The 142,488-nt window shown below is 48.0% G+C and overlaps 3 protein-coding genes across 12 annotated transcripts in view; all 3 read right to left on the reverse strand.

Moving 5' to 3' along the window:
* Nucleotides 1-8,119: 8,119 nt before the first annotated feature.
* Nucleotides 8,120-44,045, reverse strand: ARHGAP27 (Rho GTPase activating protein 27). 5 transcript variants are annotated; one of them, XR_011646904.1, is made up of 17 exons: nt 43,735-44,045; nt 40,860-41,534; nt 25,405-25,803; nt 25,020-25,205; nt 24,670-24,750; nt 24,513-24,596; nt 24,098-24,165; nt 23,724-23,814; nt 23,130-23,234; nt 19,271-19,369; nt 11,746-11,857; nt 11,529-11,654; nt 11,349-11,442; nt 11,134-11,211; nt 10,913-11,047; nt 10,641-10,746; nt 8,120-10,541 (listed from the first exon to the last, which is right to left on the reverse strand). XR_011646904.1 is itself a non-coding variant. In XM_058284376.2 (17 exons), the coding sequence occupies exons 2-17, from the start codon at nt 41,514-41,516 to the stop codon at nt 10,364-10,366; spliced, it is 2,604 nt and encodes an 867-aa protein (XP_058140359.1). In that variant the 5' UTR covers nt 41,517-41,534; nt 43,735-43,927; the 3' UTR covers nt 8,120-10,363. The 5 variants fall into 5 exon arrangements, 4 of the variants coding, with proteins under 4 accessions (XP_058140359.1, XP_071066811.1, XP_058140360.1 ...); XM_058284376.2 differs by having other exon boundaries at nt 11,349-11,447; nt 43,735-43,927; XM_071210710.1 differs by lacking the exon at nt 43,735-44,045 and adding an exon at nt 42,539-42,597 and having other exon boundaries at nt 11,349-11,447.
* A 2,257-nt stretch (nt 44,046-46,302) lies between these two features.
* PLEKHM1 (pleckstrin homology and RUN domain containing M1) lies at nt 46,303-105,626 on the reverse strand. 6 transcript variants are annotated; one of them, XM_071210716.1, is made up of 13 exons: nt 105,476-105,626; nt 100,817-100,840; nt 98,977-99,065; nt 95,861-96,108; nt 92,946-93,572; nt 84,850-85,150; nt 75,074-75,347; nt 72,053-72,973; nt 68,420-68,565; nt 54,335-54,528; nt 49,839-49,902; nt 49,159-49,316; nt 46,303-48,597 (listed from the first exon to the last, which is right to left on the reverse strand). In XM_071210716.1, exons 3-13 carry the CDS (start codon nt 99,022-99,024, stop codon nt 48,486-48,488), a joined length of 3,093 nt encoding a protein of 1,030 aa, XP_071066817.1. In that variant the 5' UTR covers nt 99,025-99,065; nt 100,817-100,840; nt 105,476-105,626; the 3' UTR covers nt 46,303-48,485. The 6 variants fall into 6 exon arrangements, with proteins under 6 accessions (XP_071066817.1, XP_058140379.1, XP_058140380.1 ...); XM_058284396.2 differs by having other exon boundaries at nt 84,850-85,255; XM_058284397.2 differs by lacking the exon at nt 105,476-105,626 and adding an exon at nt 102,848-105,448 and having other exon boundaries at nt 84,850-85,255.
* An 11,114-nt stretch (nt 105,627-116,740) lies between these two features.
* The window catches only part of LOC101432116 (leucine-rich repeat-containing protein 37A-like), a 47,937-nt gene continuing 22,189 nt past the window's right edge, over nt 116,741-142,488 (reverse strand). The window contains exons 4-11 of the mRNA XM_058284415.2: nt 141,429-141,509; nt 135,512-135,583; nt 134,851-134,925; nt 129,316-129,434; nt 125,534-127,377; nt 125,040-125,144; nt 119,203-119,252; nt 116,741-117,819 (exon numbers count right to left, since the gene is read on the reverse strand). Of these exons, the coding sequence (XP_058140398.1) occupies nt 117,633-117,819; nt 119,203-119,252; nt 125,040-125,144; nt 125,534-127,377; nt 129,316-129,434; nt 134,851-134,925; nt 135,512-135,583; nt 141,429-141,509 (2,533 nt within the window). The 3' untranslated portion in view covers nt 116,741-117,632. The remainder of the gene's footprint in view (nt 117,820-119,202; nt 119,253-125,039; nt 125,145-125,533; nt 127,378-129,315; nt 129,435-134,850; nt 134,926-135,511; nt 135,584-141,428; nt 141,510-142,488) is intronic.

Below are 142,488 nucleotides of genomic sequence, written 5' to 3' on the forward strand. Positions count from 1 at the left end.
GACACAGCAAATGGAAACAACGAGGGGGTGGGGGAATAAATGAATAAAATAAAGTCGTTTTGTCAGATATTAGTATAGCTAACCCTACTCTTTTTTTTTTTAAGATTAATTTATTTCTCCCCATCCCCATGTTGTTTTTCACTTGCTGTGTCTGTTTGTCTCCCTTGTTTCTTTACGAGGCTTTGGGAACTGAATCTGGGACATCTGATGTGGGAGGGAGGTGCTGATTTGATTGAGCCATCTCTGCTCCCTGCTTTTATTGTCTCTCTCATTTTGTTTTTCCTGCCTGTGTCTCTTGTTGTGTTAGTTTGCCATGCCAGCAATCTGAACCAGTGACCTCTCGTATGGTAGGCAGGAGCCCAGTTGCCTGAGCCACATCCACTTCCCTTCCTGCTTTTTTTTTTTTTTTGGTTACTATTTGTGTGGAGTATCTTTTTCTAACTTTTCACTTTCAGCTGGTTTGTATCCCTGGCTCTAAGGTGAGTTTCTTGTAAGTACCATATGGATGGCTCATGTTTTTTTAATACATTCTGTCAGTCTGTATCTTTTGATTGGGGAGTTTAATCCATTCACATCCAATGATATTATTGTAAATGCATTATTTACTCCCAGCATTTTATTCTTGGGTTTTCATATGTCATATCATATTTTTGTCTTTTTACTCTTTTGGGTATCCTTTCTGCTATTCTTTCTTCTATACTCTCCTCTAGGCCTCTCTCTCCTGTCTTTTTATTTCAGGTTCTAAGTCTTCCTTTAATATTTCCTGCAAGTGTGGATTCTTTTTTGCAAACTCTCTTAGTTTCTGTTTGTTTGTGAATATTTTATACTCACCTTCTTATTTGAAGGATAATTTTGCTGGATAAAGTATTCTTGGCTGGCAGTTTTTCTCGTTCAGTATCCTAATTGTATCATACCACTGTCTTCTCGCCTCCATGGATTTCTGAAGAGAAAGGGGTTCTTCTCCCTTACTGCTCTGAGAATTTTATCTTTGACATCTGGCATCTGAGTAGTCTGTGACTTGGAGCAGGTCTATTTGGATTTATTCTAATTGGGATATGGTGCACTTCTTGGACATGTAAATTCATTTCTTTTGTGAGAGTGGGGAAATTTTCAGTTCTGATTTCCTCAAATACTCTTTTTGCCCCTTTTCCCTTCTCTTCTCCTTGTGGAACTCCCATGGCTTGTATGTTGTTGCATTTCATGTTGCCATTCGACTCTCTGAGCTCCTGCTCATTTTTTCCCATTCCTTTCTCTGTTTTTTTCTCACTTCAATTTCAGCTGTTCTGTCTTCTATATCACTTATTCTTTCTTCTCTCATTTTGAGCCTGCTGTCGTATACCTCTAATGTGTGTTTTTTATAAGTCCAGGACCCCTTCTTTTTTAAAAAAATATTTATTTATTTATTCCCTTCCTACAGCTTGCGCTCACTGTCTGTGCTCTATGTCCATTCACTGTGCATTCTTCTGTGTCTGCTTGTCTTCTCTTTTTGTCTTCTTTTTTGAGAGGCACCAGGAACTGATCCTGGGACCTTCTGATGTGGGAGAGAGGCAGTCAGTTGCCCAAGTCACCTCAGCCCCCTGGTTTGTTGTATCTCTCACTGTCTCTCCTGTGTCTCTTTTTTGGTTATGTCATCTTGTTGCACCAGCTCTCTGTGCTGTGTGGGCAGCTTGCTTTTCACCAGGATTCCCAGGGCCCTCCATTTGGTAGATGGGAGCCCAATTGCTTTAGCCATATCTGTTTCCCCCCTAATGTGTTTTTGGTCTCACCTATTGTGTCTTTCATTCCCATGAGCTCTGTTGCTTTTCTGGTTAGGATTTCAAATTCTTCTTTGTGCTTGCTCAATGTCTTCTTGAAATCATTTATCTCTTTAGCCATATTGTCTTTCAACTCATTAATTTGATTTTGGAAACTTGGCACATTTTGCTAATTAGTTATCTCCAATCCTGTGTCTCTTTTGGGGCTTTGATATATTCCTTTTCTTGAGCCATGTCTTCTATTTTCTTAGTATGGCTCGTAATTTTTTGCTGATGTCTAGGCACCTGATTAGGATGTAGTTTACTCAGATGCTCAATTTCTTTCTCTTTTGTAGGGATTTAGTAGCAGGAGACTGTGTGTTACCACTGCTCTTTGATTCTTGGCTTGACCTGGATTGTTAGAATTCTCCCTGCTAGCTGTCCAAAACTGGGCTTTGGATGCAGTAATTGGTTGTAGGCCTGCTTCCTAGGGCTTTCAGGACGGAAGCTATAGAGGCCGGAAAAAGCCTCTCCTACTTATTTTTAATTTTCTCACGTGCACTTCCTTGATCTGCCAGCAGATGGCACTCTTGGGCAGCTTTCAGATCAAAGCCTGATCAGAGTATATTTGTTGCAACACAGACCAGATCAATGCGATAGAGGTTCCTGCCTGGAGGCTAAGAGACTTGCAATTCAAACTTTCTCAGAGACGTTCTCCAGCCTTCTCTGGCAGCCCTCTCCCCTTTCCCAGGTAGGAAACACCTCCATTCCCCTCTGAGTCCTCAACAATCAGTACTGGTTAGTAGAGAAGGAGTCTGGGAGGGTCGTATATCCTTACCCCTCGCTGGCCTCCCAGGCAAACAATGGTGCAGCCCCACCCAGCCTGGGAGGGCTCCTGGGACACACAGACCCTGTTTGTGGGTCAGAAGCTGGGTCAGCCTTAGGCTGTGTCCCTCTCTCTCCCCTTTCCTGGGGTGATGGATCTCTGGAGCCCCCTTTGCCTGTAATTGTAGGCCCAGAGCCCTGAGAATTCTGAGGTGCCTTTAGTGTGGGTGATGGTGCTGGCAGCAGGAGCTGCTGGTTTCAACTCACAGTTCTGTGGTCACGATTCCCCTCCTTCTCCTTCTCTCCTCTGGGCGGTGTCCAGCCTTTGCCTGGTGTCCTAAACCCTGGAAGATCTTTTTTAGGCTGTTTCAGTCTGTCCTTTAGCTATTTTTCTGAAGGAGAAGAGAGTACCATGTCTTTCTAGTCTTCCATCTTCCCAGAAGTCTCCTTACTTTTAAGAGTTTTACGGTTCTAGTTTTTATATTTAGGTCCTTGATCCATTTTGAATTAATTTTTTTATAAGGTGTGAGATAAGGGTTCTCATGTGAGAAGTTTTTAAGGAGGGTAAAGATATAATCCCGTTTGTGTTTTAAATTGAGGATGGATATGGTGGGGTGGGGGAGAGGCTGTGGGAATGGGGTTGGGAGGCCGCTCCACTGGTTCAGGCAGATGTTAGCACCATAGACAAGGGTGACAGAGAGAAGTGGATGGAGCAGAGGGTGGTAAAATGACAGGACTTGGACATGGAGGTGGGGATAGAGAGAGAAGGCCATGGTCCCAGGTTTCTGCTTGCCAGCTGAGGAAATGGTGGAGCTGTTACCGGATTTTGTTTAGGTTCTTGGCTCTGCTGCAGAAATGAATTTCAAGAGCACATTGGGTGAGTTAGGCCAGTAATTTATTCAGGCAGGGAGGGAAGAGAAATGGGAGAAAATAACAGATCATGGGTCCCAGGTGGAGAGAAAGGGGCTGAAAAGCAATAAAGAGGGCTGATTTATAGACTACAATTTCCCATTATGAATTATAAGTCCCCAGGTTGTATAGCAATCCAAGTGGGGGAGAAGGCGGCCAGAATCAGGATCCAAAGGCGTGAGACTGAGTTCAGGCCTTGTGTCTGCTTTTATTATTATTTTAAAAAATATATTTATTTGTCTCCATTCTTTTTTTTTTCCCCTTCCCCCTCCCCTGCCCTGCTGCCCCTGCAGTCTGTGTTCATTCACTGTGTGATCTTCCACATCTGTTTCTCTTTTTGTCTTCTCTTCTTGTCTCTCTCCTCTAGGATTCACCGAGATTTGATCCTGGGGACCTCTGATGTGGAGAGAGATTCCCTGTCATTTGCACCACCTCAGTTCCTGATCTCTGCTGCACTTCACCTTGACTCTCCCCTTCATCTCTCCTTTGTTGCATCATCATCCTGCTGTGTGAATCACTTGCGTGGGCACTGGCTCACCATGCAGGCACTCACATGGGCACTCGGCTCACGGCACGGGCACTCAGCTCACGACGTGGGCACTGGCTCACCGCGCAGGCACTCACATGGGCACTCGGCTCACAGCACGGGCACTCAGCTCACGACGTGGGCACTGGCTCACCGCGCAGGCACTCACATGGGCACTCAGCTCACGACGTGGGCACTGGCTCACCGCGCAGGCACTCACATGGGCACTCGGCTCACTGCATGGGCACTCGGCTCTCCATGTGGGCACTGGCTCACCGCGCAGGCACTCACATGGGCACTCGGTTCACGGCACGGGCACTCAGCTCATGACGTGGGCACTGGCTCACCGCGCAGGCACTCACATGGGCACTCGGCTCACGGCACGGGCACTCAGCTCATGACGTGGGCACTGGCTCACCGCGCAGGCACTCACATGGGCACTCGGCTCACGGCACGGGCACTCAGCTCATGACGTGGGCACTGGCTCACCGCGCAGGCACTCACATGGGCACTCGGCTCACGGCACGGGCACTCAGCTCACGACGTGGGCACTGGCTCACTGCGCAGGCACTCACATGGGCACTCGACTCACGGCACGGGCACTGGCTCACTGCGCAGGCACTCACATGGGCACTCAGCTCACGACGTGGGCACTGGCTCACTGCGCAGGCACTCACATGGGCACTCGGCTCACGACGTGGGCACTGGCTCACTGCGCAGGCACTCACATGGGCACTCGGCTCACGGCACGGGCACTGGCTCACTGCGCAGGCACTCACATGGGCACTCATCTCACTGCATGGGCACTCGGCTCTCCATGTGGGCACTGGCTCACTGCACAGACACTCACATGGGCACTCGACTCACGGCACGGGCACTCAGCTCACGACGTGGGCACTGGCTCACTGAGCAGGCACTCACATGGGCACTCAGCTCACGACGTGGGCACTGGCTCACTGCGCAGGCACTCACATGGGCACTCAGCTCACGACGTGGGCACTGGCTCACTGCGCAGGCACTCACATGGGCACTCGACTCACTGCATAGGCACTCGGCTCTCCATGTGGGCACTGGCTCATCGCGCAGGCACTCACATGGGCACTGGCTCACTGCATAGGCACTTGGCTCTCCATGTGGGCACTGGCTCACTGCACAGACACTCTGTCTCTTCCTCTTCCCCACCAGGAGGCCCCAGGGATTGAACCTGGGTCCTCCCGTACAGTAGGTGGAGGCTCCATCACTTGAGCCACATCCGCTTCCCTGTGCCTGTTTCTTTAGCCATTAATTATTCCACCCCTTTGCTAATGCTAAATTTCCAGCTGTTTGCTGTTTTGATTGACTACCCCATTCATCAATCCCCTGGGAGGGCCCAGTGATAAAGTCCTTGGGGAAGTCTTGTTCTGGATGGCAGAATCTTGGGAAGGGTCTTCCAGCAGCCATCTTGGGGGTTATTGATGTCCACGTGGACTTCTTGCCAGGTTCCAGATCCATCTATTGATTTCCTATTTCACTAGCCACTTCAGAGCCATTTCCTGGAACCAGTAAAACCCCAGCAGGGGCCCAGGTTGGGGGCAGATCTTTTTTTTTTTTTTAAGATTTATTTATTCATTTATTTCTCTCCCCTTACCCCTCCCCCCCCGTTGTCTGTTCTCTGTGTCTATTTGCTGTGTCCTCTTTGTCCGCTTCTGTTGTCGTCTCAGTGGCATGGGAGTCTGTGTTTCTTTTTGTTGCATCATCTTGCTGTGTCAGCTCTCCGTGTGGGCGGCGCCATTCCTGGGCAGGCTGCACTTTCTTTCGCGCTGGGCGGCTCTCCTTACGGGGTGCGCTCCTTGCACGTGGGGATCCCCTACGCGGCGGACACCCCTGTGTGGCAGGGCACTCCTTGTGCGCATCAGCACTGCGCATGGGCCAGCTCCACATGGGTCAAGGAGGCCTGGGGTTTGAACCGCGGACCTCCCATGTGGTAGACGGACGCCCTATCCACTGGGCCAAGTCCGCCACCCTGGGGGCAGATCATGAACCCTCAGGCTGAGGACTGTTCTGGAGCACATGTCAGGTGGGCAGGGGAAAGGGGAGCCCGGACTTTGGAGGAGGAGTCGGGCCTGACGCGAACGAGCAGCGATTGCTGATGCCGCCATCACGTGTGGCATCATCGGGAGGGCACGCCGAGGGGAGAAGGGACCTCCCCAGGACTCTGACCGGCACTGGCCGGGCAGGAGAGACGGGGGTGCCCTGGCAGGGTGGGAGGAACGCCGGGAGGACGCGGGGCCGCAGAGCCAGGAGGAGGAAGAACGTCCAGGTCTCAGTGCTCGTGAGAGACCCACAGATGTTGAGGGGGAGTCACTGGTGGCTTTTGGAGAAAACCTCGGTGGTCTGAAGGTGCGTGGAGGTTGAGGAGCGGCAAGGACGGCCAGTGGTGGCTGCGAGGTGGGCGACTCTGAAGACGCTGGACGGGGAAGAGGAGGAGGAGGAGGCAGCTGGGGAGAGATGTGGGGTCGCGGGAGGGTTTGTTAGAGAGAGACTGGAGCGTGCTCCCAAGGCGAGGGGGGAGAGCCCCTTGGGCGCTGCGGAGCCTGCAGCACCCGCTCCCCAGCTGCCGGGAGGGCTGACGCCAGCAGCCCGTGGCTGAGCCTTCCTGGGACTCAAATTCACGCCCTGCGGCCCTCTGCCCCCCTCGCTCACGCCCCCCACGCCCCTCAGGCCCCATCGGTGGTGGCTGATTAGGGGGTGGAACTGGCTCCCTCGGCACGAGGTGGGCTGACGCTGCAGGGCCAGCCCGGCTGAAACCTCAGGGGACCCCACCGTGGCTCAGCCCTCGCTGGGCCCAGTCCCGGGGCCGCCACCCCCAGCTGGGCGCTGCTCCCTCCCAGGGGGCTGCTTCCCAGGGGAGCGAGCCGGGGACAGCAGTGCCGGCGCTAGAGAGAAAAGTGGCCAGTGATAGTGGGTATGTCCTGAAAAAGAGGAAGATGGGCTCAAAGCCGAGGAGGAGGGATTAGCCGTACCCTGGGGAGACGCCTGTTCTGAGGGCCCAAGGATGAAGGAGCGAGGGCGGGGTGCGAGGTGTCCAGGCGCCCCCATCACTCCTGGGGGGGGGGTCATCCGCTGAGAAGGGGCGGGAGGGCCAGAGGCTCGGGGAGGATGAGGACTTGGAGCAGGAGGGAGAGGAGCCCTCCCGGGTGCTGGTGGAATGTGAACGGGGCAGGCCACTTGGAAGACAGTCCGGCAGCTCCTGAGAGGGACCCGGCGACTCCACTCCCAGGTATGCACCCAAGAGAAGTGAAAGCGCATGTCCACGCAAATACTTGTACCTAAATGTTTGCAGCAGCATTGTTCACAATAGCCAAAAAATGAAAACAATCCCAGTGTCCATCAGGTGACAGATGGCTAACAAACGTGTCTTTCCACACACTAGTGGAATGAGGTACTGACACATGCTGCGCCGGGGACGGACCTTGAAGACGTTATGCTAGTGAGAGAAGCCAGACACAAGAGGCCACAAAACGTGTGACCCCATTTATACGAAATGCACAAAATGGGCAAATCCATAGAGACAGAAAGTAGATTTTTTGCCGGGGACTGGGGGAATGGGGAGCGACTACTAATGGGTCGAGTTTCTTTTTGGGGTGATGAAAATGTTCTGGAATTAGATAGTGGGATAGTTGCACAACTTTGTGAATTTACTAAAAACCCCTGAGTTGTGTGCTTTAAAAGGGTGAATTGTAAAGGCATATGAATTACATCTCAATTTTAAAAAGAAAAAAAAAAGAAGGTGGGCCAGTGACTGCATCAGGGCGGGCCCCCGGGCGTGGCAGAGGCCACTGGGGGCTGTGTGGCTCCTGGCTCCAGGCTAGGCTAGACTCTGGGAGTGGAGACCCAGGGGAGGAGGTCCCCCCCCCCCCCCCCCCCCGCTCCTCCTGGCCAGGCCTGTCTTCTGAGTTCCAGTGTCCTTCCACACAGCTAGCCTCAGCGTGCTTTATCACCCCTCTGTGCCTTTGCACAACTTGCCTCTCGCCTGGTCTGATATGCCCTTTGCCCCTGGTCCGGTAAACTTCTATTCATCCTGCAAAGCCCAGCTCACTTGTTTGGCAATGTCAGTATGGCAAAGCTCTGTGAGGAAGGGTCTGTGTTAGTTTGGCTCCACGTTTTATTTCCAACACATAACACAGTACTTGGCACATAGTAGGTGCTCACTACCTTGGTTTTACTGAGAACAGTTCCCGGCACTGTGCTGGGTTCCAGGATAGGAAGACAATCAGCTGTATTCCCCCAAGCCTGCTGGGGGAGACGGACGAGGAGGCACAACAGTCAGATGAGGTGAGGGTAATGGGAAGGGATGCAGGCAGGGAGAGCTGAGGGGGGCTGTGGGTGAGGAGGGGCGGCTGTGACCCAGCCTGACAGGAAGAGAAGGAGGAACAGGCCAGGTGAAAGGGGAAGGCGGGGGACTGTCATCAAAGGCACCCTGCGCTTTGTCGCAGGTCTTGTCACAAACGTCGTTAATCAAGTAATCAGTGGTTCAGTATTGCCCGGTTCTGCCCTTGGATCTGGGTGAGAGGAGCCCCTGCCTGCGACGCTGTTTTAGAAGGCACCACTCTGGGCTGTCTGTCTGCAACCCCCACCCCCGGGGCGAGGGGTCTGTGGGAACCTCCCAGTCTGGGCCTTTCCTTTAGACCATCTCCAGATCCCCGGGACCCCAGAGTGTCCGACAGGCGGCCCCAGGCCGTTCCCTCAAGGGTGGAGTGTGTCCCGACTGGGTGGCCGAGGCAGGTGCGGCTGGCTGCAGGGGGTGTGGACAGCTGGCACGCGTGGCTGCAGTGTCCGCACGTGTGCACACGGACCCCTCTTGGGGACGGGGTGGCTCCGAGGGAGGGACGAGAAGGGAGGTGGCTGAGGCCAGGGTCAGGGCCAGCACCGCCGGCACCACCACATCCGGGCTTGGAACGAAATTGAAACCTTGCTTTGCAGGCAGTGATACAAAGGTATCGGTCAGAGTAGGAGAACAGAGCATGTTTTTACTTAAGAGTGAACCTGGTTTTTAACTTTAGACTATTTGGACGTCGGGAAGGTCTCCACTTGTCCTCCTGTCCTGACCCTGCGGGCTCTGGGGCTGGGCCAGCCTCACCCGCGGGGCCTGAGCTCCACCGGGGCGGGCAGCGCCTGCTGTATGCCTACCCGAGAGCACAGCGCCTGGCACAGAAGAGCAGACAATAAATAGTGGCTGGGAAACACATGATAACCCAAGTAAAATGCTTGGCACAGTGCAAGTGTCCAATAAATATGAACTATTATTGCTCGTTGAGTGGGTGGGGCTGTGGCCAAGACCCCTAAACAGAGGTGGCTCGAGTCGTCCTGGGGTTCACACCTCCTTTCGGAGGTCGGAGCCCTCCTTGCCCTGCCCCGCAGGCCTCTCCCAGCTTCACGGCAAAGCAGGCCCCAGCAAGGCAGACTTGCCACCAGGGCAGAGAAGCTGGGGCTCCTGCCGGCACTACCTCTCCCCCCCCCCCAGAAAAGAGCCTCCCCAAGCCCAGCAGACCCCCCTGGCTTAGCAGCTGCGCTGCCCACTGATTTCACCCTCTGGGGGTGGGGGCGGGGCTGTGCTCTGTGTGGGGAAAGCCTGGGCTGGGGAGTCAGATCGGCCACTTGACTTTGGTAGGCCTCAGTTTCCTCCTCTGTAAAACGGGGTTATGTGTGGAAGTGGCGCCTGTCAAGCCACAGGTGCAGAGTACACGTTTGGCAAACAGGAAGAGCCCTTGCCTAAGGCATACGGGGAGGATGGCTGAGGACGGCTAGCTGCGGGGAACCCCACGTGGAAAGCAGAGGGGGCGGTCCACAGCCAGCCTGTGAGGAGGCCCCGCTGGGCGAACTCCCCGAATCCTGAGAAAGGCGGGCTCAGCTGCCCACGCTGGACCGTGGTCCTGCTTCCAGGCGGGGAAGGTGGCTGCTGCTCTGTGACCTGCACAGTGCCACGCGGGGCCCGCAGGTCTCCACGCATCGCCGGCCAGGAGAAGGCCTGAGGAAGCCAGGAATCCCCTCACCCGAGTTCCTCCCTTCCAGGAGGGACCTGTCTCAGAAACCCAACTCCAACCCCCCATTCCCGCATATGCACAGTAGACGGCACTGTAACCAGAAACAGACCTTAACCCCAAAACCGGACTTGCAAGGGGGAAAAGAAAAATCACATTTTGCGAACTGTCCACCAGGGGTCACCATACCCTCAGAACTGAGGGGTGCAGACTCCACACGGGCCTGCGCACCGCGTGGGCCTCAGAGACAGTCTAACTGCCGGCCTCCCGCCACCCAGCTTCCGAGGCAGGCCCACGGCCGCCGCCCCAGGCCCGGTGCGCAGCTCCAGCAGCCAGGGGGCTGGCCGCCGTCACTGGTGCGGGAAGATGTCCGAGCACTGCTGCAGAATGAGCTCCACCACCTGGTTCTGGAACACCATGGTCATGGGCATGCTGGCCTCCTCTGTCTCCGGCCGCAGCAGCGTGGGCCCGAACACGATGGCCACGCTCTGCACCGACATGCGGTTCTGCTCGCCGTGCTCGATCACCCTGCGGCGGGGGACGGGGGTGGGGTGGAATCAAGGCCCAGAACTAGGCACCGGCGGGGGGCGCTGGTGCCAGAACCCCTCCCCGTTCCCGCCCCCTCACCGGCACAGGTGCTGGAAGAGCAGCCGCATCGTGTCGTGGTTGGGCGCCGGCAGCGAGCCCACCAGGCGCTGCACGCAGTGGCTGCGCTCGGCCTGGTCCTGCAGCTCTGGGGGAAGGGGAGGGTCAGAGGGGCGGAGCGGCTGGGGCAGCACCCTCCAGCAGGCCGGCGCCCCACGGAGGGCCGCACTCCTGGTGGGGGCTCCGGCTGGGGGCGTGCCCGAGGCAGGCCCGCCCCACCCCGCCCCCTGTGTCCCCATCTCCCCGGCGCTCACTGATGGCCGCGAGGAACGGGCGGAAGTGCGAGAAGGGGAAGAGGGGCTCGGGCAGCTCTCGGAAGAAGAGCTTCAGGGCACCCGTGATGACATGGACGTCCTCCCAGCGCCCGTCGTCTAGGTCGAGACGCTCGTCTGCGGCGGGGGAGGGACAGGAATGCGAGGGTCAGTGCCCCTCGGTGCCTGCGGGTCCCAGGGCGGGGCCAGGGGGCGAGCCTCACCGTGGTCCACCTTATAGCGCAGCTTCTGGATGGTGGCCAGGTTTCCACTGATGCGGTACAGCCCGTCGATGTCCAGCCCTGGGGCAGAGGCACGAGCTGACCGGGGGTGGGGGGCCCTACGGAGGGCCTCTCACTCTTTCCCCCTCCACCCTGCGCCCACCCAGGGGTCTCCGACAGGGGCTTCCGGGAGGGCTCCACCGAGGCGCCGCGCGTACCCCGGGCCTCGACGGCGCGGATGCACTGCTGCACGAAGCGCGGCACCCGGCTCTTCTCGCGCTCGCACAGCGCGGCCAGCGCGCAGCCGAACACCTGGTCTGGGGGAGAGGCCGGTCAGCGCCGCCCGGCGGCCGCCCACCCCCGCGCCCCGGCGCGCGCCCCCCGCGTCCCGCCGGTACCTTTGATGTAGCCCTTCTCCCTCAGGGACTGCAGCGTGGGCCGTCGGAGGAGGAACTTCCGGAGCTTGTGCCGCACCTTGGTGCGGTCGCTCTCCAGGACCCCAGCGCCCAGGGCGGGCGCCGCTGCTGCAGGGGAACGCAGCGCCGGGTCAGTGGGTGCGGGCCACGGTGGGCCCGGGGGACGGTTCCCAGCCGCGCCCTGGCCCGGGACACACACCTGCGCCCGGCCGCGCGTCGTCCTCCTTCTCCCGCCAGCTTCCCAGGCGCTCACTCGACCCGAGGTCTGCGCTGTTGTTTTCGCTTTCCTCCTCGAGGGGCAAGTCTGCGGACTGGAATCAGGCAGCCTCAGCCAGGCGGGGGCCCGGGCAGCTGGGGTTCTTCCGGGGTGGAGGGAAGAACCCAAAATGCCCTGCTGGGGGCCTGGCCTGAAGACCCCCTGGAGAAGAGGCAGCAGCTCTTCCCTTTCCCAGGTCAACGCCTCTGGTCTCCACAAGGGGTCGCCTGAACACTTACCGCCTCTGGCAGACAAGACTTTAAGGCAGGGGTTCTTAACATTTTTTATCTCCGCAGACTCCCTTGCCAGTCAGGTGAAATAAATACTACTGTAATTTATTTATTGCATACATTCATAAGTGAAGGAAATGCTAGATTTCAGGTAGCGGTCACAGAAAATAAAGATAATAAGTTGATTTTTTTTTTTTCAATTCAAGCTGACGGACCCCCTGAAACCTTCCCACTGGTCTGTGGACCCCTAGGTAAGAACCCCTGACTTAAGGTGTTAGGAATAGCTGCTCTCCCCCAAACTTTCTTATCTGGCGCTTCCCAGGTCCTGGTCCCTTCTTCTCAGAGTTCCCTGGGCTCCTTCTGTACACACTCCACTACTGTAACATTTCTCAATATGTGGCTCCCATTTCTGAGCCTGTGAATCTAGCTGGGGCCAGAGCACTGCCAACAACTGCACCAGAATCATCTCCCTGGATCTGGAATCCCTACCTTTATTAATACAGCCAAATTGCACCCAGTGTTGGCTAATAGGGAATCAAAGGCCAAAAAGCCCCAGATCATTTTCAGATGAATAGCTGTCAGAGTGGGCTTGCTCCATTTCGACTTAGGCAAGTGACATTTTGAACTTAAAAAACAAATAAACAAAAAAGACTCTTGAGATCTGTCTGTCTATGTTTTGTCTTCCAGTTTCATCCTGTCACCCTATGTTTCTCAGGATATTTACTTTTCCTCCTTGAAAGGGCAAATTCCTCTGGCATGTCATCCCAGTCATTGGAGAAAAATAGGTGCAAATATGCTGGAGCCTGGAGTCTAGGGAAGCTGACTAGTAAGATAGGGAATCAATAGATGGATCTGGAAACTGTCAAGAAGTCCATGTGGACATCAAAAACCCCAAGACGGCTGCTGGAAGACCCCCACCCACAAGATCCTGCCATTCAGAACAAGATTCCCTCTGGAAGCCAGGAGAAACCCCGGATATTCCCCAAGGACTTTATAATTGGGCCCTTCTGGGGAGCAGCTGTGGCTCAACTAGTTGGGCTCCCATCTACCACATGGGAGGCCCTTGGTTTGTGTCCAAGGGCCTCCTTGTGAAGGCAAGCTGGCCCGTGTGCCATGGAGAGCTGACAGCCTGTGTGCCGCGGAAAGCTGGCACAGCAAGATGATGCAGCAAAGGGAGACAAACAGATATAGAAAAAACATGCAGTGAATGGACAAAGAGAAGAAACAGCAAAGAATAGAACAAGCCATGGGAGGGGGGGATACATAAATCAATCTTTAAAAAAATAATTGGGCCCTTCTGGGGGATTGATGGGTGGGGTAATCAATCAAAACAGTAAATAGGTGGAACTCCTTCCCTGCCATTAGCAAAGGGGTGGAATAATTAATGGTTCAAAAAACAGATGCAAGGAAGACCCAGCAAGATGGTAGCAGAGTAAGGAGCTCCTAGAGGCAGCTCCTGCTACAGGGCAGTTAGCAAACACCCAGAGCTCTCTGGAACTAGCTGAAGCACCTGTTGGGGGCTCCAGGAGGCCAGAAGAGCATGCTACCACATCCTTGAAGGAATGGAAGAAGGAGACTGCCCATCTGCAGAGAAGACTTGTAAGTAGAGCACTCCACGCACCAGAGGCTGGTGCCCATCCTCCACTGGAGCACAAGCCACCTCAAGAGCTGTTCTGTGGCTGGAACTGAAAGCTCCACTTCCCAAAAACAGGGGAGGAAGAGAAGGTTGGGCACCAATTTCAGCTACTGATGAGTAAATTCAGTGGGCTACAGTATAATCCTGAGAACAGCTATAGTTTGAGCCTGTCCAAGTCAGAAAGAGGCCGGCAGCCACCATCTTAACTCGTGCCTGGCACGAGGGGAAGCGGGGCAGACTGAAAATCACAGTGCTGGTGGGGACCAGATTCTTTCCATCCAGGTCAGATTGCAGCTCTAGCCTAGGCCACAGTGCCACCTATAGCTGGGAGGAAGGCCAGCCTTGTGCCAGCCTCTCTGGGAAATTACCGGCCAAGCCACAGGAGGCCAGTGATTATCCTACTCCCAGGAGCTATTCTGTGGCTGGAATTGGAAGCTCCATTCCCAAAAACTGGGAAGGAGGAGATAGTTAGTTGCTGATTTCAGCTACTGATTGGTAGACTCGGATGGCTAAGATATAACCCTGGGAACAGCAGGGGTGTGAATCTGCCAAAGTCGGAAAGAGGCTGGTGGCCTCTATTTTGACTCCACCCCCAGGCTGAGGGGAAGCCAGGATCAAAAATCTCAGTGATGTAGGAACCAGTTTCTTTCACCCTGATCGGCCTACAGTCCTATTCTAGGCTTCAGCCCTGCCTCTGGCAGGGAGGAGGCTGGCGGGCCATACACCAGCCTATCCAGGTAACTGCAGGTAACTTTGGCTGGCACAGATTGAAAATCGAAAGTCTACCAGGGCAACTGCGGTCATCTTGGACCCACACTGCATAGATTGCTGCCCACACCTGCAGCTCCATCCCCGCCCCAGGTAGGGGAGAAAGGGGCATGAAGCTTCATCAGTCTCTCTGGGCCACTACAGTCTAGGCCTGCATGACTTGGATTATTCCACACAGCTGTGACTCTGTCCCTACCCCTGGCAAAGGAGAAAGTTGGAAGAAACTTTTTTTTTTTGGGTCCCTGGCAAAATGAGGGCAGCTTGAGCCTCCACAGCTTACAGCACCAACAACATACTTGGCTCCTACTGTACAACCAGCAGGGATAAAGGGCAGGAAGCCCTAAACTAAAGAGAAAAACTGCACCTAGAATAAATACTCTAGTAAGCCAGATGTGAAGATACCAACAAAAAATTACAATCCACACCAAGAACCAGGAAGCTATGGCCCAGTTAAAGGAATGAGATAAGCCTCCAGAGGACATAAAGGAGTTGAGACAACTAATCATAGATGTTCAAACAAATCTCTTTAATAAATTCAATGAGATGGCTAAAGAGATTATGGATATTAAGAAGATATTGGTTGAGCACAAAGAAGAATTTGAAAGCATACATAGAAAAATAGCAGATCTTATGGGAATGAAAGGGGCAATAAATGAAATAAAAAAAAACATTGGAATCATATAATAGCAGATTTGAGGAGGCAGAAGAAAGGATTGGTGAGCTTGAAGAAATGGCCTCTGAAAGTGGACCTACAAAAGAACAGATGAAGAAAAGAACGGAAAAATTTGAACAAGGTCTCAGGGAACTAAATGACAGCAAAAGGCATGCAAACATACATGTCATGGGTGTCCCAGAAGGAGAAAAGAAGGGAAAGGGGCAGGAGGAATATTTGAAGAAATAATGGTAGAAAATTTCCCAACCCTACTGAAGGACATAGATATCCATGTCCAAGAAGCACAATGTACTCCCATGTGAAAAAAATCCAAATAGCCCAAATCCAAGACAAATACTCATCAGAATGTCAAATGCCAAAGACAGAGAGAATTCTGAGAACAGCAAGAGAAAAGCAATGCCTAACATATAAGGGATACCCAATAAGACTAAGTGCTGATTTCTCACCAGAAACCATAAAGGCGAGAAGACAGTGGTCTGATATATTTAAGATACTACAAGAGAAAAACTTCCAGCCAAGAATCTTATATCCAGCAAGACTGTCCTTCAAAATTGAGGGTGTGATTAGAATATTCACAGGCATATGGAATTTAACAGATACTGAGAGAATTTCTAAGCAAAAGACCAGATTTTCAGGAAATACTAAAGGGTGTGTTAGAGCCTGAAAAGAAAAGACAGGAGAGAGAGGCCTGGAAGAGAGTCTAGAAATGAAGATTATATCAATAAAAGTAACTAAAAGTATCAAAAGAGTGGTGAAAATAAAGTATGACAGACAGAACTCAAATAGTCAGGAATAAACCAATGATGTAAAGCACTTGTATTCAGAAAACTGCAAGTCATGTTAAAAGAAATTAAAAAAGACCTAAATAACTGGAAGAAAATTCCATGCTCATGGATTGGAAGACTAAATACCATTAAGATGTCAATTCTACTCAAATTGATACATAGATTCAATGCAAACCCGATAAAAATTCCACCAGCATTAAAGAAAAAATTGAAAACATGATCATCAAATTTATTTGGAAGGATAAGGGGTCCTGAATAGCCAGATACATCATAAAAAGGAAAAGTGAACCCTCATCTCCAGACTTTAAATCATATTACCTAGCTACAGTGGTAAAAACAGCATGATACTGGCCTAAAGACAGACACAATAAACCAATGGAACCAAATTGATGGTTCAGAAACAGACCCTCACATGTATGGTCAAATGATTCTTGACTAGCCTGTCAAACTCTCACAGCTTCGGCAGAACAATCCATTCAACACTTGGTTCTGAAAGAATTGGATGTCCATAGCTGAAAGAAGGAAAGAGGACCCCTATCTCACACCTTATCCAAAAATTAACTCAAAATGGATCAAAAACCTAAAAATAAAAGCAAGAACCATAAAACTTCTAGAAGAAATTGTAGGAAAATATCTTCATGGTGGTGGATTCTTCAAGGAGATAAGAGAAGGACTGAGTGGGCTACTGATGTTTAATGTACGTAGAAGTTTTAATTAGCTTTACTGTAGAAGTGTGGAAATGTATAGAGTGGATGGTAACACACAGTCAGTAACAGTTTATAAATGGGGATGTGACTGAAAATGGTAGTCTAGGTATATAAATGCCAATTGACAGGATACTAGAGAATAATCTAGGAACTGAACAGCACGTAAACCAAAAGATGGATGACAATTGTGGTTGATGGTACAGATGCAAAAGTGTCCTTTGTGAGCTAGAGCAAATGTACATCGTTATTGCAGGGTGATGGGAATGTGGAGAAGCATGGGAAAAATACAGCTGTAGTGACCTATGGACTGTGGTTAGCAGTAATAATACAACATTCTTGCATCTATGCCAAAGATGTACTGTGTTGATAATGAGGCAGTATGGAAAATGTGAGCCAAATGTACACTATGGACACGGTAACAGTCAGATGATATTATCTTATCTGTAGCAAATGTTCCATCACAGTGTGGTGTGTTGATGGAGGGGTGTTGTTTGGGAATTCTGCACATGTGCATGATTGTTTTATAAGTTTACAACTCCTTTCATAAAAAATATATATTTTAAAATAATAACAGGGTGGGTTGGGGGAAAAACACACCAAATGTAAGATAAGGACTATGATTAGTAGTAAGATTTTGACAATATTCTTTCATAATTTTTAACAAACGTCTCACAAAAATGCCAAGTGTTGGTGGAGGGTTGATGTTTGGGACCTCTGTATGATATTATGCATGTTTGCTTTGTAAGTTCACAACTTTTACTATACACTTAATTGTTTATGTATGCTCATATATAAATGATATAAAGATAATAATAATAGGGTTGGTTGGGGGAAAAGTATTTTGGTTAGTAGTAATATTTTGACAATGCTCTTTAACCATTAGTTAAAAAGTTTTAACAACAATGCAAGTTATTGGTGGTAGGGTGAGTTATGAGAGTCCTGTATGATGTTATATATGTTTGTTTTGTAAGTTCACAACTATTATTATACACTTATTGTTTATGTATCTTTATGTATGAGGGATATACTTCAATAAATTAGTTTAAAAAAAAAAGATGCAAGGTCTGGACTCGCCCTCTCTCCCCTTGGGACCCCGATTCTGGCCGCCTTCTCCCCCTGCATGGATCAACAAGCAAGTAAAACCGGGGCATTAAAAACCTATAATGGGAAACTGTAGTCTGTAAATCAGCCTGCTTTATCACTTTCCAGCCCCTTCTTCTCTACCTGGGACCCATGATCTGTTATTTTCTCCCCTTTCTCTTCCCTCCCTACCTTAATAAATTACTGGCCTAACTCACCCGATGTGTTCTTGAAATTCATTTCTGCAGCAGAGTCAGAACCTAGACAAAATCCAGTAACACTAGAATCCCCCTCCCCCGTTTTTCCTGTAGCAGGCAGTGTGGGTGCCAAGCCAGCAGCCATTCGCCCCCTCCATGCTTCTGACACCCCGGTCTGCCCAGGTATCATCCACCCTGCTCTATGGACCACGTGCTTAGGGGAGGTGGCCCCGCCAGCCCCTCAGTTGAACCTAAACTCATCATGATGGTCTCATTTCCCTCACCTGGGAGGTGATGGATTCTGACCAATGAGAGGTGAGGAAAATTGGGGGCAGGGAGCTTCTGGGGAAAACAAGGAAAAGAAAGCCCCTTTCCCTGCCTCTGGGCACTGTCGTGGGCTGTGCCCCTTGAAACTGTGCCAGCTCCAGACCATGAGGGCGCGTGGCCCAGGAGGGCGCTGAGGGGTGCGCAGGGAAGCTGGTGCAGCCCCGCAGGGCTCCGTGTCATGAAGCTGGGGAGCCCCTTCCCTGCACCTGAGTAGCATGAGTAGGGCTTTCTGTTGCTTGTGGCCAAAGCTCCCTTAGAGATTCCAGCTCTTTGGGGGACTTTTCCAGGGAACCTGAGTCCTCCCCAGGGGCTCCCACCTGCCTGCCTCCGCACCCTCCCCCTGGTACAGAAAGGGCCCTGAGTGGGTGCTCAGGTGCCTTCCCCTCGGGTGTGGGGAGCGCAGGCTCAGCTTCTATCCAGGCATCCCCAGGCCTGGGAGGGCACGGGGCTCACCTGGGGGCAAGGCCAGCGCTTGTGCTCGTCACCTGTCTGCCAGTCACTCAGGGCCGGCGAGGGCAGGGTCTGGGGGTCTTGGGGAGGGATCCCTCCTGCACTGGCCAGAGGTCCCCCATGCCACTGTCCTGTGCCTTCCAGGGAGTGCTCTGGGGGTTAGTTCCCTTTTGTCCTACTTTGGGGTCAGGCTGAGTCTCTCCTGACAGTTCCAGCCTCTTTCTGGGCTGGGAGGAGGGGAGCGGAATGGGAGGGGCTGCACCCCCCAAAGAGGACAAAGCGGTGGCCCAAAGGGCTTGAGTGGAAGCATAAGGCAGTGGAAATCAGGGACACCCCCAAGGGGGGCCGTAACCAAAAGGGACAGCATGGGGTGGCTTAGGTTGTGCCCCTCCCACCTCCACCCTGGCCCGAGAGTCCCCCTGCAGGGCAGTGCTGGGGCTGGGGGCACACTCTTAAGGAAGGCTCTTCTTCAGCAGCCCCTCCTGCCCTCACAGCCACGAGGGGAGGGACACTCACTCACTAGTGCCCGAGGGTGCCCCAGCCCTGGGCTGGGAAGCATGCGCTGTGGCAGCCAGCCCTCCCTGCCAGCCCTGGAGCGCCCCCCGCTCTGCCTACCAGCTCCTGGATGCTCTGGGCGATGGCCTTGTGCCAGGTGCTGACGATGGACTCCGAGTCGTGCTGGATCAGGTACTCCGAGCCGTCGCGGCTCCGCAGCTGGAGGGACACAAGTCACTTGGTCATCTCCGGTTCCCCAGGTCAGGCCCCATGGGGATACAGAGATGGAGGGGATCCCTCTGCATCCCAAGCAAGGGCCTCCCCCCAAGCCCAGGTCATCCACCTCACTCAGAAAGCACGCAGCAGCCCCTCTGGTTTACGGCCGAGTGAACTGGGGCTCGGCGAGCAGCAGCAACGTGCCCGTGGGCGCCCAGCGGGTGACCGGTGGAGCCTGGCTCTGAGCGCAGATCTGTGTGCTTGCCCCTGCCCCAGCTGGCCCCTCCATGGACCAAAGAACACAGCAGGTTCCCCAGGACACGGGCCTCAAAGGACTCACCGAAAGAAATGCCCGCAGGAGGGCCAGGGCCTGGCCACGAGGACCAGCAGTGACGCGGTGTAGGGAGAGGCTTTGAGAGCAGATGGAGCTGATGCTGGAGAAAGTGGGCACTCCCCCCGCACTAGCACCTCGGGGTGTGTCCCTCCCTTTGCAGCCAGGAGTCCCTACCCTCGCCCACACCCCAGCCTGGGCAGTGCATCCTCTTCAGCCCACTTCATCAAAACGTGTAAATTAAACAACACGCCAGGGGCAAACTTTCTGCCACTGGACTGACTCCTCAAGGCCCTTCGCACTAGCAGGTGGGTGGGTAGGGTGAGAGGGTTTACCAACCAATTTACCCTTATTCACTCCAGGGAGACTCACAGCCAATGTACTGGCATCTGTACCCGTGGGGTGGGGACGGGGACACAGCCCTGGGCCTCTGCTGCATGTTGCATCCAGGTCACATGCCATGTTCTTCTTAAGCAGTCCAGTGTCTGAGTTTCCAAAATGACTGTCTTACACTATTAAGAAGCAAGCAGGCCTCAATAGCTCAGGCTCCTCTGCCTCTGGGTGCTGGAGTGGCCTCATTCCCTTACGAAGTCTCGGAAGAACAAGGTGAGGGGGTGGGGAGCTTGGATGGATTCGCCCTGGGCCTCGGGCCCTGAGGACCAAGTGTTCAGGGTTAACGTGAGTGTTTGGCTGCAGCAGCTCACACTGACCCTGCCCTTGGGAGTCAGTGAGGGTCAGGGTCAGCAGAAACGGTCTCAGATAACAGGGAACAATTTCTAGACCAGAGAGAGCTGTCTTTTGGCTCCATTCCCCCTTCCCCCCATCTTAAGCATTTTCCAGTGTACAGCTGACTTGTATTAATTGCATCCACATTGATGTGTAAACATCACCACTCTCTTTTTTCAAACGTTTTCATCCCCCCAATCAGAAACTCTATACCCATCAAGTAATAGCTCTCCACCCCCCCAACACCCAGATAACCTCTAATCTGCTGTGTCTGTGAATCTGCCTAGTCTAGGTACCTCATATTTGTGTAATCACACGTTAGTCCTTTTGTGTCTGGCTTATTTCACTCAGCATAATATTTTCAAGGTTCATCCATGTTGCAGCATATTTCAGAACCCTATTCCTTTCTATGACTGAATAATATTCCATTGTATGTAAACCACATTTTGTTTATCCATTCATCTGTTGGTAGACACCCGGGTTATATCTACCACCTTTTGAATAATATGAATAATGCTGCTGTGAACATTCAAGTACAATTCGTGTGCCTAGTTTTTGTGCAAACACATGTTTTGAGTTCTCTTGAGCATATGCCCAGGAATGGGACAGCTGGTCTTGATGGCATTTCTATCCTAATGTTTGAGGAACTCAAACTCTTCTCCACAGCATCTGCACTTCACATTCCCACCAGCAGTGTACGAGGGCTCCAATGTCTCCATATCCTCACCTATATTGGTTATTTTTTTACAGCCATCCTCTAGGTGCGAAGTGGCATGGTTGCATTTTTAAACTTATATTCGAATACTATTTAAAATTATTTTAAAAAGAAAAATAGCATGTCCCACCTCCTCCTACCACAAAGACCAAAGGATCTTCAACAGGCAGCTAACACAGCCTCACTCTAAGCTGAGCAGACAGAGACCTACTGTCTGTTATCCCAGAGAATGACCTCTCGACTGTAATTCTAAAAGGACAACCATTATTCTTGGCAGCTCTCTCAAAATATAATCAGTTCATATTAGGAAGTTTCATTCTGAAAGCAAAGCTGTATTGTTACATAGCTGTTAATTTCATAAATCACTCATCCTGGTGAATGCACAGGCAATCTGAGTTGCCCCAAACTAGCTGTTTTTTGGGGGACTGTTGATGAAGTTTTTGGTGACTCTCAGGTAACCAGGCAGACCTGCTGTGATAATTTCCCAGGCTCAATTAGCCCAACCATCCTCGATGATAGAGAATTTGGGATTGTCTCTTGAGAAAAATCCTGGCACTCCTGAGCAGAAATTGGAGGCAGGGCTCCTGGATTTCCATTCAAAACTGGCAGCCTTCCCAACAGCTTGAGCAGCTTCCAAAAATACTGCTTGCCTTCCAGCCAGCCCTTGCCCAAAAAGACAACTTGCAAGTGTCTATTCTGAAACTTTCATTGAAGGCCCTGTCAAAGAGGTGATAACTATAGGGAACATTTGAAGGACACCCCTCAAGGTCAGGGAAGGGACACACCTAGCAAATGTGAAGTCCCTCCTCAATTTGACACCTACAGTAGAGACTATTAGTATCTGCTAACACACTACCTTGCCAAGCCTGGACAAGGTTCCAGAATTCTTCTTAAGAAGGCTCCAGACCTACCAATCGGAGCTGCTCATGAGATAAAACCAGTTTTCCAGCCCTGCTCTGTGGATATCCTGGTCCTAGAATTGAATGAAGCTTGGTAAATCATTAGAAAACTACATATTCAGGCAACTTGCAGGTTGCTTTTTCTGAGCAGCAATGTCAGGTCAAGTTTTTGGCTTTTGTCTTAACATACTACCCAATGCAGCCCCAAGAGTCCTTTTACCAAACCTCTGTGGAGCTCTTTTCAGGGCAGTGACCTTGCCCCTCTAGACCCCACGTTCATGGAGCTACATGCTGGAAATGTCTTCAAGAGCCAAGGGCAAGGGAAGAGCTTTGAATCTCTCAAAATTGGGTAGCTTTTATTACATTTTTTTTCAACAATAAGAGCCATATAACTGATTGCCCTTTTCTCTTTGCCTATCAGGAAAATTGGAGCTATTTCTTTTTCAGCAACAATCACCTTAGCCCCCAATTCCTCTTCACCTGTGACCCCCTTCTCTTAACTTATTTCGCCTGGTCCTGGCTTTTCTTTGGGACTTTACCAGTTCATCATATGTGCCCTTGATGTGAGCTGCCTCAATACTTTTGGGGACTGAGGTAGGGGTCCAATGACAAGACAACACTTGAATAGTTAAGGATGGGGTATGGTGAGGACCCTTGCCTGGCCCTCTCCAGCCTCTCTTCCTGCTAGAGGAGCCCAAGAAGTGTGTCCACTACCATGGTTATTTACTGGGGACCTAGACCAGTTCGAAGCTGGGCTCTGACCAGCCAGAGTAGGTTTCCCACCCTGGCCTGTCAGAGTGGGCAGGGACAGGGAGTCTCCTGTCTCAGGCCACAGTGCCTGGGCTGCCCAGAGATTTGTCTCCCAGAGAACCCTATGCCTCCCCACCCTTGGGCGCTAAGAACTGGTAAACTCAGCTCCTGGAGAGGGGAGCCAGGATCCGTGATGCCAGGAACTCTGCGAGGTCTGCAGCCCTGAGAATTGCAACTCCAACTCCACCAGGCCCCCCTTTTCCCAATGGGGCTTGCCTCTTAGGAAGGATCCCAGACCCCGGCAAAGTCCTTCCCTCTCTCTGCTTGGCCCCCTCCACTCACCTCTAGCACATTCTTCTTGCTGGATTTGCCTTTGGGGGCCCAAGTGAGAGAGGCCCCCCTCAGTTCCACCGTGTACTCAGGGGTGGAGAGCTTGGAAGGCTGCCTCTGTGGGAGAACAGGGGAGGGTGGGCAGGTTACAGGGAGCCCTCTGCTCAGACAGGCCAGCCGCAGCCCCCAGGCTCCCTCTGATGCCAGGGACAGGGTTAGTGGAACAGGCAGGTAACAGCTCTGGGGGAGGGGGCCCAGGAGTTCCTAGACCTTCTTAACCATGGAGCCTGACACTTGGCTTGTCCAGTGCTGTCCATCCAGGAAAGGAAAAGGAGAAAGGAGCCCCATCCCTGTGAGCTGGGGGGCCAAGCCCCAGTCTCCTTGCTCACCAGGCTGGAGCCATCTACCTTCCAAGACTGCTTTCCACCCCCAAGATGATGGGCATTGCTTGTCCTGGGGGAAGTTTGCTATCATCTTCCACCCCCACCAAGGCCCAGCTGCTTTGAAACTTGTGTTCTGTTGTCCAAGACTGAGGCCTTGACAAGAAGACTCTATATAATAACCCACTGGGCTCAGGGCAGACGGCGGCCCCTGCCCTGGGCTCACCAGGCCGCCCACGGCTGAGGTCTTGGAGTCCTTGAAGAAGGTCAGGACGCCACCCTCCAGCACGGTCCAGGAGGTGCTCCAGTGCTTCTTCCTAGGTGGGGGTGAGGGTGGGGGTGGAGCTTGGAGGCAGCCCTGCCTGAGGCCTCGTCCCACCGCTAACCACTCCCAGGAGCAGGGCACCCGGTGGAGGGCTGGACTCCCAACTCTAACGTGACCGAGGGACGTTGGTTAAGACACTCTCGCTCGGTGTCTCAGTTTCTCAAAGGACCTCTCACGAAATTGCTACGAGGATTCATGAGACCTGGTGTAAAGGAAAGGCTCCGTGAGCCTCCTTATTAGGGTCTGCCCGGGGATGGGTGTGGACAGGCTCTCACCGCAGACGCTTCCCCTTGTCCACCGTCTTGGTGCGATGGAGCACACCTGCCTTGTCCAGGGTCTTGATCTTAGGGAGAGAAGGGGAAAGAGGGGGCAGTTGAGGGGTGAGCCAAGGGGGCAGAGGTTAGCCTTCCCCTCAGCCAGCCTGAGTCTCCACTGGGACCTCTTCACCCCGGCCCAGCCATCTGGCAGGGGTGCAGGGGTGCCTGCTTCAGAAGCAGCAGCAGGAGTGATTTCTACCCAGCTCTCAACCTCGCCCATCTCTGGGCTGGGAGGACCCAACCTCCTGGGTTCATTCAGCCTGGCCTAGTGCTGGGACCTGTGAGGGAGAGAGTTCCTACCCCCCAGGACCTCTGGGAACCCTCCATTTCTTCTGTGGGGCCCCTGCCAGGATCTATATGCTCCTTCCCTCACCTTCTCCTCAGAGGGGCTGGCCTGCGCGGGGGTGTCACTGTCCTGGCTGGATTTGCGCCTCCTTCGAGGGGCCGGGACAGGGACCTAGGGAAGAAGGACGCTGTCAAGTGTGAGCCCCTCCTCTCCCCCCAGCACTCTCCCTTCCCCAGGTGGTTACCTGGGGCAGCTCCCACTGCACGGAGGAGTCATCTGGGTTGTAGAAGTAGGGGTTTCCTTGCTGGTCCTCCAACCTCACCCACTGTGGGGAGGTGGATGGTCAGGGCCCGAGCCCACCCCATGAAAGGGCAGGAAAAAGTCCCCTCCAGCCAGAGTCTAAAGCAGCGCCAGGGAGTTTGGAGGGGCAGGTGCTGCAGTTTGCAGTGCTCAGGGGAGGGGGGACGTTACAGCAAGCCTGGTGAGGGGGTAACAGTTAGTGCAGGTTGGGGGCTGGAGAGAGCAACCCCGCCGCCGTCCAGAGAGCACGGGCAGGGCGGGGGGCGCTGGGCCCATCTGCCCGCCCACTCCTACCTGTTCTTGGGTGAAGTGGTTGGTGTAGCATATCTGCCCGTCGGGGCCGCCGACGTGACAAGACCAGCCGGGGGGCGGGGCCAAGGGAGAGGCGGCGCGGGGCTCACCGAAGGAGCCCACTGGGGAATAATCCTCCTCGGGGTAGCGGGTCAGCACCTCGGGGTAGTCGGTCTCAGGGGTGGGGGGCTGCAGGGAGCCGGGGGCGGCGTCAGAGGCTCTCCAGGCCAGCCCCCCCCCCCCCCCGCCCCCGTTCCCGTTCCGGTTCCCGTTCCCGGCCCCGCCCCTCCGAGCCAGGCCCCGCCCCTCCGAGCCAGGCCCCGCCCCTCCGAGCCAGGCCCCGCCCCGAGCCAGGCCCCGCCCCTCCGAGCCAGGCCCCGCCCCTCACCCGCATGTCCCCGGGGCTGCAGGGGCTCGGGCTCGGCTGCATGTCCAGCTCGTCGTCGCACTCGTCGTCCGGCTTGTCCTCCCAGGCCGTCTCACCGGTCAGCGCGTTGTAGAAGAACACCCTGTGGCTCTCCTCATCCCAGTACTGGCCCCACTCGGCCTCGACGCTCTCGCGGCTGTCCACCGAGGCGGGGGAGGTGGCCGGGCTGGCCGCGTCCTCGGCGGCCTCGAAGGGCGACTCCCAGGTGGTCACGCCCGTGTCCGGGTTGTAGTAGTAGGGCCGCCCGCTGTCTGCATCCGTGTGCGTCTCCCACAGTGGGCCGAGGTGCGCGGCGCGCGGGGAAGGGGCTGCAGGCTGCCTCTCCACGTTGGCGTACACGGGCTCCGGGGGCTCGTCCACCTGGGGGGCGGGGGGGGGGGGGCGAGAGACGCTGTGTTCAGGAGGGCGCCAGGCGTGCTGGCCCTTGTCATCTGCCAGACCTTCAGCAAGGGACATTACTTCCATCTCCGGAAATTGTAGTGAAGAGAGAATGAGGAAATGTTCTTGAAAGTGCCCTATAAATTATGCCAGATGCGTGGGACAATGGCACTGATTATTAACAATGATAAAATATCAGTAACAGAGGTCCAAGGTGCACTCGCTGGGGTGAGTCAGGGGCGGGGCAGAAACAGAAATTGCCTGGACCTGTTCCCTCTCGGGGGCCCCATTCAGGTGGCAGGGTGCAGGGCCTTGCTGCCTTCTAAAGCTGAGTACACATCTGGGGCCCCTCCTGTTCTCCAGCCCAGAAAGCTCTGGATTGCAGTCAGCACCGGCCCTGTCCGGCTGAGGGTGTGCAGGCCTCAGAACCAACGCTGCACAAGGACAGAGGGAGGGAGAGAGCAGAGGCTGAAGGAAGGGGTGAAGGAGGGCAAAGAAAGGCGCAGCCCCTCCCCTTGTAAGAAGGGGAGAGGGCCGGGGGCGTGCAGGCACACACCTCAGCCTGGTGGCAGTGCTGTCCTGCCTGACACCCTCGTGACTTCAGGTGGCAGCAGGGCGAAGTATAAGCCCTTACTTAAGAGGGGACAAGAGGCCGTCCAATGCCGGTGCTTCCCCCTTATTTCCTGCCAGGCCCCGCTCCTTGCCTTGAACTTGAAGCTGCAGTAGCATGGAGCTGCAGGCGGTTCCCACCCTCCAGTTCCACCCCGGTGTCTCCTCCAGGCCTGCTCAGGCCCCACCCCACCCCATCCTTTCTCACCAGCTGACTTCTCTTGATTCATGCCAGGTTCAAGGCCAAAAATACTTGCCCACAGTGAAGATAGGTGACTTGACCTTTCCCTCCCAAGTGCTCAACACACCCAGCCCAGCACCCTAAGCCCACTGGAGGGAGAGGATGAAAACCGAGGCAGCAGAATAGCATGTGGGCATTGACAGTGTTTTATAGGAATGCGTGTTCGAGGGGAAAAGCTGATTTCCAAATGATAAACTTAAGAGAATTCCAATTTTCTGTTTTAAAAAACATCTCCAAAACGTTAACAGAGGTCAACTGTGGGCAGTGTGATTATAGCGTTTTTGTTGTTGTTTTCTCTAAAATATTCTGCAGCCTCAAAATTTTGTACAACGAACCTTTTTTTTTTTTTTAATCATGTAAATTTCTCTGTTGACCATGACACCTTCCCTAAGCTGTAAATTCCTCGAGAGGAGAAGCACATCCTGGCACAAGGTGGTCTGTCCCTGGGCATGATAAAATGCCTGGCATGGGGCAGTTACCTAAAAAAATATTCATTTGTCCCACAAAGATTTGCCTGGTCTGTGCCAAGCAGTGTTCGAGGTACTGGGGATGCAGCAGTGGACAAATGGACACAAAACCTTGCCCTCACAGGGCTGACAGTGGAGTGCCCAACTGTGTATATGGAAGAGGGGCGTGGGGTAAGGAGACAACCAGGATGATAAGAAAATGTCCATAATGTCAACGATGATAACTACAAAGGAGGAAGCCAAAAACCTGGTTGGAGAGGGGGTGTTGTCATTTAAACAGGGTGGCTGAGAAAGGATGGGGGGCAGGGAGAGCTGGGGACACCAGCCTATCAGTTTCTCACTCCTGCCTCCCCTGCAAGCTCCTGTGTGGTGGAGACAGGACCCTCCACCCCACTTCTCCTTTCTCTCCTCCCGTGACAGCCCTCCTGTGGCCTCTCTGTATGCCAACCAGCGACTCCTTCCCCAGACACCAAAGGCATTTCCTGCCTCCTCTGCTCCCTGCCTAGCCCAATCCAGCTCATCTGCGGCACCCAGCTCACAGCCTCTCCTGGCTGAGGCCGTCTCCCTCCGGAGAGGGGTCTAAGCCACCAGCATCCTGCTTGTTGCTCTGTTAGGGCAGTACTGGGCCTGGGTGGTTGGACAGCTGTCCCCTCACCAGTCTACCTTCTTCGCCCCAACGGGCAGGAGGTCTGGGGCCCCACAGCACACAGCAGCTCTGCCAAAACACAAGCCAATACCTCGCTGGAGTGCAGCACGAACACACACTCGAGGCGACAAATTAGGTTTGAGCAAGAACTTCCTGGGAATCAGGGTTTGTGCCACAGAAACCGGGAGAAGGAATGGAGGCCAAGGAAGAAGGATGAACCAGAAACACCTCCTACCCACCCAGCCGGGCCCACTGAGGCCGTGGCCCTGTCCCTGGAGCTCCCGGGCCCTTTGGAGGGTGGCTCCACCGGGAGGCCCCGGCTAATGGAGCTGATGGGAATCTCACACTCGGAAGCACCCCAGCAGGAAGGGAGATTTGCAGGGAGCCGTTTAGGTCCCCAGGGTGACGGCTGTCAGCAGGGAGAGAGGCAGACCTTGGGACTCCAGAAGGCAGATGGGGGGCCTCACAGGGCAGGGCAGCACCCCTTTGCAGGAAGCACGTTCTAAGAGGACTGGGGCTGCCTGGAGGAGGCGCAGGCTGCTTCAAGAGGTCCTGAGTGGCCTTTGTTGGAGGTGAGCAAGCGGAGTCTCCCCCCCCCCCCCCCCCCCGTTAGGAGGCTCGAGGCCAGTGGGGGGGGCAGGGTTGCAGCCCAGAGGTCTCTGCAAACTCTAGAACTCTCTGTGGAGTCGACACGGTGCAGAGACAGAGGCACTTTCCGGGAAAGCCTCAGAGCCTCAGCCAGGATCTGACCTGCTCCTGGGGCCAGGTGGGCCAGTCCCTCCGCGCCCTCTAGCTTCCAGGGGGCACGCGCCCTGTTTGCAGCAGGGACTGCCGCCCCCATCTCCAACTCCCAGAGACAGCCCAGGAACCAGGGTCTGACTAGGGCACCCAGGGCTCTTGGGGGCCCAGACTCCAGTCATTTCCTAGGGACATAGGGACACTGAGTGAGAAAGAGGAAGTGGCCCCCTCAACTCAGGTCAAGGACAGAGCCAAGAGGGGCCTCAGCTGTGCAGCCCCCAGCACTTCCTATCAGCTCGTGATTGTCTCCAACCACCTGCCTTTGTGCACAAGCAGGTAGCGGCCCTGCCTCCCCCACCCCATCCCCGCAACTGTCCACCAACTCTCAGCAACCCCCTGCTGCCCCTTGCAGAGGAGGAAAGAGGGCAGAAGTCCCCAACCCCCAGAAGACCCTTGCCCCAAACTCCAGCTCACTCAGCTCCTAGCAGGATTAGGGGATGGAGACTCCCGGGTGCCCCTTGCCCCAGAGGCCCCTCTACCACCCCGTCAGAGGCGGAGCTCACCCCAAAGCCAGGGTCCCCTACCTGCCCCCGCAGGGCCCGACTCTGCCTCCTGGTCAGCTTGGCAATCATGTCCACCATCCTGCCCCCTCTGAGCTGCTGGGAAGGAGCCCCGGGAAGCTCTGAGGCGTGGAGCCAGGGGGCACAACCCCAGGGCTGGCACCGGGCGAGAGGGAAACAAGAAGTTGCCTCAAGATGGTGAGAGGCTGAGCCTCCAGCCCATTTCCTGTCAGGGCTGCGGAAGTGCTGCCTGAGACAGAGGTGGCGGGGTGGGGTTGGGGTGCCTCAGGTCAGGGGTATTTTTGTCCTTCCTGAGGCGCCACTGGCTCCCCCACTCAGCGCTCAGGCCACCAGCCCTGAGACGAGTTCTGCATCCCAGACCCAGCCACAGAGAGAGGAGCACGACCGACCCATGGCGGGCGGGGGGGCGCTGCACAGATGGGGGCAGGCAGGAGAGACAGCGCGTCCTCGGGGCCTGGCCTGGCGTGGCCTGGAGTGACTCCTGGGCAGAAAGAGGACAGCGAGTGACCGGGTCGGCGACTCCCCTAAGGCCCAGGGAAGAAATGATGGGGAAGAGGAAGCTTGGGGGAGGCGGGCAGGCGGGAAAGGGAGAGGATAGGTTTCCAGAGAGGAAGTGGTCTGGGCGATGTGGCACCGGAGAGGGCCGGCGGCGTCTAGTCTCCGCCAGCCACGCAGAGGACAGGAGAGTCTGACCACAGGGTTATCGGCCCGCCTGACCGCCTGGGCGGCCGCCTCCAGCCTCACCACCCCAGAGCCACGTGCTCACCCACGCCTGTGCGCCCAGTACACCATCGCACCCCCGCATGGCCACATAGGCCTGTCCCCACCCCAGTGCAGCCACAGAGCTCCCTCCACCCCCAACACTGTGCCTATGTACGCCCACGCCACACGCGGGCCCACGTATGCCCTCCTCCATCCGCGGGCCCCTACCCAATACCAAGGACCCAGAGAAGGGGGCAGGAGCCAGCCCCCCCACCTCTCCAGCTAAGATCTGGGCGGGCTCTCGTCCCTTCACCCCCTCACGCAGGTGGGTGTTCAGACCCCGCCGTGCGCAGTGGGTACAGCACGTCCTGGGGGAGAAACTGCGGCCCCTTCTCAAGCCCTGAGAAACCATCTGGGCTTTGCTGCCCCTCACAGGTGTCCTCGCCAGCCCCCGGTACCAGGCAGCACGCTGCCCAACCACCTGCAGCCAAAACATTCTCCTCTCTTGCACCCACTCTGGGCTCAGGATAGGGATACCCAAGTAGAATCCAGCACGGTGTTGATTTGGGGTGTGACACACTTGGTGAGATGACATCTACAGCAATTCTGGGCCCGAGGTGCTACTGCGCCCTCAAAAGCTTAGGATCACTCCCTGTCCCTGTACCCCATCCCCTGCACCCTGACTCAGCAGGCCAGAAACCCGGGGACAGCCTACCTCCCCATCCCCCGCAAGGGGAGAGAGCAGGAGGGAAACTGAGGCCTGGAGCCCTCATACTCACCCTTGTGACACATCACACCGCCCCCACCCCGAGGGACAGGGCTGCAGATGGGAGAGCCCGAGCCAGGCCCGGAGCACAGGACAGCCTCTGTAATTCCAGAGAAGAGAAGCTCTGGGCCACCTCTGAGCCAGCGGGAGCAGCCGGGCTGGGGGGCAGGTGTGGGAAGTCAGGTCCTGAGCCCCGCCCGGCCGGAGGACAGAGCCGCAGGGTCTCGGGGTGGCAGAGGCCAGGCCCGAGCACCGAGTAGGGGCCGGACCCAGCACCGCAGCCAGCAGCTCACTCCTTTCCTTTCCCCCAGGGCGTGCCCCCAGGGCTGGGGTCTCTTGATGGGCTCTGCCCCAGGGTGCTGAGCAGGGTCAGGGCCTATCCACCACCCTGCGTGGGCTTCCCCTCCTCCAGGGAGCGGAGGTGAGGAACACAGCTGCTCCCAGGAGGGGCTCCTCCCCCCTCAGCCACACCCCCAGGCCTCGAGAGGCGAGTGGGTGGGGCAGGGAGGGGCCAGAGCAGCCCAGCTGCATGCACTCCCTCTCCCCACCCTTCTCTGCACCCCTTCTCTCCAAACCCTCGCAGGAAGCCTTGAGACGGAAGCCTTGAGACGGGCAGGTGCAATGGGAAAGAAAATTCTATCAGCTTCTGGAGCCAGAGGCCAAAGAAATGCCCCCAAACTAGCAAGTGGAGCCTAGGAACAGGCTCAGGGAGCACTGGACGTCCTTTTGTGGGCTCAGTGAGCCTACTGTGAGCCCCCAGGGCTGGGGAGTGGTGAGTGGAAATGAGCTGTCACCTTTGCCTCAAGGAGCTCAGCGTGTGCACACTGCACACGGCAGGTTCTGGCATCTGTCCCACCCCAGACCTTCTCGAGAATGGAGAATAGGGCTCTCTCTCCACCCCCATCTATGCACCCACCTTTGAGCAGGGGGAACGCAGGACGTGGGGCAGGTCTGGGTCAGTCAGCGTCGGAATCCTGGGGAGCCACGCCTGGCCCAGCCCCGAGACTGACCTCAGTGATTGGGCCTGGGCAAAGTATATTTTTAAGGCTTCTGGGGCATTGTGACTTGTGGCCCAGTTTAGGCACCTGCGTCAATGGCAATCTCCCTGCCTGGGTGTGGCGTGAGATTCCAAACATAATGGTCTTAGTTGAAACTCTTTTCTTGAGCAGAAGGAAAGGAAAGGAATGGAGCCAGAGTCCCCAAACCTGGGTTCTTGGGTAGACTCTGCCCCAGCTCCTCACTGGGCAAACCCTGTATCTGGGGGGCCTTTATCCATGGAATGGGGCTGCCATTCTGTCCCCCCACCCAGGGCTGGTTTCTGCGAAAGAGCCAAGCGGGGTCCTGGGTTCCTACACCCCCCGGGACACGGGGAAGCGAGCAGGGCTGTACTTCTGCTTTTCTGCTTTTGAGTTTCGATTGGGTGCCTGCGATGCCAGATTCTGCCCCCAGCCTCTGGGTGACCTCCTGGGGCTGCCTGTTTGACCTGCTCCTCAAGGGTGGGGTGGGATCTGGCGTGGGGCCCATTTCCCAGCTCACACCCCCCGTGCGCTGAATAAGGCTGGCAGAGCCCCAGAAGGGCCTGCTCGGCCGGCAGGAGTTGGAAATGGTGGGTCAAAGAACTGCACAGCGCTGCGCAGCCCTCGGAGGTCATGGGTGTGAGCCCGGGAGGTGGGAAATAGCACCGGAGTGTGCCCACCTTCCACCCACCCCTCACACCCTCACAGGCTATCTGCACTTGCAACTGCCATTCCCTTTCCCTCCCCCTTCTGGAGGGCACGGGGTCCTCCTGTCTGAGTCACCGAGAGCCCCACTGCCTCTCGCCTGCTCAAAGGCTCCTCACCTCCACTCTCCAAGCCCTTCCTCCTCCTGACTGCCTCTGTCCCTTTGGCATTTCAACAAACTCAAGGACTCTCCACCTTAAAAAGAAAAAATTCTCCCCTGCAGCCAGCCCCGAACCTCCTTGACAGACTACTTTCTCACCTGCTCTGCCTTTTTGGAGCCAGGCTCCTGGAGCAGTGTGTGCACCCACCTTCCCTCCGTCCTCTCACCCAGGTTCCCAGCTCACGGCTCAGGAAGATCCTCACATCCACGTTCACGGCAAACTTGACCCGCTCTGTCCACCCTTCCCTGGCCCCACTTCTCTCCAGCACTTATGCCTTGAAATCCTCAGGTTTCCTCCTCTTCCTCTGACCACGCCTTCTCCGCCCTTTGGGCCCAGCCCCCATTCCCTCTGCCCATCTCCAGGGCTTGATGTCTTGTCTTTGCATCTCACTCAGCGCCCCCTGGGAAAGCATAACCAATCCCATGGTTCCCGTGACCAGCTCTGGGTTGACAACTCACGCCAGCACCTCTGGGCTCGCGTATCAGCTGCCTACCGTAAATGCCCACCTGACGTCCTACTAGACCTCAAAAGCTACGGCAACAAATCCAAATGTCCTTCCTTTCCACCCAGTTTTGTTCCTCCTCCTTCCCCCCACATTGGCATAAACAAAAGCTTGAGGACACTCAGTTGACAAGGCTGTGGGGAAAGAGGTGGGAAAGCAAAGTGCTGTAAGTCCCATGGATGGCAATTTGGCAAAACCTACCAAGTAGCTATGATTGATCCTTTGACTCAGAAATACTAATTCTGGATTTATTCTATATTTACCTGCACGTGTACAAAAGATGATTCATTACAGCATTGTTGTAATAGCAAAAGATGGGAGACAATCCAAGTGTCCATCAACGGGGACTGGCTAAATGAATACATCCGGGTAGGGACACTTTCTATGCACCAGCTCCAAGATACATTGTTAGATCAAAAAGGCAAAAAATAAACAAGGTGCAGGACAGTTTGTACAGCATGCTACCTTTGTGTAAGTGAGACAGAAAACCAGGTAACCAAATATGTAATTACACTAGTTCAGATTTACATAAAGGAAAACTCTGGAAAGACAGAGGAAGAACAAATAAAGTGGTGGCTTTTGAACTGATGGTGAACAGGGCATGGACGCATGGATGTGTACAAGATATTTTATTATATAATTTTTATATGGCTTTGATTTTTTAATCATAGAAATATATTTTCTAACTGGGAAAAAGATGAGATAGAGCTGCTGGAAAATAAAATTATAATTTGAACAAAAAATAAGAATCCTTAGGGATATTCAAGGAAAACACACACACACAAAGAATTGCTTTAGAACTTAAAAAAATATATCCCTATATGAACTGAAGGAGCTATTCACTCTTCAGATTCAAATTGGGGCCTAGAAGACCAAGTGGAAATAACATTTCAGACCTGGAACAAAGTACCTACATCAAGATAGAAAGAAAGCGAGAAGATAAGAAACTGGCAGGATCCACTGGGAAGACCTAACGCAAATGAAAGGAATTCCAAAGCAGAAAAAGTAAAACGAACAATGATCAGAAGAAATCCACTGACAGTGTTCTGTGAATTTCAGATGGGAGTGCTGAGAAAAAGAATTCCCTGGTAGGCAGGGACTATAGAAAATGTGTTTGATTAGGATTCCCAGGAAAGGCAGGGGGAGGGGGAACCACTAATGAAATGAAAGAGTGTGTGGGAAGAGGATTTGACTCAACTGATAGAGGGTCCGCCTACCACATGGGAGGTCCAAGGTTCAAACCCAGGGCCTCCTGACCCATGTGGTGAGCTGGCCCTCGCACAGTGCTGAAGCGCCAGGGGTGCTGTGCCACGCAGGGGTGTCCCCCGCATAGGGGAGCCCCACGTGCAAGTAGCGTGCCCAGTAAGAGAGCTGCCCCGTGTGAAGAAAATGCAGCCTGCCCAGGAGTGGCGCCATACACGGAGAGCAGACACAGCAAGATGAAGCAACAAAAAGAGACAAGAGATTCTCAGTGCCGCTGAATGCAAGTGGACACAGAAGAACACACAGCAAATGGACACAGAGAGCAGACAACGGGGTGGGGGAGGTGGGGAGAAAAATAAATAAAAAATAAATCTTAAAAAAAGAAAAGAAAAGAAAGAGTGTAGCAGGACAACAGATTACCAGGGGGAGAAGGGGGTTTGATAACAGCCCATTCAAATCAGAAATGACAAAGTAAAACAACAAATGTAAAATAAACTGAAAGGAATCAAATCAAATACAGTCTATCAGCTGTTAAACTAAATGTGAACAGATTGAATTCTCCCATAAAAGACAAAGCCCACTTGGGTGAAACATATATATCTATATATGATATATAGAAGAAATATACTTTAATGTTGAATATAAAAGGGTACTTAGAGATAGCAGACAAGTGCAATAAAATAAAATATCAAGTAAAATAATAAAATGAAAAGCAGGAGTGGTCACATTAATTACAAACAAGGTGGAATTTAAGGTTAAAAATACTGAACAATAAAAAGGGAACCAGGTAATGGTACAGAGGCACATTTTTTTTTTCTTTTTAAGGAGGTACCGGGGATTGAACACAGAATCTCGTACATAGGAGGCAGGTGCTCAACCACTGAGCTATATCACTCCCCAGTGAGAGTTGGTTCTTTCATTTGTTTGTTTTTAGAAGGTACTGGGAATTGAACCCGGGACCTCATATATGGGAAGCAGGTGCTCAAACACTTGAACTATATTCACTCCCTAGCACAATTTTTTTTTTTTTGACATTTATTTTTTTTTTTATTGACTTTGTAATAATATTACATTAAAAATATATATGTGAGGTCCCATTCAACCCCACCCCCCCACCCCCCCTCTCCCCCCCCAACAACACTCGTTCCCATCATCATGACACATCCATTGGATTTGGTAAGTACATCTTTGGGCACCTCTGCACCTCATAGACAATGGTCCACATCATGGCCCATACTCTCCTCCATTCCATCCAGTGGGCCCTGTGAGGATCCACGATGTCCGGTGATCACCCCCGAGGCGCCATCCAGGGCAGCTCCACGTCCCAAATACGCCCCCACCTCTCATCTCTTCCTGCCCTTCCCCATACCCATCGTCCACCATGTCCACTTTTCCCAATCCAATGCCACCTCTTCTATGTGGACATTGAATTGGTTGCCTAGCACAATTTTTGATGACAGAATAAATAGTCAAAATCTGTATGTTCCTGACAGCACTGTAGTTAAATATGAAAGCAAAAACTATTAACTATTAAAAGTGTAATACAGGGAAGCGACTGTGGCTCAATTGCTTGGGCTGCCGTCTACCACATGGGAGGCCCTGGGTTCATGTCCCAGGGCCTCCTCGTGAAGGCAAGCTGGCCTGTGCCCGCAGAGAGCTGACGGCCCACACCTGCGGAGAGCTGATGCAGTAAGATAATGCAACAAAAGGGAGACAAACAGACACAGAAGAATGCACAGCAAATGGACACAGAGAGCAGACAACTGGGGGGGGGGGGAGGAAGGGGAGAGAAATAAATAAAAATAAGTCTTAAAAAATAAATAAAATTGCCAAAGTTAACTAGAGAGGTGATGGAAAACTTGAGTAGTCTAATTAGCACTGATGAGAAAAGATCTGTTGCTAAAAAGGTACCAGGTCCAGCGGGGTTTACAGGAGGCTGAACTGTAGAACCCTCTAGGATTTACCTCTGACTTCACGCTCCTCCAGGAGGCATTCCCAGATTTCCCTCTTCCCAATCAAGATCTTGGGAAGGGGGCTTCTCCACCCTGCCCCCCACATAGCACCTTGCAGATGCTTCCACCACTCCACATGGTAACTGCCAGTTCCTCAGGCCACCGGGCTGCCCCTGTGTCTGTTAGAGTCCCCAGCACAGAATCATGAGGAAGAGGAATCATGAGGAAGAGGAATGGATGGAAAGAAACCAAATGCCAATTAGGGAGAAATTTCCTCCCTGATCCAGATAAATGGGGTTAAACTGCTTTTAAAGGTAGGAAATAGTAATTTACATATTCAAACAAGGCGCAGGAGCACTCTAGTGTGTAGACAAGGAAGAAAGATGCCTGGGGGATCCGTTTCCTCTTTTGGGCCGGAGTCTGTGCTGCTCCAGAACAAACAGGGTGGCCTAGAGAGGGACCCTGCCCTCCCCGCCCCCCCCGCCGCCCAGTGGTCCCCCAGTCAGGCAGGTGGGGGCCACAGGAGCCCGCAGGCCTTGGCCAGCTCTGGAAGTCCCCTCAGCACCAGGAAGGCCCTATTTGGAAACAGCCTGCAGAATCAGCGAGAGCCCTGGGTCTCAGGCCACCCCCACCCCAACAACCAAGAGCAACGGGCCCCTCGCTCCCCCGGCACAGACCCAACGTCAGATCTCCCCAGCACTCTGGCGTGACCCTGACCCTGGCCAGCGGCCACCAGCTGGTCACCACCTGGGGCTCTGCCACTGAGCGCTGGCATTCCGGAATGCCTGTTCCTTCCCTCCCACCCCTGGGCACAGACCGCTCCAGGAAGGAGATCTAGAGTGAGGCTGGCTGCCGGGGCTGCCTCAGAGAGGGAGCGGGGAGGCAGGGGGGCCCGTCCCAGGAGAGAGGGTGCTGGTGGCCAGGAATGTAGGGCCAGGGTGGGAGGGGGATAAACAGGCACCAGCTCTCTCACAAGCCAGGGGAGAGGCTGGGCAGCGGGGCTCCTGTGGCTCCAGGTGAGTCATGAGAGGGAAGGGTCAGGGCAGGTGAGAAGGAAGCAGCTGGGCCTCCCCGGGCGCTGCCCTAGCTGGCGCGGGGGGTGGTTGGGAGCAGGGGTCCCCTGGACCGTCAGCATGCTCTCAACACCCCTCTCTTACTAACGCCCCTTTCCAGAAGGCCCCGGGACCCGTCGGAGTGGGCGGGTCTTTTCTGAGGCCGGTTCATTGATCTCCGTCTCAGCCCCTTGGGGTTTGTCCTAGGAAGCGGGTGCCAGGCCTGGGAAATCCAGGGAGGAGGGAGGGGCACCCGGCGGCGGGAAGTCACCCGGTGGGTTTTCCAATGGGTGCAGGGAAAGAGCAGGTGGGAAGCGGGGGAGGGAGGGGAAAGAGCAGAAACACTGCCTGGGCCCACCCCCTTCTGCTCCAGGGGCCCGATCCAGGCGAGGGGTCACTCACAGTTCCCAAGAATGAGGAGGAACAGGGCCCTGGGTCCTGGGGCTCCGTCAGGCCCCTGTCAGCCCGCACCAGGCCAGGACACCACCTCGGAGTTTCCTAGCTCAGGTGAGGGCCGCGGGCTGTTTGCATAAGAAGCTGCGGCCGCCCCAGGCTGTAACTCTTTCCTCCCTGGGGCCAATGCCCTGGTGCCAGACCGGGTTCCAGTCCAGATCCAGCTGGCCTGGGATTGTAACCGCACCCTAAGTCCCCTTGCCCAGGGGTGGGACCTGAGCCATGTGGGAGGAGTCTTGGAGGCCTCTGCATTGCACCTGCTTTTGCCTGGCTTCCCTGAGCTGCCTCCTCCAGGAAGCCCTCCCAGCTTACCTCCCTCTCTCTTCCATCTCTTCCTCCTCAGAACGTTTGCTTCTGCTTTCTCTGGGATGTCTTAATTCTCTGATTACAGCTGCAGATAGCACGGTCAAGGTTTGGAATTCACGTCCCCTACTCCCCACAGCAAAGCGAGCACTTATTCACCTGAAGCTGGTATTGTCCTTTCTGAGGGAATAGAGTGACCAAGCCTGAAGGCCACCAGGTTGGCACTGTGCCTGGTGGCCAGAGTGAGGCGGCTAGAGGCTGGGGCTGAGCTGCACACAGCCGCCTCCTAGCTGAGGGGCCTTGGGCTAGTCACCAAACCTCTCTGGACCTGTTTGCACCCGGGTCATCACATGGCGGTACCGATGCCTGCCTGCTCACCTGCTCGGGGACAGCCTGGTGTCCAAGGCCCTGAGGGGAGCCCAGGGGCCCGTGAGCCCCTTCTGGCCAGAGACTAGATGGTGTCTTTCCACAGTGCCTCTCCTTCCCGGCCAGGCCTCTGGGAGTGTCTCCCACAGACCCACACGCTCGTCTTCCTTCCTCCCTGCTTCAGCAAGCCCCCTCGACCAGCTCCTGGTGGGGGCGCCGCTGACCTGGAGACGCTTCAGATAAATATTTCAAGGCCCTTATGTAACTTGACCTTCCTGTAACCATCTTTCTTCCCGACACTTCCCCTCAGCTCCCAGGTCTGCAGGCACCGGTGCCATGCTGGGCAGAGCCCCTCCCTCTCAGGCTGCACCTGCACCTCCTTCACCTTTGCATGCCCAGGAGCACCCGGCGCTTGGCAGGTGTTCAATCAAATCATCCTTAATGAATGAGTGAACGGACCGGACCGGGAGGAGCGGAGGGAAGGGGGGCATCTGCTTGTCCTGCCTCCTCTAAGGAGAAAACAGGCCAGTTCACCTTTCAGGAAATTCCTTCCCTAAACGCTACCAGAAACAACTAAGAACAGGGGTGGGGTTTCCTGCCCCTGGAGAAGCAACTCCACGCCCCTGGGGTTTGTCGGGATGGAGTGGGAAGGAGACTCCCAGCCACAGGTGAGTAAAGCACTGTCACAGGCGGGGGGAATTATTACACCCATTGCACAGGTGGGGACCCGGGGCGGACGAAGTTACAGGGAATGAGGGCCAGGAGTGGCACCAGGCGCCCCGCCCAATACCCAGTCTCTGGCAGACGTCCCGTTCTCCCGGGGGCCAGCGCGCCCCCACCATCACCTGTGCCGCGTGGGAACAGGCAGGGCGCAGAAGCAAAGACACCAGCGGGCATGCCCGTGGCCGGGGGTACCCTCTTCTCAGGAGGTGCCTGGATCTGGGGGAGTCTCCTCCCTTTCCTCCTTCCTCCTCGGTCCTGGGCGGTGGGGTGCTGTCCCTCGGGCAGACCTGCAGGGGCGGCCGCTCCTCGCCCACCCACAGTCTGTGCACATGCTCTAGGCCAGGCCAGTTCCACAGAAGGGCGCACCTCCCAGGGTGAGGCGATCCCGCCCCCACGGCACAGAGAACGTGAGGCGGCTCGGGAGTCCCCCGTCGCCGGGAGTCTGCCGGGGAAGCTGAGGGGCGCCGGGGAGGGAGTGCAGGCGCCCCCCACCTAAACCAGAGAAGCTGCCTGGCCTGACGGCAGGGGCGCCCAGCCGCCGCGTGTTGCTCTCAGCCCGGGCCACTAGGGGGCGGGCTGCCCCAGCAGAAACCCGAGCGAAGGCGGCGCAGGCCGGAGGAAAAGACAGGCTGGTGGGAACGAGCCTAAGGGGACAGCCTGCCACGTGCCAAGCGCTGCCACCGGCCTTATCTCAGTTAAGGCTCTTACCTAACACTTAGGTATTGTCCTGCGTTTACAAACAAGGACGCTGAGGCTGGGGCACTTGTGCGTCGGTCGGCTTCTGGCAAGACACCCAGCAGCGTCAGATTTGAGTCTCTGCTTGAACCCTTTGCAGACAGGGACAGTGCCTCATTCGTCTGGGCACCCTGGACTCAGTCCTCCTGGCACGTGGCGGCCATCAATGTTTATTATAATTACATCAAGTACAAAGAACAAATCAGAGACTCACCAACTTCAGAAGTCATACAGCCCTACCTTCTTGGGGCTAAAGAAGAAAGTGAGACCTGGAGAAGGGGAGTGTCCTGCCCAAAATTACACAGATGGTGGCAGATGGCAGAACACGGTCTGAGCATTTTTGTTGTTGTTGTTGTTGTTCCCAGGCTGCCTCTTCCTGAAAAGTTCCTAAATCAAGATCTCAGGCCTGCTTGGGGGGATTCTGAGATATAAGAGTGTTTCTAAACTGTGCTTTATTTTCGATTTCCCAAATCAACGTCACCGGAATCTGAATGAAAAAACACAACTCTTACCATAACCAGACTGAAACAGATCAGAAATTAAAAAAAAAAAAAAGTAACCGAAATGTTGGAAGCACTCAAATAAGGAAATAGACGCCTGACTTTCATATCCATCATCTCATCTGACCCCGGCCTACCCCCTCCAATGAGAAAGGCAAGGTAAGGCAGATAGAGCGGGTGGCAGGTTCACAAGCCCTCCTCCCGTACCCAGGGGCTCTTCGGATGCAGAACAGTTTGGAGTAGAGAGAGGTAGTAAGGTGCTACAGAACGCCCCCACAAAGCTCGGGGCAGTACCCTGTAATCAAACTCATTTGCATTTCTGCAGCAAAAGATGAATATTCATGCTAACTCGGATAAAGACTATCAGCTTCACAGCACTTCAACATTTGTCACCAGCTGAGTTACAGACAACTTTTGGGTTTCCAGAGTTTTGGCATTTCGGAATTTTGGAAAGAGATTGTGAGCCTTCACCACTCTCGCTTTTAAGGCCGAGAAGGTGAGGCCTGGGATCCTGTGCCGGGGACAGCCCCCGCTGGCCCGCGTGCAGCTGGCCGTCCAGCCGCGTGTCCTCGCGGCTCGCGGGCGCGGGCCGCGTTCCCTCCCAGGGGCCTGCCTACCTGCTCCGTGCGCTGCTCCCGCGGCGGGCCGCACACGTCCTGGACGGCCTCGTAGACGTTCTCGGAGTCGCTGCACGCCAGGGGCCGCGGACACACCCAAGAGCCCGCCACACTGCAGGCCTTGAAGTGGCCGGCGCTCGCGAGGAGGCCGGCGGGGGGCGCGAAGGAAGCGCGCGCCAGGTCGTCCAGGGACTGCGCGGGCCTCACGGGCGCGGGGGGCCGCACGTAGAGGCAGGCGGGCTGGCCCGGCGTCAGGCTGCGGCGCTGGGCCGCGGGTCGCCGCCGCTCCGGGCCGCCCAGGGAGCTGACCCGGCTCCGGGGCTCGGCGAGGGCGCCGTCGGGGCCCGCCGGCGCCGGCGCGCTCACGAAGCGGTAGTCGTAGCCGAGCGGCTCGCGGGCGGCCGGGCCCGGGGCGGGCGCGGGCGGCGGCGGGGCGGCGGGGTCGCCGAGGGCGGGCAGCTCGCGCACGTACTGCGCGGGCAGGTAGAAGGGGCGGCCGCCCGGCTCGCGCCGCACGTGCCACCAGTGCTCGGTGCTGCGGCGCAGCAGCCGGTAGCGCTCGTTGGGCTGGATGGCGACGCGGCGCCCGTCCTTGCCGGTGTACTCGAAGGGGTGCTCCACCAGCACGTACACGTCCTTCTCCACGTCCGCCGCCATCGCGGCCGCGGCGCTGCCCTGCGGGCGACAAGGGTGGGCGCACGGAGGTCAGGGCCGCGGCGCCGGGGGCGGCAGCACGCGGGCGGGAAGGGTGGGGAGGAGGGAGGCCTGGGATCGAGTCCCGACGCTGGACTCGGCGTGTCTGCGCAGGGCCTCAGTTTCCCTTCTTTAAAATGGGAGACTTGGGCAAGACAGTCTCTAAAGCTCCCGTTCCTACGTTCCGTGACGGAGTAACGAGAATGTCTTCCTTCTGGGGCTTTGAGTGGGAGGTTTGAGCCTCTCCTCGACTGGGCATTAATACTGGTCCGACTTTACTGGCAGGGAAGCCTTGGCTCGAAGAGATGGGTGACTGCCCACAATAAGGCCGACCCCAACCCCACGCCTGCCTGAGAGCTGCCTGGGCCTCCGTGCATGCCCGCCCCGCCTCACCACGCGGGGAACCTGCGGGCGGCTCCACGCGCCCTTCCTCCAGGCACCGGTGCCACGGGCCGCGTAGTCCCAGGGCGAAGGCCGAAGAACCGGTTCTCTGGGTTTTTCCTTCCTTCCCCGGCAGCTTCGCCGCAGATGTGAACCTGGAGCCCGGCTCGCCCTGGCGCGCCTGCGCTGCCCGCTGTTCCCCAGCTCCCACCTCCGTCTCCAGAGGGAGGCTCGGTCCTCGCGGCCTGGCCACCTGCCCTGTGATCCCTACACTGCCCCAGGAGAGTGCACTCTGTGACAGTGACTACCCATGCGGTGTGCCCAGAGCTCCCCAAAGCTCTTCTGGTGATCACCCCCCAACACACACCTCTACGGGCTCAGCCCGGCCCCGGGTGTGTCCGGGGAAGGAGGCAGAGCCTAAATGTGAACCTATGACCCTCATCAAAACGATGAGCCCGGTGTCCTGGGTGTCCTCACTACTGGGGTCCCTCCAAGCCCTTACACCGATCACACCTCTTGCCTCACAAAGGTGGCTCTGGACCACAGCTGGCAGCCCGGCCCTCGCAGAGGCTGAGTGACCCCAGAGCAGGGGTGGAGGCACCTACCTCACCCTCTCTCCTCTTCCCAAAGCTTTCCTGGCCCCTGGAGGGTCGGAGAGCTGCGGAGAGCGAGCCAGTAACCCCCGGGGGACAGGACACCTCCCCTCGCACCACCTCCAGGACCCCCGCGCGCACTCACGTGGGCGGGGCGGGCCGCGGGAAGCCGACAGGCTGGGTGGGCGGAGCCGGCGGCTGCAGGTTAGGCCCCCGCCATCGCCCTGGGCGGGGCTTGCAAGGGCGAGGCTGGAGAGACCCGCGGGTGGAGCAGCTGGGAGAGCAGAGGAGAGGGACGCTTAGGAGGACCCGGCTGCCCCCAGTTTCCAAAGCAGTTGTATTTGGGAGGGACGAGGAGCTAGAATGCTGCTACCTGGGCCCTTGGCAGCATTGGGGACGGGGCATGAAGCGAGAGTCTCTTGGGGTGGGGCAGGGCATAGGGGCGCTGAGTCTGGAGAGGTGCGCGCAGCTCTGGAGCGGACCCCAGGAAGTCAGGGTCCCGCCCCATTCCTACCCTACAGTGCAGTGTTTACCGCGCCCTGCTCTGGGAATGCCCTGCCGGGGCTCGACTTCCCGCCCGGGCGTTCCCAAGCCGTAGGAGGCCATCTGCACCCTGAATCACCAATTACAAGCCCTTTGCAGCCGTGTAGCCGGCGCTCCCCGCTCCGGGCTCACCTCTACCCTCCCCAGGCCCTCTCTGGACGCAGCCCAGCCGGGCCTGAAAAACCTGGAAAGGGGGCGCCCATAGGCGTCCGCTGGAGCCTTGGGCTGGGCGGGAGAGGATCCCGGCCCAGCTCCCTCCCCGACCCTGGGGTAGCGAAGAGAAGGGGAGGGCTTGGGAGGTCGGAGAGGATCCCCGGAGTGAAGGACTGACGCGTCTCCAGGAGGTACCCTGCGTCCTCGGCCCGGGCAGTTCGAGTTACAGCGGTGCCTACGCCCGAACCCGCGCTGAGGGCCCGGGCCTGGACCCCTCCAATCCCCGGACAGAAGGCAGACCTTCGCCTTCCCTTTCCCCGCCGGGCGGATTCGCCCCGCGCTGCCCCTCTTTCCCGGCCGCGCAGCTCCAGTCCCAGAGCCGTGCCAAGTGGAGTAGGGAGAGGGGCGGGCGCGCCATCCTCGGGGGTGAGAACCCACCCCCTGCGCCGCCCCCGCGCCCCCACCGCCCCCTGCGCCCTGGCTCAACACCCCGCGCAGCCCGGTTTCCGCACCTAGGGGCGCCGGCTCGCCAGCCTCGCGCTTCGCCTCCACTTGCCCCGGCGTGGCGCGCGTGGGCTCGGCGTCTGGAGCTCGCTCCTCGGCCTCCCGGTTCCCGCGCTGCCGGCTTCCTGTTCAACAATATAGTGAGGGAGGCACCGGCGGAGAGCTCCGGCAGAACTTCCTCCCGGGCTGGGGCTGGGCTGCGGCTGCGAGAGACAATCCCCGGTGTCCCGGCTTCCTGTCCCCTCTGCGCCGGCCCCTTGCCCCAGGAGCCGACATGCCACACCACCTCCCGGGATCCTGGGCCACACCTGGCTGTCTTCCGGATGGCGTGTTGAGGGACGCAGTAGGCTCCCCACCAACACCAGATTTTTCTCTCCTCCCTGCCCACCTTGATCCTTGCGGGGTAGGGCGGCCGCCCTCCTGTTTGTCCTCAGGGAAAGCTCGGAACATCCTGGAGGTCAGAATCTTGAGTCCAGCTGCTGGGTCCTCCACCCTGAAGTCTTCTTTTATTTTCTTTTTAAAAAAATCTATTTCTCTCTCCTTCCCCCCAGTTGTCTGCTCTCTGTCCACCCACTGTGCATTCTTCTGTGGCTGATCCTTATCAGCGGAACCGGGAATCTGTGTTTCTTTTTGTTGTGTCATCTTGTTTTGTCAGCTCTCAGAGTGTGCGGCCCCACTCCTGGGCAGGCTGCACCTTCTTTTGCGCTGGGCGGCTCTCCTTATGGGGTGCACTCCTTGTGCGTGGGGCTCCCCCACGCGGGGGGAAACCCCTGAGTGGCAGGGCACTCCTCACGCGCATCAGCACTGTGCATGGGCCAGCTCCACACCGGTCAAGGAGGCCGGGGGTTTGAACCGCAGACCTCCCATGAGATAGGCGGACGCCCTATCCCGTGGACCAAGTCTGCTTCCCTGAAGTCGTCTTTTCTGGAATCATTGGCTTCTTGGGGGGAAGTAATCTAACACCCTGATTGGAGCTTGGGCTCACTGAAGACATGGACAAGCCCCAGCCAGGTAGACCTTGTACTCTCAGGGCCCTCAAGGAAGAGTTGTGTGTGCCTGTAGGATGTGTGCTCTGGGAAGAAGGCGCTCCCACCCCAAGCCTCCACCGCTCCTGACATCACCTCAGTGAGGGCTGAGGGTTCAGCTGGAAACTGAGTCTAGCCATCTTGCTCCTTGAGTCCCCCCACCTCCATGTCTTTGCTCTTGCTAGGCCTTGCCCAGGAGTGATTTCATATTGTGCCAGGTGTCCCACTGGGTCTAACATCGGTGGCACCCTGGGCTCCTCCAGGGCAGGCGCAACTCAGCATTCACGTCCCTGGTCCTTCCTGCCCTCCCCCTTCTTGTTTAGAAAATGGCTGGAAGAATCCCCTCACTCACACACACATACACACACACTTAGGCCCTTCCCCACCTCTCCAGTTACCCAGCAAGCCAGGCAGGGAGGCAGTGAGTGGTAGTAGTTAAGGTCCTGGCCTGGGGCCAGACAGGTCTGATGTCCAATTCTGCCACTTGCTGCCCTTGGGATCTTGGGAGTTTTGCTTTCTCTGCATCTGTTTTCTTTCCTGTAAAGTAACATCTACTTGATAGGACTGTTGGGAAGGGTAAATAAGATTCACTCCACACCATGCCTAACAGATGGTGAATACACGATACATGAGTTATCACTAACTTTAGACATGAGCCTTCCCTCACTTTGAGGCTGGATTGTGGTCTCCAAATCTCCCAACTCTCTTTAGGCAGGAGGGGGGAGGGGAAAAGAGCCCCTAGAACACTCTGCTGAGCCCCTGGCCCTCCCCTCGGCCTCGCCTTCTTCCCTGAGCCCTCACTTGAGCTCCCCTTCTCTGGGCCACCCACCACTTACTACCCTTGGAGGGAGGTGAGGCCCTCAGGGAAACTGGGGCTCATAGGATGGGCAGAGGGTACTTCCTCTCAGGCTAAAAGGGTTCCTGCAGGATAGGAAACTCTGGACCAGTGCCCTGAGAGCTGCCCCTTTTCAGGGAATTGGTCTGGTTTCCTTCTTCTGTGGTGACATTGATGGACAGCGGTGGACTTCTTCTGGAACTTCAGAGGAAAGTAAACAGACAAGGAAAGGCCACTCTGAGCCCAATGTAAAACCATGTGTCCTGACTCAGGGGCCCTGTTCACACAGCCTGTCCTTTCTGAGCCCCTGCTCTCCTTGAATAATCCAGTGAGAAATAGTCCTAAGATTTCATATGTTAGTGTCAGGGGTCTGCGCTTTAAAGGCACAGGAAAGATGTCATGGTGGAATTTAAGGCACCAGCTTTAGTGGTTACATGTGAGTCGACCTGCCCAAAGCCCCTGAAATCCTACTTAATAGGGGGCCCTGACTCTTAGGAGTGGCAGGTGGGGTAGACTCTGAACACTGCTAAGTCCCTCTCTGTGGCCACTCCTGGCACATGAGCCCCTTGCTTTCAAGTGTTTGCCATGGATCCTGCACCCTCCCCTGTGCCAGAGACTGATTACTGGGGGAGAGTGGACCCAGCAAGGCAGTAAGGGACAGCCCGTGGTCTTCCCTCAGTCAATGCAGCGTAAGGATTCAGAAGCGAGACCAGGGATTAGAAAGATCAGGTCTTTACTGCAAAATTATTCAAAAATCACACAGCAGCAGTTCCTTCAATTCATTGCAAAGCACTCCTCAGGGCCTGAGACCCAGTCACTAGAAACTGTTTATTGCATAAAATAACATTTAAAAAATAGTGTGGGCACTAATGAAGCTCATATTAGCTTTCCATTGGAGGCGAGGCGGTAGAAGTCAACTCGTTTGAAAGCATTAGCAGCTTTTTGGTAATGGGGAAATGGTCAGCCCTAATGCTAATAATTCAGGGTCCAGGGGAACCCCCACCAACCAAAATGAACTCTGCCAAGGTCTCCTGCTACCTGCTAGGGCACCTTCTGGAATATACTCACAGGCCCGAGAAAAGAGAGCTGGGCCCTGCGGGCACTGCCCCTCAAGGATCTGGGGCAGTTATGGCTCTGATGAAGCCATGTTTGCAGTGGGGCATTAATGCTGGCTATGGGGGTGGGGTGGGGATAAGGACCCACTTTCTGGTTTAAGAGGCTTTGGTGTTTTGGGCACAGGCTTGCACCAGCTTCCATGAAGGGGATGGAGAAGCTGTGTGGCAGCCTCCTCCCACTGCACCGCCTGCCTACCGCCTCCTCTATTCTATTGCACAATCCACCCTGCGCCACAAAAGCTGGGCAGGTGACTCAGCAGCCAAATCACCCCAAGGGAGAGGTGGGGGTAGGGGCATCTCTTGAAAATGACAGTCAGGACCTCCAGCTGAGGCCTCTACCTGCCAGCTGAGTGCAGGTAAGATGGCCAGAGGACCCAGGGCTGAGAGGCGTTAGGTGGGGGAGGAGGAGGAGGCAGCAGGGCAATCACACCCAGAGTTTTCTCCAAACCACAAGGCCAAAACATCACTTTGAAGATAATCCAAGGCCCACCCCAGCCCCAAGACCTGCTTCAAAAGGCAACCCTGCTTCCCAAGTTCCCAATCTCTGGTGGCACCCCCACCAGGTAAGTCCAGTAAAGCTTTGTGAACTAATGGCTTTGTAAAACTGAGGCTAAGGATCCTTCCATAAGGGTGGTTTCTCCCACATGTCCCTGCACATCTCAGCAGTGGGGCTGGCACTCTTCACAAAAGCATGGGGTCAATTCTCCCCAGTGTAGGGATGACAGCCATGCTGCCCAAGGCTGGCTCCTGGCCTGAGCTCACTGCTCCGAGGGTCCTGCCCATCTCCCTGCCCTGGCAGGCGTAAATCAGGTGAGGGATACATCCCATGAGAGTCTGCCTGAGGGGGTCTGGAGTGTCTGCAGCAGACCACCTGCCCATGTGGCTGCCTATCTGTGGTGGGAGTGAAGTCATGGGATGAGGGGTGGGCAAGATGATGACCCTTCCCTGGAACAAGGAAGACTCAAAAAGTGCTGACAGTGCTGGTTTTGAGTCATTCCCCCTTCTCCCGCTGGGACCAAGATCCCAGGGTAGAGAGGAGCTGGGGCAGGGCTCTGGCACCAAGAAAGGTGATGGGTCTTTCAGGTAAGGAGGGTGAGGGCAGGGAGTGAAGCAGAGAGGAGATGAAGAAGGTGGCCGGTTGACACTGACTCCTGCCCTGCTGATGGGCAGTTTGGAATGCTGCCCACAAGCTGTCAGCAGCAAGTGCCTGGTGAGGGCACAAGAAAGGCACCAGGTCCAGCTGACACGCTCCATTCCTGCAGTGGCCTGCCCACTAGCCACCCACCCGCCTGCAGGGCAGACCCTGGCAGCTCCTGCACATCCTGCTGGGGGTGAGACTGCCTGTATTTCTTGGGTGACTTATGTAGGGTCAAGAATAAAAAAATATTTTCTGTTGAAATATGAAGGGGAAAAAACCCAACTTAAAAAACTAGACCTTTTAATCAGGAATGTGGAATTGAAAATGTTCCCCAAGTCTTGCTTTCACAGCCCTAATGGAGGTACTGGTGTCGGTGAGGTGAGCTGGGGCCTGATGAGGGCAAGGCTTCCCCTCTCCCCTAGGACAGGGGCTATCTGTGTCCCCACCTCCTGAAGCAGATGGATAGGGGGGAGGTGATGGGGCTTCCTTGCCTTTCTCTGGGAGGCCCATGCTCTGGTCACATCTGAGTGTCTCCTGCAAGGGAGAGAGCGCTGCAACACCTTGAGACAGAGTAGTGCAGGCTGATAGGAAGCCGAGCCTCACTCTCACCCCTGTGGCCTCTGGAGTCGGGGACAGGAGGCTGTGGTTAAGTGAGACTGTTCTGTTCTTGGTACTTGCGCCGTCGGGCACAGCGGGGGCAGCCCTTTTTCACCTCAGCCTGGCAGCTCTGGTGGAAGACGGTCTTGCACTCGCCACACCTGGAGGAGAGAGCAAAGAATGCTGCTTGTGCCAAATCTGCAGGAGGCTTCCCCCATGGCCTGGGGTGACCCAGTATGTTTGACCAGGGCCCATGGTGAAGCTGTACTCGATTCTGTAACCCATGCATGTGTGCAGCACCTCTCCATTCTGGAACAAAACATTTTTGAAAAAATGCTTAACAGTAAGTTGTACGATGCACTCTGATATTTTATAGTCTATTTCATTTTTTTTGAGACTTGCTAAACTGACTTCTTGCCTATGTTTAAAACACTCCGCAGCTTAATTACAATAGCAGACCTGGTGCCAGGCCCTGTGCTAATCCTGCAGGGTAGTAACTCATTTAGTCCCCCCTCAACCCATTCGTAGATGACAAAACAGGCCCGGAAAAGCCCCCACTCTGATGGGCTACTCTGGAGAACTTCCACCACCCTTCAGCCCTGGCACAAAGTGAACATCAATACGTTTTCACAAAATGGAATTCAGCAGTGGAATGCCCAGGCCAGGCTGCGGGTGTACTGTGTGGGGTAGGGGTGGGGGTGCTGTTCGGGTATCCCACATACCTGACCGTGGTATCAAACTCAAAGGGGAAGATGATGTCATGGTGGTGGCAGATCTGGCAGATGAAACCCCGCTGGGTGCACAGGTCGCAGTGGTAGACGTGCTGGGAGGCAAATTCGATGAGGGACTTGAGGAATCCTTCGTACACTCCCTCCGCAATCTGTGGAAGGCAAGTGCAGGCCACAAAGCCTTTTAGGCAGCCATGCTGACACTGCCTACAAAAGGTGGTCTGTGCTACCTCCAGCATCCTGCCTGGAGAACTTATACCAGAAACCCTTCACAAATTGGGTTAAGCACGCAGCAGTCCAGCCCTTGTGCACTGAGGTCATAAGGAAATTTTGAGATTTACAGAGGAGACCCAAATCTGCTGTGTCTTCTCTGAGGAATGGAGGGTCCCAAACTGTCATCCCTGTGGCCTTCCCTCAGGCCCCTCCAAGCTGGGGGAATTGTCCAGAGTCAGGGAGGGGGTTGAGGAGCCCCTGTGATCCTGGGGTTTACTGGACTGCCTACTTATTCCAGGGGGGCTGTGGGCTGCATCACTCACTGCCCCCAGGAAGCTTGGGGAAAAGGGGAGACCCATTCCTAGGTACTGCAAAGTTGAAGACTGCCATCTTCCAGGAATTAGCTCCCTCTAGAAAGGTCTATGGGGTGGGTAAGGGGGCAGAGGGCATGAAATTCTCACCTGTTGGAGGTCGGCAACACTGTACTTGTGGGGAAACTCCAAGAGATAATTCCTATGGTTGAGCCTTCAGAGGAAACATAAAGACTCCTTAGAAAGGTTTCCAGGACCCAGTTCAACCTGTGTTCTGTTTGTTTTTATTCCCTCAGCACTGCTCACCATGCACGAACACCTTCTGCCTTGTATGAGTTGATGGTTAAGAGCACAAAGCAGGCCTGCCTGAGCTTGGAACCTGGTCCTCTGGGTAACTAGTTGTTTTGACCTTGGGCAACTTACTTAACCTCTCTGAGCCTCATGTTTCCTCAAAAGAGAAATGGAGTTGTTTTGAGGATTAAATGATTTATTTAAAGCATTTGGCATAGTGCCTAGCACATAGTAAACAATTAATAATAGTGAGGATGAGGATGGAAGCTAACACTTGGTGCCAGGTACTGGGCTAACAGCTTTACATATATTAATGTACTCAATTAATCCTCACAATAACCCCATGAGGTTGGTTCTATTATAAATGTAATTTTAAAGAAGAAAAGGAGGCACAGAGGTGTCAAATAACTTGCTTGAGGTCACATGGCTAGTAGTGGCAGAGCTGCAGTTTGGAAGTGGGAGTCTGGTTCCAGAGCTTGCAGCAGTATCCTCCCTGCTGAACGCCTGTAGATGTTAGCCTTTGTAATGGCCACCTCTATATGTCAGGCACAGTCCTGGGGACAGAAAGGTATGGGATGGGGCAGTGCCTCTGCCCCACATCTTCAAAGGACAGACATTAGAACAGCTAATTTCAGTGTGTGACGAGAGAAACCAAGACATGTCCTGGGTTTTGTGGATCCCATTTCAGAGGCAGGGTGGACAGAGTAGAAGAGCTCAACTGCCAACCTGGCTCCTGTTTCCACTACACCAACAGCAGTGGTCCCACGGGTGACGTACTGAGGGGTGCGGGGGAAATACCTGCAGAAATTCCCCTGGTGCAAAAGCCTGCTTGGCTTTGCTGTGTTTGTTTGGGTACTGGGGATGAGAAGGAACATCCAAGTCAGAGGAGGTTTGGAAACCTGCCCAGGGACCCCGAGGGTCCCGCTGGGACACTGGGAGGCAGGATGGTGTCAGGCCCTAGGGCTGGGCCTCTAGGGTGAGAACTATGGGGCACCTGGAATGGGGGCTTAGGCATGGCCCACCCCAGGGCCATAGTTGGGGTCCGGGGAAGCCCAATCTGGGGCAGAAATGGCAAGTCCCACTAAGCAGCCAGACAGGTCACATTGTATCATGTGGGGTGAGAGTGCTGCTGACTGGCCATCAGGTCACCATGCTGGTTCTTCAGTAAACTTCCAGCTTTCTGTGAACCGGAAGCTGCCATTTATCACCAGGAAAATGTGGGGGTATGGGTGCAGCGGCTGGCCCTGAGCTGGCAGGAAAGGTGGGGCTGACTGGCTGGAGAGTTGTTCTGCCATATTCCCTCTATCCACAGTTGTGGAAGCCCTGGGAGCCAGCCAGGCCCACAGTCTTCCCTGTGAGCCTCTGTTTCCTGGGCCTGTCACCCTCTCAGCTATCACAAGGTTCCACTGTTGATTACTTTCCACAACATTCAGTTGAGGCCAGAGGTAGAAAGCACAGGCCAGGAGTGAGAAGCCACTTCTCATCTTGGCCTCTAGTAGAGAAATTCATGTGCATTAGGCATTCCCGAGGCCTTGGTTTCTCCACCCATACAATGACACGACCTCTCTCTGTCCTCTGGCACAAAGTTGACTGCTTGGGGAAGGGACTAGAGGAATTTTAGGGATCTGTAGGAAAAAGTGGAAGTTGAGAGGAAAAGGTTGCATATTGATTCCTGTTACAACATAGAGATGGGGCAAGAAAGGGCATTGGCAAGGGGCTAGAAGATCTGGGTTCCAGACCCAGTCTGGGTGATTTGGAGGGTGGGCAGTGGCGTGGCTGTTATCTCCTCCTCTGAGCCCTGGGCTCTTCCTATACCCACCCCTTCTTGGGCTATCAGGAGAAGCACTTGACGGCTGATGGGCAGAGCTCCTGCGAGGCATTTTTTGTGACAGCCCCTTCACAAAGGCCCAAGAAAATGCTCTCCAGGCTTCTCTGTCTCTTGATGACAGGTCCCAGGCCTTCTTCTCGGAGGACCCAGCCAGGGTGCTGCCACTAGCCAAAAGGAATGCCTCCCTGACTTCACCTCACATATCCAAAAGCTGTCCATTCTCTTTCTCAACCCATCTCTTCCTCTTCCTTGGGCCAAGCCTCCTCATCTTGGCTTGCTGCTTGCCCAGAGCTCAGCTCCTTGAACCTATGTGCCCCACTGCTGTCTAAGTGTTCTTTCAAAAACTTTGATCAGAAACTGACAGTCTCTTGCTCAGAACCCTTCAATGGCTCCCCATTGCTTGCAGAGTAAAATCTAAATGTCTTCCACGTACAGGACCTTTGAGGTATCTCTAACCCACACATCCAGAGTCCAGCTGCACTGAACCCTTCACAGTTCCTTGTAAGCCATGTTTCTTCCCACCTCCATGCCATGGATTCCTTAAGAAAGTCAGGCCCTCCCCTTTACCTTTCTTCTCTTTATTTATTTTTCCAAACATCAGTTCAATACCTACATGCTGCCATTTGTATAGTTAACTGTTTCACATGAGTATAGATAAAGTGAGGTCTGGAGAAATGCTCTAAAAATATTGATGGTGGCGAGATTTGAGAAGGGGTGACTTGAACGTTCTCTGTTAGGAGCTTCCCTGGCCTTTTGGGCCCTGCCAAGGTGTGTCAGGTACCTTCCTTGTAGCACACAGTTTATGGACACAGGGCCATCTGTCTGCCCATCTGCATCACTCCCCAGACTCTGAGCCCCTCAGGTGGGTGTGAGCCCACTGTTAAGTAGGATCTTTTGATGAGGCTACTTCAGTTAAGCTGTGACCCACCTCCATCAGGATGGGTCTTAATCCTATTACTGGAGTCCTTTAGAGGCAGAATGAAATTCAGACATAGCGAGAGAAAACCATAAAGGGAAGCAAGAAGCAAGAAGCTGAACATCAACAGAACCTGGAAGAGAAGGGAGAGGAGACACTGCCGTGTGCCTTGCCACATGACAAACCAAGCCCCAGAATGCCATAGTCTTTGGGAAGAAAGCATCTCCTTGATAACGCTTTGATTTGGATTTTTCTCAGCCTCAAATCATGAGTGAATAAATTCCCATTGTTTAACACAACCCATTTCCTGGTATTTGCCTTAGCAGCCCAGGAAACTAAAACACCACCCCACAGGCACCTACCTGGTCTACCCAAGGTCTGCAAGTCTCTGCTGGTACCCCTTGAGCAGGAAAGGTGATGAGGCCCCACCTGATCCCAGAGATTTCACCAACCTGCTCAGGAGGGCAACTGGGCAGGCTCTCTGGAGTCCTGGGTCATGGGACTTCATAAAGGAAGGGCAGAGTCAGTACCCTCTGTGAGGTGAAGACCAAGGTACCAAGTGGATGGTCAAGAGCCTCCCAGGGGTGCAGCCTTCTAGGGTCCCTCAGTGGTGGTTTTCTGTTTTCTGGGCCTTGTGGAGGAGCTCTGGGCTCAGCTGGCTGCTCTATGGGGTCTGTGAAGGGCCAGCTTCTCCCCTTTAAAGAGAGCTCCCCTTGGCAGTGCCCTCCTTGAGAACCCCAGGGAACCTGTGTTGGGCACTGCCTGGCCCTGAGAAGTGGTGCAGGGAGGCTGTGGGAGAACTGTAGCCAGGACTGAAGAGGCACTGCCCTTCAGCTAGGTGGTCTCTATGCCTGTGGGGAGGGATGGTTGGAGGAAGCTTCTGGAGGGGACTATGAGCTACTCCAAGTCCCCAGAAACCCAGCAAGGGCAGACATGAAGCCCGGGCTAGACAATAGGCCTGGCTCCGCCACCTGAGGCCAGCCCTCTAGGGGCCCCAGGAGAGCATGGTCCCACTGAGTGCTACAGCCTGAGTGCTGATCTTCGGCCTCAGAGATGTCTGCAATGGGGCACAGAAAGGTCTTGAAAGTCCATGCTGAAGCCTAGTGTCACCTCCCAACCCTGAACACTGAAGGCCTCTAGGCCCTGGGTACCCACAAGTGTCCTGAAAGGTATCCTGAGGGTTCTACTCCAATCCTGCCCTTTGCTGAGAATTTTGGGAGAGATGCTGTCATGGACAGTAGCAAAGTAGCCACAGGATAGAGGATTGGCTAGGAAAGGAGAGAGGGCAACCCAGCCTTTCATGACCTGGCCCTTGTTTGCCTCTCTAGCCTTCCTCTAATCATACTCCCCCACTGCCCTCCCCACTCTAGCCAAAGTTCTTTCCACATATACTGCCTTTGTTCATGGCCTTGCACACTGTTCCTTCTGGCTAGATCAATTTACCTCTTATCTTCTCCTTCCTAATGCCTTTTTGTTTATCAACACATGAACAAACAAAAACTACCCCCAAAGCATACAGTAATTTCCCAAGCCCAGTGGGATGGAGAGCTCAGCCCAGCCCTGGCATTTCTCCCAAGCAGATGCCTTGCCTTGGGCATCCAGGGTACTTACCTCTTACTTAGCTCCTTCAGGGCCCCACTTCGGCACAGGCCTAGGTAATCCCCCAGAAGCTTCAGCTGCTCCCGGCTCTTCCCAATGAGGTGCATCCGCTCCACGTGCTTGTACAGAGATGCGTTCACCAGCTGCAGGTTGATGAGGGGCTGGACCTGGATCTGTGTCAGGAATTTCAGAGCCTGCCGGCAAATCTGGAGACACCACCAGGTGATGGGGGTGAGAAAGAACAGCCCTTCAGTATCACCTACTCACTCATCCACCCCTGCAACTACCCACCAAGGGAAGTAGTACAATCCTCATTTTTTAGATGAGGTTCAGAGATAAAGTGACTTGGCCAGGTCACACAGTGCATATCTGGTAAAATCAGGATTTGAAGCTGGTTTACCTAACACCCAACTACCCTCCTGGCATGGCATTATGCTGCTGCACCCTCCTGACCATGTGAAATGAGGGAGGAGCCTCTTGAGTCAACACCTCTCTCCTCCTGGGTCTCACAGATCCTTCCCACTATTTCCTGTTTTCCCAGCCTCCCATTTTCCTGTCTGAAGGAAACAGGCAATCCTCCCTGGGCTCTGACTCAGGAACCAGGTGATTAGTCTGAGTCAGGCTCCAACCACAGGAAGCCAAAGATCAGATTCAACTAAACAACAAGTGTCCCCAAGCTCACTCAGCTCTTGCCAGCAGCAACAATCAGTGCTTCCCCAAGTCTCTGTGTGGAGTTTGGTGTTTAATCTCAGCCTCTCCTAGCTGGTAGGGTGTTAAAAGTTCTACCCTCAGCCCTGATCTTAATGACAATGATAATTATTGAGCACCTATTATTTGCTAGATTGGGTTAGAGACCCCAATCATGTCCTTTTCATCCTCTTAACAATCCAAAAGGGAAGGTGTCCTTACCTTCATTTTACAGATGAAGAAACTGAGGCTCAGAGAACTAAAGTGAAAAGAGGATTGAGATGATAGCTGTGTCCTGAATGAGGTGTGGGGGTAACATGCTCTTTCCAGGGTCGGGAGTTGGGGGGATTTGCTCCCTGGCATTGCTTCTTGCAGGTATTAGAGGAAATAAAAAGGGACGCGAGCAGCAGTAGCAGGTGTGTACCTATGGCTAGGGGGTGGGGGAGTACTCTCACAACCTCTTTCCCACCTTTTCACACAGGCTCACCTGGGCATTATGTGGGACACTTGGTATGCTAGCCTGCCCCTCTGGCTGGATGGTGCTCCTACCTGTTCTCAGCTATTAAAAACAAAACAACCCACCCAGATCAAGATGGCTGAGTGAGATGCTTCAGAGCTTCACCCACCCCACCTCCCCCACAGAAGTTTGAACAACCAGCAAGAACTGACAGAAACTTCTGTCTAAAAGTTCCAGAAAACAATAACAGGATTGCTGTAATGGGGAAAGCACTGAATCAAGAAAAAGTCCATTGAAAAGTGGTAGGGTCTCGGGGAGCCTTGGCTGGCTCCTCCCTATTCCCATGGCTCCAAACAGAGATGTTCTGTGTTCCCAGGGTGGATTCCTGATTCCGAAGGGAGTAGAGTAACCCTTGTGCACATATGGGAGCATGTATGTCTGGCCCAATCTGTCTGGTTGGCCTGAGGGCCTCTCTGTCCTAGAACTTGCTCTCCACAGAACACTGTGGGAGAGCAGTCAAGGTATGCTGCCCGGGGCAAGGGGTTGCAGGCTGTAGGACATACAGTGCAGTGTCTAGACAAGTGAGAAAACTTTACGATGGAAGAGGGGACATATGTACTGTGTAAATGGGGGAATTTCTAGGGCCACATGCATACCCAGGACAAGAGGAATGCTCAGAAAGGATCAGGGAGGTCCCTAGGCTTTGGCCTAGAGCCATTCTCCAAACTCATGCTGTAGAAAAGCCTTGAAGGACAGCACTAACACAGGACAATCTGAAAAAACTTGGGAAAGATGTTCTTTTTTCCTTCTTATTTTTTATTTTTTTTATTAGCTCCTAGCATTCAAGGAAAGCTCTATCCTAACACTAGCTGGATACAAGTTTAAGGAACAGATCCTCAGAATCTAAATTCCAGTGATAACACACAAAATATCAAAATGCCCAGGTTTTCACATAATATTACAAAACACACAAAGAACAGGAAGTGATGGAGCAGGCAAAGGAGAAAATTAAAACATTAGAAACCATCAGTGATGAGGATTAGACCTGGGACATTCCTCACAAAGACTTAATAAAAATGGTCCTAAATATGCTCAAAGAGCTAAGGAAAACATGGGCAAAGAACTGAAGGAAATGAGGAAAATGACAGATGAACCACAAAGAGAATATCAATGATAGAAATTATGAAAAGGGACCTAATAGAGCTAAAGAACATAGTTAACAGAAATTAGAAATTCCCTAGAGGGGTTCAACAACAGATTGGAGCAGGCAGAAGAAAGAATCAGTTTACTTAAAGGTAAGATAATTGAAATCATCCAGTCTGAAAAGCAGAAAGAAGGAAGAATGAAGAAAACTGAATAGAGCTTGAGGACAAGCTTGTGGGACACCATCAAATGTGCCAATATATGCATTGTTGGAGACCCAGAAGGAGAAGAAAAAGAGAAAGGGCAGAGAGAATACACAAAGAAATAATGGCTGAAAACTCCCCAAATTTAACAAAAGACATGAATATACACATCCAAAATGCTCAATGAACTCCAAACAAGATAAACCCAAAATCCCACAGTGAGCCATGTTATAATCAAACTGTTGAATGCCAAAGGCAAAGAGAGACTTTAGAAAGTCATAAGAGAGAAGCAACGTATCACATACAGGGGAACATCAATAAGATGAAATGCCAGTTTTTCACTGGAAACCATGGAGGCGAGAAGGCAACTGGGAAGACATATTTAAAGTGCTAGAACCAAAAAATGCCAACCAAGAATTCTGTATCCAGCAAAAATACATTTTAAAAATGAGGGAGGAGGTATATACCCAAAAGAATTGAAAGTAGGGCCTCAAATAGATATTTGCACACTGATGTTCACATGGCAACAATTGCCAAAAGATGGAAGCAACCCAAGTGTCCATCAACCAATGAATGGATAAACAAAATGTGGTACATATATACAATGGAATATTATTTAGTTTTAAAAAACAATGAAGTTCTGTTACATATAACAACATGGATGAACCCTGAAGATATCACGTTGAATGAAATAAACCAGATTGAAAAGGACAAATAATATATGATCTCACTGATATGAAACAATTAGAATAAGCAAACTCATAGAGTCAGAATCTAGAATACAGGTTAACAGGGGATGCAGTGTGATTTAGGAAATGGGGCATTAAGGCTTAACTTACAGAGTTCCTATTTGGGATGATGAAAAGTTTTGGTAATGGATGGTAGTGATGATATCTCAGTATTGTGAATATAATTAACAGTACTGAAGACAGTGAACCCTAAGTTAAATCATGGACTATAGCTAATAGTACAAATATAAAAATGCACTTTCATCAATTGTAACAAATGTTCCACACCAATGCAAGGTGTTATTAATAGGGTGACATTTGGGAATCCTGTATTTTATGGATGATTGTTCTGTAACCCATGACTTCTCTAAAAAAAAAAAACAAGAAATGTGAGGAAGGAATTAAGGCATTCCCAGATAAACAAAAGCTGAGGGACTTTGTCACCACTAGACCTACCCTCCAAGAAATGCTAAAAGGGGTTCTATAAGTTGAAAGGAGATGCACTAATGAATTGACTGAAGACACATGAAAAAACTAAAGATCTACAGTAAAAGTAATGACATGGGTAAACAGAAATACCAGTACTATTGTATTTTTGATTTGTAATTCCATGGTTTACTTCCTACAGTATCTAAAAGACAAATGTATAAAAAATGTAATGATAAATCAATGGTTTTAAGACTCACAGAGTATAAATATGTAATCTGGTCAAGAACTATAAAAAGGAAGGGAAATGGACGGGTATAAAAACATAGTTTATGTATATTATTGAAGTTGTTAGGTTGGTATCAAAGCAAATGAGATTGTCACAAATTTAGGATGCTACATTTAAGCCCCATGGTAAACAGAGAGAAAACGCAAACTCATAGAGACAGAAAGTAGAGTACACGTTACCAGGTATGGGGGCAGGGGCAACAGGGAATTAATGCAAAATGAGTGTAGGGTTTCTATTTGGAGTGAAGGGAAAACTGTAGTGGTAGTTGGTGGTGAGGATACTGCAACATTATGAATGTGATTAATCTTACTGAAAAGTATGTTTGGGTCAGGTAGGAAGATTTGTGTGTATCATGTTTCCATAATTTAAAAAGAAAGAGAAGGATGTGGAGGGAAGAGAAACAAAAGAGATAATAACAATTAAATGCAATATATGATACTGGATGGGGTCTAAGATCAAAGGAGAAAAGCCTTTTGAAAAGAACATTACTGGGACATAAGAAAAAATTAGAATATAGGATGTAAGACTTATATCAAAGTTAAATTTCTTAAACTTGATAACTGTACTTAAAGTGATTACGTAAGTGAATATCCTTGCTTTGAGGAAGTACACATGGAAGTATTATGTGTTCAAAGAGTATGTGTGCAACTTGTTTTCAAATGTTCAGAAAATGGAAGGAAGGAAGAGGGGAGGGAGGGAGGGAGGAATGGGAAAGGTGGAAAAAGTTAAATTTGTTGGATTTGGGTATCTGGCAGTGGGTGGGAATATGGTGGAATTCTCTGTATGTATTTGTATTATATCTGTAACTTTCCTGTAAGTTTGAAATTGTTTCAAAATAAAAATTTACAAAACAAAAAAAATTTTGCAATTCCACATCTAAAAAGTGGAGCCCAGGTCTGAACTGAGGAGTTGTCCCTGCACACCAGCTGCCCCACTAGCTAATGAGAAACCTCTCTCCCCTGCAGGTTCCTGATGCCATGACAGGAGGTATGGGCGAACCGAGATGCTCTCCATGGGTGACTGCTGCATTGTGGTTGAAGTTAGGTTTTGGGGTCAGAACTGGATTTGAATCCTGGCTCTACTGCTTCCTAACTGTATTAACTGGCAAAATTTAGATCTGTGATTTAGCTTCCTTGTCTGTAAATAAACCTCAAGGGATTATTTTAAGTTTAGATTAAAAGAAACAATCCATGTAAGCTTCTGGCACAGGGCCTGACACGTAGCTCATCCTCAGTAAATGTGAGCTGCTATCTTTGAGGGCCTGTTGTGGTCCAGGTGTCCTCTTGAGGGTCTTCAAGAGACTGGCTTCTATATTGGAGATGGGGGGTCTAGGAGCCTCCTGTCTCCCAGCTCCACCGGCATCTCTTGCCATTCCTAGCAATGGACAACTCTTCTTTTTACCATTTCCTAGAGCTCTTAGGTACCAACCCCTGAGCCTAGGGCAACCCAGTGGCAACCCCCTCATGACTTGGATCAAACTGCTATTCTCCAGCCCCAGCTAAGCTCTTCTTCCCAAGACTCAGGCTTTGGGTAAGGCTCAGATGAAATAACACACAGGAATGTGCACTGAAAAGTGCCAAGTACTGCATATGGACAGGGGCTCCATGCTCCCCAGGGACTGTTCCTGTCCTGTGGGCATGAAGAAGACAGACAAAGAAAAAGCCCCGGCAATGGGCTAACATCCTGCCCATTGCCAGCCAGGCCTCGGTACAAGTGGGTTAACGAGAATGAATACAGCAAACAATAAGGCCCCAAACTCTCAAGCTAGCCCTTTCTACTTTGAATTTCCCTGTCTTTCCCAGGTCAGTGATCTTTGAGAGACCTGGATATTTCCTGATCTCAGCTATACCTAGAGAATAATTTTAATTTTCTAGTTAGAAGAAGAAATAGCACAGGATAATAGCAGTGAATAGAGAAGGCTCAACAGAAGTATCAGGGTCTTGTAAACAGTGGCTGTGTTTTATAATCAAAGGTTTCTGTATGTTTTGGGGGATTTTGAGGTTTAATACACTATATATGGTAGGTTAAATACTTAACACTAAGAGGCAGGGATGGGAACAAGATAAACTGTTACCGCCTTTCTCCACCCCTCCTCCCCTTCCAGCCTCCGCCGTCCTTCCCGCCAGTCCCGCCCATATTGCCAACCTACAATCTGCCCTCTTCCCCAGTAACTGCTTACCTCAGGTCGGTCCATCAGCTTTAGCTTATCCACAGCCGCCCAGTAGATAACCCTCCCTTCATCACACTCCTCCCTCTACCCAACCCTATATAACTAAGTGTACTTCCACAATAAAGCAGACCTGTTCTTGCGCTCAAGCGGTCTCCGTGGTTTTTCCTCAACCGCGCGTCCCCCACGCCTGGAGATCCGGTGCTCCCTCTCGGGGCACCCCCCGCCGGAGGATCGGCAGGAGCAAGCGCCCCCGACTCTCGGGCCTGAGCGAAGTTGAAACCCTCCCGCTCAGCGACAATTGGCGCCCAATGTGGGGCAGCTCCTCCCCCGGCCCCTCTCTGCTGCTGCTGCTGCTGTGATCATGACGGCTTTCCTCATCTCCAGGTAGGGACCCCTTGCCGTCGTCCCATTCCTATCTCGTCATGGGCGCCTCTTTGTCATTGCGTCAGGCGCCTCAAGTCAGGGCCCTCGCTGCCCTGCTCGATGCCAATGGAGTCCGCGTCTCCCTGCGGCAGCTCCAAAAGTACTGGGATCTCTTGCTCCCTTTTAATCCGTGGCTCGCCACCTGTCAACTCTGGAGCCCAGATACGTACTCGTGTCTCATAGATCGAGTCACCTCTGCCATGGAGCACGAGAAACGCGCCTTCCCAACAGGCCTCTTACCCGTTCTCGTTGCCATTCGCGCTTGTCTCCTTGGCGCTCCAACAGAAGCCGTTTATGAAGCTTCTCCCAAACGGCCTCTAGACTGTGATCCCGATTAGCCCGCCGACAATGACTCTCTGTCTGACCAACTTGCTGCCGCTCTCGAGCGCGAACCTCCCCGCCCGAGCTCTCTGCAGCAGACAGAAACCACCCCTGCCGCTCCCCAAGATGGCGGACTCCCGCCTTCTTCCTCCATTTCTGCCCAAGATGGCGCGCATCCGGCTTCTTCTTCGCCGGTGCCTTTGTCCTCCTCCCACCTTTACCCGCCTCTTCCTGCCCAGTCAGCATCCGGTTCGGGCCCGGAAACTGCATGGTCGCCATCTTCCGTTAAACCGGAAGCGCCCCTTACGCCATCTTGTCCGCTGCTGGATGTAGCTGCTCCGCCATCTTGGCCGGCGCCCGGAAGGGTCCCGCCGCCATTTTGTTATCACCCGGAAGCTGCTAAGCCACCATTTTCTCACCCGTGTTCCGCTTATCCCTTGCCGCCGCCGTACGGCAATAGCCCTTCACCTGCCTTGGCTGCTCAATCGGTCCCCGATGCCACATCTTCTCAAACCCCTCAGCTGTATCCGTTGAATCTGCAGCCCACGCCGCAGCGACCCCAAACTTGGTTACCCTTTACAGCGGAAGAGGTCAGAACTCCGCAAAGCTGTGAAGGAAGACGGGATTGGCAGCCCCTATGCGCAGCAACTCCTTGAGGAGTTGGGGACCCAACTCGTTCTCCCATATGACTGGATTGCACTAGCCCGTGCTGTCCTGACGCCGGGTCAATTTATTGAATGGCGCGCCCATTATCAAGCGGCTGTTGACCGGCAAATCATGGAGAATGCTCAAGCTGGCGTTCTCGATCCCTCCGATGCATACACGGGGACCAACAATTATGCAGACCCTCGTTCTTATCTCCAAATTGACCCAGGGTTTTGGCACTGGGTAAAAGTCCTCGTCCAGCGGTCTTTCTCTCTAGTCTCCACCAAGCAGCCCACCAAACTCGCACAACTGCTTCAAGACTCTAATGAGACTTTCCCAGCATTTGTCGCCCGCGTCCTTGAAGCTTGTCAGCGAAAAATTTCTAGGGAGGATGCCCAGTTTGCGCTGGCCAAAGAACTTACCATAGACGGGTGCCTTGCGCCGTTCCGGGCCGTAGTCCTTCCCATACGCGACAAAGCTCTGCACGAGTGGGTCCTTGCTTGCCGTGACGTCGACCCACAAGTCAAGACACTCACCGCTGTCTTTGCCTCTGCCATGGCTGTTTCATCCGCCCCCACTCCTGTCTGCTTTCGGTGTGGCCAGCCCGGCCACTTCATCCACGAGTGCTCCCAGCCAGGCCCAACGCCTCACTCAGACCCGCCGTCGAGGCGGCCAAGGGGCCCTTCTACGCCGTGTCCGCGTTGTGGAAAAGGATATCACTGGGCCTGCGACTGCCGTTCCGCCCAAGGTTCCCAGCAGCCTTTAAACTCCCAGCGGGGCAGGCCTCAGCCCCACCCTCAAGAGGCCCTCCGAAAAATTCCCAAGCCATAATGTGGACAATGCCCATCACGCGCCGCCAGAGACCCTCATTAGAGCTCAAGATCGATGGGCAATGGCTCGATGGGCTCCTGGATTCTGGCGCTGAAGTCTCCTGTGTTCCCTTCGAGGTCGCTGCGTTCAATCACTGGCCCCTAGAAACTGGTCCTCAAGTCATCGGCGCCACGGGAGCCGCTACCTCCTGGAAAACATCCCAGCCTCTGCATTGGAGCGACCGAGAAGGCCACGAAGGCCAAATTCGCCCACCTCGTCCTTTCGTCTGTCCAGACCATCTTGTGGGGGAGAGACGTCCTCAGCCAGCTAAAGGCCAGAATCACCACAGAAGCCTTCTCAGCTGCGCTGCCCCCCCCCCCCCTTCTAGGGGCCACTGCTCCCATCTCAAAACCTGACCCTATCCCTCTGGAATGGGACACAGAGGAGCCCATCTGGGTCGAGCAGTGGCCCTTGCCAGCTCACAAATTGCAGGCTCTCTCTGCTCTCGTCGAAGAGCAACTGCAAGCAAGACATATAGAGCCATCCACCAGTCCCTACAACTCGCCAGTCTTCGTTATCAGCAAAAAGAACACCGGCAAATACCGCCTTCTCCACGACCTCCGCGAAATCAATAAGCATATTAAGCCAATGGGGTCACCTCAACCAGGATGCCCGCACCCCACTGCAGTCCCCCAGCATTTTCATGCGGCAACCATTGACATCAAGGACTGCTTTTTCTCTATTCCTCTTCACCCCCAGGACTGTCCGCGATTTGCGTTCACAGTTCCACGCACCAACAACAAAGGCGCAGCGCTGCGATTTCAGTGGCGAGTGCTACCTCAAGGCATGCGCAACAGCCCGACCATGTGCCAACTGTATGTCAACCATGCTATTGAGCCGCTGCGCTCCAGATACGATCCGGAGCATAGGTACATCATCCACTATATGGATGATCTCCTCTTGGCAGCGAGTTCCAGCGCGCTCCTCAATGACCTGCTCTCAGCAGTGATGACAAACCTTTCCAGCCTCGGACTTACCGTGCAGTCGGATAAGATAAACCTCCAGCCTCCTTTTCAATTCCTGGGCTTTCATTTTCATCAGTTCATCCAACCCACAAGCCCAAAGATCCACCTTTCTCACAAGATGACGCTCACTGAGCTCCAACAACTCTGTGGGCAAATCAATTGGCTTCGCTCGGCGCTCCCTATCACAACAGCGCAAATGCAGCCCCTCTTCGAGCTCAACCAAGGATAGCCCACCAACTGCAGTCACTCGCAGCATCACCACTACCCCCGCTGCCCGAGAAGCCGTCCAACAGGTCAGCACCGCTCTGCAGCAGTGCCGCCTACAGCGGTTCTCCCCTGACCTTCCAATTTTGGCTTTAATTCTGCCGACGCCGGTCACTCCCACGGGTCTCTTATGGCAAGATGGCCCCCTCCTCTTTCTTCATACGTCAAAAAGCAAGCTCCCAAAAATCTGCCCTTTCATAAGGGCCTGGATCGCGCTAGCCACTGACTTAGTACTTCTCTCCATACAGACGTATGGTATCCCGCCACACACCATTGTCTGGCCTTTAGATGGCAAAGAAGTTACCTCCCTCATCATAAACAATGCCCAAATGCAGAGCCTGGTAGAGCTCTTTCGTGGCTCCTTTGACAACCACTATCCTCATCACCGATTGCTGCAACGAATGTCCCAATTGGCGTTTTCTAACCCGTTCCGTCCATTGCCCGCACGGAACCCGATCCCTTCAGCCATCACTGCCTTCACAGATGCCTCAAAAATGGCGTTCGCTGCCATCATATACACTCCTGGGAATCCTGAGCCACGGCAGCTGCTATTCGCAAACGACTTTTCTGTTCAAGTGGGCGAGCTTCTAGCTGTCGCTGCAGTCCTCAATCTCCACCCAGACCAGCCTCTCAACATTTTTACTGACAGCCTGTACACTCTTCAGGTGTGTCGCAGCCTCCCGCTTGCCACTTTCCTACCAAGTGACTCAAACATCGATCCGGCGCTCGCCTTCGTGCAGCGGCTGCTTGAAGAACGGCAGCAGCCCTGGTTCATTGCTCACATTAGAAGCCACTCTGGCCTACCAGGGCCTCTAGCTCAAGGAAATAACCTTGCTGACGCTTCAGTGTCCACCCACCGGATAAACTCAGTCACTCTTCATGAAAACTCTGCCGACGGGCCGCGGCTTGGAGACTTTGTTAATCAAGCCAAGCTCCTGCATTCCCAATTCTACTTCTCTGCGCGATCTATCCGGAAGCTCTTCCCAGACCTACCCATTGAAACTTGCAAACACCTTGTACGCGCATGTCGGACTTGCGCGCCATTGTTACCACTTCGGCCTTTGCAGCCTCAGGGTGCTAACCCCCGCGGCCTCCGCCCGAACTCAAGGTGGCAATTAGATGTCACTCATGTCAGTGCATTTGGCCGCCTCAAATATCTTCATGTGGCAATTGACACCTTTTCGCACCTGTGTTATGCAGTTCCTCTCACAGGAGAAAGTGCTAAACATTGCATCAAAGCACTTCGCCAGGCTATTTTGTTCATGGGAATTCCATGGGACCTCAAAACAGACAACGGTCCTGCTTATCGCAGCACCGCCTTCGCCAGCTTCGTGCAGATGTATCACATCACACATCATTTTGGCATTCCATACAATCCACTGGGGCAAGGAATTGTCGAGCGCACTCACCGACAGCTCAAGCTACTCATTCAGAAGGAATCAGCCTCGTCTCCCCACAAGGCCCCGGCTGACGTCGTGACTGCCTGCCTCATCCATCACAATCTTTTAACCTTCGATGACAATGGACTCTCCCCTACCCACAAGCATTGGGGACCCATGTGGCAGCCCTCGCAAGTTCCCCTTGTCCATTGGAAAGACCCTGCCACAAACCGTTGGCAAGATCCAGCTCCCCTCCTAGCACAGGGGAGGGGCTTTGCTTGCGTCTTTCCAGATTCTGAACCGCAGCCGCTCTGGGTTCCTGGGCGCTGCATCCGGCCTGCCACTGACCCACTAGTTCCACCGAACGATCAGCACCCGATGCCTTCGGTGAGAGATAATATCGACAGTGGGTATGGCCCAGATGTCGCCCCGTTCACCCGGATCCAGCACCAGCCATCATCGAGAAATGCCCCCCCTTAAAAACGTTACTAACCCCTACCCCGCTCTCTTTACCCCCTGCCTCAACGTCGCCACCCTCAACGCCACTAATGAAACCTGTCTGCTTATTCTCCTCGCTCCACGAGTCCTTTTTCATGGAGACGACGACTTCTTTCTCTCCCTCCACGCCCAACACCTCTCCTCCCACATTCAAAAAAGGGAGCCTGTCACTGCTGTTCTTACCGTCGCCACCCTTTTAGGTCTCGCTGGAGCAGGCACAGGGATCGCCGCCCTTGCTACGCAATCCGCCTCTCTCTCCTCCCTCCGACAGGCAGTCGATCAAGATATTACCTATCTCCAAGAGGCTGTTGAGCATCTAAAAAACTCCCTTAGCTCTCTCTCTGAGGTTGTCCTCCAGAACAGCTGCGGCCTTGACCTCCTCCTACTCAAAGAGGGGGGCCTCTGCGCCGCCCTTGGAGAAGAGTGTTGTGTATACGCCGACACCACCGGCCTCGCAGAAAATAGCCTACAAAAGGTCCGCGAAGGCCTGGAACGACGCCAAAGAGAACGCGACAACTACTCCTCTACATTCTTCCACTCTCTCCTCCCATACCTGCTCCCATTCCTAGGCCCCCTTATCATTATCCTTCTAGCCCTCACTGTGGGCCCCTGGGCCATCAAAAGGATAGTCCACCTTGCCAAAGACCAAGCCAATGCAGTGTTCAGCTCTTTTGTACAAGTCCACTACCAACGCCTCGCCACCACTGAGTCCCCCCCCAGCCATCCACCTCACCCCTTCCGCCCTCGCCACCTGCTCCGGACTGCACGCCTATAGCTTCTTGTCTTCCTCCCCTCACCTCTCCCCAACTATTCCTCCCCCTCGGGCGGGGGGTTCGAGGACATCACGGGCCCGTTTCGCTGGCAAGGCTCGGCGCGCGCCAGGCGCCGGCGTGCGCCGACCCTAATGGCGGACACATGTGTCCTGGCCAGATGCTATGTTGTCCGCTCATGGCCGGCCGGCCCTCGTGATTTCCCCCCGCCCCTCGTCTCACCCCAGTACCCGTCCCTATGACCTCCTTTTCCTCCTCTTCCTCATAATCCTTGTCTCTTGTTGCTACGCACACCGAGTCACTTACACCCACCGTGCGCACCAAAACCTGTTGCTTCTATTTCTTTTTAAAACAAAAGGAGCAATTGTTACCGCCTTTCTCCACCCCTCCTCCCCTTCCAGCCTCCGCCGTCCTTCCCGCCAGTCCCGCCCATATTGCCAACCTACAATCTGCCCTCTTCCCCAGTAACTGCTTACCTCAGGTCGGTCCATCAGCTTTAGCTTATCCACAGCCGCCCAGTAGATAACCCTCCCTTCATCACACTCCTCCCTCTACCCAACCCTATATAACTAAGTGTACTTCCGCAATAAAGCAGACCTGTTCTTGCGCTCAAGCGGTCTCCGTGGTTTTTCCTCAACCGCGCGTCCCCCACGCCTGGAGATCCGGTGCTCCCTCTCGGGGCACCCCCCGCCGGAGGATCGGCAGGAGCAAGCCCCCCCGACTCTCGGGCCTGAGCGAAGTTGAAACCCTCCCGCTCAGCGACAATAAACAACAAAAAGACAAAGTGAAATCACTTCTTTGGGGTCTCCCCATTCCCAGGTGGATGAAGATGTAGGGACCTAACTATGGCACAGGCTACCATTGGGGAGAGGCATAGGTCCCAAGCAAGGGTTTTCATAGCTTGAGACTTGCTCTGAGAATCATGTCCCCTGTACCCGGAGGAGCATACTGTGTCTGTCTTATTAGAAATCTTTGCCTTTGGGAGAAAATCAAACCTGTGCTCTTTGAGGAAGACCCTGTTGTTATCCTGACCAAATGAATTAGGAGCAGGAGGCATGACAGGCCTCAAGAGAAAAGGACACTGTCCTAAGGGAATGATTGGTGTGTACTGCCTCAGCTAATGTGTGCTGTCTTATTTAGTCCTCACAACCACCTAAGATAGGCACTGTGACTAGTTTCTCTTTATTGATAACACAGCTAGAAAGTGGCTAAGTTCAGCTGGAGAAGAGAAATATCTGAAAGCTCTTCGAATACATCCTATTCAAAAGCATTTAGTGGGGAGCAGACATGGCTCAAGTGATTGAATGCTGGCTTCCCACATGGGATGTCCCAGGTTTAATCCCCGGCCCCAGGTACCTCAAGAAAAAAAAAAGTGTTTGATGAACAGAGGAAAGCACTGAAGATATAATTTTAAGTGAAATATAATGTTAAGTGAATATTAAGTGAAATGCATGTTATAAAGCAGTAATCACTATTTTATAAAAAGTAGATATATACACTTATATGAATATGTAAATAAATTCACAGAAAAGGCTATATCCCAAAATGTTAACAGTAATTATCCCTGGGTGATCCCTCCCTTCCTCCCACCCTCCCCCCCCCCCCTTCCTTCCTTCATCTATTCCTATTGTTGCTGGTGCCTTAAACAGTTTTGTCTATAGCCACGGGGAGCTGCAGAGAACTATCCTCATACTGGGACAAAGCAGGCATTGGCAGAACTCTGTCAGGGGGGCTGGGACAGGTACCAAGTTTTTCTGTTGGTCAGTTGCCTCCTAAAACAGCTGAGTGGCAGTGGCAAAGAGGAGTGACCATTCTTCTGCCACTCAGCAGCCCTTTGAGAGGCTGGTCTCAAGACTTACCGGGCGCTTGGTGAGGTCCCAATTGTGGATGATCCTGGCTGGAATCACTGAGGCATCGTCTTGGTGGCAGATGTCACAGTAATAGAGGCCAGAGAAGGCACAGAGCTTGGGTCGTACAAATGAAAAGCCAATCTGCCGGGAGCAGCCTGGGAAAAAGGATGGAGAGTGAGCAGCTGCAGGTTCAGTCAGCTCCTGAATAACACAGAAGCTACTACATGGAAAGGACCTGCTATTTAATATACACACACACATATATTATATATATTTAAGAAAATACAAAGAGGAAAACAACTACCACTCAGCTTTTCAACCCTAAGAATCAACCCTATGGGTTAATCTTTACAACAAAACACTGTAAGAAACATTGTCACTATTTTACAGTTGAAGAAATTGATGCTTAGAGAGGTTAAGAAACCTCCTCACCTAATGTAAGGGGGAAATGGAAAGGAGAAATGAGATTATAAGGCTGTGAGTCTCTAAAAAAGAGTCTGGAGGTTGTCAGAAGGAATACCCCTATGTACAACTGAACAGAGTCTAAGAGACAGATAAGGTAGATACAACCCCAGGTATTGGTTCTTTTGAGGGATAAAGAGACCCACGGGTTCTATGGTCATGGCAGAAGGGGTTCACTGCCATGACAGATGGCCCTTCTTTGGAGCTGGTGTTTCTGCGTGATGGAAATGGACTCAGAGGGGATCTCTTTTCACAAGACTTGCATGCTACTTTATTGGAATTGTAGTTGGTGCTGAGTTTAAGATATATGTAGGGGATTTGAATCTCTGGACTGATAATATGACACCCAGGCCCAGAGCCTCAACAGACTTCAGCTCCTACACTTTGACTTATTGGACTTACTCCACTCAGCTAACATGGAGTTGAAGAAGGTCAACCACCACAACATGGAGCCTAGAGTGTCTACAACTAGAAGCGGGAAGAGTGCATCCAGTACCCATGTGGAATCTAAGCCCTCACTTGACATAGGTGTGCAATGGACACAACCAATCCAATGTCCACAGAGAAAATGTGAAATGGGTGTGGGAATGGTAGCCATGGGGGCTGCTGGGTGTGGGGAACGGGAGGAAGAGATGAGATGTGGAGGCGTTTTCTGGACGTGGAGTTGTCCTGGATAGTGCTTCACGGACAATTACGGGACACTGTAGATCCCCCCAGGGCCCACTGGATGGAACGTGAGAGAGTCTGGGCTATGATGTGGACCATTGACTATGCAGTGCAGTGATGCTCAGAGATGAACTTACCAGGTGCAATGGATGTATCCTGGAGAGAGTGTTGCTGTGGGGGGAGTGGGGGGCGGGGGCGGTGGGGTTGAATGGGACCTCATATTTTTTTTTTAATGTAATTAAAAAATAATAATAAATAAATATTAAAAAAAAAGAAACCTCCTCAAAGTCACATGACTAAGTGGCACAGCTGGGATTCAGATTTGGGTATGGTTGGTTCCAAAGCCTGGATTCTCTTCCATTACACCAGCTGCCTTTTGTACAAAGTCTCTGCTGCTTGCTCACCAATGCCAACCTTCTCCAAGGCCATCTCTCGTCTGAGGCTCAGAAATGGAAACAACTGTAAAAGGGTCTTGGAAAGCTGGGGAGGTGGGAGCAGTCACAGGGAGTGGATGGGAAGTCAGCAGGACACAGGGCAGTCTGGACACTGCCTGGGGCCAGCTTGAACCATAAGCTGCCAAATACCTCAGGATACTCATATAGGACCTAGTTTCAGCCATCTCTGTTGGAGGCCCCTCCAGAGCAGAGAGCAGGGGTAACAGTAGTAGGGTATGTCCAGAGCAAAAAAACAAAGGCCAGGCACAAATTCTAAACACATGACATGCTTCCCAAAAGGGCTGGGGAAAGAGTTCCCCTGGCCTTGGAACCAGAAAGGCTAACTCTTCTGCTTACCAAAAGGCCTCACACTGACCTTAGGCAAGTCACTACATTTTTCCAAGGTTATTTCAGTATCTGTAACACTCAGCTACTGCTATTTTTATTTAGCTAGTTATTACAAAGTTCAAATGACAGAAGGCTTTGAAAGTGCCCTCCAAATTATGAATTTCAACCAAGATACCATTGGTCAGGGTCTGTCTGGTCACTGGACCGTGCTTGTGGGCCAGAAAGGAAACCCAAACTCAGTTTCACAGTCCTGATCATCAGTCTGGCAGGCAGGCACCATGATGAGAGCTACACCCAGCCAGAATTCACATCCACAGGTGGGAACCCCTCCTCACAAACCCAGCAGTAACCTGGTCTCCTCCCAGGCAGAAGAACAAAGTGTGAGTGCTGGGGACTGGCAGGGGAATGAGTATGAGTGGTGACAATGTTTTGTGCAGGAAGCGCTGCTCTGCCTGGCTTCTCTCGTTCTCCAGGGGTGCCAACCACAGACCACTTCCTTCCTGATGCCTGTAGCAGGTTTCCCCTCTAGTCACACTAGCTCAACCCCACCAGGACAGCTCCATAGCTGGGGGCGGGGGGAGCAGGTACCAGGGATTGAATCTGGACCTCGTACATGGGAAGCAGGCGCTCAACCACTTGAGCGACGTCTGCTCCCCAGGTTTCCTGCTTTGATAGTCTACAGCAGGACAACCTCTGGACAGTTCACCATGGTGACAAAAATTGCTATTTGGATGGGGGGAGTGGGAGGAGCTAAAAATGGAATGTGATTAGAATATTATGCAGCCTTGAAAAATACAAGTAAGAGGCCCCATGGGGTCCTGGCTAAGAGCACAGGCTCTGGGATCTGACAGTCAAAGTCCTAATTCTGGAACTACCACTTATTAGCTGTGTGAATCTGGGACAAGGTACTTTCCAGTTCTGTGATTCAGTTTCCTCATCTATAAAGGGAGTAGCACCTATATCTCTAAAGGGTGACTGTGAGGATTAAATGAGATAATTCAAATAAAGCATTTGGCCAGCACAGAAGTGTTAGACTTGATAATGAAAATGATATAGCCGATGAACTGATCTGGAATAATATCATAAAGTATTATTAAGTAGGAAAAAACCAAGTTGCAGAATAGTATATATATAGCTGTACTCTCCACTAGCCACAGAGGCCTTTTAAATTGAAATGAATTTAAATTAAATAAAATTTAGAATTCAGTTCCTTAGTCACACCAATTACATTTTAAGTACTTAGAAGCCACATGTGGCTCATAGCTATTGAAATGGACAGTGCAGATAGAGGGCATTTTCATGATCACAGTAAGTCTACTGACCGTGATAAATACCATGAACCCATTTTTGTAATTAAAAAAATTGTGAGCACTTGCAAAAGTATGCATAAATATTTGGAAGGATACCATGCCCCTTGCTCCAAAGGAATATGATAATCTAGTAATATGACAATGAAGGGGTGAAGGGCTTAGCTCTCTAGAGCTCCTTTAGTAGTGAGTAGCAGGCAGCCAGAGAAGGTGGAGGGGGCTGCTCCTGAGCAGGGGTGCTGGCTCTAGTGAGTGCTGTGGGGAGCAGAGGCTGCAGGGAGAGAGCCTCATTTGCTGCACCATCCCCAGGGAAGGAAAGAGGCACCTGTGCAAAGCCAGGAAGAGGTAGAGTGCCTAAATCAGGAGCCCCGCAGGAGGAAGAGTGCTGCTAGCAGGCTGAGGGGTGGCAGGGGAGCAATCAGCACCTGCGCAGAAGCAGCCCTGGGAGTCAAGGCCCTTCTCAGTGGGGATGGCCACCAGGTACTGCAGCAGGAAGCCATTCTCCCGTGTGGCAAACTTCAGGACCTCCTGAGAGTGTTCATCCAGACTCCCACCGAGTGTTACTGCCTCCTCAGCCGTCTCCAAGTAGGACATCAGGACCTTGCGTACTAGATCCCTCCAAAGGGCAGCCTCCTCAGCATTCCTGGCCTGCAGCTTCAGGACCGCCTTGGCTGTGATGATTTTGAAGAAGGATGGGCCCCCAAGGCTCGTGTCTGGTAGGATATCTCGGATGGTCTCAACTCCATGGCTGTCACTTAATGTCTTCTCATTGTTTCTCACACGGAAGCATTTCAGAGACTCCAAGGACAGGGAAAAAATATAGGGAACCCAGGTCTTGTCTGTGTACAGGTACAGAAGGGATTCTTTAATAGCATCTGGTTCTGGAACTTGGGCGGATGCCCAAACAAACTGGGTGCTCTGGAAGGCTTCCGGCTCTAAGAGTGGGTTTGAGTGGGAGGGGAGGCCAGTGTGGGGAACTTCATGGGGGTCATCAAGCTGCTCTGGGTGCTGGATGTTCACCCACTCATCCTCCTGCTGAGGCCGGCACTTCTGCAGGGCCTCCTGCACCCGGTCCAGCCAGTCCTCGGCCTCATCCTGGGAGGAGGCCCGCAAGGTTAGCTTTTTGCCAGAGAAGACCAGCTCAAAGCGCCCGTCACTGTGGGCTGGCCCCACAGACTCACAGCGGAGTAGGGAGCAGTTCTCCACACAGGTGCGTTCCTCATCGCTCAGGTAGAGGCGGAACTCCAGTGGGGAGAGCTCACAGAAGAGTTTTTTCCAGATGCCCATTGCCCCCCGGCGCTCCAATGTGCCCAGCTTCATGAGGCCTCGGAATGGATTGGACAGCCCTGGGGGCAGAAAGAGGCATTTTAGATAATGGACCCGGCCCTTTATCAGGCAAGAAAACTGGTACCTCAAGTCCTGCACATGGCCTAGCAACAAGGCACTGCCAAATGGGATTCTGAAATAAATGTTCTGAAACATTTATTTAGTGCCTCTACCCCATTCTCACCTTCAGCAATTGACTGTATTTCACTGAGAAAATAAGAACATCCAAAAGATTACCTCCACATGCCCCCTCACTGCGCCTTCCAGTATCTGCACCCAGACTCTGGCTTCCCTCCTGTTGCAGGCAGAAATGGTTCTGCTTCTGCCAGAGGCTGACCGATCCATTTGTGCAGGAGCTTCCCCGCCCTTCATACCTTCCCTCCCTAGTGGCCTACTCAATGAACAGAACATCTCTCCAGCAGTTTTCTCATTTTCTTTCCTGTGTCACCAATTTTTCCATTCTCTACTGGTTCATTCCCATTAGCAGACAAACACATTATTTCTCCATTTCTCCCATTTTTAAAAATGCCTCTTTTGAGTCTACTCATACCTCTAATTATCACCCACCCTGTTTCTCTGGCCCAGTTTACAGAAAAAATTCTTGAGCAGGTATCAAAACTCTCTAATTCCCCTGCTCCTTTTCCTTCTCGAGTCCCCACATGCCACTGAAACTGTTCTTGTGAAGATTACCAATGCCCTCCTTGTTGCCAAATCTTGCCAAGTCTTTATCTTGCTTGACCATTCAGCTACACTGGAGATATAGCCCTCCTTCCCTCTTGAAACTCTTTCTTCACTGGCCTCTGAGACACTGCTCTCAGTTCTCTAACATCACTGGCCACTCTACTGTCTTTGCCTTTTGCTACTCCTTTCCCTGACTCTCTAAATGTTAGCAGGCACCAGAGCTCAGTCTTGAGTCCTTATCTCTCTTCTTTTGACAGCTACTTTCTAGCTGATCTTATCTACTCTGGAGGTTTTAAATATCATCCATATGCCAACAACTCCCACATTTTTCTCTCCAGCCTGGACCTCTCCCCTCAACTTCAGATTTATATGTTCATCTGCTCCAAGTCATTTCTAATAGGCATCTCAAACTTCATGTCCAAAAAGGAATTCCTGATTCTCTCACCCCAAACCTGTTCCTCCTGTAATGCCTTTTATCTCATAAAATGGCATACTTCATCCTTCTAGTTGCCTGGACTAAAAGCCTTGGAGTTATCCTTGATTTTCTTTCTTTCACACCCCATACCCAATCCATCAGCAAATCTTGCTGGCTCTATCTACCTCCAGAATCCTTCACTACTGCGTGAGTCTGTGCCATTGTTATCTCTGGTCTGGGTATGGTAATAGCCTCCTATCTGATCTCTCCCCCCTGCAGTCCTTCAACATAGGAGCTAGGATGACCCTTTAAAAAGCTAAGTCAAATCATGTCCTTTTGCGCCAAACTCTACAACAGCTGCCATCTCCCTCAGAGCAAAAGTTAAAGTTCTGTAAAGTCTTCCATGATCTGGGCCTATCAGTTCTTTGACCTCATCTCTAACCACTTCCTTACTCAGCTCCTCTACTCTGCCCACTCTGCCCTCCCATTGTTCTCTATACATCACAGTGCCTTTGTATTTGTTCTTTTTGCCCCAAACAAATAGATAGCCTCATGTCTTCCTTCCCCTTCCTTCACATCTCCACAAATGTCACCTTAATAGTGAGGGCTCCCCTGGCCATCCCTACCTGAGTATTCCCTGATCTACCATTCTTTATAGTACTTATACCACCTGTCCATACTAGACCTTTACTTATTATTTACTGTCTCCTACCGTTAGAATAAGTTCCATGAAGATAGGGACATTGCTGTTTGCTGCTGTGTCCCCAGTACCTAGAACAATACCTGATATATCATAGACCCTTAATAAATAGACAAATAAGAAAATCCTTTTCATGATAGTCTTTTCTGAGTTACTAAGCATGAATACTTCCTATTACTACATTTTGGTATGAGGTTTCTTGTGAGCACACCCTTCCATTTGAGAATGTTGAAAACACCGGGGATGCAGATTCACTTTAGAGCCGATTCCTGAAAGGCACTGCCCATCACAATGAGGGAAACAAGGAACCCTCAAGTCACCTACCCATTTGCCTCCGGTGTACAACCCAGAAGTTCTTATGCTCACGCACGGGGGCTTCCCTGGTTTTCCTGCTTCCTGGGGAAGGCACACAAGCTTTGTCTAAGGCCCCCATGGAATGGCTTTTTCTTGGCCCTTGAGAAAAATGCCTGTGGAGACCAATCCTGGGCTCCAGAATTCCTCTGGAAGAAGCTACAGAGCCATCTGAAGGATTCTGGAGGAGTGGTCGTTCCTGGGAAGGCCGGTAGAAGTCATCTTCTGAGATCCAGCTTTTGCTTTTCTATTTAAAAACAAGTAAAGACATACATGTTTTTTTTAAATTTTTTATAAGATATAATTCACATACCATAAAACTCACCCATTTAAAGTATACAATTCAATGGTTTCAGCATATTTAGAGTTGAGCAACCATCACACAATCTAAGTTTAGAACATTTTATTTCTCTAAAAAGAAACACCTACCTATTATTAGTCATTCCTCATTTCCCCCCCAACTACCCTGGTCCTAGGCAACCATTATTTTACTCTCTGTCTCTAGAGATTTCCCTATTCTAGACTTTCATATGAATGGAATTATACAGAATGTGGTCTTTTGTGACTGCCTTCTTTCACTTAGTGTAATGCTTTCAAAGTTCATCCATTTTGTAACACGTATCAGTACTTCATCCCTTTTTACTGTCAAATAATATTCCATTGGATGAATATACCACATTAGATTATGAATAATGCTGCTATAAACATTCATGTACATGTTTTATATGGACATGTTTCTTTTTTAAAAATTAATTTTATTTATTTTTAAAATTGTGGTAAAATATATGTAACATAAAAGATAATTTTTTTTTAAGAGGACAATTCTTTGACATTAACTACACTGACAATTCTGTGTAACTTTGACACTATCTATTTCCAGACTATTTTCATCATCCTAAATTGAAACTCATACTCATTTACTAATAACTCCCTACCCCTAGTAACCATTATTCTGGCTTTCTGTCCTTATGAATTTGTATATTCTAAGTATTTCACATAAGAGAAAATATACAACATACATCTTTACCTGTCTGGCTTATTTCACACAACATGATGTTAATAATCAAGAAGGAAGTATTTACTTCGGCCATTTAGCTATTTGTTTTCCGCATGTCTTGTGTGTTTTTGTTCTTCATTTACTCCATTAGTCTTTTTTTTTTTTTTTTTTAGGACATACTGGGGATTGAACCTGGGACCTCATACATGGGAAGCAAGCACTTAGCCATTGAGCTACACCTGCTCCCCACCATTATCATCTTAAACTAATAATAACCTAGTTTGACCAGTATCAACCTAGTTTTAGTAATATACAAACTCTCCTATATATGGCTGACTATCGCTCTTTATTGCTTGTCTCAGATTACATCTTTATATACAGAGTGTCCATTAACACAAATTTTAAAGATTTTACACATTTGTCTGTTAAGTCATATCATGAGGGAAAAGCAGATATAATCCAAAAGTACAATAATACAGGGTTTTATATTTACCTATGTAGTTATCTTTATTAATGTTCTTTATTTCTTCTTATGACTTCAAGTTATTATCTAGTGTCCTTTTATTTCAGCCTGAAAGACTCCCTTTATGCATTTCTTCTTCTTTTGGAGGTACTGGGGATTGAACTTGGGACCTCATATATATGAAGCAAGCATTCAACCACCGACACTCCCTGAAAGATTATCTTTAGCAGTCTTTGTAGGGTACGTCTTCTGGTAATGAATTCTTTTGGCATTTATCTGTAAATGCCTTAATTTGTCTTTCATTTTTTGAAAGATGATTTTGCTAGATATAGTATTTTTGGTGACAGTTTTTTTCTTTAAGGACTTGAAATATGTCATCCCACTGTCTCCTGGCCTCAAGGTTTCTCATGAGAAATCCACTGTAAAGTCACTGGAGATTCCTTGTATGCGACAAGTCACTTCTCTCTTTCTGCTTTTAAAATCCTCTCTGTTTCTTTAGATTTTGACAATTTCACTAAAATGTGTCTTGGAAGTAAATATTCATGTCTGTTACCAGACTGGGGGAATTTTTCTGCCATTTTGTCTTCAAATATCTTTTCTGCCCCTTTCTCTTTTCCTTTTGAATTCCAGTGGTATGTATGCTGGTATGCTTGATGGTGTCCCATAGGTCCCTTAGATTCTATTCCTTTTACTTCATTTTTTTTCTTTCTGCTCCTCACACTGGATACTTTTAATTGTCCTAAATTAGCTGATCCTTTCTTCTACCTATTCAAATCTGCTGTTGAATTAATCTAATTAATTTTCCATTTCAATTACTGTACTTTGCAGCTTCAAAATTTCTATTTGGTTCCTTTTCTTTTTTTTTTAAGCCCCCTGAGTTGGCCCCCTTGTCTGTTTGCTCATTGTTTTTGCTCAGTGTCTATCACTGTCTGCTCATTGTTTGTTTTTTTTTCTTTAGGAGGCACCGGGAATCAAACCTGGGACCTCCTATGTCAGAGGCAGGTGCTCAACTGCCTGAGCCACATCCATTCCTATCTGGTTCCTTTTATAACTTTCACATCTTATTTTATTCAAACAATGTTTTCTAATTTCCTTTAGTTCTTTTTTTAAAAAAGATATTTATTTATTTCTTCCCCACACCCCTCTTTTGTCTGCTCTGTGTCCATTTGCTGTGAGTTCTTCTGTGTCTGCTTGTCTTCTCTTTAGGTGGCACCAGGGACTGATCCTGGGACCTTCCAGAGTGGAAAGAGGTGGTCAGTCTCTTGTACCACTTCAGCTACCTGGTCTGCTGCATCTCTTACTGTCTCTTCTCTGTGTCTCTTTTTGCAGCAGCATCTTGCTGTCCCTGCTCTCTGCTTGGACCAGCTTGCCACACGGGCCAGCACTTCTGCGCATGTCAGCTTGCCTTCACCAGGAGGCCTCGGGAATTGAACCCTGGACCTCCCATATGGTAGACAGACACCAAATCGCTTGATCCATATCCACTTCCCATTTCCTTTAGTTCTTTGAATATGGATTCCTTTAGCTCATTGAACATATTTAAGATAGTTGATTGAAAGTCTGACTAATAGTGACAATGCATATGAGATTCCTCAGGAATTGTTCCTGTCAAATTCTTTTTTCCTGTGAATGGGCCATACTTTCCTTTTTCTTTGTGTCTTCCATAATTTTTTTTTTTTTTTTTTTGGTTGAGAACTGGACATTTTTTATAATTCTGGAAATCTAGTTCTCCCTCTCCTCTGGGATTGCTAGTTTTTTTGTTTTTGTTGTTAAGGGTGGGAGCCATCAACTTCCGAGTTTTCCAAATTACTTTTGCTCCCAAATGGGGAACTGAAAGAGGGGAGGCACTACCTCTTTAAGACTCCTCTGCTGTTTCTGCCTGAGAGAGGTTAGAACAATAGCTGTCCACAGACCCATTTCCACCGCAATCTGAAGTAGCTGATCAAAAGCTGTGTTAGGGAAGCAGATGTGGCTCAAGTAGTTGGTCACTTGCCAACCACATGGGAGGTCCTGGGTTCAGTTCCCATTGACTCCTAAAGAAAATGAGCAAGACAGTGAGCTGATGTGATGGGCTGGTGTGGCAAGCTGACACGAGGAGACACAATAAGGAAACACAATGAGAGACAAAACAAGCAAAGGTGGCTCAAGCGATTAGGCAACTCCCTTTCACATGGGAGGTCCCGGGTTTGGTTCCTGGTGCCTCCCAAAAAGAAGATGAGCAGACATAGAGAGAACACAACCTATAGACACAGAATGCAAACAGTGGTAGGGGGAAGCTGTGATAGGCAATAAGATTGCACACCCCAGATTTGGGAAGATTAGGTCCTTTTAGTCCATCATGGTACTATCAAGCTGTACCAGGAACAAGCAACAGTCCCTACTGCTGCCTGCCATGTTATTGGGGGATGGAGGATATTACATGTTGTCAGATGGTAAAATTCACCATTTACTACAATTTACTAACCTCTTCCTTCAGCTATCCCCCAGTGCTGCACAGAGTTCCACCAGACTCCAGAGTTATAAAACAGTTTGATTTAGACAGTTACTAACAGTTCAATAGCTGTTTTGGTAGAGGGAACTGATTTCGGGAGCTTCCTATTCCACCATTGTCTCACAATCCTCTGGACATATGTTTTTAATTCTCCTGGATATACACTTAGGAATGGAATTACTGGGTCATATGGTATCTATGTTCAACTTTTTGAGTAACTGCCAACCTTTTTCCAAATCTGCTATACCATTTTACATTCCTACTGGTGACATATGAGGGGTCCAATTTCTCCACATTCCTTCTAACATTTATTGTCCATCTTTTAAATTATTGCCAATCTGATGAGTATGAAGTGGCTAAGCATTGTGGTTCTGATTTGCATTTCTCTGTGGTTAATGATATTGAGAATCTTTCATTGTGCTTATATGGTAATTTGTATATTTTCTTTTAAGAAATGTCTATTCAAATCCTTTATACATTTTAAAGTTTAGCTTATTTGTCTTATTTATCTATTTTTTCCCCTTTATTTCTTTTGTTTTTGGTGTCATAACTAAGAACTCATTACCTGTTCTAAGGCTGCAAAGATTTTACTCCTATGTCTTATTCTAAGAGTCTTTTAGTTTTAACTCTTACATTTAGGTCTATGATCAAATTTTCAGTTAATTTTTGTTTATGGTATAAAGAAGGGGTTCAACTTCAATGTGCAAACCAGTTATTCCAGCACCATTTGTTGAAGGGACATAGGGTTTTAAATCCTTGCTTGTGGGGTTTGTGATGAGGGAGGTATGGGCAAGTGGAACCCTCAGTTCTCACTGTCTGAGCAGACCCTGATAGCTCAGGCAGTCAGGGTTTGCCCCTTCCCTTCTCTTGCTCTCTCCTTGAGTGTGGAGTTGCTCACTAGCTAGGGGAAGTGGGACGGGTCATGGGTTAGTGCGGCTTGTGGGAATGGATTCTAGTTCCTTCTCCCCCCACTCCCGCCCCCATTTCTAAGCTTCCCTGCCTTTCTGTGCCTAAGCATGGATGAGCAGAGGCAAGGAAGCTGGTTGGGCTGCCCTAAGTGGCTGTCTACGGATAGAAAATGAGTCACAGAAGGGGTGGGACCAGTCCAGCTGTTTTGTTAAGTGCTACCAACCTCACCCTGACATTGTTATTTCCAAGTCCTAAATCAGGGCTATGTTATGCCCCTTCCTCCCACAGACAGGGCAGAGAAGCTAGGCTGTAGTTGTCCTAGAAAGTTTGGTTTGGACAGGTTTATCCATTTAAATATTACAAGACTCCTTATACCATGAATGATGAGTTCTGAGTGAAGTACTTGATGGGGGGCCTCAAAGAGCTAAGCCTCCAGTACTTCCTCTGTGGAAACCTCTGAATTAGCAGGACTTCCTTCTGCCAATGATGGGGTGAGATATCATCCAGGATGACTACTGGGAACTATCTACAACACCTGATTCTGAGTACAGTCAACCTATGTCAGTGTCCACTGGGTCTTTACTCCAGCCTCATGGAGCCTGGTGCACACACTGGGGAATTGTGTGGACTTTCAGTCCTTGCCAAAGGTCCTGATGGGAGAGACTTTAAGACTCATTGCCTCTCCTGAAGTTTTCCTTATCCACCCCCAACCTATACTCCCTCCCAATGCCCAGCTGGGTTAGGGACCTCTATAGGGCTCCTATGGCATTCTGTGTTTACCTCCATCCTAGCACTAACAAGGTGCTTCTAGCCAGAAGTTTCAGCAAGTGTAATTGACACAGAGTTATAAATGATAAGGGAATAAATCTTGACTAACCAAATTTATTTAACATAAAAGGAAACTGGAAGGAAGGAGGAAGCAAAGGGGAATTTTAATATTAATGTATGTCTACTGGTGATGGCTTCTCTCTTCACTGAGAAGAGGAAGACTACTAGGAAATGTTCAGACATAGCCCATTAACCATAGGATAAGCTGCCAGGAAATGACACTCTAGGGAAACCTTTTGTTTTCTTAAGTCACAGAGAAAGCCAGTGGGAATACTGATGCCCCAGATAAATTCTGCATGTAGTTCTGGAAAGAGCTCTAGTGTGTGGCTCCTGCCCCCTCCCCAGGGTCCCCAGGCATGAAGTGGGTCAAAGAACGAAAAGAAGGAGCAAGTGTGAGAGCACCAGAGCCACTGTTTCTCTCTTCCCTCCCCTCTTCCTACCCTGACCCTGCTTGCTCACACAGAGCTCCGCATTTGGCCAGCTCCCTGCCCTTTTACCAGTATGGAAAAATCATTAGGCTCTACCACTCACCAAGGATCTGAACCAGAGCGGCATCTACCACCAGGGACCCAAGACAGAGAAATGACAACTTGAGCTAGTGGCAGTATCACGAAACTGTATACAACAGCAGCTAAATCCCAGAGGGGATTCTGGCTGAGGATTGAGATGCTATGTCTCTGGACACTTTCAGAAAAGTACTTTTTGATCCAGTCTATCTTCATTCTGCCAACCAAAGGGACTGCCTGTACCCCTGATGAGGGGAGGAAGGCCATGTCGTAGGCAGTCGTACATGGGGGTGATGATCAGGGCCAGTTCTTAAAACTGAGACTGTCCTCTGGGAGTTAAACTATGAAACCAACTCACAACCCCATGGATCCCAGATAGGTAAAGTTGTTCTAGAGAGCTGCCCCACCTCCCTGTGCCTTGCCTTTCCAACACTTATCAGCAGTTATGGTATGGATAATTATTCATTTAATCTAGTGTCTGCCCCCAAAAGCCAGGGCCCTTATTTGTCCTGTTCCATCACTGTACCCTAGCACCAAGCATGGTGCTTTGTTCATGGTAGGTGCTTTGTACTGAATCAATTAAAATAATTTTTTTTGAAAGACTGAATGGCTCTCAGGGCTGTAAAATTTGAGTGACTCTGACATCCTCCCACACAGTGTCAAATAAAAGGCATATGACTAAGTGACGGAAGCCCAGAAAGATGTGAACCATAGGGCAGACATAAAGGGCATATCCCAGCACTGCCCATATAGCAGGGAGCCCCCAGGACTGTGTAAGTAGGAACGCTGCATTGTGGGTATCCAGTGAGTATCTATTGACTAGAGGAATGAATGAATTGGACCATCTCCCCTGCGGAGATAAGACACAGGAAAGGGATCAGCAGCTGAGGTTCTAACACAGGACTCACAGCACCAAGTACTTTGATTCCACATTCCCCAAGCAACCTTCCAGGAATCAGACTCCACTGAGGCCAGCAAGGAGAAAAAGCTTTCCATGGTCAGACCAATGTGACCAATCAGTCCATTGGATGGTGCATTTCTCAATATCAATTTATAAGTTAGCATCTTAAGAGCCTACTGAGAATTCAAGAACTATTAATTGATGCCTAATCTCTCCTAGGTATAATGCTCAGTGCTGACAATACAGAGGTGAACACACATGGTTCTTTATATTATGGAGCTAATATTCCAGGAAGGAAAACAGAAAATAAACAAGTAAACAGGTAGATAATATAATTTCACATTGTGGCAAGCATTATAAACAAAGTAGGGAGAGGATGTGGCTCGAGTGGTTGAGCTCCTGCCTCCCACACAGGAGGTCCTGGGTTTGGTTCTGGTGCCTCCTGAAAAAACAAAAACAACAAGCACAACAAATGAAAAGTCAACTCAGGCAAGCCAGTGTGGCTCAGTGGTTGAACACTGGCTTCCCATGTATGAGGTCCCAGGTTCAATCCCCAGCTCCTAGTACCTTAAAAAAAACCCCAAAAACCAAAACAAAGCAAAAAACAAAGTAAAGCAGAGGAAAGAGAATGCTTGGTGACCATTGGGGAAGGCTGAGACAAAAATGAGGAAAAAGGAATAAGCGAGGAAAGCAGTCCAGGAGAGGGAACAGAAAAGGTAAAAGCCCTGAGGCAGGATGGAAGCTTTTCTTGCCCAGGGAGCTACAAGGAAGCCAGGAGACAGGACTTAGTGAGCAGAGGAGAAACTATGCTAATGAGTTAGGCTACCCTGTCCCATAGAGTCTATGATCATGGCAAGATAGGATTTCTGAGACTGTAGAGTAGAAGCCAGACCCTGGACAGGTATGGACGCAATGTGGTCAATGCAAATATGTGGAACCCTGCTGGAGCCCAAGGCTATCATTCCTAATGGATGTCCCTTTGCCTCCAACTTGAGCTAGGTGCTGCACAGCTGTTGTTCTTCAACGTTCAGCATGTATTGGCAGCTGCTCAGCAAAACCTTCAGGGTCATGTGACATTCTTGGCCCCGAAGCCATCCTCAGGACAATCAAAATGGAGGCCTGACTTACACTTACATAGCTACATGATTTATATCGTCATTCATAGTCAGTAAATGGTGCTAGATCACTCAGATATCCTCGACCTCTACCTCATACCACACACAAACGTTAATCCTAGATGAATCACAAACCTAATTGTGAAAAGCAAAATACTAAATATTATAGAAGAAAACACAGGGGAATACCTTTATGGCCTTAAGGTAGACAAAAATTTCTTAAATAGGGCAACCATAAACAAAAAGATTGGTAAACCGGATATCATTAAAGCTAAGAACTTTAAAGACAAGCCATAGACATGAAGAAGCTATTTGCAGTACAAATATATACAACAAAAGATTCATTACATCTACAATATATAAAGAACTCTTACAGATTAATAAGGAAAAGATAAAATTCAATTTAAGAATGGGACAAAGAGTTGAATAGACACTTCACAAAAGAGTATCAAATGGCCAATAAGCAAGTGAAAAGCTATTAATATCATGAGGGAAATATAATTTAAAACCACAATGAGATAGTACTACATACCCCCGAGAGTGGCTAAAATGAAAAAGATTGATACTGGCTAGGATGAAGAGCAAGTAAGACTCTCATATCCTACTAATGTGGGTGGAAATTAGTAAAATAATATTTGAAGACTGCTTGACAGTTATCTACTGAAGCTAAATATATGCCTATCCAGTGAACCAGAAATTTCATTTTTAGGTATATATCTACAGAAATAAGTGCATAGATTCACAAAAAGACACATACAAGAAGGTTCATAGCAGCTTTCTTCATAACAGCCAAAACCTGGAAACAACCAAAATGTCCATCAACTGATGAATGGATAAATAAAAAATGGTATATGTGGAAATTAAACAAGAAGAAATAGAAAATGGAAAAGAGTTTGGGTTCACAGCCTTTGATTAGTGCTTTATTGGGCCAGTAGTTCTCAAGACTCTTAAACCCATGGCTCTCTCAAGAAGATAACCAGGAATGGCTTCTCACTGCAACCTTGTATATGTAATTAGCACCATTTAATTGAAACTGGGAATGGGAAATTTTATATTGTATATGTGTTACCACAATAAAAATGTAAAGAAAAAACTCACTGAACTGTGCAACACAAAGAATGAACTCTAATGTAAATTAGGGACTTTAGTTAATACATATGGCTAGTGGCTGCCATGTTGGACAGCATAGTTCTAAACCCAGGTTCATATACTGCAAAATGAGTATTTTGAAAGCGTGGTATTTTATAAAAAGGTAGTGGCTAAGAGATTCAGGTCAGAGAATTATCTTTGTCAGGTTAATATGAAGATGACATGAAATACACATGGGAAGTGCTCAGCAAAGTTCCTGGCTTATAGCTATTATTTCCTCATCAAAAAGCTATTTAATATGATTATGATGCTGTTTAATACCATTACTATGCAGGGAGAGAGCAGCTAATGGCAAGAAGGTAGAGCCCACTTGGGGTCACAAGTTGGAAACCCTGTATCAGCTCGGAGACATGATGTCAAGACCTTCCCCAAATAACTTGTAACACTCACCGGACTGGTGGGTGAGGAAACCACAAGGTTCGGTCCAACTCCATTTTCCTCTGGGGGCTTCTTCTGGCCACTCCCTTGGCGGACTGCCCTGGTCTTCTCTCTTACAGGACTAGAAGGTTGCTGGGCTGAAGAGTTCCCTGTAGGAGCAGTCTGGGCAGTGTTCAGCTGAGGCAAGCCCAGAGTGCCAGGCACCTGAGAAAGCAGCTCCTGCTTGTGATCACCACCTGGAGTCCCAAAGGATGCCTGGGCAGGAAGGGGTTCTGCAGGCACATCAAAGTGCAGGTGTGTGCTGGTGTCCAGGCTGTGGAGAGAGAGTGAGGTCTGGAGTGCAGGAATCTCAGTTTCTTGGCTCAGTCTATTGGTTGGCACAGAGTTTACCTGGGCTTTGCTGAATTCTGACAACACCCTAGAAGTATTCAAACAAAGAAACCTTGTATGACTGGTGGTTGGCTAGGATGTCCAAGGTTACTGGGGGCAGTGGTAAGAAAGGAAAACTTGTTTTGTGATATATTTCCACAAAAACCCTCAATTATCTACTCCACTCCATCACTCACACACAGCCCCCCTCCTCTGACCCTCACCAGCAAGGGATTTTTGTTTGTGTGTGAGAATTTTTATTTTTTATTTGATTAAAGTTAATAGATCACAAAGAGTGTTACATTAAAAAACATAAGAGGTTCCCAGGGATTCTTTCCACCCAGGATTTAGGCAGATTAGATGGCCAGGTAAGTTGTGAAGTTCAAGATCTCAGGGGAAAAAGCAGCTCACAAAGCAGAGAAAGAGGACTTGCTAAGAATGGGAACTGATTATCTTCCTGGGAAATACTCCCTATCCCTATATTCTGGGGCTCAAGCATTCTCCTATGGGTATAATCAGCATGCCTTTTACCTTCTGAATAGACTAATCATAGGCAAGGAGTGTTTACTCAGCCACACAAATGGTTGCATGGACAATTATTTCTGCAAACACCATCTATGGCAGAGCAGGCAGACAGAGCATCTATGAACAAAAGGAGTGTGTCTCAGAGCTGGCTCTCTAACAACATTGGCTGCTAAGGCACCATGTCTCTACTCTCTGCGACACAGACTTAGTCGAAGTGAGGGCCATGAAGGTTTTCTAAGTGGGGACCTATTTTGTTTCTGGACCAGTAATTGGAACAGCAGGGTGAGGGTGCAAGTGTTGGTCCATTTCAGAGACAGACTGGGTATGGAGTCAAGGAAGCCTCATGTTTCCAAAAAATGCTGCTGGAGATCACTGTACAAGATGTGTATGAGAGCATACACAAGTGTACACAGAATGTATAATTACATATTCTCTTCTAGCCCCCTCAGTGGTACTTCCTAAGGTCATATGGAGCCAATATTACTACCTTTGTAAACACATACATATGCACACACGAACACAAAAACTCATTCCTGGGCCTTCTGACTGTGTACTGGCACATTCTCCACCTGACGCTTCTGAGAATCGAAGTTCCATTTCTAAAATAAACTCATTTGCTGTCTCTTCCTGTGGCTTATGAAATCAGTGGAGTATTTTGTTGACAATCCAGGTTCAGATGACAATAAGCTGCCTGGAGCCCGAAATTGCACACATCTGCTCAAATGGCTTAGGCTGGTCCCAGGAGATACATCAAACTCTCTTTAATTTAGGTATATGGAAGTGAGGATTTTAGAACTCACGTTGCTTATCTGATGGTCTTACCATTGATTTCTGCTCCTACCCCAGAACAGTCTCTCAAGACATTATAGTAAAAAATAGTGGGAAGGGAAGCAGATATGGCTCAACCAGTTGGGTATCCATCTACCACATGGGAGGTTCCACGTACATCCTGGTGCCTCTTAAAGAAGACAAGCAGATGCTTACACCCACTGCAACAAGAGGTGGATGCTGCCCCAATGAGAGCTAGACACTGGCACTACAGGCCAGCAGACACTGCAGCCCATGGGAAGCAGATGTGGCTCAGGCCCTTGGGCATTCCCCTCCCATGTGGGAGGTCCCAGTTTGGTTCTGGGTGCCTCCTGGAGAAGGCAAGCAGACAGAGAGAACTATCTGGGGGAGAGAGGATAAATTAAAAATAAAATAAATAAAAGTAAAATATAAATCTTTAAAAGAAAAATAGTGTGGAGCAGATGTAGCTCAAGTGGTTGTGTGCCTGCTTCCCATTTACGAGATCCTGGGTTTGATCCCCGGACCTCCTAAAAAAAAAACAAACAAATGAGAAAACCAACTCTCATTGGGGAGCAGATGTAGCTCAGTGGTTGAGCACCTGCTTCTCATATGTGAGGTCCTGGGTTCAATCCCTGGTACCTCCTAAAAAAAAAAAAGGGGTAACCAACCCATAGATTAATGGGTAACTGATTTTCAACAAGATGCCAAGACATTTCAATGGAAAAAGAATAGTCTTTTCAACAAATGGTGTGGGGAAAACTGGATATCCACATGCACGAGAATAAAGTTGGATCCCTATCTCACATGATATAAAAAATTAACTAAAAATGGATCACAGGCCTAAATGTACGAGTTAAAACTACAAAACTCTTAGACTCAAACATACGAATAAATTTTGATGATGTTAAATTTGGCAATGGTTTCTTAGATATGACCCTATAACATAAGCAACCAGAGAAAAAAATAGATTAATTGGATTTCATCAAGACCAAAAAAAAATTTGTACTTCAAAGAACACTAGCAAGAAAATGAAAATGACAACACACAGAATGTAGGGTATTTACAAATTATAAGGGTCTAATTTCCAGAATATTAAAAAATTTTACAACGCAATAAAAAAATCCAATTTAAAAAGAGGCAAAGACTTTGAACAGACATTTATCCAAAGAAGAATGGCAATAAGCACATGAAAAAAGATGCTCAACCTCATTAGTTATCAAGGAAATGCAAATCAAAACCACAATAAGATGTCACTTAATCACTAGGATGGCAATAATCAAAAAGATAATAACAAGTGTTGCTGAGGATGTGAAGAAATTGGAACTCTCATACATTGCTGGTGGAAATGTAAAATGGTACAGCCATTTTGGAAAAAAGTTGGACAGTTCCTCAAAAAGCTGAATAGTTACTCTATAACCCTACAATTCCATTCATAGGTACATACCCAAAAGGACTGAAAATATGTCTTCACAAAACCTTTTACATGAATGTCCAGCATTATTCATCATAGCCAAAAATCAGAAATAACCCAAATGTTCACCATCATTACCAAATTGTAGTATTATCCATATAATGGAATATTTAGCAATAAAAAGGAATGAAGTACCAATACATGGTACTACATGGATAGACCTTGAAAACATTATACTTAGTGAAAGAAACCAGACACAAAAAGCCACATATTGTATGATTCCATTTAAATGAAATGTCCAGAATTGGCAAATCCATAGAAATAGAAAGTAGATTAGTGGCTGCCAGGGCTTAGGGGGAATAGAGAATGTGGAGTGACTGCTAATGGATATGGAGATTCTTTTTGGAGTGATGAAAATATTCTGGAGTTAGACAGTAGTGATGACTGTACAACCTTATGAATATACTAACAGCACATATTAAAATGGCAAATTTTATAATATGTGAATTATATCTCAAAAAAAGAAAAATAATAGGCTGTCAATATAAGGTACTTATGGAGTAATGATGGGGGCAGGCAGGTATGTGCTAGGTTCTTGCTCAAAAATCTCAAAGATCTTAAAAACAGACTGATGAAAATCCAGGAGTGCAACTTACAGGTAGTGGGCAATACTGAGGTCTGGATATAAAACAGGTAGTTTCCACAGGCAGAAAGGGAGAGGACATTTGCCAAGCAATTCTGTGTCCAAACCATGGTAACAGAATGTAACTACATTTTCAACAAACGTCACCTCTGAGGTCCTAGCTCCTCAGGGCTCCTAGCAGGTGGTGTGGTGAGTGACTAAGTAAGAACAGTGCTCCTGAGTTCATCTGGCCTCAGCACAAGGCTCTGTGTCAGACGTCAGACTTTTAAAGTCCAGGGATGTCAATTTCCTCATCTCTAAAACAGGGATGGGTAACAGCGCCCATGTTTTATGACCGCAACAAAGGTTAAATGAGATGACAAAATGCTTAGTAAAGCATCAGGCATAAAGTGGCAGTGGGAGTGGACATGAAGGCCCTAAACAGAGGCTAATGGAACATGGGTCTCACAAAGTAAATGTTAACAATTGTTATTGTAGTTGTTTTCATTATTATTGATAAGATTGTTTAGCCTCCATGGCCACAAGTATAAAAATTTAAGGAAAGGGAGAAGAGTTGAATTATAGAAATACTCACTGGTATTATAAATGAATCCTAATCTATAAAAGATGACATTGGATGTTAGAATGAATAACTTAATGCCTAAGGAAAAGCCACTAAAGAGCAAGCTTCCTGCTTGATAAACAACTAGAGGGAAGTGGATTTGGCTCAACTGATTGAGCGTCCGCCTACCACCACATGTTCAAACCCAGGGCCTCCGGACCTGTGTAGTGAGCTGGTCCACGTGTAGAGCTGACGCGTTCAAGGAGTGCCGTGCCATGCAGCGATGTCCCCCATGTAGGGGAGCCCCACGTGCAAGGATTGCACCCCACAAGAAGCCGCCCTGTGCAAAAAAAGCATAGCCTGCCCAGGAGTGGCGCTGTGCACACAGAGAGCTGATGCAGCAAGATGACACAACCAAAAGAGACACAGTGTGATTCCTGGTGCCACCGAGAAAGTAAGCAGACACAGAACACGGCGATTGGACAAAGAAAACAGACAATGGTGGGGGGGAGGGGTGGAGGAAGGGGAGAGAAATAAATTAAAAATAAATCTAAAAAAAAACCCCAAAACAAAAACAAACAATTAGACTTTCCATCAACTCAAAACCAAGGTCAAAGTGAAATCAAATTTACACTGAAGAATAACAGAGCTTCACCAGAATCAGTACTAGACTCAGATCAGTACAGGCCCCACACACATACACAATTAAATAAATTAATAAAAAGCATGGGGATGTGGACATGGCTCAACTGATAGAGCATCCGTATGGAGGGTCCAGGGTTTGATCCCCAGGGCCTCCTGACCCACATGGTAAGCTGACCCACGTGCAGTGCTGCCGTGCACAAGGAGTGCTGTGCCACGCAGGGGCACCCCTGACTAAAGTTAACACTTTAACTGTAAAAATGTTCTTTCATTAACTATAACAAATGTACTGTACAAGGTATTAATAATAGGGTGGTATATGGGAACTCCATATTTTATGCATGATTTTTCTGTAAACCTACAACTTCCCTAATAAAATAAATAAATAAAAGAGAAGGGAAAAAAAGAATCTCTCAGAAGACTTGATGACAATGATATCTGAAAAATATTAACAATCAAGGGTTTTGCAGAAGATTATATAGTACAGGAAGAACTGATGATACAAGGTACCCAGTAATAAAATGATTATACCACCTACTGATTACTCACTATGTTCCAGACACTATTCTAAGCACTTTACATTATATTAATTAATTTAATCCTCCCTGCATTCCTTTGAAGAATTCTTATTTACACTTTATAGGTAAGGACATCAAGGTCAGAAAGGTTGAGTAACTTGCCCAAAGTCACAAAGCTGGTAACTGGAAGACTCAGGCAGTCTGGCTCTTAAGTCCACAGTCTTAACCATTATACTGTACCTATACCCCTCCAAGATAATAAGAATACAGACCCAACAAATACAAAGGAACCCTATCAGAACAGTCAATCCTCTATTCACAAGGTAAGCTGCAACTTGGTTTCAGCAAAACATAATTCTGTATATTAAATTAATAAAATTCATTTTGAATGTTGTGTTTTGGTCTTTTATGTTTAATTTATGGATGTTTTAATTTCACAGTTGTTTAAGAGTTAAGCACAAGTTATTTATGCCTAATCAAAAATATTTAAGCAAAATAATAGAAATAAATCTAAGGGCCCATGATAATCTTTTACCCTTAAAATACACATTCAAAGACATGTTTGTCTAGGGCATGACCTCTTGCCTCACCTCCTGTGGATGCTCGAAGACTAACTTCCAGGGTCAGCTCTAAGAAAGAGGTGTTGGGTGTGGGTTTGTATACCTGTGTGTGTGGTGTTTGCCAATTCCTCATATAATTTTCCAGTGTTCCTGCATATATTCTGACTTTTCCTTGAGTTCTTCATAATACCCAGGATTATACTTCCCACACAGGGTGGATGGTCACTCACACCGGGTGGATGGTCACTTAGTCAGTGACTTTAAACACTGGAATTTTCCAATCACCAGACTCATGAAGGACAAAGTCTTCCAACAAGGAGGCAAGGCATATGATAAACGGAAGGCCAGCTGGTCTATGGGAGGAGGCTGATACACAGGAAGGGCTAAGACAGGTGAGCAGGCCCAAGTCTTGTCCCAGGCACAGCCATCTCTGGAGGCAGTGACTGTTCCTCCCCAGTGGATTATATCTAAATTCCTCTTTTTATCATTTGAAAGCTCTAATGTGCTCCATGTTCAGAAGCCATTTCTGAGATCTCCCAGACATTTTCATATATGCAACTCACTAACAGGTATCTGATTCTCTCTGTCCTATGAGGGCATCTCCATTTTACAGATGTGGAAACAGAATCTCAGAAAGAACCAGCAGTTTGCCTGACAATACCTTGTGTTGGCAGGGCTGAGAAGAAACTGATACATTTCTGGTGTAGTTTAAATAGTCACTATGTGTGAAAATTACAAATTAATTTATCCTTTGGCTCAGCAATTTTGCTTCTAGGAGTTTGTGAACAGCTATGTTTGTATACCAACTAAAAGAGCACATATGTGAGGTTTATTTATGACAACACTGTAACAACAAAAGACTACATATTCTAATGTGCATTAAACAGACTAAACAGATGGCTGGTTAAATAAACTAAGGTCCATTTGTACAACAGAACATTGTGTAATAGGAAATTAAGAATGAAGAAACTTTGATATGAAAAGACCTCCTCTAAAGCAAGGTGTAAAACAGTATATATATGCTACCTTTTATGGAAAAGATGTGTGTATGGGGGGCAATAAGAGATTAATTTTTAAAATCTGTATTTCCATATTTATTGTAGATGCATTTAGAAACTAGAAGAACATGTAAGAAATTAATAATTGTGGTTATGGGGGTGTGAATGATGAAGAATGGATTGGACTAGAGACAGGATGGAAAGACTTTTCACAACATACATGTGATGTGAAGTCACATGTTAAACTGGCTAGGTTATGATGTCCAGTTGTTTGGTCAAGCAAGCACTGGCCTGTTACCATGAGGATATTTCATGGGTTTAAATCATCATTCAGTTGATTGCATCTATGGCTGATTACATCTACAATCAACAAAGGAGGCTGCCTTCAGCAATGAGAAGTCTCATCCAATCAGCTGCAGTCTGCCCCATGGAATTCAGACTTGCCAATTCCTATAATAACTCTCTTAATTTTAACATACATATGTCTGTGTGTTTTTGTGTCTGTCTCCTGTTGTTTCTCTTACTCTGCTGAACCCTACTACATTTAGATTTTTCTAACTATGAGAATGGATTATCTATTAAAAATTAATTTTTTAAAAAGGGCTGTATGAAGAAGGCTCTGCCCAGAATCCCCTATCTAGTCAAATTAATCCACTCCATATACTCCTCCACATACTTGTCCCATTTGTCTACCACCTTCTCCACAAGTCATTCAGGTTTCATGTCCTCCAGGAGGCCTTCTTTATCACTACCTCACAGGCCCATGCCTCACTGCATTTTCTAGAAATTGTAGCTATCACTCTGCATTGTTAATTTTTCCCTCTAAATGAAGTAACAAAAATTTACACAGAGCCTCAGAGAAACAAAATAACTTGCCAGAGGTCACCCAAGGGCAGAGCTGGAGCTTGAGGAAGCTTGGAGTTCTACCTGAATCCATTCTTTCCACTGAGCTCACTCTGCCTCCAGTTGCAGCTCTCAGCTCCTACAGTCCCTGAAGAAATATCTCTTTTGCCTTACTCTATATACTAATAGAGGTCAGTGCTCAGTGACAAGCAATTACATGTTGTAGGCAAGAAGAATAAAGGAAGGACGAGAAGGGAGGGGGAACTCACTCTTGCAGAGACTGGTCTGAATCTTCAGCATTTGCTGTCCCCAAGTCTGAGTCATAGGATATGGGCTCCTCAGAACGGTCTGGACTCTTGAAGCCATTCTCTTGGAGTAGGCAGCTATCAGAGTTCAAGCTGCAGGACAGCTGGGATGAACTGGCTGTATCCAGGCTGAGGGTGGAGGCAGTGAGCTTCCTGTTTCGCCTGATCTTATGACCCGAGTGCTGGACTTCGATGTCCTCTGAGCCTGAGGAATGGGAAATTGAATCCACAGACTCCTTCCGCTGTAGTTCTGTACCAGAGGTAGTAAGAGGGTCTAGCTCAGAGAGTGGGCAAAGCCCAGAGAGGGCCAATGGGGTCAATGTCCATTCGTTTAAGATGGCGGACTTGTAGGAGAGTTCGAAGGACAAGGATGTTAGCCCCTGCAGGAAGCTAAGGAGAAACTCGCCCTCCTCTGCATCTCGAAGCAGGGCTGTGGGCTGATAGTATTCGCACAGCCAGGCCTGCTCCTGAAGGAGCAGTTTCAGGTAGCATTCCATCAGGCCATCATTGAGGGCCAGCCGGAGCCAGGCTCGACAGCGTCCCACATCTGTATTGACAAAGATCAGGTGCTCCAATTCTGAGATGACATGTCTGGGAAGGCGGAGAACAGATTTGTTTCAAGAAACTATCACAAATCCTTGATATGTCTTCTCTTCTCTTTTCTTCTTTTAAAGATATTTAGATTGCATAAATGCTACATAAAAATGTAAGGGATTCCCATATGCCCCACTCCCTACCCCTCCCACTCTTTCCCACGTTAACAACATCCTTCATTAGTGTGGTATATTTGTTACAATTGATGAACACATATTGGAGCATTGCCACTAAGTATGTGGATTATAGTTTACATTATAGTTTAAACCCTCTCCCCCCCATTTTTGTAAGTTATGACAAGATATATAATGGCCTATATCCATCACTGCAACATCATTCAGGACAATTCCAATGGTTGAAAATGCTACCATATTACACCTATTTTTTAGAAAAATACTTAGGTTACATAAATGTTACTGACATGTCTCTTAACCACTGACTAGCAAGAACCAATAATAAAGATGGCAAATATATACAAGCATGAAAAAATTCCTGGGTAATAGTGTTTCAAGGAGAATTTAGAAATAGCTAAGCCAAAACCCCCAATTTTTTGAGGTTGGTATTATGAAGGATAAATACCATGTTCATTATAATTACATCATGGACCCCTGACATCCATCTGTTCACCTAAGACCTGCTTGATGAGCACCTAAGTACTAGGTCCTTGGAGGTATGAAGATACAGTGTAAAGACATGGTCCCTGCCCTAACTCCAAGAAACTGCCATTCAAGGGCACATGTTAGGTGACTTTTACTGTTGGTGGATCTGGGGCAAGGGGTAGAGGAAATCAGTTCAGGATTGGAGTATGAAAATGTCATAGAAAAGGCAGCATATGAGATGGGCCCTGGGATTTTCCAAGAGGCAAGATGTAAGGTACAAGGGACAGACAGAAAAAGCATAAAGTGTAAGGAAACAACAGACAATTGCTGAGCAGTCCAATTACAACATGTGGAGGGAGAGCAGGTGATTTGGTTGCAAAGTCAGGTATGAAGGTCTTGAGTATCAAACCAGTAAGGCCAAGTGGACAATGGTCTCTACAACCAGCTGTGCATCAGAATCACCTGGACAACCTGATCAGATTCTGGGACCCTCAAACCAAACCTAGTAATTCAGACACTTGAGGGGGCTGGCAGCAGCTGTGCGGGCTGGCCTTTGGAAGCCTGGTACATGATTCTGTGCAGGAAAGTGACTTAACCCCAACCACGCAGACTTCAGTATAGATTTTTCAGACTAAGATTAGACCTTAAGGCTACTAAACTCAGTTCTTGAATGCCTTGGGCTGAAGGAAATGCCCTCCTCTGAACTGTCATGGTCCCTTGTACATGCCTCCTCCATGGAGAACAGACCACACTCTACTGGACTCAGTGACTGAGCTCCCATTAGGCTCAGTAGGTATTGACTGGCTGACTGACCTAAGGAAAGACAGAACAGAATGAGATAAGGGGACACTTAGAAAGCCACTGTCAGCCAATAGAAAGGTAAGAACCTGAGATAGGACAGTGGCAGTAGACATGAAAAGGAAGATCAGAGTCTGACATGGAACCTTCAGGCTGAAAGTGGCATTTAATAATAGCCCTTGGAGACACAGTGCCAGATACTTGCTCAAAGGCCCAGGCAATTAGGGGCAAGGCCAAAAGACAAATGTCTCAACAGTGAATATTCAGATATTCTATCTGGATTCTACTCTTTTGAAAAATCCCATCCCTAGTTATAAAAATAATATTTAGCACACAGACTTTTAAACATCCTAAGACAGGGCTGGCAAATGTTTTCTGTAAAGGGCTGGATAGTAAATACTTTAGGCTTTGCAGGCCATACAATCAACTACTCAATTCTGCCATGATGGGGTAAAAGCAGACACAGACAATATGTATGTGAATGGGCGTGGCTATATTCCGATAAAACTTTATTTACAAAAACAGACGGTAGGCCAGATTTGGCACATAGGCTCTGGTTGCCAATTGCCTGTCTAAAACAATATTTCCCAACCTTTTTCACATTGTGACAAACAGAAAATATTTGTATGCCAGCCTGAAGTAAACAGAAGAGGCTGTTCCATCTAGAGGTAACCAGGCCCAGGGGCTTGAAGCAGCCCCAGGTCACTGCTTGAGGGCTGAGGGGTTCAATATCTAATTACGCTCTGGCTGGGAAGCTGGATCTAAGAATACACCCTTATACAGGACACCGTCTACCCCCTACCTCTATGGCATCTTGGCTCGTTTCTCTCAATGTTGATCAGAAGCGCTAAGTGTCCCACATTCTGAAACCCCTCTAGCTGATCTTACTTGTGCGTGATGGCTTTCAGGAGGGGCCAGAAGACAGGCTGAGGAAGAGGCTTCTGGTGGGTAGTTTTCTTCCTCTTTCCTCCAGCCTCAGCATGGATGTACTTAGCGTGCAAGCCATGGATAAACATGGCCTCCAGGGCGCTACACATGATGTTGGCATCTCCATCTTCACTGGTGACCGCTGTGTCCAAGGACACATACTGCTTTTGCAATGCCTTCACTGATCCCACCAGCTTCTTCTTGATGACCTAGGCAATGCCAAATATAAGAAAGTCCTTTAGGAAAAAATCCTATGGAGACCCCCTGGAATTAACTCTTGCTTGTTGGGAAATACATTCACAGCCATAGGAGTACATACATGAATGTATGTATCTATATATTCCTTCTATAAAAATAGCATATATTAATTCTAGAGACTAAAGATAAAAGCGTAGAGAAGAAAATGAAAATCACACACATCACCCAGAGATAACTACTGCTACTATTTTTTTGCATATCCTTCATTATGTATCTTTTTGTTTTTTAAATGGAATTTCAGTCAACTTATGGCCATATGCATCTCATGTTTAAATAGTGGCACTATCATAGTGACTAGGCTTTGGGACAGATATGAGAGCTTCGGTAAATCTATCTAGGACAGAGGTGGGGCTTTCCACCTTACTGATGTGATCAAGGTTTCCTCAGAGAATCAGTGAGCTAATCAATGCAGAGCATCAAGAACACTACCCTAGAACAATTAAGATATCAAGAAAACAAAAGCCATGTCTACATTAAGAAAGATCCCAGACCTGGGAGTCAGAGGCCTAGATTCAGTCCCAGCTTTGTCAGTAACCGGCTGGGTTACCTCAGACTTTCACTTAAACTCTCTGAGTCTCAGTTTCCTCATTTGATAGCTACTAAAATAATCAAATATTTAGAAATAAACTTAACCAAGGATATAAAGGACCTGTATTCAGAAAACTGGAAAACATTGCTAAAAGAAAGTGAAGAAGACTTAAATAAATGGAAGAACATTTCATGTTCATGGATTGGAAAACTATATATCGTTAAGATGTCAGTTCTACCCAAACTGATTTACAGATTCAATGCAATCCCAATAAAAATCCCAACAGCCTTTTTTGCATAAGTGGAAAAACCAATGATCAAATTTGTTTGAAACGGTAAGGGGCCCCAAATAGCCAAAAAGATCTTAAACAAAGAAGAAAAAGTTGGAGGACTCTCACTTCCTGACTTTAAAGCATATTACTTAGTTACAGTGGTCAAAACAGCATGGTACTGGCATAAAGACAGACACATCGACCAATAGAACTGAATGGAGAACTCAGAAATAGACCCTCATATCTACAGTAAATTTCCTCATTTGTTAAATGGAAATAGTTTCTGATCTACAGTAGTTGGGAAGGGGTGGGGATTGCGCCTTGAGGGCAATACTAGTTTTTCATTCTTTGTGTCCTCAACACTTAGCATTATGCCTGGCTCAATAAATCTTTGTTAAATGATTGTAAAATAGACATAAAGTCCTTTGAAAATACAGAGTAAAAAACTGTACTCTGCTGTAATTGTAAGTATGTCAGAGTTATATAAGCCTTTGGAAAAGGACTAGAAGGGATTGCTCAAAATGTGGTTTGATTTGTTAGGTGATAGGATTATGGATAAATATTTTATCCTTTTATTTTGATTTTAGTAGAAGCAGTAAATGCGAATGTTCTTTGAAAAGTTAAATGGTCTTTTATAAGTTTTAGTGAGATATAATTCACATATCATAAAATTCACCCACTTAAAGTGTGTAATTCTGTGGTTTTTAGTATATTCACAGAATTGTGCAATCATCATGACAAAGTCTGGAATATTTTCATCACTCCAGAAAGAAACCCCTTATCCATTAGCAGTCACTCCTTATTCCCTCCTCCTCTCAGCCTCTAACACCACTAATCTACTTTCTGTTTCAATGGGAGGAGTGGTGGGGGGTTGGGGGGTATATGGGAACCTCTTATGTTTTTTAATGTAACATTTTTTGTGATGTATATATCTTTAAAAGAATACAATTTACAAAAATGATGGGGGTGAGGGGTGAGGGTGGGGAGTGGGTTATACCGGGAACCTCTTATGTTTTTTAATGGAACATTCTTGGTGATCTATTAACATTAATTTTTAAAAGTGTAAAAAAATAAAATAAAATAAAATAAATAAAAATGTAAGAATAAAAAAAGTTTTTGTGTGGACATGTTTTAGTTCTTTGGGGTATATGTCTAGGAGTAGAATTGCTGGGTCATATGGTAACTCTACGTTTAAATTTTTGAGGAACTGTCAAATCATTTTCCAAAGTGACTACACCGTTTTAACATTTCTACCAGCAATGTCTGAAGGTTCCAATTTCTCTATATCCTCAATACTTGTATTTGTCTGACTTTTTAATTATTGCCATCTTAGTGGGTGCCAAGTGGTATCTCCCTGGTTTTGATTTGCTTTTCCCTGCTCGCTAATGATGCTGAACATCTTTTCATGTGTTTATTGGCCATGTAAGATGCCTGCCCACTTTACTTCCATAGTGCACAAAAATTACCAAAACATAAAAACTAATGCTTGGGAAATTGTTTCTAACCAAGTTATTGTATCGGCCAAACTGTGTGACCAATCATGGCCTAAAGGCAGAGGGCTGAAAGTCTAAATGGAAGCCCCTGATCTCTAGGTAGTCTATCTTAAATCCCCACTATTTTTTTTTGTAAATTGCCTTTTTTAAAAAAAGTAATTTTATTGAGATATATTCACATACCATACAATCTATCTAAAATGAACATTCAGTGGCCTTTGTTATAATCAGAGTTGTGCATTCATCACTGCAATTAATTTTAGAGCATTTTCATTACTCCAAAAAGAAAACCACTTTCTCCTTAGCAGTCACTTCTCAATCTCTCTATCCTTCCCCTGCCATTCTTTATTCAATCACCAAGAAGATGACCGAGAAAGGGTAGGATCTCCTCAGAGCCTACTTCTGCTATAACTTTTTCTCAGTCTAAGTCCTCTCTTTTTGAATAGTGCCCAATCATTTCAAAGGCAGAAAAAGAGCTGTCTCTCTGCACCTCTTCTCCACCCTGGATCCCCCCTTGCCCACCTACCGGGATGGCAGCCCGGGGGTCCAGGCCATTCTCCACCACTGAGAGCATTTCCACTCTCACAGCAGCTCTCGCAGATATTCACATGACACCTACAAGACAGATGAGGCCAGATGAGCAAGCTCCATACTTAACTTGAGCCAGAGTCCCACCCAAAAGGCAGCAGAAGGTCGGCTGATCTTACCAAAACTGCAACTTAAAGACCTTTTGGATACTAAAGTAAAACCTGGAGAGTGGATTATAAAGAAGGACAAAGTCAGAGACCTCAGACCTCAGGAGGCAAGAAGTCCTATGATGCATGGGTGGAGGTGCCCCAAGGAGTGGGCGGTAAAGGCCCTTTACTCTACATCAAGTGCTGGCATAAAAAGCCAGAACCCTGTGGGAATAGGGAATGGGAGGGAAATGAAAGGCCTATTTAGATGAGCTGAGGGTGCAGGGGAGATGCTGCAGCTAACTATCCACAGGCACCAGGGAGCAGGGGCTCAGAATTCACATTTCAGGCCCTGGTTCTGCAACAGGCCCTGTGACTCTTGCCCCAGTCCTGTGTGTCTACAGTCAAATGACTCTTGCAACTGAAATAGCTTCCAAAGGGGAGGACTCTGCTCTTACATTTCTGCTTCCCCTTCAGGTTACGAGGGTTCGCCTTGCATAGCACAGGAAGATGCATCTAAACAGGAGCAACAAAGGTTCTAACCTCCACTTTGCCACTAACCGGGTGGGTGTGCTGGGGCAGGGTATCAGACTGCCAGACAGAGACTGTGAATGTGTGCAAAGCTCCTCACACAGGGCGCTCAATAAACGAGCCTATGATCCTAGTGGATGTGGCTACCCACATACCAAATAACCAAGCGCTACACAGTTAAATCTTTTCTTTTTTTCTCTACTGTTGAAGCCCTCACTTTCTCTTGCAGGTGCAAGTACTATCCTGAAAAGGAGGCAAAGTCAGGGCCCACTGTAGGACTATGGGGGAACCAGATCCCAGGTTCAAGATAAAGCCAGCTCTACCAGAGCAGCCTCATGACAGCTGGCTTCCTTGCCAGGGAAGGGCTGGTTGGTAGAGCCTCCACCTGAGTCTGAGGGGGTACTAGCTGGCCTGGTCCCACCCTAGCAACTTGAACATTCACATTTAAACAAGCTTCAGTGAACACACTGCTGAGCATCAAGGAAACACCAAAAAAAGGTTATTTGCAGCCCCTGATCTAAAAAATTCATGGCCCTACAGAAGTTAATAAAACCAAAGAATGATGAATAAATTGTTTCCTTTACATGTTTTGCCTCACTTAGTCATTAACCACATTAGGAGTGATAAGGCAATGGAAGCTGAGAGAGATCAAGGAACTTCCCAAGATCCCACAGCTGATAAATGGCCTGCCTCTACCCCCACCCCCAGGAGATGCCAACTCCAGCTCAAGGGAAAAGGTGCAATCATTTCAGTGAATGGGGAAAGCTTTCTGGAAGCGCGAAGTATAAGCCAGGTTCAGGTGGGCAGGGAGGAGAGCTCCTCAGCTGGGAGTCCAGGTGCAGGGGAACATCAAGGCTGGTCTGGCAGGAAAGGTTTGTAAGAAAGCAGGAGGCTATGAGGTCTGTAAGGGACAGAAGCAGGGTGGCCCTAGAACTGGATGATGCTCTGATTCAACCCCTGGCCTATGGGATGGGTAGATGGTAAACAGGACCCTGTGTCAGGACCTCCCTAAGTGAGACAGAGGGAGGCAGGATCTGCAGAGGAATGCCGCTGCAGGCCAGCTCTGGCAGGACATGACAGACCTCTAGGAAGAGCATTTGCCTTGGATGCAGCCCCTGCCTGACTGCTTCACCAGTCACCATATTCTTTGTTCCCACCTACCTGGGGATCAGCTCACACCTGGACCTAGAGGGCAAAAAAAGGAATGTGCGCGTCAGTTAAACAAATGGCACAGACCTATCCCAGAGTCACCCCTGCCAATGTGTCTGATCCTGGAGCTTAGGTTCCTTTAAGCTGCCCAAGTGCAGTCAGGGAAACTGCCCTATAGGCAAAGCGCAGGTTCTCCGGTCACAAGACCCTGAGACTCAACACCCTCAGCAATTTCAGTGGCCTAAAGCCTCTCGCCCTCAGGCCTGCCCTTCCGGATGGAGTCCTCAAGCTCCCTTAACTGCCCTGTCCTAGCCAGTCAGGCCAGGTCCCCAAGACATGGATCTCAAAAATCTGAACAACAGCCTGTCCCATTAAGGCCTCATTAACTAATTAATTGAGAATAATGTGGTATTAATGGAGAGGGGGTGTTAGTAGGCAGGTGCTCTGGTCAAGACATCCTCTCCTAAACCAAAGTACACTGAAGATAAGAGAGGTCAGAGGAGGGTCAGACACGTAACCGACTCCTAAAACAAAGTGTCAGAAAAGCCACATAATGACAACAGCTCAGAGGAATCTAGAAGAAAGCAGTTACTTGACAATTTGCAAAAGAGGACCAAGACCTTGGGATTCAGGTTCCAATTTAGGGCATCCTTTTGTTTGTAAGAAACCAAGGTACTCTGCCTAGTCATATCTGTTGCACAATGCCTTAGGGAGGCAGAAACCAACTCAGAGGCAGGAATCCGACAATCTAGACACAAGAAATCACTGGTGGAATGAGATGCAGCTATGGGCCTTGACTGCTGGTCAGCACGCCATCATCCACCTAAGCCACCCAGGATCCAAATCAAACAGATTATGTGACAGGGTTCAATTTCTGTCCTCAAAACTGTCTTTGGGCGGCAGACTTGGCCCAGTGGTTAGGGCGTCCGTCTACCACATGGGAGGTCCGCGGTTCAAACCTGGGCCTCCTTGACCCGTGTGGAACTGGCCCACACACAGTGCTGATGCATGCAAGGAATGCTCTGTCACGCAGGGGTGTCCTCCACATAGCGGAGCCCCGCGCTCAAGGAGTGCGCCCCATAAGGAGAGCCGCCCAGCGTGAAAGAAAGTGCAGCCTGCCCAGAAGTTGTGCCACACACACGGAGAGCTGACACAAGATGACGCAGCAAAAAGAAACACAGATTCCTGTGCCGCTGACAACAGCAGAAGTGGACAAAGACGACGCAGCAAATAGACATAGAGAACAGACAACCGGGGTGGGGGGGGGAGAGAGAAATAAATAAATAAATAAATCTTTAAAAAAAAAAACACCTCTCTTTGTTGACAAGAACCAAACCAAAGAGGGGTGTGGCTTCAAAGAGACCTATGCTGAAGTGAGTTAAGGGGAGAAATTAGGCAACACTACCAAATAACTCTCAAAAAGTCTACCAGGGGAAAGGTGACTTCTGCCCTTTAGAAAAACTCCAAATCATGTGATACAGAGGCTAAGTCTACCTCTACCCCTAAGTATTGATTCACCCTGGAAAGCGCTGTACCATTCAGATATACACAAGCTTTTCTAATCTCATACTTTGATCTCATTTAATTCTTACAACTGTAAAATGATTAGTTGAGAAAACTAAGGCTCATTAGAAGCAGGCCTCAGATAAGGGACAGACTTCTCTGGTTTCCTCATTCCCAAGTTCTGTGCCGTTCCACCACGTCAAACAGTTTCAGGTCTTTGGCTCAAGGAGTTTCAGGCAAACTAATTACTTAAGAGAGTTTTAAGGATACTCAAAAGCTTCATTTTTATCTGCAAGCAAGTAAACCCTAAAACCAACTTGTCAATCAGATCTATAGCCCCAACCAGGTGAGCCCAGGTCCTTTCCACTGGACCCAAGTTTCAGAGCTATCATTTCTTAATTGTTCCAATACATAGTTAGGAAGGAATTATCCTTGTTGTTTTTCTTCATTATACTGTCTTGCCTTCCATATATATTCAATTTTACTTCCTCTGAAACCAAGGAAGAAAAAAAAGAGCAGAATGGCTTAGATGAAACTTACGTTAAAAGAAGAAATGGACAGTTGGCTTCAACGCTTTCAAATGAGTTTTCAAAACATTCAACCCATCAGTAAACAGCAACTTCTTCTCTTGTCTTTAGGGACTCCTCAGCCATTCCCAACAGCCTTCCCTCTACTGGCTGAATCAAATTGTGTACCCGGCTGTTCAGAACAGCCTGATGTTTAAGCCATTGAGCTCCAGTACTAATTGATGAGTCATGTTTTTCAGCTGGAAAAGACTGACAGTTACCAGAATGGGAAAAAAATGACAAAGTTATCTTCTGATTCAGAAAGGCAGGTGATCTTCCAGTCATGTGAGTGTTGAATGAGTAAATAGTACCTTTCTTCCACCTGAAGGAAGTTGGATTTCTGGACAAGTATCCTGTGAGAGGTGGGGAAGACTTAGTCTTTGGAGCAATTAAATACCACCTGGAGGGTTAGAAACTTCTAGAAGTTTGTGAGTCTCAGACCAAGGGCTAGTAGGCAAGGGCAGAAATGTGAAGTTGGTGAGCACTCAGTCTCTTTCTTTCCTTTCTCCTTTCTTTCATCTAATAACACCCATCTCCCCAATATTCCTGTCCTATATCCCAGAGGAGTCTATCTAGGACAAAATTCTGAATGAATACGAACTGAAACTTTGCCTGTCTCATTCGCCATTACATTTCCAGTGCCTAGAACAGTGCCTGCCATACAGTTGTGGTGGTGGTGGGGGAAACAACAACACACACAAACACAAGAACCACTTGCTGAATGAAATGATGAGCAAAATAAAAATAAGGCACAAGGCAAGTATTACTGTCTCCATTTCACAGACTGGAAAGTTAAGGTATACAACTTGTAAGTGGTGGGGTCAGTATGGAGAGCTTTCCATTACACAAACTACTTACGAGGCTGAAAACCATTCAGGTATATTTCACTATAATGAAGGGCTAGTGAAGGGAAACAGCATTCAGTGCTTAAAGGAATTAGAAAATAATGATGAAATGGCAAGCAAAGGCAAGGTGTCCCCTTTGGGGCCCTTTTAAGTTGCTGTATAAGGACAGCCAACCCTTCTCAAGTTAGATGACCAGAACTCAGAGGGAATGTGCACCAAAGACCTAGGAGACTGACTGTAAATTCTGGGCTGGGGACTGGGTGACTCAAGAAAGTCTCTTTGCCTCAGCTACTGAGATAATTCAACTCCCTGCATTCAGAGGTAACCCAAAACAGCCAAAATTCAATGAGACAGCACCTGCAAAAGGAGGAAGTGATTCAATGGCCTCTGTACCCACTGAGGCCTCAGGCTCCCCAGGACCCACTCACCAATGCACCAATACCTTTCACAACATGAAACAGCATCTCTGGCACCCATCCTGTACCCTTTGTTCAGTGTTGGGACTGAGCAGCAAACAGCCCTGGTAGGGAGGAGCACTGGAAGAGGGTCCTTTGCAAGTGCCAGGACAATGCACATGGATATGGTTCTGTCATCATGACCAACCCCACACAGTGGAACTCCCCGAGGTTCTCCAGGGCCAAAACACCAGCCAAAATGACGTGATGGCTTCCACTGCCCCAGGCCAAGTGAGTTGGGTGAATGACCATCTGTCATCTCCCAAGTATGTGCATGATGCCTCCGTTCCAGCAGACAGGACAAGTAATTTAATATGAATGCCAGAACACAATTCCTGGGGTCAGGTACAGGGGATCAGAAACCCAAGGAAAACCCCAACCCCCGAGAAAGGGAGGGAAGGAACTCTATTTCTCAACACTTATTTACCAACTAAGGCTCTGCACACCCCCAATCAGGTCGTTCAGTAGCCAGCTTCCTGGCTCTGAGCAAGCACCTGGATTCAGATGCTGAGGAGCAACTGGTGGGGTTGGCAGGGGGCTCTGCACTAAGGGCTCAAGTTAAGCAAGGGCTGGGTCAAGAGAAGAATGAGTACGAAAAGTTGGGGTGTGACAGCAGAGGTGAAAGAACACAGAAACCTTACATTTGAGAAGAATGGGTGAAGGTTGGTAGGAACTGGGAAGTAAGCGGTGGGGGCAGTTAAGCCTAGACTTAGGGACAGGGTGTCCACAGGATGATAGGAAGTGGAAAGATGACTGGAGTTTCAAGATGCAGGAAATACATGGCGGGCTAGGAAGTCAGGGGCTGAGTTTGTGAGAAGATATATATATGACCCAGGATAAGTTTGGGATCAGAGCTACCAAGAAGAAACGGATGAGCTCAACAAGGCACCTACTTTGGTGGAAGGTCTTAAATGAGAGTGGGCCCGAGGTGGGGTGTTTGGGATGAGCAGAACTCGGGGGAGGTGAGAGACTGGGATAAAAAGGCTTCCAAATCTAGGCGCTTGCTCAGAGCCAGGCAGTTAGCTACTACCTGAGGTAAGGGCTGGGGTGAGGTCAGGGGAGAAGATGGAAGAGACGACCCAGCGGTGGTCCTGCAGGTCGAAGGCTGGGGGCGGACTGCGGGGGAGTGGGCCGAAGGAGGGGCTGGGTGAAGTTGGGACTGGGAAGGGGTGCGCGTTCTGAGGCCAGTCTCAAGGCAGCCAAGGGTGTGGGATCACAGAGAGGGCTGGATGCGCACCGCCCGTCTGCATCTCGGCCCCGCCGCCCCTCCGCTGCCCTCCTCGCCCCTGACCCCTGACTCACCAAGGGGGGCGGGCAGGGGGGCAGGGGCCACTCGCGGCGGCGGCAGCCCCTCAGCCTCTGACCGGAAGCTGCGGCCTCTCGGCCACTGACAACAGGACGCAGCCTGCGGCGCCTGACGCCATCACGCTGGCTTTGCGCTCCGGGCCCGCCCTCGGCACGCGGAGCCAATCGCGAGGTCCGGAGGAGCCGCGGGGCGGGGCCAGCCGCGGGCCGGCCCCTGGAGCCGACCGTTAGTCTCGGGTACTGGGAATCCAACGGCAGAGCCTGGCGCGGAGAGGGGCTGGCTGCTCTGTGAGGCGCATCGTGTTCACACCGGTCTGCCTGGGACTAGATCCTGGCTTCTAGGTTCTCTACCTCGCTCGGCCCCAGCACCATCTGCTGAACTATGGAGCGTGTCTTCGCCTCCCCTAGCCGAAGTTTGCCCCCTTGTACAACGAGAGCAAGAACGCCTGCTCTACTTTTGCCTTCCCCGAGGGCATCAGTGCAGCCCCGCAGGCAGAGCCCAGGCCCAATTGGGACCGCGTGCCTTGTAGATTGCAGGAAAACAAACATGTTTGACCACACCAGTACCAGGGGCACTCCTTGAGGTCCCCCAGAGCGCTCAACTGTAATCGGCCCCAAATCCACGCGCGCCATGTAAACCCAAGGTCCACTTACTCTCGTCTAGCCGAGTAGTCGTTCTTTTGCTTATCTTGGTAAAATATGACATTTCTCATTCAGGGCAAGGGGCATCAGCAGGCCCCGTGCTTGTGGGCAACTTACACGTCTAGCTGGGCCGAAGTATCGGGTGGGTCGGGACCGGGGAGGTACAGCCACAGGAAGGTCCCGAGGACATACAGGAGGTGGCTGGGGAACGGCTCAGTTCCTGGAAGCGCGCTCTGCTGACCTCAGCCCGCGCTTCTTGTGCTTCATCAGCCTCCCCCCGGGGGTTGATTATGAGGACCACGAACCATGTTTTTCTTAAATGTTGCAAAGAGAGTCTTCATTAAGGATGTGTTCTAGCAAAGAGAGCATAAAGCAAGAAAGAAGAGAAGGGAGTCAGGAAATAAAGGCCCCAACCCAGGAAGAAGTGAGGGGAAATCTCAGGAGGATAGCTGTGTGACAGGCCTGGGTGGCCCAGAAGTGGGGGAAAGGAGGGGCAAGGAACTGCTGTGCACCCTCAGGTTTCATTACCGTTCCTTTCATTTCATTTAGTACTCTTAACTTTTACACAAAAGGGCAAATACTGTATGATTGCGTTACTATGACTCAAATATGTTGTGTAACATGTTTCATGATTTTAAAAAAAGTATATGTATCCAATACATTTAATTGAGAACTATATGTTTTTGTAAGACAACATAAGTATATGTTTTTATTCAACTGTGTTTTTCTTTTTTCTTTTCAATTATTAAATGTACAAAATAAAGGTAAAAAAAATTTTAAACCATGTCTATGATTAGAAAAAAATTTTTAATCCATTTTCAGAAGAGAGCTTGGGAAGAAATAGATGGAAAACCAGTGTCTTACACCAGAACCCAGGAGAATACCAGCTATTACAGTGTAGAGAGGCTTGCATTCATACTGGTTTGATGATTTCCCTCAGATACGAGGTAGGGATATATCTGGGGTTCAAACAGGAAATGTTCTAGCTCAAGTACTCAAAAGAGCTATTAAAGGCAGGGAGCCCAGACTCGACTGGGAAGGCAAAACTTAGCCAGAATTGTAATAACTGTAGCTAGTTTTTTGTGTTCTTACTACTGGCCAGTAGTAAGTAATCCTTGCATCAGTTGATACTATCCCCAATTTACAGATGAGGAACTGAGGCTCAGAGTTTTTGGACCTTGCCTGAGGTCATACATCCTGGGCTCTGAGCTTGGGGTAGGGACCACAAAGTATTGTGACTAACTTCTCTTCTCTGGACCTTGATATAATTCAAGTTAGAAATTTCTGCCTTCAATGGTATCCAAAGGGGCTTGTGAAAAATACTGACACATGTAGGGGTGCCCTGGGCTCCATACTGTTTTAGGGAAGGTCCACAGAACAGGTGGTATGGGTTAGAACTGGCTCCAAAGCCCACTTGCTCAGCCACCAGACTGTGCTGCCTTTCCAACCAGTATCAAAAAGACCTGAGAAATCTAAAGAAAAAGAAAAGAACCAAAAAGAAAAAAAAAAAGACCTCGGTGGGAAGTGGATGTTGCTCAAGTAGTTGGGTACCCATCTACCATGTGGAAGGTCCTGGGTTCGGTCCCAGTGCCTCCTAAAGACAAACTAGAAGCCGCACCTGCCACAAGGAGCTAGATGCTGAGCCTGCAGCAACGAGCAGATACCTAAATGAGCAGATGCCACAAGCCAGCAGACACCACAGCCCATGAGGAGTGAATGAGGCTCAGGCTGTTGGGCACTCACCTCCCGTGTAGGAGGTCCTGGGTTTGGTTCCCAAAGCCCCCTGGAGTTGGCAAGCAAAAACTGAGCAGACAGATAAGAACCACTTGGGGAGGAGGGGGGGAGTAAATTTAAAAACAAACAAACAAAAAAGACCTAGGTTAGAATTGTGCATCTATAGCTCATTAGTTGGGTGGCTTTGGGTCCCTAAGAACCTTAACTTAAGCCTGTTTCCTTATCTGTACACTGGGGCTAATAACTGGTGTTTACTAAGGAATATAAGGGGTACTCAGAGCAGCCTACCTGGCAAACAGTAGGGTTTCCATCTTCCATAAATAGATTGAAGGACATCTCCTGGAGGCCTGGAGGACAAATGAGAAGATCGAAAACAGAAAGGAACTGTCAGGGGTTAGGGGATGCGAGAGATGTGGTGAAGTTCAAATTCTTGAACCCCACTCCTTAGGGCCTGGGTGGGACACAGGAATCTGCATTTAGGATTTATTCTCACGGGATTCTGATTCCTGGGTTTTCCCATTCTATTTTGAGTAACTCTGGACAGTGCTTTAAATCTAAACTGATGTGCCAGTGGGATGTGTGGCGCCCTCTCAGCACTGGCCTCCAACTGGGCCTACATAACCTCTTTTCCTGCTTGCCCGGTGTTTTCTGTATCTCCCCTTCCATTCTGGCCCCCTCTTCTTAATCTCTTTCATTCTTTTTGTTGCCCATGAGCTAATAATAGCACAGAAATGGCAGTAGAAGCTCAAAAGCTTAAGCTGTTGGGGAAAAAATAAAATGTGAAATCATAATATCTATTAATTTGCTTTGTTTTAGGCAAGTTATAAAGAGATATCCTGGGAACATTGCCCTAGTATACAATAACCCTATACGAGGATTCCTAATTTCTGATTCAGTTTTTAAAATTTAGTTTTTTGAATACTTTATACAAACACATGAGATAAAATTCAAAAGGTACAAAAGTGTTTATGGTGTTGCATCCCCCCAATTCTTTTCCCTGAGGCCTTTACCATTACCAGTTTCTTGTGGGTCCTTCCAGAGGTATTCTGTACCAGAGTTGTCCAATAGGATTTTTTTATGATGGAAATAGTCTATATCTGCACTGTCCAATATGGTAGCCATTAGCCACATATATTGAGCACTTGAAATGTGGCTGGTGCAATTTAGGAGCTTGCTTTAAATTTTTTATTAATTTGTATTAATTTAAATAACCACATGCAATTTGTGACTACTGTATTTGACTGTGCAATTCTATTGGTATAACACATAGCACATGCCATACTGCATCTTGCTTTGTTCAAGTAACAATATTTATAAATCTTGGAGATAAATTGTTCTATTTTGCCTCCTTTAAAAAAAAAAACCTGCTGGGAGCAGACATGGCTAAAGCAGTTGAGCACCTGCCTCCCACACAGGAGGTCCAGGGTTTGGTTCCCCATGCCTCCTAAAGAAAACAAACAAACAACAAGCAAAAAAAAAAGGAAGCAAATGAGGGAGCCCGTGTGGCTCTGTGGTTTCATGTCAGCCTCCCACATACAAGGCCCTGGGTTCAGTCCCTGGTCCCAGTACCTCAAAAACTGCTACAAAATATCCCCTTGCAATTCAGTAAGGCAGTCTCTTAAGCAACCTGGAGAACGCAGAGCCATCACTTTTAACAACAAGCTTGCCAATAATCCACATCATAACGAAGATGCTTTGCACTAAATCTAGCCCCCCCCCCCCCTCTATTTTTATCAGCTTGACTTTGTGTAGTCACTTTTGGGGAATGGGGGAAACTATTTATCATGAGTCACTGCCCTAAAATATACTCTCCACCCACATGCCCCTGTGCCTGGAATTCAGTGCTGACACTCTTTAGAGTTAATCATGACTCTCTGTATGTGGTTCTTTAAAGGGCAAAGTCTCCAAGGAAAGGCAGATATTTAGGTAGAACATCTGGGGCTGACTTTGCTTTTGCCCTGATGAGAGAGGCCAAGGGGGCTTTGTGGAGCAGTGGGGGCCTGATGATGAATCGCACTGTTGTTAAAATTTCCCTTGAGTTCAGTGGATCCATAACTAGGTCTGTACCTCCCTGTTAGGGCATTTCAGGTGATGGGACTCTTTCCAGTTCTAAATGGCCTCTAGAGAAAAAAATGTCACCAAAGCGTTTTGGTGTTTCACTCTGTATAAGCCCTTCCTTCTGGGGTCTCTTTGGTGTCAGACAGATCTGTGTACAGGTCCCAGCTCCAAATGGCACAGTCCTTTGCTTCTTAAGGGATGAAGATGTAGCACCCTTGGGAGGTCAGGCTATATTTTATAAGGAAGCATATGGGGAGAATGTAGGAATGGCCACAATTCACTCAGTAATATTTCTTGGACCTGGTACTAGGCATTGTGGGGAGTCGGGCTGTGTGGAGAGGAAGGAGATGTGATTCTTGACAGCCTAACAGAGAACAGTGGTTGAGTCTTCAAATTGACAGACATTACCTTCTTGCTGTGCTTTGTTTATAGGTAACCACTAGAAGGGTGGAACTGGGCCCTGGGCACAATCACATACTGGCATGGATAAAATTTTGGTCCCAATTCTTCACTCTTCTCTGTATCTACACTCTTGCCACGTCACATTGTGCTAGAGCATACTTTCCAATCTCCTGGCTCTGACCTTGTCCATGTGACTTGCTTTGGCTCATAGAATGGGGCAGAAACAAAAGTGTGCCTGTTCTGAGCCTAAGCTTTAAGAGGCCTTATACGTTTCTGTTAGGCCTTTTATGCTTCTGCCTTCACCATGAGTAGAACTGCTCCTGGGGAGCTGCTGTCTCTTCATTTGGGCCCCAGAATGAATACATATGGAACAGAGCTGCCCCAGATGGACTGTGGACCTACACCAAGACTCAGAGCCAACCCAGCCAGCACAGCATTAAAGCAGAGGCACACCAGCCAACCTGGAGACCTATTTTAACTGGCCACTACATTTGGGAACGAATTGTTACACAGTATTATTGTGGTAATAACTAACCAATACATATACTGTTCTTTTATTATATTAGGTTATAGGTTTAGCTGCTGCAATAGAGACCCAAAAGAAGTGTGGCTTAAATAAGAGAGAAATCTATCCATAGTTCACGTAACAATCCAGTTAGGAAGTCCACAGCTAGTTTGGTGGTTCATGTGTTAAAGACCTAGACTCCTTCTTTCCCGCTGCTCCACCATCCTGTCCTCATCCATGTGAAGCCTTTATATCGATCACAGGTTTAAATCTTAATCTCCTTCAGTTCCGCAAACCAGAATACTCCACAGTGTGTGCCAGACTCTCTTTCCAACGTGACCCTCTAACACATAAACCGTCAACTTCACTCTTCCCACTTCTGGCCTTAGGATTGTTTCCTCTTTTTGAATGTGTGCTCTACCCGACCCTCCAGGTCTCAGCCCCAGCACCTCACCCCTTCCAGGACCTCTGCAGCCAGGACTGATGGAGGAGTGAAGGTCCTGTCCGCCGTGGGGGTGGGGAGGGGGACAGCACTCCAGCATTCCCAGTGCTGGGACATCACTGGACCCCAGCTCTGTCGTCCTCACCCTGCACGGCCCTCCCTCTCCTGCAGTCACCTCTCTGCTGACCTCCAGCCCTGAAGAAGGACCTCTGCTTCCCCCCCTCCCTGCCCTCCTCACCTTACTTCAGTAGTTCTCCAAATTTAGTGAGCATAAAAGGCTGTTTGAATGGGCCTCTGTCTGGAGATTCAGGTGAGGTGGGCATGTGGCTTAGAGGGGAGGTTTTTAGGAATCTGTAAATAAGAATTCCAGGGATTTTTTTTTTTTTTTTTTTAAGTCCTGGGACCCAGGGATTAAACCCGTGACCTTGTATGTGGGAAGCTAGTGCTCGATCACTGAGCCACATCGGCTTTCTTGAGTTGGTTTTCTCATTTGTTTTGTTTGTTGGTCCTTTCTGTTTTTGTTTTTTTCAGGAGGCACTGGGAACTGAACCCAGGAGCTCCCCTATGGGAGGCGAGCGCTCAACTGCTTGAGCCATATCCACTCCCTCCTAGTGAGGTTTGATGTAGAGGTCCATAGACCATATTTGGAGAAATTGTGTTTTCCCAGTCACATTTTCTCTGGCAGTCCTTTGGAATGGAGGCTACTTTTTCACTGATGTTGCATTGCTTGCTGCCTGATTAGCCTCCTCCAGCGTGAACAACCCAGAGACAAAGCTAAGGGTCAACTCCAGGTGTTTCTCCAGCACCTCCGGGGATGAGCGCACATCATCAGCATCCCGTACCTCATCTGCTATCCAGCTAGAATGACTTTCTAGGCCTCTGGCTTAGCCAGGCCATCACCAGATTACTCCATGTAGGCCTCCCTCATTTGTAAAGGCTGGGCCGCCCATAAGCCTACCCAAAACAGAGGTCGGGCCCCAGGACACCTCCAAGTACAGGAGGCTTCATCACCATGCCTGTGTGCGGAATATGCTGGACAATGTTGGTTGGCTTTTGACACCACTTCCAACCCCTTTTCTGTAGGTGCTGGAAGTCTGGGAATCATTTCAGACTTCCTTGCCTGCAGGGTTCTGCCAATAAAATGTACTTGTGTGAGATTTAGAAAGTGGAAGGGAGGTAGAAGTCACCCATTCCTCTGTGGTGGCAGCAGACATGCAGGCTCTGGGGGCAGCTGGACTCCACATCCTGCAGAAAACAGCAACCTTGGGACCATGGGGCTTCAGTGACCACAGCAGTGGTTTCCTGATGCTTCCTGACTCCTGTGGCCTGGACAGCAACTGTGATAAAGTAACCATCCCTCCCCACTGCCAGCTTTCACCACTTCTAACCCCTCCAATGATAAGCACCTAATTGCCATATAAAATCCTCTTTTGCTTGAAGTATCTGAAGTAGTTTCTATTTTCCTGTCTGTGGCAGTTCTAAAATGTGTCCACAGGGGAGCAGATGTAGCTGAAGTGATTGAGCACCTGCTTCCCATTGTAGGAGATCCTGGTTTTAATCCCTGGTACCTCCTAAAAATTAAAGAAGTAGGAAATAAAATGTGTCCACAAATTCTTTAAGTCTCCCTTCCTCAAAAGTTGGAGCCTAAGCCTCCTCCTTCGTGTAGGCTGGATTTATGCACTTACTTTAGGCTTCCTTTACATGGCAGAAGTGGTGCCATATGACATCTGAGGCCAGGCCATAAAGGAGAACTACTGCCTGGTGCTCTCTCCCATTCGCTCAGGCTGGAGGAAGTCAGCCATCAGGCATGTGGAGATTCAAGTAGCCTGTAAAAAGGCTGATGTGGGGAGGAACTGAGGCCTCCTTCCCACAACGGGCACCAGTTTGCCAGCATGTGAGTGGTGACCACCCTGGAAACTAGCCTTCAGATGGCCACAGTCCCAGATGTCATCTTCCCACCACCCCCCATCCTCCGGTTGAGATCTTGAATGCAACCTCATGAGAGCCTTACAGCCCGAACTGCCCACAGAAATTGTGAGGAGCAAGTGTTTCTTCTGGGGGGTAATCTGTTACGCACCGCCGGATGACCAACACATTGTCTGATATAGCAGTTGAGTCAGACGGCTTGAGGCCTTCTGAGCCAGTATGTTTTTTAATGATGCCCTTGTGACACGGGAACTTTGGCCCTGGACTCTAAATCTTCCCCTCTACTTCAGTACTTTCCATGCCAACACCTTACCATGCTACATAGATTTTCCTGGGCATAAAATTCCTTTACCTCCTGTCATGTAAAGGGCACACAGAGCCACATGCATCACTAGCACCAAATGGTACAAATATAAAGGTGGTTTTTGCTTTTTTTTTTAGAGGGGAGGAACAACTTACAAGCAGAATAATAATGGTGCACTCTATTCTCCAAACACTCATTTTCCTACAGAGCGGGTGTTTAAGCCAGGCCTAGCGGGACCATGTACACCATGGCTAGAGTTCCTGTAGAGAGGAGATAGAGATCTACCCCAGGGCATTACATGTTTGTAGGGGTTGTGAGGCAGAGAACATCTCTGCTGCTAGATATGGAAGCCCCGTGATTCAATGGCCTCGTTGGAAAGGCGGACTCAGGAGCTCAGTGGCTGGCATCTGCTTATTCTTCCACCGAGCTCGCTGGCACCTGCTGAGGTACCTCTCTGCTAAGCTACTAAAAGAGGAAAGGAAACATGTCTCTAAGGTCACCTGGATTTGTCTCTCCTCCTAGATGACCACCACTTCCCTGACTCCTGTTCCCAGGTTATACTCGGACCTTGTCATCACCTGGATTTGATCATAAAAATCTGAAATCCAATCTTCTCTGAAAACAAGCTCTTGTTCTTCCAGTTCTTGTTCACATATATCCACTGAACACATTGTTTTCTGTTGTAAAAAGATTTTCTACATCCATTTGCTCTCACTTGCTACTTAGCCTGGACTCCCAAATTGATCTCCTGGTGTCTCTACTTCTAGGCCTCTAAAACTCAAGCTTGGTCATGCCTCTCTTCTGCTTGAAACGTCAGTAAGTAGTTCATCACTTGCTGGGTCAAGGTTCCTTAGGGATCTGGTTCCCTGCTCAGGTGTGCAGCTTCCCATACTGCCTCTCGCTCCTTGTGCTTCCTGCTCCAGGCCACACCAGCCTGTACACAGTTCAAGAACACCTCAAGGTCTCATGTCTCCCTGCCTTTTGACTCTTGTCTACAATGTTTTTTCCTTTGTATGCCTATGAAATATCTGTTTTTCTTCCAGTTCTCTTCCTTCAAGTCATCCCTTAGACCTACTTCTTTCTAGACAACCAAGAGAGCTGAGCCACTTCTTGTGTCCCTGATCCAAGGAGAGGCAGCTCTTTCACAAGCTGGTCAGACAAATTCTGGGCTCAGGAAAAACCTCTGCCCAATCTTGGACAAACTGAGTAAAAGAGAATCTCACTCTTGGGAATTTTAGTTCAGAATTAGGATAGGGGAAGCTGATATGGCTCAAAGGACAGAGCGTCCACCTACCATATAGGAGGTTCAGGTTCGATACCCAGGGCCTTCTGACCCGTGTGATGAGCTGGCCCACATGGAGTGCTGCCATGAGCAAGGAGTGTTGCCCTGCACAGGGGTGCCCCCCGTGCAAGGAGTGGCCCCAGTGCAAGGAGTGCAGCCCCGCGCAGGAATGCAGACTGCCCAGGAGTGGTGCCGCCCACACAGAGAGCTGATGCAGCAAGATGATGCAACAGTGAAAAGAAGAGACGCAAAGACAATATGAGACAGCGAACTAGGGAGTTGAGGTGGAGCAAGAGAATGATCACCTCTCTCCCACTCCGGAAGATTCCAGGGTGGGTTCCCAGAGTTGCATAATGAGAATACAATACACACAGAAGAACTCACAGCGAATGGACACAGAGAGCACACAGTGGGGGTGGGACAGAAATAAGAAAAATAAAAATAAAAGGATTATGATAGGTAAGCATTTGGGACTAATAAGAAATATACACATTTGAGGTGGTGTTATATATTAAAAACATTATCTAAGTCTCATTTTATGCATAAAATTTGACATAAAGTAAATCCACTCAAAAATATCCTGGAGCTACCTGGATTCCCCGTCTAGACTTTTGGGAACCAGCACAAGGATTTCTATTCTTGGTTTCTCATCAGCTCCCTGTCTTTATGTCCAACTTCCTGTTAAAATATAGGGTTTGGGTACCATGGGGGTTTTTCTGTTCCTGGGGACCTAACAGTGTTAAAGTGCTTAGTACTGTACCTGGTCCACAGTGGTTGATCAGTAAATAGTAGCTGCCATCACCACCACCGTCGTTGTGATTGACTCTGATGGCAACCATGGCTTTTCCTTCTCTACTTCCCTATACCCTACAGCAAGGCAGTGTAATGGTTAAGAGGCGTTGAAGTCTAATAGCTAGGAGGTAAAACCTTAACTCATCAGTTTGGGATGTATGACCTTGGGCAAATGACTTCTATTCTTTGGGCCTCGTTTTCTTATCTGTCAAATGAGGATGGCAAAATATGCCTCCATGGAATTTCGGGCTCAATGAGATAAGACTGTAAAATGTTGAATCCATCAAGTAAACAAATAGTAAATGGCGGCAGTAGCTGCTGCTGTCCCTTCTTCTTATTTAGTCTAGTGCTTTAAACACAGTAATATTTGTTGGATCACCAAAGTCACTACAGAGAAAAACACTTGTTTCTCATCCTCAGTAAGGAACTTTGGGTGACTTGGGCCGGCATCAAGAGAGCAGCTTCAGATGTGGCCCAGCATCAGCAAACGTGTAAAGCAGATGAGGCACTAAAGGGGAGCTCGTTTTGCTTGGAACCCCAACCCGCAGAAAAAAAAAATGCTGGGCTCTCTCCCAGCTGCTCTGCTCTTCTGGGGGACTCTGGGCTGTCGTTCCTTGGTTGGCATCATTCCTCACCTCAGGTTACTGTAAGTTCAATAGGTCGATTATCAAATCTTGCTTATTTGGAATCTCTTTTAGTCACTGTGCTTAACATTCCTAAATGTGATCTACTAATGACTTTTCACTTTAAGGAAAAAGTCATGCCCTCCTTGCACTCTTATCTCACCCCACCTGGAGGGGCAGAAGGAATGCAGGAGCTCTTGCACCTAATGCAGGTTTTACTTGCATCATCACTTGAAATCATGCGGTGGGCGTGGAAGGAAGCCAGTAGGTCGGGGCTTGGTGCTGGGCTGAGCTAGGGGGCATTGAGTAGCACACACTTGATGGGGGGGAGGGGGTGATAAGGAGGGAAGGGGGTGTGGGGGGCAGAGGGGAGGCTACGTCCTCACCAAAATGTTTTCCCAAAATAACACCCTTCCAGGCCGGAGGAGAGCAATCTGGGGCCATTACTGTTCACATTTTTCCTTTACCCTTATCCCTTATCCCTCCAACAACTCCTTGGTAGCTATACCCAAGGGTTGGGAGAGTTTAATAAGAAAAAGAAAAAAGGCAGTGTGAGTTTTCCAATAGCTTGTAAGGATGGAGGACCTCCTACACCAACACAGGACACCCATTTCCCCCCTGAGTTTGAAGCTTGGGAAGAAGTCAGGACTTGGCCTCACAGTGGAGGTAGACTCAATGACCCAAATATTCTGGCAACCTCAAGACTTTAGGAGAGGGGCCAGAAGGTGGATGCTCCTCTGGCCCATCCACAACAAACAGTCAGCGACTGGTAGCTGGGGGACCAGGGCTGCTCCTGCAATGAGGAGAGAGCACCAGAATAAATTGTTTTTTGACTTAATAGTCTATACTCCTAGAGACTGATACAGTTTTAGTTTCCCAAGGACTAACTATATTATGGAAATGGGGGAGAGAAGCCCCTGTTCCTCCTCCTTTGCCCACATTGCCAGTTGGAGGAGTAATGGCTCCGGTGAGGAATTCTAGCTCCAGCCCTGCTTTTCTTGTCTATGGCCCTTGATAAACACCTTGTTATTTAACTATTTACATTTTAATTCCTTACCACATAGCTAGAATCGGCTATGGGTTTTAAACATTTTAATATGAGGAAAATAGGCATTTTCACAAGTAATGCTTGATCGTCAATATTAGAAAATAAAAAATGCAGGAGCCTGAGGCGGGGCGGGGGTCACACTGTGGCTTCTTCAGTTTCCTCTTCAGCAGCTTCTAGAGACTCCACCTTCTCTGGTGGGGCACTGCGCTCCCTGGGAGAAGAATGATGCCAATGGCTTTTACTCTTGAAAGTAAGACTTTAACTCTTTTAGATAAGACGTTTAAATTGTTCCCCATCATTTACCCTGCATCCTTATTGAAAATCTCATCCTCATCTGAAGAGTCCTTGTCATGTAGCTTCTGTGCCATGTTTTTCTTGCATGTGGCATTGAGAGGCTTATACATATCCCTCAGCCAAAGTGGCCGCCTTCTCCAGAAAAATTTTCTCGTAGAAAATAGAAATGGAAATGTTGATAGTGTACATCTCCTGCTTTCTCTGGGTGCAGTACTGAGTGCTGTGTAAGTTTACCTGATTCTCACTTTCAGTTGTGCATTTCCTTTGCAGCAGAAATCGAACGAAGCCCCTTGGGGGAAAGCACACACACACACACGCACACACACACACACACACACACAGGACGGTTAGTGATTTGTGGCATTCTCTGTGTCTCTCACTAGAGACATCTCTTGTCTTGGCAGGACTAAATGTTTACCTTTGCCCGTAAATCACAACTAGCAAAATCACCACAGACTTTGGATTTTTTAAACAATTCCCATGCATGCTGGACTTCCAGGAGCTTTCAGTGTCCGTCCAAGAGGGCCCCCTAATGTTTCTGGGGACCTCTTTGTACGTGGCTGGGCATGGAGTATAGGCAGAATTTTCAGTCCCATTCACCCACTTGTCAGAGGCCCTTGTGCAGTGAAGAAACTGCACAGCCATACTGGGCCACCCTCTCTAGGGATATTTTACATCAGTTCCCTTCAGATGTAGTCTTTCATGCATCATGTGCTAGAGGGTAGGAGATGAGTGGAGAAGATGCTTCTTTCTCCTACAGGTTGCTTTATCCTATAGGCTGAATCACACCAAGTTAAAAGCCTTAGTCTAGCTAGCAAAATTAACTAGCTCTCTGATTTTCACAGCGCAGGTTATCACTGACAATCAATATAAGGTCAGGGCTGGCCTTACAAAACAAAACCATACCAAACAAAAAGAAGCTGAACAAAATAGAAAATATCAGATTGTGGAATAGGTTTGCTTTAAAAAGTGTCTATCTAAGTATATGTATACTGAGTTGTGATATAAAACGTAGCTCATGGCCCAAGCACTGTATAATCAATGGAGAAGTGGGCGAAGGGAAAAGAACCACCCTCTTTCTGACACTCATTAGTAGTGTGACCATGGGGGAAGATATTTTCCCTTTCTCCGTCTCCATTTTCTTATAAAAGGGAAAGACACAAGCTGCTATCTCGGGTCTCTCCTAAGGAAAATTCAGTGAGGTTTGAATAAAGGGGATGAGTAGGGGCTTGAAAACTAGCAGGATGAGAAGGGAAGTTTACTGGCCACTTTACAGGAAGGACTCGTATAGTTTTCCTTCCATCAGCCTTGAATGAGACTGGTCCCTGACCTCCAAGCCGTGCGGTCTTTCTGTGCCTTCCCCAGAGACTCCAGAAAGGCCTCTGGCCAGCCTGATGCCCACCAGCAGCAGGAAGAGACGGGCTCAGCTCAAACCTCTCCTCCCCCACCCTTTCCTTCAAGAACTGATGACAGCAGGTGCATCCATGCCGGTGCCCTCTGAATCAGCTTTGGCTGAGGAGCTAATTTTCTAGAGCCAGGCAAAGCATTAGGATAAGTATTTTTATGCCTTTGACAGTTTCCACATTAAAAAACGAGGAATCAAAATATAGGAGCTCTAGGTTATTCTCTAGTTCAAAAATTCAGTGTTAAAAATTGCCAGGTTATTATTTACCGTGGGCCTTTTTCTTCATCTTCCTCTGATGCTGCTCTATGAGAATAAATCTGTTTTGGAAGAAAAACATAACCATGATTATCTATCACAATAGCCATTCTTTCCAAACCTTTATTCATTCCTTTTATTTATCTTAAGTCTTATCTTCCCAGCCAGATGACAATTTTTTTTTCCAGGACAGGTGTACTAGCTTCTTTCATAGTTCTTTGGCTCTTCCACAATACCTAGTTTAGAATCTTGAGTGCAGGTGGCACTTAATATGTTTTACTGTTTTAGATAACAAGCAACATGTAATTCCTAATAAAAACTCTTAGAGGTAGCAAAAGAGGGAAACATTCTTAACATGGTATGGCAGTTTAAGATTATTTATGAATTCAAAAAAGGGAGATTATGTTTGTAAACTGGTCTGTTCCTCTGGGTGTGATCCCCTTTGCTTGTTTTAGATTCAGCTGAGATGTCTTTGATTAAAGTATGTTAAGATTAGGGCTTTGATTTGACCATGTTAGTAGAGTTTAATTCAGGGTTGAGTCCCCACCCCCTTGGTGGGCTATATAAATGGATACTCAGTCAAGAAGACACACAAAAGAAGACAAGGAAGAGGAAAGAATTTCATTATTTTGGTCTTGCCATGTGACAGAAAGGAGAAGGCTTAAACAGCTAAAGCCCCAGGAAGAGAGAAGAGCCCTGTGCCAACCTGTAGCTGAGAGAGAGGAAGGCTGAACCCTCGCAGTGACCAGCAACTATCTTGCTTCAACACGTGGTAACTGACTGGTGAGAAAGGAACCTTGAGTTGGATTCTTTAGGGCCTTGTAACTTTAAGCTTCTACTCCAAATAAATACCCTTTATAAAAGCCAACATATTTCTGGAACTTTGCATCAGCACCCCCTTGTCAGATTAATGTACTTGGTAAAAGTATCTACCAGAAGCCCAAACAACAACATTGTTTCAAAGTCAGAAAGGAGACAGGGATGCCTGTTATTACTGTTACTATTAGACACTGTTTAGGAGCACCACCAATAATGCAACAAGAAAAACATTAGTACCACCCATGAGGTAAGAAAAATAAATGGAGTAAAAGCATTAGAAAGGAAGAGGCAAAATTATCATTATTTCCGTATGAAATGATGATGAACCTAAAAAGCGCAAAAGAATGAATCAAATTTTTATTGGAAGTAATAAGAGCATTCAGTAAGGTAGCTGGATATATCAAAAGATCAGCCCACAAACCTCAGTAGCTTTTCTGTGTAACCACCAAAAACCAATTAGAAATGTAATTAGAAAACCAATTAGAAAATGTAATGGAAGTAAGACCCCATTCACAATAGCAATAAAAATGTATAAAGTACTTAGAAATAAACTGAATAAAAGATGTGTGAACTCAGCATTAAAACTTCAGAATGACAGTAAGCACGGATTACATGGTGTGAGATGCCATGTTTCTAAAAAGGAAATGTTAATTCCATTCCAATTCCAACACATAGAGAAAATGTGCAAAAATAGCTATGAAAAGCGTGAAAAAGAAGATCAAAGAGCAGGAGCATGCCCTACCAAATAGCAAACTATGTTATCAAACAACTGGCATCAAGTAGGGTAATTCTGGTCCTGGAACAGGACTGTCAAGAAAAATGTATTTTAGATCAGTGAGGAAAGAATTAACCATTCAATAAGAGATTTTAAAACAACTGGATATTCATTTGGGGGGAAAGGGGAGTTAGGTTTCCTACCTCAACCACACCCAAACCAACCAAATAAAACAAATTATAGATGGATTAAAAAAGAAAAATAACAACACACTGTTTCACAAGTATCAGAAGAAAATACAGGAAACTACTTTTATCCCATGGGGTAGCAAAGTCCTCCCTAACAAGACCCGCACCCCATAAGCCATGAGGAGAGGACAGACAGATGGGAGTACGTGAACACACCTCCTCCCCGTTGTAGCCTCTGCTTCATTTCCCACTGGATTTTTTTGTTTTTGGTCTTTTCTTGTTTTATAAAAGATGTTTGCATATTAAATATATTATACTATTTCACTGTATGTCAATATTTCAACTATTTCCCACTTGTTTTTGTCTTTAAGGAGGCAAAACAGAGCAGTGGTATGAAGGAGCCCAGGCTTTATGGGCACTGACTCTGGTTCTGCTTTTGGTTTTGCCACTGGAGCCTAAACCGATCTCTTCCATGTGTAAAAGAAGGATGACAACATCTTGCTTGCAGGCTGCTTTTGAGGATTAAGTCAGACAAAATACATGAAGCTCTTAGTCCAATGTTTGGCATAAATAGGAGCTAAATTTGCTAACAGTGTCAAAGACAAGGTGATCAAATCTATCATGCCATGGCATCAGGCTTGGACAGCTCTTTTCCACCACAAGATTATAAAACATATTGCTTCTATTTTCTTCTAATGCTTTTATGGTATTTTTTTTATGTTTATGGAAATATGTTAGTTTAAGGTGAGAAATACAGATCTACCATTATTTTCCCCAAATAGTTAGGCAGCTGTTCTATAACCATTCATTCATTTCCCCCCACTATCAGAATATTAGGAGGTACCATTTCAAAAGTCTTAGGAATGCATGGTTCTGTCTATTGCTGGACTCTATGCTACTTCATATAAATATTAGGTTGTATTATCCCCCATTGTGGAACTGATATAATGCCTTAGCTCTCTTCCTTTGAGAACACTACAAGGTTCCGGTCCTATAAAAGCTTATAATCTAAGTGGGGAAAAGGAAATAATGAAAGCACATAAAGAAATACAAATACAAGGTTAAACTACACATGGAAATCAAAAGCAGCATATGATTTTATAGAAAGGAAGGGTCATATGCCAGCTGGAGAAGAGGAAGGTACTGTCTGGGCAATGGCCAGTGATTGACTGTCTCCCTAGAGGCCTTGCCAAGCTGACCCCATGCTGGGCCCCAGCCTCCCAGACTCAGAAATCAGACTCTTTCCCTTACCACGAGAGAACTCACTTCTTCCTGATAGGACAGTCTCACCTTATCAATATCACAGGACTGGACAAAAATCAGAATGTCAGATTATGACTTGACAGTGTTCAAGATGCCAATACATCTATTCCACAGACAGAACATCTGTGCCTACACCATCAGGGAGTTATCTAGAGGCCTATGTGGCACACAATGCCACAGTCAGAAGGCCACTTGGTGAGCAAAGAATCAGAACAGAAGGAATCAGCTGATTCCGGCATTCAGTGGAAAGGACTGAGGTTTCTAGATCCATGCATCTGCCCCGCAGGCACCGCCTCCTATGGGCCCGAGGTGCCCCATCTGCTGCTGGCAGCTCCTTCACTCTTGGGCAATATTAGGATGGGCACTGCCCATGCTGGCCTCTTCCTTCCCTTTCTACTCTTTTACAGAAACTTCCTGCCAATAGACATACTTTTGTTTAGATATATTAATACATTCAGCCAGGTTTTGACTGACCAGGCAGCCGTCTGGTTCTTATGAATCTGTCTGCTGCATCATGTTTTCTGTCTTGGTTAGCCACACTTTTAAAAACTGTTTACCACATTGTTGAGTTCTCAAGGAGGGGGAATGCCTTGCTATGGCTGCCATGACATGGCGACAGATCTCACAGATAGACTAGGACCAGGAGTATTCAGGGAAGGCTTCAGGGGGAAAGATGGACTTGAGTTGGCTTTTGTCAGCTTGATAGGACTTAGACAGACAGGGTGAATGAAGGGAATTTTAGATGGGCAAAAGCACAGATGGAATGGGCATGGTGTGCCTGGGGTATGCTGAGGAGCTGCTTTGGCTGGCATGGAGGGTAGCCATCACATTGGAAAAGGCAAATGGGGTAAAATAGGTTGGATTGGTATAGTAGGGTCAAGATTTGTCAGTTTATTGAACCTGACTTTTCATATGCTAGTACCCACCTATTGGGAAAATTAATAAACCCTTGTATAATTGAATAGAAGGAATAGGGTACATGTAGTAGAGTAGCCTGATGCATTAATTTAGTGGCAACAGTTTCACTTAACCTATTTATTTATTTATTTTTAAAAAAGATTTCTTTCTTTCTTTCGTTCTTTCTCTCCCCTTCTCCCCAGCCCAGTTGTCTGTTCTCTGTGTCTATTTTTTTTTTATATTTATTTATTTGTTTAATTTCCCCCCCTCCCCTGGTTGTCTGTTCTTGGTGTCTATTTGCTGCGTCTTGTTTCTTTGTCCGCTTCTGTTGTCGACAGCGGGACGGGAAGTGTGGGCAGCGCCATTCCTGGGCAGGCTGCTCTTTCTTTTCACGCTGGGCGGCTTTCATCACGGGCGCACCCCTTGCGCGTGGGGCTCCCCCACGCGGGGGACACCCTTGCGTGGCACGGCACTCCTTGCGCGCATCAGCACTGCGCATGGCCAGCTCCACACGGGTCAAGGAGGCCCGGGGATTGAACCCCGGACCTCCCATATGGTAGACGGACACCCTAACCACTGGGCCAAAGTCCGTTTCCCTCTGTGTCTATTTTGTTGCATCTTCTTTTTTGTCAGCATCTGTTTTTGTCTGCGGTACGGGAGTCTGTGTTTCTTTTTGTTGTATCATCTTGTGTCAGCTCTCCGTGTGTGCGGCACCATTCCTGGGCAGGCTGCACTTTCTTTCGCGCTGGGCAGCTCTCCTTACGGGGTGCACTCCTTGCGCCTGGGGTTCCCCTATGCAGGGGACACCACTGCGTGGCATGGCACTCTGTGTGTGCATCAGCACTGCGCATGGGCCAGCTGCACACGGGTCAAGGAGGCCTGGGGTTTGAACCTCAGACCTTCCATGTGGTAGACGGACGCCCTAACCACTGGGCCAAGTCTGCCGCCTAACTTAACCTATTTAGACAATGCCTAACACACTGGAGAAGAAAGATGCTAAATAAACCTAACAGATCTACAAGATAACACTTTCAGGGGAACAGATGTGGCTCAAGCAGTTGGGCTCCCGTTTACCATATAGGAAGTCCAGGGTTTGATGCCCAGAGCCTCCTGGTGAAGGCAGGCTGGTCCACACAGCAAGCTGGCCCATGTGCAGGAATGCTGGCCCACATGGTACCACCACCCTGTGCAGGTATGCTGCCCCATGCAGCACTGCCAGCCGATGCGGAGAGCTTGCACAGCAAGATGACGCAACAAGAGACACAGAGGAGAGACAATAAGAGATGTAGTAGAACAGGGAGCTGAGGTGGTGCAAGAGAATGATCGCCTGTCTCCCACTATGGAAGGTCCCAGGATCCATTCCCGAAGCCGCCCAATGAGAATACAAGCAGACATAGAAGAACACGCAGCAAATGGATACAGAGAGCAGGCAGCGGGGGGTGAGGGGTGGGAGGGGGGAGGGGCGGAGGTGGAAGGGACAGAAATAATTTTTTTTAAAAGATAACACTTTCATCCTTTTACTGTGTCTTATCTCCCCAGCATGACTGATAGATCCATGAAAGCAGAGATTATATTGCCTCTCATCCTTTCCCCCAACAAGGAAAGGAATCAGTGATAGAAGAAAAGTGACTGTGAGTTCATCAGTGAGCTGACAGTTTTGGGTTGAAGAAATTTTGCTATCACGTCAACTCTGGCCTTCTTAAACTTAACTTCTCAAAGTAGTCTTACAGCTTGTTATCTTGGTTTTAATTCCACAGAGATCTCCTGGGAGTGGGGTTCCTTCCTGTAAAAATTCCTGGAATATACTTTGCAATAAAAGAACAAAGTGTACCTCAGTCCTAATGACTGAAGAGGAATGCCAAGTAGTAGTAGCAGGTGGGACATTGGCTTTGATTTTTTAGTTTGTGGGTTCTGAATCTATTATAAAGACAGGATGTATTCCAGAAACCTGAATTAATTGTCCTTACCTCAATGACACCGAAAATTATAATCAAAATCATCACTACCACAGTAACGGATATTGCCAAGATGAGTTTGCTGTTATAGCCATATCCTGGAACTTCTTTTGTGGGCTAAAAAAAAAAAGGGAAGAACAATTTAAAAACAACAACAAAGCAATGGAAAAGAAGAAAGCTATCTATTTAGCATCAAAACCCCATTCTTCCATGTGAATCTAATTTACAGGTTTTTAAAGACCATACCAAATTGAATGTGTTAACTAATATTATCAAGCACTCTTCTATAATTTGTTTGTGTGTTGGGTCCTCTTCTCATCCACCCTAGGAATAGTGGCACCATTCTGTAAATGAGCAAAGCGGTAGGATCACTGTCTTGGTCAAAGTTACATAGCCGAGACAAGCATGAACCAGGAGCCTCTGGGCTTCCTGCTTGGGTGCTCCAATGACATGTCCTAAACTCTGATGGAAAAGCCTAGGTCTCATGTTTCTGGACTTATCCTCACCTCACTTAATCTTCGCCCTTTTTGTTCACTCTGGACTTCTGTGCTCTCATGGATATAGTTCTCAGTTTTCCATTGGTCTGTATCCCAGTCTGCCTTGGACACCTTTACTTCTTGTTGTTCACTGAGAAGCTTCATCAGAAGGCCTGTTCTGGAGATGAGCTTTGCACAGGCCAGTTGCACGTGGGGCTCAGAGCAGTCCATTTTCAAAGTCCGGATAACATGAGAAATGAGCTTTCTCACATCGTTGTTGGGGATGAGAGACCGTAGTTGTTGGTTTAGCTGAGTTTCAAATTTATCACCTGGGGATGAGTGAAGTGGAAGAGTGGAGCCCTCGGTCTTGGGGGGTAAGTCGGTGACCAAGTTATGGTATACCCATTGGGTTTCATTGGTTTGGTTAACAGTTAGCATTAAGTTGTCTACAGTCACAGAAGAATTTGCAGTGGTAGAATTCCTAACGGCAGGGGTTATAGGGGCAGTCTTTTGTATCACAGTAGTATTTTCTGCAGAAGTGTTTTCTACAGAAATACTTCCTGCAGAAGTGCTTTTTGCAGTAATTGTTTCTTTAGCAATGCTTTCTGTAGGAGATTTTGAAAGACCAAATAATTCTGAAAAAGGATTTTCCTGAGAATTTCGTTCTGAAGATGAAAAAGCCTCTCCTGAAGGGGAATTTATGAGGCTTCTCATTGCAGAGAAAGGAGGTCTCTTTTCAAGCATAAGTCTATTGAATGAACCTTCCTTTCTGAGCTTTCGACTTGGTCTGGCCTTGAGTGTTTTGTGGCTTACACGAGAGCGAGCTTTATGAAAGAGGTAATTTTTTCTGGAATATGAGATTGGTTTAGGAGCCTTCATGTGTTTAACTCTATATTTTGCATCTTCTAAAACAGAAATGGAGTAGGCTAAGTCTTTCAATTTGTTTCTAACCTCAGGTGGGGCTCGTAGAGGGATGGTGGTAGAAGGCCTGCCCATTGAGTATTGCTTCAAGAAAGAAGAGACTGCTGCCTTATGGTCCTTTACAAATGAAGGCTCAGTGTCGAAGGAGTTTCCCACCAATTTCCTTGGCCTCCACACCTTGCAAAACCGCCCCAGCTCCCTTGGGGTGGGCCTCCTGGGCATTCTTTCTTTGGCGATGTTCTCCACAAATGCCTGGGCACACTGTTTCCTCTTGATACTCTGATCTCCCATTTCTTTGAAGTGCCTTTTCTGGATGCCTCTTGGTCCCTTGATGACTCTGTTCACTCTCAACAGCCTTTTTCCTACACTTGCTTTCTGAATCTTTGCCAGACTGTTTTCCTGGAAACTGCCCTGTGGCTGGGCAGTTTCCAATCTCTTTTGAAAGATCTGGCATTTAAATTTGGTACCTATTAAGTTGGAATGCATAGGCATGGCAGTTTTTTCTTTCTTTTTAACCTCATCAATTTTTTCTTGAATTTCTGCATCTAACAAATTTTCCAGAAAATAGAGTTTGCTTAATTTTTTTTTGTAAAGAGTATTCTTGGGTGCGTTCTTAAGAGGAAGGTTCCTTGTGTTTTTTGTCAAATGATTCAGGGGATTATCTCCCTCTTGCATATTTGACAAAAGCAGCTTAATGAATGGTAATAATGTTGATTCTACATCTTCCAGACTTCCCTCTGAGAAATAAGGCAATATGTAATTCAGTGCACTAATAACGTCACTGTCATCATTGAAGTCCAGCTGTTCGTTCGTGGAAGCTGACAGACTGACGCCATTGTTGTCTGAGGATGCTTGCTCAGGCTCAATGGTCAGTTCAGTACTGCTATTCTTCTTCCGGGCTTGCAAAGCCTTCATGAAGGCTCCTTCTGTATCCACTAGAGATGCTTCCTCATCTGCCAAAAAAGAAGACACTGCTTTTGATAACGAAAGACGGAACAGACAGCTCTTTGTCAGGCCACATATCCCAGTCTGTATTTTCCTAGCCAAGTAAATCAGGAGTCAACAGACATTTGAGTACCATATGGAGAGGAGAGAAATAAACCCAAACTTAAACCTATGCCTGGCAACAGCACAGGGCGAAAAAGATACCTTTTGAAGAAGTAGTTACCAACTCAGAACATTCTATAATATGAAATACAGTAACTATATTTAGGATTATTCTATTGGTCTCCAAGGGCCAACTGCCCAGGGCTCAATAAAAGCCTTGAGCTGAGAGAAAAATACTGTCCCACTCAGCTCCACCCTCTGCAGATCTACTTATCTCCTCTTGTTCATATACCTCAGATGAGGAGGGAAAGGCTTTTTCTCCCACCTCCTCAGTGCACTCACATTCTTGCTGCCATCATAAATATCCACTAGGAAAGTCAAACCTCTGAGGGGAGCAAGTGCGGAGCTGCTGAAGCAGAGTGCCGCCCCCCCCCCAGGTCCTCATTGGACATGCCCTTCTCCACCGACTCACCCAACTCCCTCCTTTGGTCTCTACTCCCATTTATTTTAGCCCCCATAACAGAGGGCTCTACACAGATGAAAACACTATGTCCTCTCTGGTTGTCTCCTTAGATTTGGGCAGGGATCTGGGAGTGTAGGTTAAAAGATTTTTTAAAAAAAGAGATTTAAAATTTTCCAGATTACATGCCTATGTGGAATGTTCAACAATCTGTGGAATAATAGTGATTTCTGCATAAACATTTCTTGAGGTCATGAAATGCAAAAGGAAAAAAAAAAGCAACTTATTTTGGATGCCTACATTGCTTTTAGCTCATTTCTAATATTTCCAGCTCTACTTGGGGAATCATACAAAGCTTTTATCCGTGAGAAAGTCAAATGTACTATTGTGCAGATAGGTTTCTTTTCCAGAAGAATTAAATTACTTTTGGTGGCAATGCAAGCCAAAGAGAGTGAGGAGCATGGGAAAGGAGGAGCATGGGCTTAGAGAGAGAACCAAACTGTAGACAGGAAACCTGGACCTTAAGCTGCAGCACTCAACACCTTTGATCTTGTTTCCCCTCATCTCTAAAAGGAGATTAGCAATGTAACAATGCCTGTACTGCCACCTCTGGAGGAGAAGGGAATCATTGACGGAATATGTTTTTAAAAAATAAGCAGCACTGTCTTTATATAAGTAGCAAAGTGTCATTATTTATTATTTGCCCCTGATCACTGTTAGAGACCTGTATTCAAGCTATCTGGACATAAAGGAAGTCATGTTTTGGAAGTCTTGAAGTTAATGCCAGTAAACCTTATATAAAGAAAAAGAGTTAAATGCACCTGAGTGTTGTGTGAATAGAAAAGCTTGAGATGCAGAGCAAGTTCAGAGTTGGACACTCTAGGAATGGAAGGGCCTTTCCATCCATTACAAGAGCTGGGTAAGAGACCAGAAACTCTGAAGTTCCAAATAAAACTTTTATAAAGCAGCATCACTTGTTCTCTTTTATAAAATTGCAAAAACAAAACAAACAACAAAAGTGCATCTACACCTCTCCTATAAGGCAATGGGTACTTGAGACATAATGCATATGACATCAGTTTACAAACTGTAACACACTATATGAATAGGTTATCATTTTGGGGCAAAGCACCAAACAGAGAGCATGGTATGACAGTATGTGACCTATTGTTAATTTGTTTCCCCTTCCCAATAGTTTGTCTTGTTCCTTCATGTATGTGCATTAGTTATATTTTTAGTTTACTCTCAACCAGCCTGGGAATATGACCTTCAGAAAGAGTAATTTTACAGATTGAAGGAGTTGAGCTCTGAACGTTTGACTGAATAAATATAAAGCATTTACATCTTTAGTTTAAAAATCTGTCATTAGGCAATTCAGACTCACCACAACGTGTTGTATTTGTCACACATTCACTGTCGCAACGCAGCTTGACTGTCTTGCAGATAACCTCTATATTATTTTTAAATTGGCAGAGACAGCAGGACATATGACTCGGTAAAATCCTATAAACAGAAACAAGGAGAATTAAACTAATGGTAAAGGGGTTCCTTGAGTAGGGAGAAGTGGCAGGCCACGGCCTACAGGGCTGGGCAAGAAGGGGTTCTTGGGCATATGGCCTGGAGAGTTGAGTGGGGAACAGTTGGTAAATTGCTGATCTTAAATATGTGGTAAATAAATAGGAAGGAGGACAGCACAACAGAAGGGTAGAATGGCAGGGGGAATCCTATACGTAGAATAAGGGCGGTAGGGATTAGAATCGGGCTTATAATGATCTGTAGTGTAATTCAGAAGTATTTCCTTTCAGTGTAAAAGTCTCACTGTGGGTTGAGCGTACACAGGAAGGGGTGGACATCAAAGCAGAGTCTGACTACGCCTCCAACTTCTGGAGTCCCTTTTTAAATTCCGGGTTGTGAGTGGTAAATATGGAAAACATTATGGGCATAAAAATCTGTTTAGCTTACCTTAATACATATTATGTGACTAAACAATAATAGAGATAACAGTGATCTCAGTGGCCAAATCTGGACAATTTAAGCATTTGAAAGAATAGTGATGATATTATGGTGTAACATAAAGAAGAATCCATGAATTCATAATGAGACCCAGAAGAGGGATGAGGAGCTCTTCTTATGGAAGAAAGCCGTTGGATAAATAAACATACAAGGACTACTCCAACACAGAGTAACAGAGACTGGATTTAACCTCCCACTTGAAGCACTTAAAAAAAACACACAAACAGAATATATGAAACAATGGTTTACATGGCATTGGACATCAGGCAATGAAGGACAGCAATTCTCAAGAGATGGGATATAAAGGAAGTGAGCCCTATGATTGCCCTAGCTTAATGCTTTGAGAGACTTTCCAGGCCAGGGTGCATGAAGGAGAAACTCTGGTAGAGACTAGTGTACTCCCTGACTGAGGAAATGGAGCCAATAGTCCAGGAAAACTAGGGTGACTAGAGCTTGCAATGTAGAGTTCTAGAGAGAAAAAAGCTGCACAGAGAAAGAACTCTGGAGATACGTAGAGCGATCTCTTAAATATTCAGTGACATACTGATCAGGGCATGTGTGCGATAAAGCTACTGGAGGCCAGGAAAAGAAGCACCCAAAAGGACTAGAGAAAAGAGTAACTGGATATCATGCAAGCCAGACTGGAAAACCTCATGATTCATGGCACACTGGGTACTCAGAAAGATCTTGCCTCTTTTGAAGGGAATAATGAGTTCTAGACTAAAGGCTACTCTGTGGCCCCACCTAACAAATCTTAAAAGCTAGATCTGAAAATAAAAAGTAAAAAAAAATTAAAAAGCTAGATGTGAAAGGATAAAATTGTTTCCACGTATCTTAACTTCACCCAAGACCAAGCTCGAGTATATTTATAAGAATATAAAAGATGTAGAGCACCCAACAAAGAAAAATACACATCTGGCATCAAATAAAGAATGATCAGGTATGCTAAGAAGTAGGTAAATATGGCCTATAATTTGGAGAAAAAGCAATCAATCAAAATCAATATAGAACTGACACAAATGTTAAAATTAGCAGACAAGTACATTAAACAGTTATGGTCATTATAGTCCATATGTTAAAAAATCTAGATTATAGATTGGACTTGTTAAACAGAGGCATCAGGGATATAAAACAGATCCAAACTGAACTTCTGCTTTTAGATAAATCCATATTATTGGTGTATATTAATAAAGCACACAATCCATCCAAAGGGTACAATCAATGGTATGTGGCATAATCGCATAATTGTGCATATATCACTTTAATCATTATTAGAGCATTTTCATTTTTCCAATAATAATAACAAACAAAAAACAAATAAACCAAAACTCATCCCCTCTCAATCTCTTTATGCTTCCCCTGTTTTAAATAGCCGCTATTCTGTTTCTGTCTCATTAGCTTATTTGTATTAATGGAGTCAAGCAATATGTAGTACCTGGTATCAAGTTACTTTTCTTTAGTGTATTTTCTTTTTTTTTTCTTAACCCTGACTGAAAAATTATTAATATATTACTATATACTACCTCCACAGTTTGCTTTGGTTGTATTTTTGCCTGATATTAATATCTTGTAACATTAACATACATTTGTTCAGTTTCAAAGAAAAACAGTCTTATATATGGAATGTTACCCATATTCATATTTCACATGAGTTTTCTCTATGCTATACAGTCCGGCATCATATTTTTTAGCTTTCCTTCTAGTTATATACATGACTTTAGACTTTCCCTTTCAACCACTCTCATACCCATAAAATAGCACTGCTAATTACAAACACTATGACATGTTTTCACTTTTTCTATTAATTTCCAATGATTAACGACCTTTTTTTTTTTTTTTATCATTTCTGCACAGATTAACCCTCAGCTTTCCATTCTCTAACCTCTTTCTATTTTCTGGTGACCTATATTCTAGTTATTAAAACAGACCTAAAATGAACTTTCAGAAATTAAAAATTACAGTGTCTAAAGGAAAACTACATGGGATAGGATTAATGACAGATTAGATATTATAGAAGAAAAGATCAGTGAACTTGAAGGCATAGCAGTGCAAACTACCCAAAATGAAAAACAAAGAGAAACAAAGCAACAATTTAAAAAACCCCAGAATTATCACTAAGTTATGCAACAACTTCAAGAGCCTAACACGAATGTACCGGAAACCTGTGAGAGAACACATAAGAATATTTGATAAGATAATAATCAAAACTTTTCCAAATTTGATTAAAACCATAAACCCACAAATCCAAGACAGTGCAATGAACGCCATAGGAGAAAACCATTGTAACCTTGAGTTATGCAAACACCAAAAGCATGATCCATTATAGAAAAAATAATAATAAATTGGACATCATCAGAATTAAGAACTTCTACTGTTGAAAGAATGAAAAAAAAAGCCAAAGAAATGGGAGAAAATATTTGTAAACTACATATCAGAAAAAAAACTTTTTTCCAGAATATATAAAGAACTCTCAAAACTCATATTAAGGGAAACAGATGTGGCTCAACTGATAGAGCATTCGCTCACCATATAGGAGGTCCAGGGTTTGAACCTAGGGCCTTCTGGCCCGTGTGGTGAGCTTGCCCATATGCGGCACTGGGTGTACAAGGAGTGCTGTGCCATGCAGGGGTGTCCCCGCGTAGGGGAGCCCCACACACAAGGAGTGCACCCCACGCTGAACCGCTCTGCATGAAAAAAAAGCACATTTCCTCAGGAGTGGTGTCGCACACAGGGAGAGCTGACACAGCAAGATGATGCAATAAAAAGATGCATAGATTCCTGGTCTTGCTGAGAATGCAAGCAGACACAGAAGAACACACAGCAAATGGACACAGAAGAACAGACAACAGGGGGTGGGGGAAGGGGAGAGAAGTAAATAAAAAATAAATCTTAAAAAAAAAACTCCAATTAAAACATAGGCAAAAGACTTGAAGACAAAAAAATGTCAAGTAAGCACATGAAAAGATGCTCAAAACCATTAATCTTTTAGGGAGTTGCAAATTAGTTACAATGTGATACAACTATACACCTATTAGATTATCTAAAATTAAAAAGATGAAGGATCGCAGGAGTTGGAAAAGATCTGGAGAAAATGGAGCTTATAAACTGCCAACAGGGATGTAAAATGGTACACGTCTTTGGAAAATAGTTTGACAGTTTCTTAAAAAGTCAAACATACTCCTACCATGTGATCTAGTCGTTCCACTTCTGGGTATTTACCTGAGAGAAAGGTTCATAGAAACTTTATTTGTAATAGACAAAAACTAGAAACAACCCAAATGTCTATCAACAGGTAAACAGATAAAGTTTGGTGTATCTATATAATGGAACACTATTCAGCAATAAAAGTAAATGAACTACTGATTCACAAAACTACACGGATGGCTGCCAAAACAATCATGCTGAGTTAAAAAAGTCAGTAAGAAAAAAAAAGAGGAATTATATAAAATTCTAGAAAACACAAACCAATTTACAGTAATGGAAAGTAGATCAGTGGTTTCATGAGGAATGAGAGGCACAAAGAGGGGCTGGAGGGAGGAATTAAAAAGTGATTTGAGTACACTTTTAAGGTGATGGATATGTTTATTATTTTGATTTTGATGATGCCTCAAGCTGTACACATATGTCAAAATCAACTCTTGTAGGTCAATTATCCCTAAAGAAGGTGTTATAATAGAAATTACATTATTGGGACAAAGAGCTATACAACTATATAAATTCTGAAGAAAATATAGGAGAAAAATCTTTGTAACCTTGGGTTAGACAAAGATTTAGTAGATAAGACACACACAAAAAACAAACTGCGTAAGAAAAAAAAAAGGCTAAATTAGAGTTAATAATTTAAAACGTCTATTCTTCAAAAATACTTTTAAGAGAATGAAAATGACAAGAAGAGCCACAGCCTGGGAGAAAATATCTACAAAACACATATCTGAGAGAAAGAACTTATATACAGAATATATAAAGCCCCTTTACAACTTAATATTAAGATAAGGTATCCTAGTAAAAATTGGCAACAGTTTTGGACAGTCACTTCATTAAGGAAGATAAGGATGGTAAAAAAGCACCTGAGTAGACAGTTAACATCAGCCATTAGAGAAATGCAAATTAAAACCAAGGTGCTATACTGTGACACACCTACTAGGAAGGATGAAATTTTTTTAAGAAAAAAGACTGAAATATAAAGATCAGATGACTATGTGGAGCAAATACTTCTCTCATACAGTGCTGTCGGGAATGCAAAATGGAACAGCCAATTTGGAAAACAGTTTAGCAGTTTCTAACAAATGAAATATGCACTCGGCACATGACACAGCAATCCACTCCCAGATATTTACTCCCAAGAAATGAAAGCATATGGTCACACAATAACTTGTATGTGTTTTTAGCAGTTTTATTCATAATGGCCCCCCAAACTGGAAACAACCCAAATGTTCAACTGATACATAGATAAACAAATCATAGTATATTCATACAACTGGAATAGTACTCAGCAATAAAAAGCAATGAACTATTGATATATGCAACACCATGGAGGACTATCAAAAGGATTATGCTAAGTGAAAAAAAGCAAACACAAAAGGCTGCATACTATATGTAAGACTTTCTGGCAAAAGCAAAACCACAGGGACAGAAATGAGATGGATGGTTAACCAGGGCTGGTGGTAGGAGGAAGGGATTGACCACAAGGAGGCATGAGAGATCTTTTCAGGGTGAATGGAATAGTCTGTATCTTGACTGCAGTGATGGTTACATAACTATACATTTGTCAAGTCATAAAATTGTGCATTTTTAAAATGTGACTATTATTTTATGTAAATTTTACCACAATAAACTTGACATGGACAATAATAAAAACAAACATAAGAAAACTACATGAAAATAAATCTAAGAACAAATGGCTTACAATTTTTCCAATGCAAGGGTCATCATGAGGATGTTCTCAATTGTTGTAAATGACACTTGTGTTCTTCCCATGTCTCTGAAGGAGAAAGCGCAAACATTTACAATATGACCCCCAAAACACAAGTATTCTGTACTTAAAAAGATAGTAAGTCATGAGATAACTTCAACTTTGGCTTCTCTGCAAAATAAGCCAGCTTAAGAGTTTATATGTCATAAAAAACAATTCCAGAGAGTTCTTATTGAAGAAATATAAGTTTATTTGCATAATCAAATCAATGACCTTGGCACTGAACCTACAGTCTTTTACCATTTTCCTACTTGTCATTCTCATACTGCATTCACCTCTCAATTCTTTACTTCTTTGTAATAAGGTATACCTTATTCATCTCTGCATTCCAGGATAAACAATATTCACATATATATCTACATGTACCACATTCACACATGTTCTTCAACACTGCTCTCTTCCCCTGCTAGCTGTCTTGCCCATTATACATCCTTTTTTAATCATCTTCACTGACAATAACTTTTTTCAATAAGCCAATTAAAATTAAAATTATGACTTTTTAGCATAAATACTTATTTAGTAAAATACTTACTCTATGATGAAAGTAAAAGAACAGAAATCATCTCATGACTCAAGAGATTTTTGCAATCCTTACAAATATTTTAATGCTGGCAATTTAAAAAGATATGAATCTTCCACAGTTGTCAGAGGATTATGACTGAGAGTTCTGAAAAATGCAATGGAATTTAAATTATCTGCATTTTCAATTACTTTCATGAAAGTTTATGTTCATATTTTTGGTATGGAGCTTAAAGGTAAAAAAACAAATTCAGGGAGCAGGTGTAGCTCAGTGGTTGAGTGCCTGCTTCCCATGTACAAGGTCCCAGGTTCAATCCCCAGTACCTCCTAAAAAAAATTCATTTTCTGTCTTTACCTACAAATCACCCTTAGAATCCACAAAACATTCTTCCTTTGGGAACTACCCAGGTCTTTAGAATATAAAGTGGAGAAGAGAAAGAGGAAAAAAAGAAGAAAGATGGATAGTATAGAAAGAATATGCCAAAGGATTTTTCAGGTTGACAACCCTAGAAGTGACTATGCTGGAAGGAAACCCCTGTCACAGGAAATACTATTTCTAGTGTCCTCCATAATTCAAGATGCTTTCCCCTTTCAATCTTTAGAACTTAAAAACTTTCAAGGTTTAATCCACTCAACTGAAGACAAAAAAGGACCAATTAATTCTTTGGCTCTGGAGCCAAAGAAGAGATACATCTAAGAAGAGGAACTGGTGAAAGCCGTAGCTCCCATCACATAGTCTCATATGAATTCTCATCAAAGCCCTTGTTACATTGCATGTTATTACCCGTTAACTTGTCAGTTTCCTAGACTGTCAGTTCCTTGAGGGCAGGGACCACACTTTATTGTCACTATCATCTCTGTACCTGTCATAGTGCCTGATGTTTGCTAGGTATTTATAAAAAAGTGTTTGTTGAGTAAATTCAAAGCATTTTATTTATATATATCATTAAAAGAAATAAATTTATTTTTACACAAATGTTTATTTCAAATCCTAAAATAGCTTTTCTTCTCCGTTCTTAAAGAACAAAGCAGAAATGAAAAGAAAACATACCTTTAGATGATCTCTACTAAAGAATCATTAAGGTACTTTTGCAGAACATCATAAAAATAGTAATTATTACAGCTAATATCTACTGGACTACCAGGCATTGTACTCATCATTCACATTTAACCCTTACAATAACCTTATGTAATATATTTTACTATTACCCCATTTTACAGATGAGGAAACTGAGGCACAGAGGATTTATATAACTTGTCCTAGGTCACCAAGCTAGTAAGAAGCAGAGCTGGTATTTGACTCCAAAGCCTGTGCTTAAACCTGTATGAAGAAAATAAGGTTTAAAATAGCTGTTCCTTTAACCTTAACTTCGAGTTAAGGTTTAACAGGTAGAAATACCTGTTAAAACTTCATCTACACATTGGGGAGATACTCACGATGATTACATTTTCTCTTTTGATTTATTTTCCCTAATTATCTCCCACAATTAAATATTTAATTTGTCCATGGTCACTGAGACTTTAGAAGTTTAAAACCATAATGTAGGTGATGTCAGTGAAAATGACAGAATATTCTGAAATTCACCCCTCCATAAATGCAATGAAAAACGGGCAAAAATACAATTGACTCTTTCAGAACTCTGGAAACATAAAAGTTTGAAGCAATACTGGGAACGCTGAATCAAGAAAATGGTGGAATTTCCATAAGGACAGTGAGTTTTGTGGTGTTTTAACTTTCCCTAGACTCATTCCCGGCTCTCCAACTCAGCAGTAACCTTGAAAAATGAATGTCCACGTGCCTGGCACTAGAGGAAGCAGAATGTAGATGGAGCTCTTTCAAAGCCTAATTCCCAAAGAATTGTCATTAATTAACCTGTCTGGTGAATCCTTCCAAGACTCCAATAGAAAGGCTTGTCTTTATTTGACCTAACTGGTAGCTGAGTAGTGTTAAAAGCCCCTCCCCAGGGAGTGATTTGTAAAGAAATAATTATAGGTAAATGTTTTCACAACATAGCTGCCTAAGACAATGGATAATAGGGCAAACAATAGCCTACCTGAAAAGCATAAAAAGGAAAAGCCAAGGAATTAGAGATCCATGGGAGATTTGAAAGCCTGGGACATACTCCTCAGAATCTAGAAGGCCATCATTTTCAATCCAGAAGGGCTTTGAACATGCTCAGGGAACACTTGAGAAGGTCCTAAGCTTTAACTCTGAGACACCGTGCAAGCAGTAAGTGAAGGTTTGTTGGCCTCCGCTGCGGCACTGCAGGCGGGTCACTGCAGGCGAGTCGCTGCCGGGGATCGGGCCTACGCCACGGCCTGACCGGGGCGGCAGCGGGCGGCTCAAGGCTTGGGGGACGCGCGGTTCGATGGAGGAAAAACCACGGAGACGAGGTCTATGTGCAGGTCTGATTTTATTCGGGAAGTACATGGGGTTTTATAGTGTCATGGAGGCGGGGAGGTTGTGGGAGGGGCATGTCCATGGGGCAGCTGAGGATTGGCTGCAGAGGCAAGGGCGGACCTGCGGTTTATGACGTAAGCCATTTATGGCAGAGGGGGTTGTTTCCGAGGTTGTGCCGGGGCGGATACGGGATGAGGGCGGTTGAAATGAGGCGGGGAGAACAGCGATCGGCTGGGAGGGGGAAGATAACAGTGGCTGGGAGGAGGGGCAGAGGGAGGCAGCAGCACAAACTGCTGCTGAGAAGGGCCATAATACAGGGAGGTTACGAGGAACAGGCGGGCAAAGTATAAGGAAGCGAAAGGCAGGGTGGGAGCAGGGGACAAAGGTTAAGGGAGAGTTGTAAACTGTCAGGCTACGGTTGAAGGCAAGCCTCAACAAACATACAGAGCCCCTTGACAAGACTGGGAGATTTATTAGGAAATCTCAGTTCAATCACTAGCTGGTCACTAAGATAACAGAATAAAAATAGCAATTGCCCTACACAGCAAATAATACAGACTTTAAAAAATTAGTTCAGAAAAGTCACTAAACAACTATTACAACAAGAAGCAACATCAAAACTGGGAGAGGAGAGAATCTGATTTCCAGAGCTGCTACATTTTATTATATTATTTTTTGTTATTTTTTATTTTTTCATTGTATTATTTTAAATGTCCCATTTTCAATGAAAATTTATGAGACATGCAATGAAACATTGGTCCATACACAAGGGAAAAAGCAATCAACAGAAAGTGTCCTGAGGATGCCTAGACATTGGTCTTAAGACAAGGACTTTAACCAGCTATTTACATCAAAGAGATCAAAGAAGCCATTTCAGAAAACTAAGGGAAAGCAAGAGAATGATGTTTCATCAAATTAAAAATGTCAATAAGGAGATATAATTTATATAAAAAAGAATCAAGTAGAAATTCTGGAGTTGAAAAATTCAGCTGAAATGAAAAATTTACTAGAGATCAATAGCAGATTTGCACAGGCAGAAGAAAGAATCAGTAAACTTGAAGATAGGTCACTGAGATTAAGCAGTCTGAGAAAAGAAAGATAAAAAGAATGGACAGAAATGAACAGAGCCCAGGGCCTGTGGGACATCATTAAGATGTTAACATACTCATAATAGGAGCCCCAGAGGAGAGTAAGGGCCAAAGAAAAAAAACTTCTTAAGTCTGATGGAAAACATTAACAACAAAAAGAGGCACAGATTCCTGGTGCCGCTGACAAGCATAGAAGCAGACACAGAAGAACACACAGCAGATGGACACAGAGAGCAGACAACTGCGGGGTAGGGGGCGAAGGAGAGATAAATAAATAAAAATAAATCTTAAAAAAAAAAAAAGAATGACTCTTAACCACACTTCCAATTTATTCCATCGGTGTTTGTAAATAACATCTAGGCTTCATTTAAGACATTTACTGGGTTATAATTACCTGGCACCCAGGGGTGAATCTGGCTTTTAAGGGATCTGCAGTTTATCTAATTCTGTGAAATCCTTTCTAATAAAAAGTGCAGAATTATGAAAACAACAATTGCTAGGGTCACCTCCTAGGACCTTGGAAGGACCCTATGCAAGTCAGGGGCCCTGCAGCTTAAATGTCATTCAGTTCATGATAAATCCACCTCAGCTGGGATCTTTTTATCAATTTTTTAAATGCAGGGCATATATTGTTTTAACTTATAAATACCCCAGTACTGTGTCATATAGGTCATAAAATGACAACTCAAGCGGAACCATCTTCTCTTGGCAACTGCCTTTGGAAAGTGATACAGTAAGACTCATGTCTCACCTACGGAAAACATTTCCTGAAGCAAATTAGTTTTGTCCGTTAGAAAAATTTGACCAAAAACAAAGGAGCCCCAACATACACATGGTGTATTGGGACCATTATTTCAATCTTTTGAAAGTAGCTATGAATTAGTTTTAGGGCTATAGCTTGGTTCAAATCACATGACACGAGTGTTAATTTATTTCCTGTACCGGCTAGCTCTAATTCTCTCATTATATTTAGCAAATGCCTCTTTCTGTTGCTTAAGATGAACACAGAAACCCAAGATGGCCACTCTTGCATGAATCTTTACTACCCCCGCCCCCACCCATTCCCTCCTTTGTCATCCCTTACTCTGTTTCCCTGCCGCATGGATCCTAGCAGGGCTCTCCTATGGTTTCCCATCAACATCCATCTCCTCCCTCCAACCTGAAAGTTTCTTGGGGATAAAGTCTTTGTCCTATTCCTCTTTGTAGCCCCAATACTTAGTACAGTGCCTGGCACACATTGGGCACAGTGCTTGGTGAATATTTTTGAATGAATTCATTAAATTTTATCAATTGTGATTCCATGCTTTTTTTCCCTTGTGCTGCCCATACAACTATAATGAAACTTGGATTCTTTGAGGGATTCTCAGTGCTATAAAATAGTTGGTAAAGGTTGGTGAGTTTAAGACATCTGTACTGAAGCTACTAAAGCTTCTTGGTGGGGGGAACCTAATGATCCTGCTCTCTGGTGTGCTGGCAAAAGATAAATGGACCCTCAAGTTGTCTTTCCCCAAGTCAGACACCAGCAAATTAAAGAAGTGAGGGGAAGGCAGCTGCAGATGGGCCTTCCAGATGCACCCTGGGCACCTCCATCTAAGCTGAAAGGAACTGTGTGAAGCTGGAAAGCTGGGTTTCTGAACCACAAGACAGGTAGACAGTTTTTTCCAAAGTCACGTTTAGAGGAAGAGGATTTTCACCTTTAGTTTAAAACCCCCTTTTAAATTGAACATGGCCATTATGATTTACTTGTGTGACAGAAAAATCAAAGAACTTTGAAGCTGAAAGGGTATACAACCCACACATCTGGTTTGAAGAGGAGTCAGGAAAGAAAGTACTTGGAAAAGGCCAAAGCAAAATACTTTCTTTACGAAAGTTTTCACACCATAGCTGAACATAAGCACCATCTTTCTCCATGCATCAAAGATTCCTATTGTCTACAGATAATTCATAACTACAAAGGTATATACTTTTTGAAAAAATGTTCTGGGTGATTAGGGAGAGAAGTGCTCTGTTGCAAGTTTTGAGGAATTTGCTTTGTTTTACCATCTGAAAGAAGTTGATGGCCAAGGAGAACCCTGATCTTTTGCTCCTGGAGGACTTTGTGCCAAGCTTTGTTCTTTGCAGTTATATATCACATATATTTATGCAGTTAGAAATTTTGCATGTGAGCCAGAATCAAGGTTAAAGTAAAAAGTGGAATTTCGAGGACATTCACACATCTGAATGTCATCATTGGGATTCCCATGGCAATGTTAATTTGAGTGCTACTTGCTTGGTGACTTTTATTGCCCATGGCAAAGATCAATACCAGGGAAAGGAAGGCATGAATCAGATGAGTCTTCTGGCCTTTTTGTACCTTAGTTTCCTCAGTTTGGAAAAAAATAAATAGGATCTTAAGACATACTTTTCAGAGTGTTTGTATTGGGCTTACTTACACCCGGCTAATGATACTATGTTTTTATACATAAACCATCTTTTTACATGTATCCATCTTCTACTTCACTTACAACTTGTGTAAAAACTGCATTCCATGCCAGGCCTGAAATGTTCCAAAGCTGAGTTCTGTGAGTAAATTGCAACCAAGATTTCTACAAAAAAAAAAAAAAAAAAAAAAGACAGCAACAAAAGAAAAAAATACATTCTTTTCAGAACATTCATCCTTTGGCAGTGATTCTAATTTTTATATGATGCAAGATAACCTCAAGACTACCTCCATAATATTGCTGTGTAAGATATTTACTTATGATTTATACATTCTGATTTGCACATATGGTACCTTAGGTACAAAACTGTAAATGCTCAATAAACACTTGTAGTAAGTATTTCTCTTTATTTATTTCTCAATCTTGGCACTATTGACATTTTGGGCTGGAGAATTCTTTGTTGTACCGGTTCTACTATGCATTGCAGGATGTGTAGCAGGATGTCTGGCCTCTGTCCAATAGAGGGCCAGTAGTACCCTCACAAGTGTAACAATCAAAAATGTCTCCAGACATTGCCAAATGTCCCTTAGGTGCAAAATTGTTCAGGCTGAGAACCACTGCTCTAGAATGATTCACTCCGATCTTTGTAATAATGCCAATCTTTGCCAGAGATTAAAAGGATTTGCTATATAATTTTAGTAGCTTTTCACTACAAATTTTAATCACATTTCAAAATGAATAGCAAAGAGATTCATAATCAATTTTTATAAAAATTCCAAATATAATGAAGTTATATTTGTAACTTATACAAACTGCAAAAAGGGTAGTGGCTCAAATGTGCGTCTTTCAATAGACTGTATTTTATTGGAGGATAAATCTCTAGGAGAAGCAAAAGGAAAATATTGCCTCAATTAGCTATTAGATATCTAATTAGTAAGAACAAATGTTGGAGTTTAGAGGGATAATATGGAATCAGTAGTATTTGTCTAAACTCTAAACCTTAGCAATTGTTACCTGATCCTTCTAGGGCTCTTAATACTCTCCCCACCTCTCCTAAAGTTTCATCTTCTGATCTTAATAAATAAAATATACAGCTATAGATCTTGATAGATCTTTCCTGAGAGTAAGGGAATTGATTAGATGA

Source organism: Dasypus novemcinctus, chromosome 21 (assembly GCF_030445035.2).
Source record: "Dasypus novemcinctus isolate mDasNov1 chromosome 21, mDasNov1.1.hap2, whole genome shotgun sequence".
Taxonomy (NCBI): Eukaryota; Metazoa; Chordata; class Mammalia; order Cingulata; family Dasypodidae; genus Dasypus; species Dasypus novemcinctus.

Excerpts from the sequence above, each read along its gene's own strand:
- PLEKHM1 (XM_058284395.2), bottom strand. The coding sequence starts at position 99,024 with ATGCTCTCAGTGGTGGAGAATGGCCTGGACCCCCGGGCTGCCATCCCG. Across the intron at positions 68,566-72,052 it reads CCAGGGCTGCTTCTGCGCAG|GCTGCTCCCGGCAGATTGGC; the intron begins GTGCTGATTGCT and ends CCTTTTTCCCAG. Across the intron at positions 48,598-49,158 it reads GAGTTTGATACCACGGTCAG|GTGTGGCGAGTGCAAGACCG; the intron begins GTATGTGGGATA and ends TCTCTCCTCCAG.
- ARHGAP27 (XM_058284376.2), bottom strand. The coding sequence starts at position 41,516 with ATGGCGGCGGACGTGGAGAAGGACGTGTACGTGCTGGTGGAGCACCCC. Across the intron at positions 24,597-24,669 it reads TGCAGTGGGAGCTGCCCCAG|GTCCCTGTCCCGGCCCCTCG; the intron begins GTAACCACCTGG and ends CTTCTTCCCTAG. Across the intron at positions 19,370-23,129 it reads GCAAGAAGAATGTGCTAGAG|CTGCGGAGCCGCGACGGCTC; the intron begins GTGAGTGGAGGG and ends GTGTCCCTCCAG.